At 32.2% G+C, this 105748-nt stretch overlaps 8 protein-coding genes and 1 long non-coding RNA gene across 9 annotated transcripts; 6 read left to right on the forward strand and 3 right to left on the reverse strand.

Moving 5' to 3' along the window:
• The first annotated feature begins 771 nt into the window (after positions 1-771).
• On the forward strand, positions 772-10469 carry LOC110997319. The gene is made up of 11 exons (XM_022265422.2): positions 772-924; positions 2841-3161; positions 3627-3887; positions 4345-4605; positions 4975-5158; positions 6227-6408; positions 6751-6888; positions 7151-7306; positions 8442-8552; positions 9642-9839; positions 10263-10469. The coding sequence occupies exons 1-11, from the start codon at positions 879-881 to the stop codon at positions 10442-10444; spliced, it is 2040 nt and encodes a 679-aa protein (XP_022121114.2). The 5' UTR covers positions 772-878; the 3' UTR covers positions 10445-10469.
• A 1307-nt stretch (positions 10470-11776) lies between these two features.
• Positions 11777-14146, forward strand: LOC110997325 (trypsin, alkaline A). Its single transcript, XM_022265428.2, has 5 exons — positions 11777-11884; positions 12176-12347; positions 12813-13068; positions 13575-13730; positions 13961-14146. Exons 1-5 carry the CDS (start codon positions 11836-11838, stop codon positions 14111-14113), a joined length of 786 nt encoding a protein of 261 aa, XP_022121120.1. The 5' UTR covers positions 11777-11835; the 3' UTR covers positions 14114-14146.
• Positions 14147-15946: 1800 nt separating this feature from the next.
• LOC111003005 lies at positions 15947-18128 on the forward strand. Its single transcript, XM_045631205.1, has 3 exons — positions 15947-16127; positions 16876-17322; positions 17846-18128. The coding sequence occupies exons 1-3, from the start codon at positions 16043-16045 to the stop codon at positions 18124-18126; spliced, it is 813 nt and encodes a 270-aa protein (XP_045487161.1). The 5' UTR covers positions 15947-16042; the 3' UTR covers positions 18127-18128.
• Positions 18129-18772: 644 nt separating this feature from the next.
• LOC110997331 (another transcription unit protein) lies at positions 18773-25740 on the reverse strand. Its single transcript, XM_022265437.2, has 12 exons — positions 25546-25740; positions 25184-25280; positions 24790-25008; positions 24320-24670; positions 23961-24052; positions 23483-23653; positions 22998-23161; positions 22216-22427; positions 21582-21744; positions 20871-21086; positions 19974-20142; positions 18773-19240 (listed from the first exon to the last, which is right to left on the reverse strand). The coding sequence occupies exons 1-12, from the start codon at positions 25574-25576 to the stop codon at positions 19065-19067; spliced, it is 2061 nt and encodes a 686-aa protein (XP_022121129.1). The 5' UTR covers positions 25577-25740; the 3' UTR covers positions 18773-19064.
• A 1561-nt stretch (positions 25741-27301) lies between these two features.
• LOC110997335 (tight junction protein ZO-1) lies at positions 27302-105492 on the forward strand. The gene is made up of 30 exons (XM_045631171.1): positions 27302-27653; positions 43758-43812; positions 59860-60001; positions 82739-82914; positions 83464-83651; positions 84721-84990; positions 85852-86025; positions 86635-86701; positions 87619-87769; positions 88332-88464; positions 89023-89166; positions 89634-89806; positions 90413-90584; positions 91110-91326; positions 91812-91992; positions 92363-93132; positions 93385-93388; positions 93663-93884; positions 94148-94298; positions 94775-94893; positions 95841-95978; positions 96688-96800; positions 97352-97463; positions 98117-98526; positions 99068-99185; positions 99407-99553; positions 100007-100112; positions 100639-100714; positions 101278-103709; positions 104286-105492. Exons 1-30 carry the CDS (start codon positions 27362-27364, stop codon positions 104507-104509), a joined length of 7677 nt encoding a protein of 2558 aa, XP_045487127.1. The 5' UTR covers positions 27302-27361; the 3' UTR covers positions 104510-105492.
• Positions 38847-41106, reverse strand: LOC123689728. The gene is made up of 3 exons (XR_006750638.1): positions 40865-41106; positions 40728-40786; positions 38847-40092 (listed from the first exon to the last, which is right to left on the reverse strand). It is a non-coding gene; the product is annotated as an uncharacterized LOC123689728 (long non-coding RNA).
• On the reverse strand, positions 60140-61302 carry LOC110997338 (thioredoxin domain-containing protein 12-like). The gene is made up of 3 exons (XM_022265453.2): positions 60776-61302; positions 60510-60652; positions 60140-60216 (listed from the first exon to the last, which is right to left on the reverse strand). Coding segments are annotated over exons 1-3 (477 nt in total). The 5' UTR covers positions 61108-61302; the 3' UTR covers positions 60140-60214.
• On the forward strand, positions 70026-72142 carry LOC110997337 (PIN2/TERF1-interacting telomerase inhibitor 1). Its single transcript, XM_022265452.2, has 2 exons — positions 70026-70434; positions 70616-72142. The coding sequence occupies exons 1-2, from the start codon at positions 70155-70157 to the stop codon at positions 71431-71433; spliced, it is 1098 nt and encodes a 365-aa protein (XP_022121144.1). The 5' UTR covers positions 70026-70154; the 3' UTR covers positions 71434-72142.
• LOC123689727 lies at positions 72135-73402 on the forward strand. The gene has a single exon (XM_045631107.1). It carries the CDS (start codon positions 72142-72144, stop codon positions 72811-72813), a length of 672 nt encoding a protein of 223 aa, XP_045487063.1. The 5' UTR covers positions 72135-72141; the 3' UTR covers positions 72814-73402.
• Positions 105493-105748: the final 256 nt, after the last annotated feature.

The raw sequence follows: 105748 nt of genomic DNA on the forward strand, positions 1-105748 counted from the left end.
TAATATGGCTTAGTCATTCAGACACAGTATTCAATTGAGAACTGTTAATTAAAACTATCTTAAGGCAACTAATATTTCTTCAGCCCAAAAATCCAAGTACATAATATTTATGTATTTACAATTATTTTTAATAGCACTTCTATTCAATTTTTATGATTAGAGATTTGCCTAAGATATGTAAGCTAATATTTTTGTGTTTGATCTTTGAATCTTAAATTGATATAGATTGGAACAGTAGATTTGTTTCATGTTGTGAAAAGATGTTCTTGAACTTTGTTTAGCTAGGATATTTATAAAATTGTAACAATATACCTATCCAGATGATAATGTTTGGTATCCCTTGTTTCGTGCTAAAACATAATTAAATTTAAGTTTATGTCCCACACAAATATTTCACAAACACTACGGCTGGTAAGTCGGTCGGGTTCTCGTAACTACTAACTAAAACTCATTAAACAAGTGTTTTTATATATTTTAACATTTAAAAGAGGTTCCCGCATAACATGTTTCATGTACATTCCCTTTAATAATCAATCAAATTTTATCAAATAAAAGACAAAATACTAATATTTTATTAACAATACGAAAAGTTAGACAATTAACAGTTTTTTTTATTAAAATAGGTTAATTGTCACTACGTTCATAGACATGAACCACCAAGACGAATAATGCAATTTCTTAGCAGAATACCAATAGATTTCTAAAATAAGTTGAGTGGCAACGGGAGCGCTGTTAGTAAAGCAAGGTGCGAGTTGAAATCACGGATTATCAGAATGCCAAGGCATATGATAAATAATTATAAGGACAAAAGGATTGTGTCACTACTCACTACAAGGTTGCTTCATGCGCCGGCGCAGTGTGAATAGTGTTGCGGCAAGATGCGGACGTATATCTTATTCGCCTGCGTCATCGCAGTTTTCGCAGGTAATATTTGTATCTATAGAAATATATGCGATAAGGGTATTTACTGTTAAAATGTATTTAAAATGCAAGTATGTAGTGAACATATTATGTGCTATTGCGGAAAAGTGTTTGCTTCGAAAACGTCAAACTGGTTTTTAATGCGTTTTTTTTCCTGTAATCTTTAACTAATTTCTAGGGACGTGCAAAATAATATTAAAATAAACATTAGCATAACATATACAATGTATGGTTTTCGTTATTATAAGCGAGGGTTACTGAAGATTCTTCATGTTTTTATCCTCATTTCTCTTTCTATATGTCGCAGCCAACTAGCTAAATCAGCAATTCCATCAACAGCCTAGCCGCATTTCTAAACATCGGCTAATAAGCTAACAACCACGCCAACCATGGATATACGCCAACCATGCCGCGTAGCAGTAAAATGAAAATAAATACCTTTCGTAATGGGAAGAAATTGTTCACGCCGTATTTTAAGTTAACCTATACAATGCACCGGAATACAATCTGATCTTCTGGTTCCTTTGAAAACCCTTAGTCAATTAGGAACCCATCTGCTGCTAGTAAAGTTTCTCAGGGTAGCTATGTGCTATTATTTGGTACGAAATAGGAGTTGCATATAGAGTTGAAATAGTATAAGTTTTTACAGTATGTCGTATCTGTAAGTGGTATCTTTTAATCGCAAATATAAGATGTATCACAGTATGAGAAACATTATAAAATCACACTCATTGCTATTTACAAGCGGAATATGACAGTAATTTATTAATAATTTTCTAGAAAACCTTTATTATATTTAGTTGTATCATTTAAATTTTCTTAAACGAACCTTTGGTTAATAAAGTTTACGGTCTTAGGTATAAAGTATATATTAATAAGTTTTTTTTCTTACACAGTAAATACAATTGACATTTAAACAAGATAAGCGGCCATAATTTCTTGTTAAATCCTAGAACTAACTTAATTTTAATCGGTAGATTATTTTTTCCACTATTATACAACAGTAGTGTCTCCACAATTATCCGATATTTATTGCATTGTAATAGAAATCATTGCACGAAGTTTTATAATAACTAGGTATAAACTCATTTTTCAAACATAACAGCCGTTCTTACCTTGATAAATACTTTGTTTGAATTCTACCACATTTTTGATTAATCTGTTTGAAGTGATTTAATACGCTATAGGTAGATACTGTTGTATGTAACACGATAACGCGAAGCAATTGAAAGAAGAAATTGCCTTAGAATAAAATAATTTTATACCCATTACATTTACAACTAGGAGTGTAACAAAAGCTTAACTAAATAATATGTTTACATCGAAAATCATTTAGCACTTCTTACATTTGAACGTAAAATATTAGACACAAATATCGTACGTTAGACTTTACTTATTTGCATAACACAATAATTATATTACTATGGAATACATTATGGAATGCATTTGTTCAACTTGTAAGGCAAGATATACCTAAATTACTTAATAATTAATAATACCTAAATCTAATTACTTAATAATTATTAATGATTAAGTAATTAGATATAGGTATATCTCTAACATAATATTTGATATAAGTGTTATCTACATTTAAATTATGTACACAGAATCTAATTATACCCAGCAAATAATAACCACCTGAAAATACTTATTTAAATATTTCAAACTCGTACTCGTTTACTACGATTAATGGGACAGTGGCACTACGTTACCCACGAATCCGTCTTATATCACGTCATATACGTTGGATACCTATTATCTATTTAACACCAATATTTTAATTGACTTGTAAATCTATATTAATAAAAAGTTAATTGGTGATAAGATATAAATATTATTGTTAAGACATGATAGTATATTCAATAAAATTACAATTACAAATACACTTTATATATAACATATTATAATTATAATTTCAGAATCTGCGAATGTAGTACCAGAATATTTGGATGAAGAAACGGTAAATACAAAATTAGGCGCAAATCATATTTTTAAAATTAAAGACTTCACATTTGTTACCTCGGATACGTGCAGGATCATCTCACCAAATGGCACGACGTATGATCTACTAAAAGATGAGGTTGCAGGGATTAAAAAACATTCTGCCATTGATGTCTCATGTGGTGTTAATATCACAGTAAATTCGGAAGACTTCATCGGAAACTGGTCTCTACAAGCAAACGGCACAAGGTTAAGTGAACCAATAGAAAGAATACTGCCTTTTGTCATTGTCGTAGAAGGTAAGATTTTCCTTCCGTGGTATAATGTATAATAATTATAATCATACAATACTTTAAATCTATAAAAATCATGAAACAGTACGCGCAAGAAGTCACGTCCAATGATAAAATCGAAGTATGTCGATAAATGGATAATCTTTAATTACATCTGAATGATTATGACAAATTGGTTCACAACAATGTAATCCGATAGTAATAACAATAACCTCATTCATTTATTAAATAGAAGCTTAAAAGGACTGATCGAAAGATTACGGATCTTTTATAAATCCTGCTTAGAATCTAATATTTTTTTTTAGATCTACAGATGAGATAAACACTAAATTAAATAATTAATGGCAAATGTATTTTACAAAAATTCATTTTCATGATACATGACATGAACTGATTGAATAAGTTATAATTATTGTAAAATTTTATTATATATTAAATAAGTACCTACAAATAACAATTAACCGATTGCAGAAGCGGTAGAGGCCTCTCCCAGCGTACTGGTAGTTGCAAAGGGCAATAATTTTCATATTGGTCTAGCAAAACCAACCACAGTACCTGAAACATGCAAGTTGTATAGACCTCAAGGAATTCAGTATCAAGAAAATACAACTGAAATCTCTAATTATTGTTCGTACAATATCTACAATGTTACCGCAGATGACAACGGCACCTGGGTTATTGTGTATGGAGACACAATCATTTACAAAGCAGCGGTTCAAGTTACTGTTGTAGGTAAACCACTTGTGTCTTAAAAGAAGTTAAAAGTTTCAATAACCAAAATCCTATACTCGACGCCAGTTTTAAAACAGATATAAAATCATTCAGTGTTAACCAAAAATGCTAATTCACTTACACTCTTAATAAAGGTAAATTAGCAATTTACAGTAAATGTTTACAGGAAAAATTCAATTTATCAACGTTGTAATATTAGACATGACTCATCTCTTTTAATTTTATGTTACGATATATTTGTGCCTCAGTATAATTGTTTTACTTTCAAATATTTATATAATCGATATGCAAATTTAATTCGAGATTCAAATAAATAAATTCATTTCATAGATAATATGTTGTCTGCTCAAAGATATGCTATTATTAGATGCTTCTTTGTTTTTCATCTGAAAGCGCCACCTATCTTATCACGTCTTTATCTTCAACATCAGAAATTTCAAAGGTGTACTTGTTACAGGCAATTTTAATAAGAATAGTACCCAGGAGTATGTTTGGACCTTAGGCGCTCCCGTTAATCAAATGATTGGACCAGAAGATGCTATATATTGCAAAATAATTGATTCATATTCAGTTACTGTTTTTGAAAATTTTGGAAGGTGTAATATTTCTATCGATAAAGTCACTTCTAAACATGCTGGATATTGGAAGATGTCAGTTGGTATGCACGGGAGTGTGCTACCAGAAGAAACTATTTTCACTGTCGTTGTTAAGCAGGCTGGTAGGTAGCTATGCAATAACAAATGCAATACGCTCGCAAAGATTTTAAACACTTAGAAATAAACCGTATTTACAGAATATATACGTACACTTATTTTATATATTAGAAAAAAATCCTTAATATACAAAATACAGCAGTTAAAATATTTACGTACGTAGGTAATGTTTTTAAAATATTTTTTTTTTTTAAATTAAAATATTAACATTTTTGACTACGACATTTATACAAAATCAAATTTAATCAAATCTAAAATCATTAATCCATGACAGGTAAGGCTAATGCTTCTAATTTTGCATTTACTGCCAGTTCTCAAATCAAGGGCGTAGAACAGAAGAGAAGAACTCGTAATAAACCAGAATTCCATTTCAGATCCCAAGTCAACAATTTTGTCGTATGTGGTAGTAAGGGAGCCAATAGTGACGTTGACATGTTATCTTGAGAGCAAATTTCCGGTAAAAGCTTGCAAGTTCCGTGATCCATCTGGCAAAGTTCTGCTCGCTCATGAAGGAGTCAGTCAAAGCCGATACCGCTTCCACGGAGCCACTGTTATGAGGTTATTCTTATATTATTTATACGGCAAACTGGCAGGGCACACACTTAAAGTTAAGTGATATCGCCGCCCACAGACACTCACATTGCCAGAAGGCAAGTGCGTTGCTGGCCTTTAAATATTGATATTATAAGGTTTAGTTTCAACAAATATTATTATACAGTATTTACAATATAACCTACCTAATAATAATAATTAAAAATGGATTAATAGAAAAAAAAATTGAAAGTTCGGTCTGTGGATAATGGCCTTTAATACTGGCAACGTTTCCTTGCTTTATATTATACTAGTATTATTGATTAAGCGAAGAATGCATCAGCTGTGGGTCTACCGGTATTATTTAACAGGCTGAAACATTAATCTTTGATTAGCGCCCATTCACTTAAGCCCCACCGCCCAAGAGTACTCCAAAGAGAGCAATATTAAATTTGGAGGAGACAGTTATATTTTAAGTCCTTAATTTCTGCAATAAAATTAACTAAAAAAATTAATAGTTATTAACTAGCTTGAACGAAACAGAATAAACGGAAGAGCTGTAATTTTGGAAAATCTTTTTTTTTGTAAACCTGTCAAATACCTGTCAAATTTCGGTTCAAAGTATTCCGACTAAATCAGAACAATAACTATTTATTATCGCGTTATAGATAAAGATGAAATGCTAATAAGCTGATATAATTATTACTCGTGAGATACTTACAAAAGTATTCCAAAAAATAAAAAAATACAGAAATCTAGCCTTCTATACTTGAAACGTAATTCACCATACTAAAATAGTAATAATTGGTTTTGCTTGGATCAAGTTACATCTGTGATAAACGTTACAATTGTATAGTTTATTTTGAACTCATTTTCCATGCGGTCACGCGGATGGAAACTAACTGGAAACTGGTGCGGGACTACCCGCTCCAGTTTCCAGTTAGTTTCCCAAAATTATTCCTTTTTCTGCTTGATTTTTCCTCGTCCTTCAAGTTTCGCCTGTAAAGTCATTTTTCAACATTCCATCCTTTCTAGCCTTCGCATGATGGTTTGGTTGAAAAATAAAACAATGTCAACAACTTTTAAAATTTATAGGACTTATGACACCGTCGCTCAGAACCACACTTGCGCTCTCCAAATAACTGATCCCGTGGTATCAGACATCGGTCTTTGGCGATGTGGTGTTCAGACTGAGCATGACACATACTTCGGCCACTTATCTGTCCGTTGTCCTTGGGTCATTAAAGATGTTGAAGTCGCCGCTGCGATTATTACAGGTACATATGATCCAAATAGATTTTTATTTTACCAAAAAATATATAATGTCCAAACCCAAAATGATGTATACTCGGTATATTTTTTTAAAGACATTTCCATGTGAAAGACCGCCTTATGAACGTTTTAATTCTTTACAATGTACGTGATTCGTCTATTTATTGAAATGTTTACTTCCCACAACATTGCCTTTCATTAGACAAACTAAGACCATTTAGAGTAATGTATTAGATTTGATATGCGTGAGTCATAATTAAAAATCTTTGTTTTTATGACCTTTGCCATGTACTTCATGTATTTTCGTCTATAACATTTTATAAAATGTTCTTAATTCGATTTTCCAGAGCCAACTCTATCAGCGGATCGCTTTTCAGTTTATGCTTTTGAAGATGAAAGCATCACTCTGTCCTGTTCCATTCAGGCGGCTATCCGATACTGCTACTTCAGAACTAGTAATGGCACCGTCTTCCACGTCTCCCCTGGTAAGTATCCATTAGAAATAGAAATTTGGATTAAAAGTATTCGTGCCTTTTTATCTTATAGCGGGAAGTCGGTTCTTCTACTTTCTTTCCATGCGACTTTAATATTTTCTCTTACGATGAAGGACATCGTAGTGATACCGGCATGCCTTAGATCCAAAAAGTGATGAGACAGGCTCAGACGGCTGATCACTAACTCGCCTGATAGAAAGAAACAAATGATTACGAAACGGATAGACGAATTCTACATTCCAGACAATTTCAGGACAATCAAACTATGTGGGAGCTGGATTTGATGCTGGTGAGTGTGGCATTCGGTTCCCGGGATTGTCTGCCAACGATAGTGGAACTTGGAGCTGCCATGTTGGACTTACCGATTCCTCCCCGGAGCAGAAACGTCCTATCTCAATAAGCATTCAAGGTACAAACATAAACGATTTTATTGCTATTGAAAATCGAAATTAAAAAAACTCACTTCACTTTAAAGCATCGTTTCTCAAGCGGGATTCCAGAAAAATAATAAATAAAAAAAAACATGTGTGTAATTCACACGTGGTAGAAGTGAAACCTTCAAACACAAAATTTGTATAATTAATCATATATAAATTAGACTTTTTTCACTATCTAAATGTAATAAACTTTTCTTTAAAACCGTATATTTTAATGATAAATTGTAATTTATAGATTTAATATCAATCTTTAATTTGGCAAAATCTAAAATATCGAAAGCTTGACATTCGATAAAATTAAAAAGCGGCAGTAAAAAGAGTCTGTATAATGCCTCCTATCCCATTTTCTCCCACGTTACAATAAATCTTATGAATTGATGTTTCTGTCTCTCTTTACCGCTGCATCCGGTTTGAAATCACGACGATTCTAAAGAAGTTTATCTATCTCATTTTCTCCCACGTTAAATCATATGAATTAATGTTTCTGTCTCTTTTTACTGTCGCTTTTCCGTTGCATCCGGTTTGAAATAACAACGATTCTAAAGAAGTTTCACTTCAAAACTACAAAAGATTCGTTTATTAAAGGAAAGAATAATTATAGTGTAGTGTTATAAAACTAACTTTACAGTGACGGCGTCACATGACTGTTTTACATAATTTTTTGGCTTTTTCGTTGGTCGCGATATAAAAATGGTTGAGAAACAATGCTTAAAAGTAATTATCGCATACAGTTTTACAAGACTACTAGCAGACTCGGCCAAGCGTTGCTGTGGCTAAGGTTTTTGTTATATTACATAGTAGTTAACTATTCAAGGAAAACGTGAAAACAAAGGAAATGTGAAACGTTGGTACTTTTAACACAGCGCCATCTATTAGAATTGTATCAAATAATAAACAAATTTTTGCAATAAAATAATATTGCGGGGATAAATTGAGATTTAAGATATTCTCTCTTTTAAGTTAGATCAAACTGCACACAGTGTGCAAGTTTTATTGATATCGGTTCGGTAGTTTAGGAGTCCACCGCGGTATTACTTCTAAACAATCGTATCTTGCTTGTCTTTTTATTCTATTTTCCAGTGCTTACAAAATCTCATTCATTTTCAGAACCTCTGAGGGTGAAACAATACGTTCATAGAAATAATTTAATAATCGAAGCAGATGCCCTCCCGCTTGGATGGATAGACTACTGCGTCTTCGTTAGGATCGACGGGCTAGGTAATTATAATCTAGTATTTATCATTAAGATTACTCAGAAAGTCTGAGCTGAATTGAGGAAGACCTGGGTGAAGTTAATAAATTAATAATGTATTTAAAACCAGAGCATTTCGAAGAATTGATAAATTTCCATTCCTCTCATAAACACGAATAACACGTCATTATGGTTATTAAAAATACATTTTATAGAAAACTTGAAAAGCTCTATGCTCTACGATTTGCTTTCGTAAGCTACCAAAAATATGTTTAATGGTAAATATTACAGAAGTATTTTTTATGTATCTTATACTATATACTAAATCTTATATTAGGATTTAGTATATAGTATTTATTAGTATGAATTTATCAAGGATTGAGTCCAGTTATTGCTTCTTAACCCAGTTCAAATACCAGAAGTAACGTTTATATTTCAGCGATTACTTTTTATTGTATATAATAAATACAAGTATGTTTTTATGCCACTTCAACAAAAAAATGGGTTATCAATTCGACATTTGTTTTGTCATTGACATATATTTTCAAGCATAATACTTACCTCAGTACGTGTGTGATGTGTATTTTAATATCTTAATATATATATTTCTTGTGTGCGTGTGTATGTGACTGAACTCCTCCTAAACGACTGGACCAATTTTGATGAAATTTTTTGTGTGTGTTCGTGGAGATTCGAGAATGGTTTAGATTCACAATATTGTCCGCTGGACAATGTTTTTTTTAATTAATTAGTAGTTGTTGATTTTGGAATGTTTTACATTGGATCCGACAGACGGCGCTACCATCGCACTGTCAAATTTTAAATAATATTCGAATTTTAATTTTAGTCTGTCCCGACAGTTAGCGCTGCGATCAAATTAAAAAAAAGTTTTGTTATCATTGTGTTATTGTAGACCATGTGCTGGATCGTTAGATATTGTCATAACATTTGAATAATAATTTTCATCAAAATGGTCCAGAATGTTTTAGCTTATTAAAAAAAGTTTGAAATTTTCAAATTAAAGACGTATAGACAGGACAACGTCTGTCGGATCCGCTAGTATAATATAATTCTGCTTAATTAATTTTGCTTAAAAGGAATTTATTACATTACAGGTTTTACAACGGACAACGCTCCTATAGGCTATCGCACCTCTATACAAAATGCCATGGGCTCCTGCATGCTTCGCATTTCATCACCCTCTACCCTTGACCGCCAACCTTGGACTGTGATGGTCAAGGTCAGCGGAAAGGAAAACATGCTGTCCCAAGTCACTGATATAATCTTGAGGGTGCCTGATACAAGTGTTACAGGTATACTATTTTTTTATTAATACGGTTTTATCATCAATATTACATCATATAAAAAAGTTCAGGAATCTAAATAAATATACTTAGCGGATCGCTTGTTAAATGTTGTAGAAGAGACCGTATTCTAGAATGTCGGTCAAAGTTAAATCTAGTTTCACGAGCTGTCAAACCATTTTTTCTATGTGAAGTTAAAGATATATTTCGCAGCCCTTAAAAGGTGACATTGTAATATACGAATTATATGTATTATATGAATCTTCCTACAAGCTTACCTACACAATATTTTTTTAAACTACTATATATTTAGTTTATAATATACCTAATAAAAACAAATAATTAATTTAATGAAAGATGTGCGTGATGTATGAAACAAATATAAATTTCTGGAATTATTTATTCTATTTTTAAAATTATAAAATGTTTCAGGATTCCGTTTCCCAACAATATGGGTGATAGTAATGGTTGTGGGCCTGTCTATGCTACTAGGGTCGATTGTACTCGGACCTCAGAAGAACCGTAAATGGGCCGCCGAACGCTCAGTTTCTTTACGGAACAGCTTCAGAAATAGCCTCAGGAAACCACCACTGAACAATACATCAACGGCTTAAATAAACCATATAAAACATTATTATTTTTAAATAATGGCATTTTTACTTAAAATAATAATTTAATAAGTTCTCTCATATTTTATGGTGAAGTGTATCTATGGACATTTTTGATTCCTGACGAAGCTAATAACTTTAGGGTGTAAATATTTTATCTCTCTTTACAGGTTTGAGGTTACATATAACAATATTAAAAGGATTTTTATTATATACAGACGAAACATATTAAATAAGGATTTAAAAAATCACATTATTTTATTGTTTTTGTTACAATATAAATATTATTATAAGCGGTTGTTTTATTCATTTTGGTAATTAATTAATCTTTCAACAACATTTTATTCTAATCATTAAAAAAAATTCAGTGGCGCTACAACCTCTTTAGGTCTTGGCCTCAGATTTCTGAATCTGATACCTTATCATTTTTGAATCTAATAGGTAAGTAGGTGATCAGAATCCAGTGCCTGACACACGTCGTCGACTTTTTGGGTCTAAAACATGTCGGTTTCCTCACGTTTTGCTTCACCGTTCGAGCAAATGTTAAATGCGCGCATAGAAAGAAAATCCATTGGTGCACAGCCGGGGATCGAACCTACGACCTAGGGTAAGAGAGTCGCACGCTGAAGCCACTAGGCCAACACTGCTCTAAAATCATTTTTTTACGCACAGATATTGTAATAAAGACTTTGAAGGAGTCGATTAGCAAGCCACATTCACACACCTTTAAGCTTTAGATCTGTCAAATATGTCAGAAAAATTGATTTAAAAACTTTTGAAAAAAAACATATGTGCAATTCACACATTGTAGAAGTGAAACCTTCAAAAACAAAGTTTTTATAATTAATCAAATATAAATTAATCATTTTCCACTATCTAAATGTGTGTGTTCTTTAAAAACAGTATATTTTAATGATACATTTTAATTTATAAGTTTAATATAAATCTTTAATTTGGCAAAAACTAAAACAGCGAAAGTTTGAAATTCGATCAAATGAAAAAGCGGCAGTAAAGAGAGGCTGTATAATGCCTCCTATCTCATTTTCTCCCACGTTAAATCTTATGAATTGATGTTTCTGTCTCTCTTTACCGCTGCATCCGGTTTGAAATCACGACGATTCTAAAGAAGTTTATCTATCTCATTTTCTCCCACGTTAAATCATATGAATTATTGTTTCTGTCTCTTTTTACTGTCGCTTTTCCGTTGCACCCGGTTTGAAATCACAACGATTCTAAAGAAGTTTCACTTCAAAAACAATTTATTATACTACTCCAGTTTATATGTAGTACTAATTATAGGTTATCAAACAGATAAAGATAGATTAGGTACAAATTTTATCTGTTATTAGCAATGATACTATTTATTAATTTCAATACAGCAGTAGATAGAAGTAGAAATGAAAGTATTCTTTATTTTAAGTGTATTTATAATCACAACGTGTGATGGTAAGTCAAGTCAAGTCAAGTCAACTTGCTTCTAGTGTAATACTTAATACTTATATATTAAGTTACACATCTTGGCACTAGGACTACATTCAGAATATTCTATTAAGAAGCTGCCGTTAGTTATGTTTCAGGTCGCAAGCTAAACGGCGCCATTTAGTATAAAGGCTAGGCTGTTAATTGAATGGCAAATTAAGCTGGTTAGCTGCGACATATAATATCTTCTTAATAATCTTAATAATCATATGAATTTTATTTCTTCAAGAAATCTTAACCTTTTGTAAAATATACCAGCCAGTCTCACTAGTCGCATTGGCGGCGGATCCGTGGGTGACATTGCAAAGTATCCATTTGCTACATCGTTGCTACGACAGCAAGGTGACGTCTTTCGACACCAATGCGGTGGAACCATCATTAGTAACAACGCTATTTTGACAGCTGCTTCGTGCTTCTTTACTGGCAGCACGTATGTATATTCTTAGCTTTACTGTGAAGTTAGATGTTTCAATGTGTGGGGATTATAGGTTTACTCAGGACACAATGTTTATAGGACTTTCTGTGTGTTCATTTAACACTTGCTCGTACGGTGAAGGTAAACATCTTGAGGAAAACGGCTTGCCTTAGACCTAAAAAAATGTCTACAGCGTGTGTCAGCAGGCTGATCACCTACTTGCCTATTAGAAATCTGAGGCCCAGACCTAAAAACTTTTTAGTGCCACTGATTTATTTATTTTATTAATGTGAAGGTATGCTATATACATAAATATTGCAGTACGATCCAAACAGCAAAAAGCACAAAGTATTGTTTGACCAGATAGAATATTTTAATATACTTTAGTACAAGAAACAAAAGACGAAAACAAATAAAGTCTGCGCTGCTAACGATTCTTGCCAGCTTAACTGTAATTATATCTGTGTAAAATAATTCCAGAGTGGATGATGCATTTTTATGGCGCGCTAGAGTAGGCTCGTCGTACTCCAACCGTCTAGGCCTTATTCACATCATAAGACGTATCACAACGCACCCAGACTTCCAGCAGATCACAAAGGTGCATGATGTAGCCGTTGTTCGGCCCACAATACCTTTTATCTATGGGGAAACTGTCCAAGCTGCTTATTTAGCTGGAGGGGCGTATAGCTTGCCCACAGCGGAAGCTGTGCAAGCTATTGGCTGGGGAGTAACATCTGTAAGTATGTTTTTTTTTTAATTACGGGTAGATTTTAATTTTTATAATGCAGTACTGATTTAATATAATACAGAAAAAGGATATGTCGAAGAATAATATTGTTTGCGTCTATTTCGAAGTAGGTATAACATAATTAAATAAATTATAGACATTTTTTTAATTTAATTATTAAGTAATAGCCTAAATTAAATAAGGTAAATATCATGTAGGTCAGATTCCGTATCTCTAATCCGCCAAGCAGTCTTCGCGACAACAAAAGAGGATATCTTTCTTGATATTGTGTTTGACAATTAAGTGATCGACCTTCTATGCCTAACATCCTCGATTTTGAGGTTTATTAATGGTAATCTCAAGTTTTAGTTCTTAATTGACATAGAAGAGACCTCTTTTAAACTAGAAGAAGCGTGTTTTAGAAAGTATGTATTATTCTGTTTTTGATCCTTGTATCCAAACTATTTTAGGATTGTCAAGTTAATATAATAGTAAGCCTCATTAAATACTTCCAGACCAATGGCGCCATCTCGTCAGATCTCCGGGAGACCACTATTTGGGTGACCGACTTCGCGACCTGCGTTAACCGGTACAGCGAGCTTAACTTTACGGTCACAGACAATATGCTGTGCGCTGGATGGCTCGGCGTTGGTATTCGTGGACAGTGTGAGGTGAGCTTTATCCTCATAGAAGACAAAAGATAAATAGACTGCCGGCACCAGTAATACAATGCGAAATAGAATTGCAATATTTCTTAACGAATTCAACTTGAGGTGCAAACTGCAATAACATTTATTACACTATCATAAATGTACCAAACTGACTAGTTAAAATATTTGTATTTTGTTTTTTTTTAAACCCAACCTATACAATATTAATTATCTTAAATATAATATTTCAGGGAGATACGGGAAGCCCCCTCCTCAATAACAACGTAGTGGTTGGAGTGTTTTCTCACAGCGAAGGTTGTGCTGCTGTCCGATATCCTGGCGTCAATACTAAAGTAGCATCTTACTCGCGGTGGATTGAAGACGCAGCTGTTGCGGCATTGTAAAAAAATAAAAATAAAACAATCTTATTTTAGTGACATTTGCTTTTAATTTTATTTCCATTTCTTTAAAAAAAACAATACATTCAGAAAAAATATAGTATTAATCTGCTAAATTGATATATAATTATCGTAGAATCATATAATTTCAATTTTAATTAAATTTAAACATTTTTTAATCAATTAAAAACGACCTAAGCACGGTCCGGCTTCCGGAATATAATTTGTTTTTTTTTTTGGCATTTAAGACTTTATAAGAATCTGCATTTATTACAAAACCACTTTTTTAAGGATATCACCACTAAAATAAAGAGTTTTATTTGTCTTTCATTACTACTTTATCGCTTAAATGACGCAAAAAATATCGATAAAATAAAAAGTAATTGTTTTATTATCAAGTATTTTAATTTCTACAAAACAGACTTAAAAACGTTACAGTTGTAAAATCAACCATATTCATTGTATATTCTTAAAATACAATGACTTTGGTTAAAAAAGTACTCTAGCTTTATATATAAACCATTGATTTCTAAAACGTCGAGGACGTGCGACAGCCAACGTACCGTACGTAGTTATTGCCTTCCTGGAATGTATAAAACTTGGAGCGCACGAGTTAAGCGAGAACTATAAAAAAGTTAAGGTAATGTGAAGAATTTTAGGCTCTTGGTTATGTAACTGTAAATCCCGAGATTATGGCAGAGAAAATGGGTGAAAGTTGTTGAACCTCAAAATTGCACAGTCAAAGTAAGAGCTACTAAATTTTATTTAAAACATATCGTCTTCCTCAAATTAACCTTTACTGTTGTGGATTGCGCAAAGAAAATTAAATTGGTTCAACGCCTACATACCTACTAGTAAATTCTTAAATTTAAAGTAGTTAAGTATCAAGAAAAATATCAATCGTTTGCTTATCGAGGCCAAATAGATAACACTATCTATGTAATCTCAAAACACTTAGAGGGGTGATAAAATAAATCCAAATTCGGTATTGCTTGGGTCATTCACGCCTAACCACACCTATCGTTGTATTAAGTCCAAACATTTTGTCAATGGTAGTGATTTTTTGTTCATAATCGTCATAGTTAATATATATATCATTGCAGTTGATTCCTGTCGTCATTATAACTAGTTTAAAATGAAGCTTTACTTTTGAGAGTAATTCAAAACACAAGGTTTCCTTATGAAAACATAAGGCAGGAAAAGATGCGAAAAAAATTTTCAAGCAAATCAGAAGATACGTTATTTTTCCACAAACATTAGCTTTTCTTTCACCTGGCAGTCTTCTGGGTCTTTAGATATTACGTACCGTAATTCATTGCAATCAATGATCAGTGAACGTGAGAGCGTAAACCACGTGAAACAACTCTCATTATTTATGTAAATAGTTTAATTCATTATAAGATATAATTGTTAAAATTGTGCGTCATGCAAATTGTTTCAGCGAATACATATAGATAAATACATTCAGGTGACAGTAATTGAAACAAATCACTCAAACAATGGCGTACTCAGGTGTGACATTAATTAAGACAGCTGTTCATTAGGAAGATATTAACCGCGAAATATTTGTATATTTGATTGATGTTTTAGTAATAATTTATTTGGCCAAGGCTGCCATTATTGTGTCTTTTGAAGTCTAGAAAATTCGTAAAATTTTAAATGTATAATTTGATCTTTATTCTGCGTGCATCTATAATGTAAAGTTGGACTATTAAAGGCTTAGAATTTACTAACACATTTATATCCGTTACCACAGACCTTTAAATAATTAATATATTATTTGTAACTTTAAATTCCTTTGATCCAGGACCCGCAATATAGTTTGATAATTTTAATTACTCACATATTACCAACGGAAAACCTGTCTGTAATTTTTAATGAATTTGATATCGAAAAAATGTGATATGGAAGTTCAGTTAACATACATTTAAAGTCATGAACACACGCGTTCATTATTTATTTTATTTGTTTGCTGCAGTAGCGAGTATCTTTGTGAATGTGGATGAACCGAAATTAATACGTGGGTACAATTTATTTATAAGTATTACTATAATATATTAAACCTGATTAAATAGTAAATATATTGTAGGGATTTTTTTTACTTTTTTATGGAATACTTAATTTTTGTTATAACGAACGTGTATTCGACACATAAAATAGAACTTCATTTACTAAATTAACGAAACTTCATTACATTATCTTCACCTTTAAGTGCTCTACAACAGTCGTTTCATAGTGTGAAACACGTATTGCGTTTGTAGTAGTAAGTTATGTAAATTTACATATATATATATATAATATATTAATTATGAGATTATCTAAATTAAAGTATTTATTATATTATTTTCATTTTTCCGAGAAGTTTGTTTAATTTAAATTGTTCTATTTTAATGAGTTATATTGTAGTAATATTATATTGAGAATCCATTTTTATAGAGGCAGATTTCACGCCAATTTCAATTCCTGTTCACGCAAGACCAACCCAAACATTTGTTTAATTTAACTACAATCTTAAATAAGCGTTGCGTGTTGTTTGAATTCAATCCATCAAATAAACAGTTTTTAGCCTGCCGAGAACTTCAGACAATATCTATATACAAATGGTAATTTAACAAAGCGTGAGCCAATGTCAGTCCCACACAAATTCGTCTAACGTTGTAACAACTGTCGAAAAGTGATTTTTTCTCAATCTTTGAAAAAAAAAAATATAGGACTTAAGCGAATATGTATTCCATACGATTTTTAAAATATTATATATATTTTCCCAGATAACGAGAAGGTCGAGATATCTCCACTCCTAATTTCCTGTGGATTGAACGATATTATCATCATATCAGCACCAATTTTAGCCAACACATCGAAGTACTATCTCCACAGACCTAATGGAGGAACAATTACCCTTGACTTACAACCGACTATCCGTTCTAATAACGTGTCTACGGATGAATATAATGATATACAAATAACGTATTTCATATCAGGCGTACGAATAATATGTCCAGTTAATAAATATAGGATTTTCAATGTTAATGAGGGAAGCAGTATTTTCGACCCAATGGATTCTTTTCATGAAAAAGAACTACAATTGGAGGGAAACGATTTCATGATAGGCCCTTTAAGTGTGGAGGATCATGGGAATTGGGTGTTGAGCATGTATTATAAAAGAAATGGAAGGTGGATAGAAGTCTTCCAAGTAATAAGTGTAGAGATTATTGGTAAGATGTTCGAGTTTCCGAGTCCTTTTATTCATAAGAACTAAATCAGTGTAATTGTACTCTTTTAACGAAAGTGCCTATCTGTTAAATTGTGTTTATACTGTGATAAGTAGCTGGAAAAAAGTGCTGTTAGAATTAGAAGTATAATTGTCAATGACACTGAAATGAGTGACTGAACTGACAAATTTAGTTTTCAAATTTCTCCATACACAACTGTTAAGGTGTCTTGTCTAAGCCCCACGTGTGGAAGAAAAATATTGCTCTTCCTTTGACCTAAAGGGAAGATCATCGACACAGACTGGCCAACCCCAGTAAGAATTAAGTAGTCGAAATGTTGTATATTTCTGTAAGTTTATTAGCACGTTTCAGGGTAAGACGTAATCGCTGATTGTAGGGGTCGCTGTCAATGTTACATGACAGATGTAACAACTTTTGTCACTGTCTTTCCATTTGACCAATCAAAACATGTCTATTTAAGAATAGCCCAATTTCAAACAATGCTTTAATAGAAATCTTTTTTCAGAAATTATACCAGCAAAACCACCTAAACCAGTGTTAAATGTAGGAGATGATTTAGAAATAAGTTTCGCATATCCAATAGATAATATGACATCCTGCGAGATCACAGCGCCAAGATCTACATTTGATCGGTTTTACGATAGAAGCAAACACAGTTTTGAGTCTTGCGGATTTTTGATACCAAATATTACACGAGAAGACGCTGGCCTTTGGAGAATAGTTGGTGTTGGTCAAATAGTGTATGAAGCAACAGCATTTGTTACTATTAAAGATGTATTTTTATAGCATTTTTAGATTTTTAAATTATAATTTTACCACGCCGTTTGCACAGATTAGTAAATTACGGTTTATTTCCTAATGAAACTACAGCCGCTTTACGTCTGATTTTATATATTTAATTTCAAAATAGTATACAGAACCTATGATGTTTTAACTATGCAGTGCATACCTTCAATGAAAAAAAATATAATTCTGTGATTAAGTACGGTCAACGGTGTTATAAATTAACAAACAATTAATTAAATCAAGAAGTTAATAATAAAATGTGATAGTTGATGTCGCTAGGTTAAATAATAAAAATACTTATCAAAGACATTATAGGGAGTTATAAAAATATTTTTTATTTATTAAGACTTAGTTGCATACAGAAATACAAGAATTGAGATAATTAAATGAATAGAAGGGCAACTGGAGGCTTTTTTGCTTTCGCACAATCTCTTCCAGGCAACCAATGCGAGAAAAGAAATTAAATAAGATAAGGTAAACAAGGAGTGCAAAAATACACAAGACATATAGTTATTTAGACAAAACGAATGGGACAAATTAAAGCAATTGATACATATGTAAACAGTAATCAGGACAATATTAAAAAGGACATGAAAAAAGAAAGTTTTTTTTTAAATTTTTTATTACAATATTATTTACACAAATTATACTAACTATTTTATGATTCATGGAACAATCGTCATAATACAAAGACAATTTAAGTTTTTCTAGAGCTACAACATAATACATATATGTAATCGGACTTTATTTGTGGTTTTAGTTTTTCGGAAAAATCACAGTTCCACAACTAAAACAAACAGTTTATTTGTAAGGCTACAAAAAACACTTTTATATATATTTAACTTAAAAAAATCTTCTTTTCTTAGCTGAATTCAAGTAAAATATCATCATCACTTTCATCGTCATCATCATCATCACCAAATTCATCATCTATTACATCACTCGCTCCCACTCCCAGAATTAGAAGCACTGTGGCTCTTCTGGGTATTTGCATCTGCGTCACTTCCTTCATCATCCGAGTCCTTGAGAGCCTTCGCCCGATCGAGTCGTCGCGCACGCCGCGTTTCCATATCAGAACCATCAGATTCCGATGAATATATAGCCGAGGCTTGACCTGAAATATTTTAAAACGATAATAAAACATACATTATCATTAGTTGAAGCACTATCAGGCAACTTAGCTTGCAAATGCTAAAATATAATTTAAAACATTTATATATTTTTATATATTGTTTTTCGTCATTATGTCAAAACAGTCTAACTCCAAAATATGTATGTACTGTGTCGCTTGTGTTGGTTTGTTAGGAATCCCTAACTACTTAGAAGGTGATGAAAAAGTTACATTACTATAGACCCAAAAAGTCAACGGCCTCAGTCAGGCACAGGCAGGCAGGCAGCCTGATCACCTATTTGCCTATTAGATTGACAAATGATCATGAATCTAAACAAATTTAGGCCCAGACCAAGAAAAGGTGGATCAAAGATATTGTCCAAGGAAGCTAAACGTTTAAATAAAATAAAAACGTGTGACAGTCGGGGGCTGCCGCGGTAAAAATTATGCAATTATAATTATTTATTTATTTTTTATTAATGCAGTATTTTTTGTCTTTGAAATCACCACTCTACAAGACTCTGATCATGCACGACCGATGTGAGCTATTGTATGAGGTCTGTCCTACTCTAACGAATATTGGCCTAAATTACGTCATCGTGTGTTAGGTATTTAATTTCGTTACGGAATTTCTTGTTTCTCGCCGCGCTCAAAGCCCGCGATAAAATCTATGCAATAGATTAAAAATGTTTTTATTTTAAATTCTAAAAATAAATAGGTAAACAGAATTGTATACCTTTCGCTCCCTGCTTGTATTTATTCTTGATAGCGGCCAGAGACACTCCACCTTCGTCTTCAGAGTCATCCCTATTGGCTCTTGCAGCAGTTCCACCACCTCCTGATCGTCGCTTGGGTCTTGTAGACGCGCGGGAACGCATCGCTGCGCGGAGCTCCATTTCTTCTTTCTGTAATTATTTATGGATTCGACTTACTGATTTTGCCACCTTGCTCCTTCGATTTTTGGGTAAAAAAATAGTTGTTTAAAAAGGAAAAATTATTTCATTGAAGAAACGTGACAAAGTTCAGTTCTCTGTAGAACAGCATTTTTTTATTAAACTTAGTACGAAAGTTAATCGTAAAATTGACTTTTATTATCATATAACAGTAAATATTTAATCGGAAATTTTTAAAGTAAGTATTTGCAAATCTAACTTCGAACAAAATAAATAAAATATTTACTTTACACGCCTTCAAATGCGATCTGTTAATGTGATCCTAAGGAATTTTGAGGTTAAAATATCTTGTTTAGCTTATATATTATTTTATGACAAAAAATTAATTTGTAATTGCGCTACTTATGCTTGGTATTTATAATTGAAGCCAAGCCAACTTGACATTTATAATTGAAAGAAAAATTAATACTGCTAATTGTTAAGTTAATAATTGTTTTCATTATTGGATAACTGTTACAATAACATCGAATGTGATGACTCATACATTCAGAAGATATATTATGAACATTAAATAGATTAATAAGGGTCTTAAATAAACATATTAATTCCTCTTAAAATATTATATATTTACGCTGATTTATACCGTTCCGTCTTTTTCTACCTCGTAAGCACAAGAAAAGAAGAGTCTATATATATTTCTATTTAAATAAAAAAAAGTTATATAAGACGTTAAAAATTACCTTAAGTTGGTATTTCCTATCAGCATCAGGGTCTGATCCGACTTGCGACAGGATTTTAATAGCAGAGGTTTTAGTCGAACGATCTGCGACTGAGAGCGTCATCTTTCGGTGAGTGAACGAATCGGTTGAGTGGGGCCTGAATGAAAGTTTCGTTCGGAACACCGCTTGTCCTTGGAGACCTGTACCTTGACGAACGAATAGATGGTTGTGATCGCCCTGAAAATTATATTTAAAGATTTTTATTTCTATATAGCTTCTGCGCACGAAAAAATTAAATTTTAAACAAATTACTTGTACATGGGACAGAGACATATCCTCGTCTATTGTCACAGCAGGTGTTAAGAATGTACGCAATAAAATAATAGATACAGATAAGCGCTTAGCTAAGTCATCTACAAATCTACATCTACTATTCGAAACTGACATGTATGTAATATTGTTTCAAAAGAATTCATTATTCATTAACATTATAATATGAAATGTATGCTTTTTCTGTGGCTATAGGCTCTGCGTTAAAATAAAAAAATGTGTGCATCAGTTATCAAAATGTTCTATTATCATTATTAAACTTATAAAATAAACATGAAATAAGCGTCTGTAATAACAACTACTGACAAGTCGGCTGGTAATTTGTATATAGAAAGAAAGGTCTTTAAGATACCTTAATACACAATATTATAAGGCATGCATGAATAGATTTTAAATACTCACATGCAAGGGCTGTTTATAAACGTCGAATATCTCAGACCCGAGGTGCAAAGACATACTTCCGTCCGACCACTTCACCATTCGTGCGTTCGATTCCTTCACCGCGTTGCCTTCTTTGTCGAACACTGTTCGCCAACGAATTGTATTTTCTACTTTAAGTTTCAGTCTGTAAATACACAATAATTTTGGCCATTATTTTCTTACAAAAGTTTCTCAAAAGAGTGCGCCTTTACAATAATTACATACAGATATATTATGTTGTTTTCATTTTCTACAATACTAGTGAATATTTTAAACTTAATGAAAATGTTCATTAATAGTCTTAGTGCTTTATAATATTATGACACTATGTTCGTGTGACCGTATTTTAACAACTAATAGGATAATCTGCCTTGTTTCATTGTAAATGTTATTTTATATTATGAGCAGTTTTTATTATGTATTCTTATAGATAATTAGATTGCAAGAGAAGTATTGGCTTATTGGTTTTAACGTGCGACTCTCATCCACTGAGGTCGTAAGTTCGCTCCTATGTGCTTAATTTTCCATACTAAACAATGTGATTAAAAAAATTAACATATTAAATAAAAAAATATTAAGCGGTCGGTGACGCTGTATTAAAAACAAAGTATATTACCTGGCTCTACCTTCTTCATCCAGTGTCTCCTCTTCATCAATTTCATCTTCATAAGTAGCAGGATCGTATGGCCTCGTCTCAACTGACAAGAAGTTTGGCAATTTCACGAAATGCAGCTCTTTTCCCAACTCCGTCCAAATCTTGGGCATATCCACGTCAATACGGGTCTCCGGGATCTCTAGTTCCTCTTCTTCTTCTGGTTTGCGGGTTTCCTGAAACAAAAATTATGATTTTTATATAAAAGTTCTGTTATTGCTATAACTGACTGATTCACATTTAAAAGAGAAATGAGAAAGAATATATGTACTAAAAGCTACTTGTATAACTATAATAATGCCGAAAACATTTAATATTTCAAGATATTCTTTTTAACCCACATGTTATTAAGATATTAGTTAGAAATGCCCACCAAAAGCTTTCTTAGCTTTTAGTGGGTATTTCTATGATCTTCTGATCAACTTTCTTGTATATATTTATTTAAAATGGTTATTGTTTTGCTTGATGACAGACCCTTTAAAAATTGAAAAACACTTAGTTGTTCCCATACATCACTTCTCATTGCCTTGGTTTCAGTACATGGCATATAACTGAATCTAGACTTCAATTCAATTCTGGAATCGTTGGCTGATTACTTTTAATCATATCAATAAAATAGATGCAGAAATATATATAATATATATATAATAGGGGTATATATATATATATATATATATTTTGCAATATTATCTTTTATCTTTTATTAAGAAGGTACTAATTTTTTGAATATTCCAAAAAAGACTAACCTCATCTCCACTCCTTTTGTCATCATCGGACCGTCTTCCATCATCAGATTTATCTCGGCTTCGGCTGCGACTTCTGGACCTTGAGCGGGATCTGTCAGATCGCTTATCCTTGTCTTCATCCGAACTGATGTCAGATGCATCACCAAAGAGGGCGTCGGCCGTTACTGAAAATAATACATATTAATTTACCAAAGTGAGCTGGAAAATGATGAAATGATATTATGGCCCAAAACTATTAAATTACAAATAAATCAAATATAATATAATTGGTTAAATACTTTTTATTAAATTTTATAACACACCTTTTATTTTAGCTTCTTTATAATTTGTCTGATAATACTGTGAAATATGCATGTATAAAAACATAAAAAATAAAATAACAACTAGATTTCATACAACATTCGAGCTGAAACCTGAGACCAATCCAATATTTATTCTATGGGCCAACACTTAAATTTCTTTCCATAGCATCTAATCTTACTTACCGCCATCCCCGTCAGCCTTTTCCTGATTTTCATCATCTGAAGCAAGCCTTTTGACTTTCTTTTTGGGTTTACCACTTGTATCTGAACCACTGTCAGAATCTTTCTTCCTCTTACTACTCTTATCTTCATCACTCTCAGAGTCTGATAATACTGCACGTTTCTTTTTATCGCCTGAAATAAAGATAAAGGTAATACTATTGTACCTGACAACTAGACAAAGTAATCTGCCATTTAGAGGGTATTTTTGTTAAAACAAAAGTATTTTAGACTTTAGTGCAAACAGATTACTGCCTCAGTGAGATACTTTTGCTAATATATCTCTTGAAACATAAACTAAAACAGGCATATCAATTTGTTTAAGGTCTTTAATTGTTTCATTACCCAAGTAAGATTTCCAACAGTGATAAAAAAAAATATATGCTAAGATATCTGTTTATTAACATAGATTAAAAATGACTTATTGTCAATAATAAATTACCTGCATCAGAAGCATTTGAACTTTTTGAATGTGATCGGGATCTGCTTTTGGATTTACTTCTTGAACGAGATTTTGACTGTGTTGAACGTGACCTGAAATATAAATTTATGATTTGTATGTGTAAATTTAAAGTTTACATGTTTTATGAGAACCACCAAAATTAAATATAGGAGGAAAGATATCTATGTGCACCATGCAATGATTTATAGAAAACATTACTGAAATATTTTCACAAAAGAAACATCCTGTAAATGGTATTAAATACTTCCCTCCTTACCTAAATTTAATTCCAACCACCATACAATAAAATGACACAGTGATAGTTTTAAATAAATAAATAGTAAATTTATATTTATTACCTAGATCTGCTCTTGGACTTAGATTTTTCTTTCTCCTCCTGGTCGTCTATCATGAGATTTGGTGAATTTGATCGACTGTCATCTTTGCCAACACTCTTAGACCTTGATGAAGCACTGCCTGACCTAGACCTTGACTTCCGCTGAGGGCTTCCACTCACTGACCGAGATCCACTTTTAGCCTTAGGTGCCGGTGACTTAGACTGAGATCGAGACTTTGGACTTTGGGATCTCGACTTTGGACTCCCTGAGGCAGACTTAGGGCTCTGTGATCGTGACTTTGGTGTCTGAGGACCAGATTTCGGACTTCCTGATCTAGACCTTCCACTAACAGATCCACTTCTGGATCTTGACCTTAAACCAAAATGTATTTTTCTTTATATTTAGCATCTTAACACATACTAGAATTTACTAGATTACTACTACATTTACTAGAATTAAAAAAAAAAAACAATTGTGTAAATAAATTATACCTTGATTTTGAAGCCCTATTTGGACTGCCAGATGCTTGGGACTTAGGGCTTGAAGAACCAGATTTGTTGCTTTGAACAGATCCCGATCTATTTGATCCTGCAGGTGAATTTGATTTACTTCTAGATGCAATTGAAGCGACAGATGATTTCCTTGATCGAGCAGAGTGGTTAGATTTTGGTGACTGGCTTCCTGATTTCACAGAACCTCGAGATGCTGACCTGAAGTAAATATTACTTGACTAATATAAGATACAATAACTAAATGAATAAAATAATCTGAAATTTGTTGTTACATTATTTATGCTTATAGACCAAGACCAAATTAATGCCTGCAGTATGATCTATTATTTTAGATACTACATGAAACACTTAAATAGTTTAAATTATAGCTCACCTAGACCTACTACCTTCTTTCCCAGATGGTGCAGGACTACCACTTTTACTACGGCTGCCACTGGATCCACTATCGGAATCTGACCCAGAGTCTGTATCTATAAAATAAAAGCCAGTCTGATTAGTTTTATAAAGATAATAAAATGACTAAAACTTAAAACTCACAGAATAAACATAATTATTCACCGATCCCACGTAGTATAATTGCTAAATAACATCTATAAAAAAAAATGTCATTTGATGATAGAATACCTATTAAAATAAGAAAAAATGGTTTGTATGAGCTGAAAATAGTATTTAATGATTTTCGTTTCGACATTTAACAAATATTAATTAACTAAAATAAAATTAAACATAATTTACCTTCACTCCCCCTGTTAGACTTCGGAGACATGTTTATTGATATTCTCTTTTAATTGCAACACATACAATATCAACAATATATTATTTAAACAGAAATTCGCAAAACTCACTTAACACTAATAATAAGCAGCGCTTATTTCTATATAGTTTAAGGTTAGGCATAACATAGATGCATTACAATAATAAAGTTAAACATCCAAAGAGTATATAATCACTACCGTTTTAAACATCCTAAATCCAAATTCCAGTGATGCCAACTCTTACAAAATGTTCCCCCTAGAACCAACTTCAAATACCCCTAAAGGTCGATCAAAAACCCCTGATGTTTTTGTTGTAGATTTGGTTTAAGAGAATATATTATTATGAATTAAAAAAGAGTGTGTGTACTTATGTACTCACGTCAGAATTTATAATTCTTTGCTGTATGGAAAAAAAATAACTAAAATGCACTAGTGATTAACGATAAATAATACAATTAATCAAAAAGATTTTATTTAAATAAATAAATTATTAGTAAATACTATCACTGTCGTATATGAAATTGATTTAAAAATACCAAAATAATATTTATTCACTCTGTTTAATTGTACTGTTACGAAACACAAGTTCTGCATATAAAATTACTAGAACATACAACTTGAACATAGTTATCGATTTAACGATTTCGAATTCAGGTGTCGGTGTGCGTGCGCATCGTAAAAAGTCACTCTCATAATTTTTCTCCACCGCGCCAAAAGGACTATAACTTCAAAAATACATTGAAGTAGTAGAAAATAGCTGTTGTAATTATGGGAATTCATTTGATATAAACCATGAGATAAAACGATTTTTTTTTTAACTTTTCTTTCTTCGAATTCGGTTATTCTTAACTTTTCTTGGCAGACAATTTTTGTGTTTTCGTCAATTTCTTGAATGAAGTACCCCCTAAAAAATTCCCCTTAATAAATGTACCCCCTAAAACCCTTGGACATCTTGTTTTTCCCATAATTTGGGAGGAAACCCCCAAGTTGGCATCACTGCCAACTTCCAAATTTAAGGAAACCATAGATATAATATAATACTCCATACTACTCTATGGCGTTAAAACAATAGACACTAGAAAGCAGCCGAATAGTAAAATTATTATATTTATAACGTTGAAATAATTTACATAGTTATTTTTTATATAAATAATTGTTTTATTAATTATTATTGATAAGAAAGAAATTTTGTGATATTTATGTTGTTATAGTATTCTATAACTCAGAAAACCTTACGATATAATTTATCTTTGTTTTTATTAGAGAAGCAAAAATCAATCACTAGATGGTAGTATTAAAGATTTAGTTTTAAAAAATTTGGTAAACCTTTTAATTTGTATAATATTGTGTGCACAGTATAAATACTAGAAAAAAAAATTCTTCCCACTAATCAGTTAGGTATGGTTGACGTTTTTTCTTAGGTTTTCTCCGCATGTCCTTTCGTTTTCTTGCTAAAAAAGTTGACCTAAGTAACTCCCTAGTCTATTAGGATTTTATTGGGGGTTACCAAGCGGTTTTATTTATTTATTAGTTTTAATAATTTTGTAATAAGATAAATGGATGCATCTAAATAAAACCCAATAATTTACCTAACCATAAATATACACATATAAAAAATACTTAAGTTGACTTATTCCATATTAGAGAGCTAAGTTTTCTGTATTATAAATATAATAGCTTTCAATAGCTATAGAATATTCACCGTACTCGTAGTCCTGAGTACGTAGCTGCGAGCCGGCTGCCGCTGTGCCGACCGGCGACGGTTGTAATCCGTAAATTTTTTCTTTAGTTGAACGATGGCTATGACGGTAGATGTGTGTGCTTGCCTTTCGCAGCATAAAAGTACGTTACTTCGAGAACTATGTGATACAAATGTATTAGATGTGCTCGTGAAAAAGGGTTTATTTAGCGTAAACGATTTAGAAGTAATTACCAGTGCTAGTGGTAATGAAAAGTGTAATTATTTTATAGAAATTGTTGGTAAACAAAGCGGTGTGAAGTTACAAGAATTGTGTGCTGTGTTGAACAATGAATGTCCAAAACTAGCTAAGGAACTTATGAATGATCGACGGAAGTATGTTATAAATGGTAAATGATGGTTTATATTCGATAGATTTATAGCTTTTAAAGAATTTAATATGAAAAAGGTAGTTTGAAATTAACTACCCAGGCTTGGTTAATACTGACGTGCTGCATTCAAACCCCGGGGAAAACTTTAGGTGTTATCACATAGGTATACAATATCGTTTTGTCAGTAAGTTGCCTACATAAAGTATCTAACAATTTAATTAATACCGACCTCTTTATTCATACCGTTCTAAACGTAAAGAAGCCTGAAGATTTTAGTATTATCATAACTGATATGCTTTACGATTCTTAGTCCACAACATGAAGTTTAAGACCTCTAATAGTGAGCAAACTTGAAAATTGTCTTAGTTGTAACTGGGTTAAATTGGTACTTTCGAAGTCGTAACACGTTATAAGTTAGGGAAAAGTATAGGTACCGAGGAACGAGTAGCCTAGTTTTTATAAAACCAAAGTTATTTAATAGTTAGCTACAACTTTACAAAATGCCCTAAAATTGTCGTAACAATTTACTTTGCAGCAAATTTCGGTAAGAACGAACGAAACCATTGGAGTCACTGAAAATATTGCAATGGCGATATACTTATCGTTTAGAGAGAAATAAATATAGAAAATAATTATAGTAATAGATGTGTATGTAAATATATAATGTTAAAAAAATAAACTGAAACAAAAATGGTCTTTCGAACTTTAAAAAATCAACCTCCTAGATAAATAAAAGATCATAATCCCTCGTGATATTTGATTAGATGCCATTTTCTATTATCGTGAAATATTCAGAAAATAAACTGTTAGAAAAATGAATAGTGCGGAAATTAAATTATAATACTGTGTAATAACGTGAACTGTGACAATTACACTGATTGATAAATTGCATGTCGATTGTCCAAAAGAAGGGGAGAACTAGGGAGCATAATAAATGTGAGGATAAATGGACTTTATTTATGTAATATAAGGTTTGAAATCATTGTTAAATGAATCTATAAGTTTGTAAGATCTATGCGGGTATGACTGGTGACCCCATCTTTATGAGACCAATTCTATTAAAAATTACGACCTAAAGCCCAGTGGTGGCTATATACATCGTGGCTATTGTCTAATTAATGGGAATTTTTATAATTAAAACAAAAGGTATTTATGAGTTACGACCCAGGTACTAACTTTCAGATGAATGAGGTTAACCAATTAAGCAAGGTATTGCCAGCTGTGCATGATATTTGTACACTATTACTAATATTAAAGGAACGGTGCTAGTCAAGATTTGTTAACGACTGTTCTAAGGATCATAGGGCAACAAAAAACATTTTGGACCCACTTTAGATTACCATATTTAACGTAAATGTGTTAGCGACGGTAACTCTCGAAGCTTATGTTAATCTTAATTTGAATATGTATTCCGGATAAGGATACCTAAAAGGTTCTAAATTCAAATGTAGTTCTCAAAAAGGAAGTTGTCCCTCCCGACTATCCCATAAGAGAGATTGATAAGAACTACGTTGACACTTCCGATCCTTATGTAAATGTCTTTTGTTTTACTAAAGTGCGTCGAACTCTGTCCACGATCCGTGATTGTCTCACATTGTCGACTTCTGAGAAACTAATATGATGCCATACAATGAAAAGGCTATAGTAACACGACACAATTGAACAAAACACGGCTTAGTGGTTCATTGGCAACTAGTAAACCAAGGTTGATTAAGTTTTTATAATCAAGGATATCCCGTATCATACAAATTTAATTAAATGTCTATGTTTAACCCCGATATTGTTATGTTATCGTGGGAATCGAAGCTGGTGCCGTGTTATACGTCATGTGGTGGGTAGGTAAGGTATTATTATTAGGCCACGAAAATTGTTATGCCTCAATGGTAATAATAGTTCATTCATCAGTTCGAATGATTAATTATTTACAGACAATAGAAAAAATACAAGTAAAAATCGTCCGAGGGTTTTTACTTAAATAACAACTTTACTCTTGCTACTTTTCCTTTTCAATTTTCTCTTATAATAAAGTGAAATTTATTAAAGATTGTTTAGATATCGTTCAAAGCTTAGGTTGTATGAAGTGTGCACATTAAATTTAAAGACAATTATCTTTTATTATTATATATGACATCTTTGAACTACTCAATACAACTTGTAATACATAATACATAAATAGCATCTATAATGCATCTATTTTAGTACGATTTGTCTCAATTGGGCGATTGACTGTCTCGACAAATAACCATTGACTGTATTAAACGTTTTCAATTTTTCAATTGAACTTGCTTAGATTATTTATTAAAATTTAGTAAAACCATGTATTTCTTAAATATTTCTCTATTCTAGCGTAATACTAAACAGTAAATAACGATATAAACTTATTTGTTAACTAAATGTCTAAGAATCCAGCCTATGAGAGCTTTTAGTTTAGCTTTCAAAAAGGTATGAACTGAGCTAAGAATGATAGCACCTTGTATAAATACTATGACAGCCTTATTGTCTATTGCCTAGCAACGGAAGTCCAAGTCACTGGTCCAAAGCATAGGTATAACCGCAACCCTCAACGTTCAACGAATAATAGCGCTGGCTTTCCAATCCTAACAAACACATCAATAAAAAATATCTAGTATAATCACTTTTCCACCTATGATTAATCTTGTATAGACTAAAACGTTGTCAACAAAAGCTAAGAGGTATTTTCACTGCGTTTAAGTGCCAGTACCGTTACAACTTTCAAATCAGCTAGTGCCTTTACAATTTGGCAAACTGTATGTCGATTTGAGTCACTCGTTGTCAAGGACAAGTAATTTGAGCCACCACGTACCACAGATGTTCGTGATTTAACCACTTGTAAATTATGCGCAATTAGGCGACGACTTTAAAAATGTGCGTGACTTAAACATCTAAGTGAAATAGACGCGAGATGTGGACTATTTTAAAAAAACCTTCTTTGTTTTTACTTGTAGCAAATGTGTTTTTGCAGTCAATATTTTATAATAGTGACAAAACTAATTAACTCTAAATAAGTGGAAAAAATATTTACTTGGATCTGAAAAATTAATACAAAACTACTTATATATAAATAATATTTGTATCAAAGCATAATACAATTTTTTGAAACTGACCAAAGAGATCGGACTTTATGCTATAGCTATTAAACAGACTAGACATTTCTGAAGGCATCTATAAATAAATAACTTCAATAATAACCAAGTGACAATTATTTATTTCTAAAAAGACAAAAACAGCAGTTTTCACTCCTTTTTATTATGTAATTCGTTTGTCGTTTTTAGTATGTATCTTTACTTTTAATTTGATTCTCTACGTTTAAACTCTCCCTGAACTTCCACAAATATTTCAGGATCATAATAAGCCAAATCGGTCTGGCGATTCTTGAGTTTTATAACTAACATAAATTCGATGTAATAGATATATAAGATCATTTGTATACGACACATGATATTGTATATATAGATATACAGATGTATTCTTTTAACGTTTACAAGAAGATCGTCAGCTTTGTAAAAAGAAGTAATTTTTATATTATTGTTAATTGTATTAAATACCTTGTTTGTTTGTTCCCTTTTTTAAATCTTTTTATTATAATGTATCATGTATTCCGTTTGTGGCTATGTTCTCGGTGTATTTGTTTGTTATTATATGTATTTTGTGTTAGCTGTAGGAGTACAATATAAATAAATAAATAAATAAATGTATGCGTTATATCCAACCCAGAGAACTGCTTTATTAATATTATTGTTACAACTTCTAATACATAATATTGAAATTCACTAATCAAATTTCTGATTGGGTATGACAAGTGCCTCATAGAAAGGCTATTAACGTCTTGAATTTCAATTCCCCTATATCCGCTGGCCGTTAATGAGTCCTGTCGTGAATGAAAACACTGTTTTAGATACTTAAACCATTGCATCATTTAATTTGCATTCACGCCACTTAGTTACCACAGTTTACTGTATTCTACAAGCTGTGTTCTCCATTCCATACCCAGGCACCAGGCCAATATATGAGCTTCACTACCTGCTGATAAAGTAAACTGACAATACTGGAATTCGATTTAGGATTCTAAACATAAGTTTTAATAACTTATGGATATAACTTAGAACTCAGTTCACACAAGACATAGCATTCAATACCTTAAAGTTACTATGAAATGATTCCTCACGTTTTAATTAAAATAAAAATTCTTACTTATCCAAGTGATTACATCTGGTTCCTCATTGTAATGCAATGTCAGTGCAATCTGAACTAGCAGTTGTGATTTATCTTAATGCTAATTATATCAACTAAAAATATTTGAATGTGTCTTTTCTATTATTATATTATTATTCCAAATTTCTAGTTAACTCCAAAAAATTTTTTTATAAAAACCTGAAACTTTTGTACTAGTATAAAAGTAACGTCAAATCAAACGTACTATATTTTATTGAATAGAGATAATAGAATTAGTTAAAACTATGATTAAAAAATGCTAGTTATTCAACATTGCATACTGCCCGTTGTATAAACTGTAATAAAACTTATCTATGTGTCTACCAAGTACCATTAAGACCATAATAAATTATTTAACATTAATTTGATTAACATTAAATAGATTTATATGTTACTAGCTATATCTATCTGTTATTTTTTTATGTAATACGAGGCCAACGGGCAGGATGCCCACTTGATGTTAAGTGATACCGCCGCCTATGGACACTCACATTACCAGAAAGCTCGCAAGTTGCCGGCCTTTAATTGGTACGCTCTTTTCTTGATGGACCCTAAGTCGATTTGGTATGGAAATACTTCAGTGGGCAGCTGATTCCACAAAGCGGTGGTGCGCGAAAACTGCCTTAGCAAAGGCTCAGTTGTGGAAAGACGGACGTCCAGGTGATACGGATGGTAATTTAATAAAATGTTCTAAATATTCATTTGTAGCCTTTTTATATCAGAAAGAATTTTATTTAGAATATATATTGACAGAAAACATGTTTTAGTTTTACGCGTAAGCAATTTTGTAAAAAACAGTAAAATGCAGTATGTACTTGAGTACCGCTCAAACCCCTTTGGCTTACAGCATAGTATTATTATCTCAATTGCATGATTCCTACCAATTACAGGAACGTTTAAATATTTACAGAGCACTAGACGCAATTACCAGGCAAGTGGTTCGCTATAGTAATTCTATAAAATTTAATATTAGGTACATATCAAGAAATAAACAACAATCATATTATAATATGGAAACCTATTCTTGACATCGAATTGAAAGTTAATCAATAGACCGATGTTATAAATAGGCTTAGATTACACAAATAAAGCCGTATTAGCCTTCTTGTACTATGAGATTCAAAGCCGAGAATTAGCGCTAAGTATCTATCCTTGGGTTTAAAAGAAAAATTAAATTTTATCGTATGGAAGATTTACCTTACTAATATCAACCAAAACATTAGATGTAAGCTAATTAGGATCAAAAGCAGCCCCCACGTCAGTTCCCAACCTTTATGTAACATGCCCCAACATAGCCTTTCTACAATTTTATTGGAAATTATTTACGAAACACAGTAAGTAGATTTCAAAACATAATGGAAAAATCATAAATTTTCTAATAGCCCCTCACCCCTTAACTATCAAATTTCTCCCCTGTGGAACATGGGCCCCACGTAAAAACACGGACCTAACTAGTAGCTCTTTGAATTGAGACAAACTGAATCTAAGCAAATTTGTATGGCAATAACACTAGATCACGCTTTGTCACGTAAATATTTTCATATAAATTTGTCTAGATATTGTCTAAAGGGTTTATTGGAAAACGTACAAATTTAGCTAATACGCCTATAGTAATGTAGTTTAAGATCCTAAAATTAATTAAAGCATTTACTATTCACCTCATTGTCATTAATACAAAGAGGTGAAATTCGAAGAAACCGTTTAAATATCACAGAAACACATGCCTTCCGTGATCATCAAACGCATTTTCAAGGACTGAAAGCATATATGTCGTATGACATAGAGATAGGATGTGCTTTCAAATCACGGATGTTGGATGATGGATGTAATGAGCAAAAACAATCTCGTGATGCTCGAAGCGTGCATAATCACAAACTAATCTTTACTGTAGCCAACTAGTTTTATGTGTATTGTGACAGGAACCTGTCTGTTATAGGGCGCCAAATACTACGCGAGATGAGACATATTATAATTATTGTTATATGATTATTATTGGTTAGTGTAAGATAATTTCATACAAAGTTCTGACCATAGTAGAGAGTACAAGAATGATTTATCGCTAAGTAAGTAATAAATTTATCCTTAAAATTTAGGTTTAAAGACTTTATTTCTCAAAAAAGACAAAAATGCACTTACATGAGAATAATACTTTCTTGCCCTTCTTTCAATAATTACAAAAAACCGATAGCCGTACATGCAATAAATATAAAAGTAAAAGTAACCAAAGAAATATGAATTAAAAATTAATTAAAAATAAAGAACCCTGCTCTTTTTTTTGTTATAATTTATATATACATATATGTATATTACAAATCTTCTTTCGAGAATTTAACTCATCTGGCATGTCTAGACCGACTTTTATGAAGATTTTTGTGGGTGATTAACTAGATTCAGGAATGGCTTAGAATTAGATATGATAACTTTCAGATTTATGTATTTACGATCCAGTGTATATGACAATATGTCGAGTACGCTACTATTTTATAAATATCAGTGTGAAATAAATTCTTAAGCCAGAAACAATATTATTAAAATTGAGAAAAAACATTTTCTCGGGAAAGTTTTCTTATTTAGTCCGTAAGTTCTTTCAAAATGTCATATTTAATTAACCCGAAATGGCAAGGCAGCTGCATTTGCAGAATTCATAAAATTATAGGCAGGTGTTTGTAAACATCTTTTGTTACACTGCAATTTTGAGTTTCATTATGCAAGTGAAAATTAATGGGTTTTTATAGATCAAATAATGTAGATTATACCGTTATAATTTAAACAAGTTACACAGTATTATAGATATATTGTCCGTTATGTGCCTACACCATTAGCCCTACCTATAATAAGATTATAGAGAGGAAAGATTTGTATGTTTGTAACGAATTGGCTCAAAAAGTACTGTACCGATTTTAAAAATTCTTTCACAATTTGAATGCTCCATTATCACTCGTTAATAATGGCTATTTAATAATATAGTAACAATAAGTATTTTTTCTTGCAACTAAAACTACAATAATGTTGCCGAAGGTGTAAAACCTTTAATATATCTTTAATAGCATGCGCAGCAAAAATAATTGATGATAGAACAAACAAATGTTTCACAATATTAAAGAACATATATTAATAATAGGAAGCACAAATATCAACTGTAAACTCTTAATTTTTTTTTTATAAATGTCCACCCGTATGGGATGGGCCCGCTAGTACATATAGTACAAGTTATTTTCAAAAGTATACTCCATAGGATCGAAAAATGTGTATGAACTGTCCCGTACGAACTTGCCTTCAAAAACTTCATAAGTATAACTTAATACTGTTTATTTTAAAAAGCCTTTAACGCTTTAGAAATGCACCAAAATTAAAGTCAAAGTGCTAGGGAAATGAAATGAAAATTGGTAGGATATAATATGTTCAGTTGAAAATACGACAGATGCAAAAATCGTGAGGAATTGACACCACTAAATCACAAGCGTAATCAATGAACACCACATGAGATGGAAATATGTATATATGTATGTATGCTCAGAGATGTGATCCAGGATGGATAGGCTAGAATGAGATAGAATGCTTTATTTATTTCTTTACGTCTTTACATCATTATATATTAATAAAGTCACCATAACAGTAATAAACAGGTAAAAATGATTGATTACTTTCGTTCTCAAGAATTAGGAAAGTACTTATCATGTATTAACAATATCGATTTCACCCCTATAGAGAAATGTATCAACATGAAAACAGTAATTTTGGTTGCATGCATTAAAAAAAAGTCAGACTTACAAACATATCCTCCCTTTGCCACGCGTTATCAAGATAAGTAGACAAAAAAACGCGTCGCGACTGATGCTCCCCCTTTGGTTTTCCATATTTTACTCTCTTTTAATCTAAAGCGTTGAGTTCAGCCTAGTTATTACCTATGTATGCATTTCTTTATTACTACGCTTGATTGGTAAAAGCCTGAAAACCTTATCCCAAGTAATGTGTACTTTGACCCTTCAAGTTCAATAAAATTACGTCAATTGTTTCGTTTCGCCCAAAAGTCTAATAAAGAAATATTTACGCATACAATTAAATGTATATTACTTATTTAAATCAGAACCTTGTCTTGGCCAAAGGTCAAAGGCCATCAAACTCTGCGGTGATTCTTCGTGTTCATAGACCATAACGCCGCGTGTGAATCTGCCATGGGAATCTTCTAACTCTACTATCGATGCTTTTTATACAACCTTGAAGGAATCTGTCATGGAATTGTCTGTGTCATATTATGTCTATGGAATGTTAATCATCTCTGGCAATATCGTCTGATGTAATTACATTATTAGTTATTAATGTGTACACTTTAATTTTATATTAATACAAAGATGTGTAAAATTTATATTTTATATTAAATAAAGATGATGATTGTTACTCATTACTTTTAGCCTACACTGTTGATGTTCAGTACATTAGTGTATTCTCATGAATATAAGGTTTCATAAAAGCATATTAACTAATTAACTTTTTTAACTATGTATTTACTAGTAGGTTTATTACTATTTAAATGTGTATGTTTTTTTTTGGCACGTTAAGGCAGTTTATAGGCATAATATGTGAAGAAATGTTCTTCAAACTCCATTAAAATATTTAAGTAATCCTTTAAAGTACCTTATTATTTTTATATTAAATATAAATAAACTAAAACCTGGCATCTGTCAGCCCACATCGTGACATCATCTATATTATTACACGTTCTTTGTTTTAATTGTACTCATGATTATAATATTTTTAACATTAATTTCGCAAAAGAGAATGTCTCTTTAATGAATTATAATCAGACCCATTATATTACTATTGGGTACAATACCTTGCATATAAAGGTTATTTCATAAAATTCTTTCATAGATTGGTCAATGAGCGGTTATGAATGTCAACTGCACTTGATTGTTCTAATTGATTTATTGAATGAAGTCAAATTCATTCAGTACTTGATAGGAAAAATAAACATGTTTTTAGAGGTTTATTATAAATGTTTTCAGTACAATGTAATTTATTTCGGTATTTTTTGTAATACATTTTAAAGTTACCCCGTTTTTAATATAGCTGTGTTGGCTCCAGTTTGCAACTCTCAGCCTTCAGGTTGTATTTCGAACCCTGGCTATGCACCAACGGACTTTCTGTCTGTATACGCATTTAACACTCACTAGTTTGGTGAAGATAAACATGGCGGGCAAGCATGGCAGAACTCAGGCCCAAAAAGCCGGCGGCGTGTGTCAAGTACTTATCACTATACTTGCGTATAAGAAAAAAACAATAATCGCGAAACAAATGCAAAAATCTGAGGCCTATTTTTTAAGTCCGATCTGATAAGATTATATATGTTTTATTAACCTATTTTCCTTATACGATATGCGTCATTCTTGTTTTAAGAACCATAGTTTAAAAACTTATTACATTTGTCTGCATACTGTAATATTATAATAATAAATCGTTTATTGCAAAGAAAGTGAAACATTTAGATCGACTTATTATAAATATCCACACAAGCGGCCATATAAAAACAGGCAAATTTCGTATTAATTTTCATTATGAAGTTATGTAATAACATTAACAACACATCATAGTAATTAGTTATTTATAAGTGTCAAACATTTGGTCTAAATACTCGCTCTTGCTATAAAGACACTTTGCCTTAAAATTAAGCAGTAATAAAAATAATATACTCCAAATCTGACAACTAATCCGTTGTCGGGTAAAACTAGTAGATTCAAATTTATGCCTTTACTAATTTCGCGATGATGTAATTAGGTCACCTCTGCTGGAATCAACCTAATTGAATTAGCAAGTCAGACAGATTGCATACCTAAACTTGTAATCTCGCATTGGAATCAGATGCAAATACTCTGAATATAAATGTTAATTAAAAAATTGAGAACTTCCCATTAGAAAAATTGGTTTGACTGTACAAGTCATGAGAACGTATCGAATTCATTTTATGTATAATACTTTATTTGCTACGCTCAAATGCTTTTACTGCTTTAGTTGGAGTCGCTGATATAGCGTTTATGATTTACTTAGATTTACCTACATTGAGAAAATATTTAAAATAGTATTATTAGATTCAAATTCTTTTGTTTTTAAGTTTAATAAACTTAAAAACATAAATAAACATATATTTCTAAGGAAATCTAACTATGCCTCTCGCAACTCAGTTATTCTACCGCAAAAAGTTGTGAGTATCACGTTATAAGAAGTAGGTTCATTTATTAAATACCTACATAAGGGACCATTTTCATTATTACATATTATTATAAACTAAAAACATCTTATACTGACTAATCAGTAATAAAAATCTTTTATTTTTTAAATAAACATATTGACTTAGTCATTTAGAGAAAATTCAGACTTCTAATTTTAACCTGACGGAAGTTATAGCAGAACAAAAATGGCCTGAGTTATTCAAGAAAATGATGGTAGGTAAGGTGCCACTTTTTTGCTAGATTTTGGGGTGTCCCCTAAGCTTGAATCTAGTTATTATATAACTTTAATACATAATAAACCACTTACCAATACTGTAAGTCAAAGGAGACTAATAATATCATGCGCAATATGTTACGTGTACAAACATACACACGAGCAAAATCTTTTATACATTTATATATTGGGTAAGCTAGAAGCGATATAGTTTTTAAAAATAAGAAGAACTACGGAGAGTGGTTAATGTATTGGAATTTGGGCCAGGACCGGAAACGTGCCATCAATATTGACAAGTTTAATTATGGCGACGTTTTTTTTTATTGAAGTCGGATTTAATATCCGAACCAATTGTTTCGCCTTTTTGGAATAACACAATCAAGGATATGGTTATAGAATATTTATTTTTGTTACAACTTTGAAATGATTTTACCCCGAAACATTTATGTATATAATTAATTTGTTTGCAAATGTTAATAGCTACATAACACAAAAAAGAAAAAAAGATAAAATAATCCAAAAAAAAAAACACAAAAGTGAACGATAAATAGTATAGTAATTTAACAGATAAGACACAACTGTACCCAAACATTTTTTTTTAATAAAGAACTAGGTACAGAGCTCGGTACAAGAAATGTCGTACCTCACATAAGCTTTTTTAAATCTTATTTTTCACATTTTTAAAAGACTTAATATGCACGCGAAATTTATTTGGTAGATAAGCTGATAAGGTTAAACACTGTACTTAAGTTTTATGGTTAACATGCAAAACATATTAAAATTATTCATTATCTCCAATGTCATCATTAAACCGCACATAAACATCTGGTAGACAGGATCCATTCAGTGCTCCAGGTGAACCTTCTGCGCAATTCACATCCAAAGACGCAACTGGATCCTCATTCACAATTTTCTCGGAATGATTTACATCACTGCCTAGTTCTTCCTTTTTGTCTTTGAACGTCTTTGAGTGCCCGTCAAACAAATTTGTAATATGACTTGTGGCTCTTCCTAACTTTTCATCAAGTCTTGATATTGCATCCAATTTGGCTTTATGAATCTTCTCTGTCATATTATAGAATTTATTGATTGGTTTTAATAGAACATCTTCTAAAAATCCACTTTCTACTCGCAAAATTGCTACAAATAACAATATTAAAATCACTGTCCTCATTCTAAACATTACTTCCTTTCTTCGCGTGTAAACTTATACTGATAATCTTGTTAATTATTTCATATTTGTTATCGTTTAAGTATGTCTGGGTTAAAAGTGATATACATTTAGTCATATAAAACCTCTTGACACGAACCATCAGCTGCTTTTGCGTAACCCTGAATACAACCAACTTGAAAACTGGCTCGAGGTACTCCATCTTCATATTTTATGGAACTATTTATTCCTATGGAAGTTTCCGGTAAAGGATTGTCGGTTTGTAAAAAATCAGAACCCACGATAACATTTTGTACAGTTTCATTATTTAGCATCGGAAAGAAGGAATTCTGAAAGCTGTTCTCAATTGTTACCCCGTTCTCTTGTTTTATAATACCTTCACTTGTATTTCCAAAGTCAGAATTGATAAGTGGTGTAATATCGCCATTTTGCGCCGATGTCAGGTTTTGTTCATCAACAATTTTTACGATTACATTATCCGAATTATACAAATAAGTCTCCGTAATGGGGCCACAAGTAAAGTATTTTATTTCTACTAATAATAGAGTAATCAGATATATTACAATGTTATTCATGTTGAAATAACTTTCTTGACCGAAGGCTAAAATATAACTGCAAAAAATACAAGAGAATTTACTATCAATATTGATTGAAAATTGAGAGCGTAGGGGACAAGCTACACATTATGATAAAAGAATGGTTTTGATATGTCAATTATATAATTCAATAATATGCACTTATTAAATCTACACTTTATCTTTTATTTAAGAATACCAGTTATAAAAATACACTCGCACATTATATGTTATTATAACTTAACTGTACCTAACTGCTAAACTTTTAAATTAAAATAAATACAAAAATTTCCAGAATGTTCAAGTCTTCTAATTCATCTACAGCAGTATTTTATCATAATTTCAACGTACCCCAGCTTCCTCAAATTGAACTTCTCTGATAACATTTAATCACCACAGATAATAATATTATTATTCACTATATTGGAGTCAGGGTATAATTTTTATTGATTTTGCAATTAGTACTAAATCGTTTGCGATATCTTGTTAAAATTGAAATAAATATTTCCTAACGAAACATTTAGTATTTACGCGGATATGATGTAACAGTCAGCTTTAGTCAAAATGTATATTTATATTATGTATATATGTATAAACATGTAGGTATGACTCTGGGTGAGCTATTTAATGTCGGTTTAAAACATCGCTCACAAATACTAAAAAATATCTCACCATTCCGTCGTCCGTCTTTCATCTTTTCTGTCGTCTCAGGATTTTATATCTAGTAAGACCTGTAGTATAACCAAATTCCATAAGAATGGTATAGTCTTAACTTAGTTAAATATTATGGTTTTGCGCAGTTTACTTACGTATGATAAATTAAAATCTTCTATAATCTGGTAAAGCAAAACCCAGGAACGTTCTTTATTTAAAATCCGACATATTCAACTTTTGAGTTAAAGCAAGCAACATTTAGATTGGTTACATTTCGAGTGCATTTGTAAATTTAGCAGCCACGAAAGGTCATCAAACTTTGCTTTACGAGTTAACAAGCCACAAGTATACAAACAAACGAATTTACTAGCGAACGAAATTAAAATGTACTTTTAAAGAGGACTTATATTATGAACTACGTTATCTAGTACTAGACGTTGGTCGTAAAATTAATGATAAATTATGAGGATAAACATTTGTAATGGTACTATTATAATTAAGGGTATTAAATTATATTAAATTTATATTTGTTTCTGTAGCCTTTCGTTACGGCTACCAAAAATGTCCTGAACTGTGCTTAAAGCAGACCAATTTTAATATAACTTTTTGAACCATTTAACCTTGATCCACAACAACTTGCCAAAAAAGGAAGATATTGCAAAATGGAAAGTAATAAGTCACAAACAAATGTCAGCTGAAATTCGCATTAAAATCATTTATATGACGCATTAACTCATTTCATTATTATTTACCTATTCATAAGACGCCAGGAGTAATTAAATATCAAACAAAAAGGCCTGCTTGACTACTCTTATAAATAAATATAGCCAATCTTGTAAGTTACATTTTAACTTATTTCTACTTTATATACTACTACTATTAACAAAATTTAGTTAAGGTAAATGTAAATATTATCTCCTATTAGACACCGGCTTCTTGATCTTCTTGCTTTTCAGCACAGGCCTCTCTTGTTCTCCACAAAGATCTATCTCTTGCTTTCCTCATCCATGTGGCTTCTGCTACCTTTTTAATATCATCTTCGCATCTACGATGTTGTTACCTTATAAAGCTACTAAAATCTTCTTATTGCAACGGGATTGTTAGATTCCTTGTCATAATAAAATAATTATTAGAAACACAATAAGAAACCCTTCGGTTTAGTCAAAGTACTTATCAGTAGTTAGGATCATCTTATGATTTTCACTAGGATGATTTCGTTTTAATGGTTGCATAAACTATTGTCGCGTCTTTTAATAATAATTACAATTATTGATTATATTGAAAAATATTATTTTAAAACCCAAATCATATATTTATTTATTTAATTATTAACACTTCGTTGCATTACAATATAAAAAAATTATCATAATTAAATGAAGTGCAAAAATACATATTACATATATATTAAGAAGAAAAAAAACTTAACGGGAACATTAAAAATAAACTTAACTGATACAGGATACATAAAAAAAACAAAAAGTAAAAAGTGCACATGAATCATGATAGTTTAATTCAAGATCAGTCTCACGTTAGTACGCAAGTTATGGGATATGACGTATATTATAATATTATGTGTATATGTATATAATAGATATAAATCCAACTGCACTTACAATACACGTAAGTGTAATGTGTAATGTAACATGTAGGTACTGTATGATTATTACCGAGTTATTATTATATGTTCTCATTTTACAAGGTTAACTTTGATTTACTTATTGCAACGTGCATACTGCACATGTTGCCAGTAATTTTATACAAATAACAAAGCTGCCTTATTTATAAAGTAAGTGTGGTGACGGAAATATTTTAAAGTTAAAATTGCCTGTTATATATTTATATATAATAAACAAATTCAACGAATCGCAAATTATTTTAAAATAATACGAAAAAAGTACGCGAGATGAAATGTCGATAAGTACACGCTTGTCGCCCGACTTTGACTAAGTATTCTTTTAAGAATCTACGAAGATTATTTCATTTAACCTTCGTTGTTTTTATTATACGTTATACATGAATAGGGATGATGGTAAACAGTTACTCCAACCTAAAGGGAAGAATCGACCAGTCTAACCACTGACTAGCGCGAAACCGCCGATGTCTATAGTGGAGAAGTTGAATATATCATTTTCCTACAGTAGGAATCGCTACAGTTTAATAATATAAATTGAAGTTTTAAGTTTTTAAGACCGCATATTTACATCCCTAGCACTTTCTCTTATTTTGTAAATAAAGTGTTTATTAATAAATTTATAAATTTATTGTAAGGAAACAAGAACAACAAGAATAAAACATGTTTTATTATTATGTTATGGTCTTATCGTGGTATGTGTTTACACAAACACATTACTCAGAAATACAATCGTAGATAAGTATATAGATATTTTACTCGATTCATTTCAAAATAAAATATTTAGGGTCTGTTTCACAATGTCCGGATACGTTCCAAATAAGCTATTTATTACTTATTGGTAGGATAAACACTATTCTTGTGTTTCACAACTGTCAGGTAGCGCGAAATTTCTTCGGAACTTTTATCTTCCGAAAAATTTATGTGTTGCATAGCTGGTACTTTATCCATACATTGTGAAACAGGCCCTAAGGGGATTTCGAAATAACAAACGGGCGTGACGACGTCATTTGACAGACTCTGAACTTGCACGTAACTCCACGCGTAAATTTATTAGATACAGTCTGATTTACGTGAAATTGAATCGTGACTTTGTTTTCATTAATTCCTAAGGCTTAGGGAACTTATAATCTGTATCTATACCAAGGGCGAGAACCAAGCCGTTGTACAGATCCCTGTCAACTTTGCACTTACTTGTTTCCGCTATCGACAACTTTATATGTTCACAGCAGCTATAATGTGTGTAATTGTTAAATGTGTCTTGGTTTAGTACTGTAAGGATAGTATACGTATTTTTGATTAATTTATCAAAGTGTAAAAATAATTTTTAATTTTGTATTATACGAATACAAAAATTGTAGAACAAAAAATTCGCTCGTTTTGCATCGTAATTATTAAACGATTTATTTATTTTTCAGGATACTCCACAACGAATGCCAAAGAAAACATGGTGATGAATCATAACTTGAACAAGTAAGTTTGTACACATTTCAGACACGGAATTGAAAATCTTTTTTATTTATGCCATAGTCGACGCGCATGGACACACGTCATCGTTGGATTTTAGTTTTTTATTACCCACATTTTTCAACCGTGCGAACAAAAAAGTATTAAAAAACCATCGATTTGCTATTAAAATTTAAGTTTGCATTCAAACGCTATTAAAATTTCTTCGAAGTCGGCTTTTGTTTATTCAAGTTCGGTAGCACAAAATTAGTCTTGTATGAAGCAGTATTCAGGTAGACATGAGCCTTTTGTGTCATCATATCCGAAACAGAATCTTAACATTGTCGTCCCTTATTCATTCACAAGGTCAAATCAGAAGAATTTTCCAAATTCCGACTGTAAAAACCATCCTAAGAGTTCAGACACCTCTCAATCGAATGCGACAGAATAAACTCTACTCATAATGAGCTTGATATATTCAGTAGTTGGCTGATCAATCTATGTTAAGCGAATAAGTAATTTTAAATAATTAACTACTACTAATAGCTCAACAGCGGAACGACTCTCGATAATGTTAAGGTTAAATTTTAACTTTTAACACAGTTAAATTTTAAATTACCAAGAGTTCAAAATAACTATCGCTTAAATTACCACTAGGGGGAGGGGGATTCAAGTAAATAAGAGCTGGATTAAAATTCATTATTTATTAGTTCTATTGTAATAAATAAACAGTATAATAAAAATATTTACAAATTTTTATTTTGAAAAAAAAATTGTATTCTCTATCTCAGTATTTTTCAGGGGACTAGAAGTTCTAACTATCGAGAAATTCAAATCAACGAGTGTCAAACTGTTGTACCTACTGCCCTTCAAATAAAGCGCGAACCAATTTTTAAAAAGCCGGTAACGCACTCTCGATCTCTGTGGTATTAAGAGTGTCCATGGGCGGTGGTATTACTAAATATCAGATGAGCCTTCCTCATATATTTATTTTCTGAAAATTTGTGATCGCTGGAACTGGTATATATTTTTTAGAATATATAGATTGCAATGATGATGCACGGACCAAGGGTCTCGACACCGAATGGGATAAAATCATATTCAGAGCCTAGACCCCTGTATTTGCCGACTTTAGCTTTTTCAGCCGCATCACAAGCCGCACCAGCTCTCTTAAAAAAAAATAAAAAAATACAATATAAAAAATAAAATATATGTAGAAGATGTGTGAAGTATATATGATGTTCTGTACTTATAAAAATAATTAAGAAACAATCAATGCGTCGTTGATAATTGTACCACAAGCACACCAGTTCTTCTAGTTTATATAGTATTAGAAAAGCTGATAGGCAAACTGGTTCAGATTCTGACCTTTACCTTATAGTGAAAGTTAAGCTTGCACGGTTAACGCTTGTTACAATTGAGTATTAGTCTCGGCACGTAACTTGGTCAGATTTAGCGTGATGGGGGAAAGTTTGTGCAATATTCTGCAAAAGATATCAATAATATAAATATGTCTAGGTTTTATATTATTTTCAAACAAATCCTCCAGGGCATCTATGATTATGTCTGTTCATGATAAACTCAAAAACCACTGCACTAGGAATTGGAGAAAACCGTAATATCTCCTACAATGTTCCTCTTGATAACAGACGAGCCTAGTATTTAAATTTAGATTATAATCTTTTTGAGCATTTCTATTCGTCCCATAATAGCCACTTCCATTCTGTTATGACTCAAAAATAGCTATTATTTTTTATTATTATTTTATTAGATTTTAGTTAGTGTATTTTTAGTATTACATGTAATTCTATGTTTTTTGTTTATTTTATGCACTTCTTGTACTTTACCCTCAGTAGATATTTTTTTATTTGTTGTTTAACTTATGTTTTTTATAGGTCTAAGTGTCAATAAATAAATATATTAGTATTGCTTTAATATCTAGAATGATTTAAGAGGAAGGTTTTATATATAATATTTCAAGGATTACGGTTCACAATTGCCTCTGCGAAGCTGGGGAGGGTCGCAAGTAGTTGTAAGTCTGGGCGAGAGAGCTTATCTGGTCGTAAAGTGAATAATGATATGAAATATGTTACAACAATGTGTTGTTTATTGATCAAAATATATCAAAGAAAACTCTAGCTCTTTGTGTTATTCCGAAAATGGGAAGGATATATATATATATATATATATATATAATCAGACAGACAAAATAGATAAACTCTTTGTGGTTCGTGTTCGAAAATTTGTAATTTATGTTTTCTTACGCGTAATATGTTTAAATATCTAAAACAAAAGTAATTAATGTATAATTTATTTTTATATCATAACGTCAGTCACTCTGTAAACTTATAGTATGGATATATATATATATATAATTTACATATTATAAATATATAATAATAGTAATAAAGCTGTAATCGCTTCGATGATTATCTTTGTTTCAGGCGCACGTGCGCTTTTGTTGATACAGCGCATGCATTAAGAGGTGTAGTAGTTTAGTGATGTACGTTATATAGATTGTAGAACGTTAAAATAGCGAAAACTGTAGCCTTAAATGACTTATATATGGGATACAGACATTTTATAAAATCAAATAATTTATGTGGGAGTTATTAAGTTTATTAATTTTCAGGCTAAATATAGAGGGATTTAAACGAAAATGTTACTAAATACTGAAATCAATAATTCTTAACTCGTTTAGGATTAACTAAATATTTAATTTAAAAATTTTTATATGAAAATATACATACAATTATAACATACTAATTATGTATACTAATCACTACGGCTTGTAGAAATTTATATAGACTGTTGTTAAAAAAAATACAAAAAAAATCAATAAATAAATCGTTCAAATGTTAAATGAGAACAATATATAAATATTGTGTAACTTTTTTATTTAGGTAACTTATTACCTCATATAAGAAATATAATGTTCATAAGTCGATAACAAGAAAGTTTCACAACACTATTGTAATACAATCTTATTGCCAGGATATTCAATGTAACTGGAATACTTCCGGTCTACAAGGGCTAGTCCCTTACGAGGTTATAAAGGTCTCATAAATAAATATAATTATTTTAAGTACATAGTTGTAAAATCACATTATAAGTTTACGAAAATATATTTATTTTAATTTATCAATACAATTTTTTCTCAATGATTGCCTTTGCTTGACTACTTGATACTTCACTGCCGAACAGATAAACGCGTTTTAAACTGTTTCCATAAAAAAAAGCGTTTTAATATATTTTCAATATCCAAGGGCTATTAATGTAACGCAAAGAACGTACTAGAATTCGTGTATACACACAAATTAGTTTTGAGGATCACTGCTGACACTGGTTCCATAGATACGTGAAACTCTGATTTCTCAGATAATTATTACAGTATAAATAAATATGTAAACCCTTCGGTTAAAAGGCTTTAAAAGAATATGCATCGAACGCACAGCCTATAATCTAATTTTGTATTGCAAGGTTATATTCATAGTTATGTCTGATATTTTGACCTAAATACTCCTCAACATGTTTACCAAAGAGGTTGACTATATAATGATAATTAATAAACTTGACAGCTTTGACAGATGTAGTCATGTAGACCGCCAAATTAAAAAGCGCGAACTGTCGGTTCTATAATTTCATAAATATCTGTTACACGTTTTAATGTTAAAACAACAAAGTTTTCTCATATAGGAAGTTTTAACATATTATTTCAAATCTATCTTATTTTAACTGTACTATTAATCTTAATATAGGACATAGTAATTATCCAATCAAGTCTCATTGTATCGAAACAATTAATCTAGCTATCTTATTGAGTAGCAGGTTCAATTTGCTGCAGTAGACATAGTGACATTGACCTATAAAATAAGGTACTGCAGAATTCGCAGATGCTAGCCCAATCACAAGGGAGAATGTACTAATATAATCTTTATTGTATTAACTTTAGAAACCAGAACTAGCCTAGAAGAACAAAGAAACGAATATTGACGAAGCAGAAATATTGAAACTATAAACCAAAATACTCTTGATAATCAATTAAAATTCTAACTGTTTGTTGGTAACATATGGTTTAAAAATGTTTATTTCTAAAATTATTTACACAGAAACAATTAAACACTACTTATTTATACTGCAAATATGCAGCTAAACTACACAAAAAACACGGAAAGAATAGCAATAAATGGCATACAAGTATCACACATAACACACAAATGTATGTTTTATTTGCGGACATAGCACGCTTAATGTCTTTTAAATCAACTTCGCTAACAAATCTTAAAATGTTTCTGACAACATTCGTATAGATATACATATTTCCTAACTCTATATTCGCAGAAGTAAAATTATCATTATCATCATCTACATCAGGCATTTGTATTTCTCTAGTCGGTCTAAGCCTCAACTAGACAGAACGAGATCAAATGAACTTATTCCGGGTCCATCAATGAATCAGCCTAACAAAAATAAACGACGCACTCCGCTACTCCCAGTGCATTTGCGTTGCGGATGTTTACGTTGACAGACTCTTTATATCTATGTAGACGAATTAACTTCGCTAACGACTGAAACTTCATATCACAATATAAATATAACTTTTCAGATTCGTTGGCAGACGGCCGAATTGAGGGCCAGTCGACGCGAGCTTTGTGTAGCGTCGACCCGCCTGAACTGACGCTACGAAAATCGTATTTTAAGTTTCGAAAATTCATTAAATTTCGGCCAGTGACAAATTAAAAAATCGAAAGTGCAAGTGAATATTAGTGATCTAAATTCGAAAAATTCTTTGACTGTTAATGTATGGTTTTGAAACCGTTATAAGTGTTATAATAATTATTTATATGCTTATAATTTTGGCAGTCAATGTTGAAGTAATTAAAGTATTTTCTCAATACATTGACCCGAGTGGAGTATGGACGCGAAATTATTAATAACACAGACGAGTCTAATTAAATTTCCGTATTGGTGTCAAGTGAATTATTACTTTTATTTTTTAATTGTCACCCGGCATTAAAACATTGGATATCAAGTAAATAGATTATTATATAAGAAATACTTCTACATTATTAAATAAAATTCAATTTTAATATATAGATTCCTAATACGTGTAAAATATTCGATGCTTCTTCGATTTCAATGCGGAGAATCCTTGAACTCCGGGTAGGATTCAAGGTTAGAATTTTGTTTGCAATCATATTTTTCCATTTAACTGTATTGAGAAAACTCGATTACGTGTTATATATATATGACAGATCTTTCGCGTGACCTGAGTTTTATTTCGTGTGAATGGTTATTTTTATAAAAACAAAAGGTATCACATAAAGTTAGATGAGTCTTCTACCCTTTTGCACCCTGTTATATAAAACAAAGCGGATCTGACATCTGAGCTCGCCGCGACTATACACAATAAAATTACATTTTTCGCATCGTAAAGAAAAACTTGATATATACACAATATATTCTTAATTTTATAAATGATGACAGATGTTAAATTCTGCCTATGTAGATTTGATACGTATAAAAGGAGACTAAGTCGGTAAGAGTGATATTGCAACATTTCCATCTGCACCTGAAAGCTTACATATAACGTGATTCAAGTGATCTCAATATTTTGAATCATACGCCACGGAAATGGCCTAGTTACACGAATAAAATACATAATAAGTAGTTACTATTGAAATAATTCTATGAGCCACACTCTAGACTTGGGAATTGGATTGAAACATTATATAACTATTGTCAACTGAATGTTGCTTCAAAACTATATGTTAATTATCAATACACCGTTTTTTCTTATTTATCAATACACCGTTTGCTTTCAACTTCGTGACTTCCATGTTTAGAACTTTTATCTTATGGGATGTTCTATATTTTTATAAATCACAACCCATTTTTATCTTTGTTAAATTGATATATTTCTTCACAAACAACGGTAATTAATTTATATTCTTATAGAAAGGCTCATAGGAAAAATACATGCTCACTCATCTTAAAAGTCTGTTCTGAGTGACGTCTGTTTTCTTCTTTTCTAAGTGTCCTGTATATATTGCCACATACATCAAAATCGTATAGAAAATACTACACCATATAGTATGTACATTTTAGTGCGTATCTACGATACGCTACAATCTTAAAGGTTTATTCATATATTAAGTTTACCACATTATACATACATAGCACCGAATCTACGGCATACTTTACAAATAATACGTCTAAATTGTATGACACTTGAAGTCAACATAAATGTAACAATAAAATTTAAAACATATAAATATAGATAAAGAAAGCACACAATGAAATAATATAAAATTAAATTACCAGAAATTTTTGGTAAAGCAGTAAAAAAATGATCAATTACAAGTTAAATATATTATAAAAATATGACTCTAGTTGCCCAAAAGGTTGTTTCATCTAAAGATAAGTGTACAAAAACTCTTTAAATTTTACAAATATGTATGTAATCTTTGTCCATAGTATTTTCTAATTTTTTTAGTTGATGGAGAGTTCTAGTTCATCGCCCTTGATTTGGAAATTTATAGTAAATGTAAATTTAGAAGCATTAATGTGACCTTGATTAGTATACATTAAGTTTCATATGAATAAATGAAATGATTTTGTTAGTGTCATACAGAATTATAAAATTTAGAATTCTAAGGGGGAGGCTAATATTCGACTAACATGTGGCGATAAGGCAGTGTTTCTTAAGAAGTTGATTACCGGAATCATCAAATTAAGAATAGACAACAACGCAAGCGATTAATTTGTTGAGGCAGTCAATTGTACAATAACGTTAAATCGTTTAATGAAAGTGATAGCTACTAACCATGTTAAGAGAAAATTGCTCTAGTTTTGATCTCAGAATAATTTCGCTTTAATAATATATAAAGCTAATTCGCAACGCCTACAAAACATTTTATTCAATATCGAGCTAATTTTTTTAATACTAAATCTGAATCTGAAAATCATGGAACATTTTGTCTAGCCTAAATTAATACTAATGTAAGCCTAAACCAATTTACTAATAAGGCCATTTAAACAAATGAATGTATCCAATAACACTACTTACAGTATCTATTAAGGGGAAGACACTCTTATTGTCTTCTATTTTTTCACTAACCACTGTTTAGCACTTAAGGCTTATGTGGACTAAGACTAATTCACTAATCCAAATGGTTTTATTCAATAAATCTTCCAACTAGGTCCGTGGTGTCAAGAACTTGAATACCCTCGACATTTACGTGATGTTCCTGGGCTCCAGCAATCTTTTTGATGATTAATTATTAAGGTCCCGATGGAGGTCGTTTTGCGAATGTACCAGGGAGCACTGATTATTTCCCTGAGTACTTAGTTTTGGAATCGTTAATAATCAATAAAGAGAAAACAATATATTTACGCAGATCGCAACAATCCTTCAGAAATCATAAAACATCTTATCATAACGATTTGATGCGATATCCAATATTTTTATCATTTTATTAATCATTAAGACTACAAAATATTTTATGATTTGTTTTCATGCGAATATATTGTATATAGAAACTGTGAGAACTAGATCGAACAACAATGTCAAAGTATTAGAAGCCTTTAAAGTTTTACTATATTGTTTTCTTTATATAAAATTATAAAATATAATGTTGGATCGTAACAAAGAACGTTTTTTGAAAGCTATATTTACACATAATACATGTTAGTATGTTCAATTTTTACAGCTTTCAGTTAATGTAACAAACATTAATAGTAAAATAAATTTATGTACAACTTAATGAAAATAGCATATCCAAGTCTAATGGATTTTTTTTAAATACAACCGTAGTTTCAATGTAGCAATTGTAGTTTGTACAACTTTTATTCCACGAAATTGTAGAATATATTTAGTAGATAGAAAAAAATCGCAATTCAAAGCAGTATTGGCGAAATATAGACAAAAGGCGAGTTATAATCGTAATATTTTTGAAGATGTGTCAAACAGAAAATGTTACTAGAAGTTAATCGTTTTTGGAATATTAGCGCGCAAAATGTCAGGATGTGATCTACATACATGCGTTATGCGTACCGCTGTCTGGTGTTGATGCGACATATGCCTAAAATAACCTGGTCTATGACAACGCATATTCAATTACTAGACTAGACAGACAGTATAAGTATTATATTATTATAGGTAGGTACTCCAATCTATGTTTCGCAAAGTTACACGATACTTCTTTAACAGTATAGGTATATAAAACAACTGGGCTAATACAGATTTCCACGAGTGACGTAATGATTTAATGAAATTAGCGCTTTCAATTATTTAATCTGACGCGTAATGTCAACAAAATTTCTATGAAGTTCTTTTATAACCATCATTGAATATACGGGCTGCTCCTTGCTACACAAACTGAATAAAAGAGTAACAAAACTTGTAACTATTAATATGATAGTAAAATTCTCTATACACTGAAAAGATCTTTTACGCTGCATTTGAATACAAAACTGTTCATAGTGTTTACTTAAAAGATTAGTCTCAAATGCGAACTCCATTAGTGAGATTGCTTTCTGTTACACGTGAACTTTAATTTTTGACCATCAAGAGGAGAGGAGGAGAGAGAATCTCTGTTTTACAAACACGTTTTCGTGGGTGATTAGTGTAATGTATTAAAAACATTTGAGTGGCGAGGAGCGCAATCAAAATCAGTTGACATCAACTGTCATCAAAAATTAAAGGATTTTTCTTAGCATTTTAGTATACCCATGGCACCCAAACGGTGAAGGAAACAAATGTTTCTTTAGCTACATTAGTACAAAAATACGTTATAATGTTAAATTTATTACACTGTATACGCTTTGCAAGCTGTAAAGGTCAAATATAGTCACAGGTTGGTTACTAGTTGGGCCAACAACAACAAACTATCTCTGCCCTTGTACAATATTCATTTTTGTTTAAAATAAAATTTGTTGCTAAAGTATGTTATTATTTAGAAAATATTCAGTGCGCTGGAACATAATACTATAAAAAACCTTTTCATCTACCCGTAAAACGGGTTAAGGTCACAGACGGCACTTTAATACAGCTAAAGTCAACTGAAGGGTTGCGTTTCTAAAGGTGAATCATGACATTGACAAAACAAGGTATTGAGGGACGACGTTGCTCAGACTATTTATTGTGCCGCTTTTGTCAGTGTGACTTTCCTAGTATGTATTTAGTTTAAAAGTGTACACGCGGAAATGACTTTGTTATACATATTAGAGATGCATAATAAATACTCCATCTAATCATCATCCTCAGTCGCTTAGTGGTTCAGGAGAATGCATTAATCACTGTTTAAATTATTAGGATTACGAAATAAATAAGAAAACTAAATTAGAAATTTATTATTTCTCTTGCCAATTTCCATATCATTTAGTTCATTAACTAAATAATATGTCAAAATGTAGGTTATTCATTAATAACCTACATTTTGTCTTCATATTCGCGAAAAAGAGAACATTAGTTTTGTTTCATCAATTTTCACACACAAATGTGGATAACAAACAGGAGTGATATAAATAAAGGGTTTGTGAGGCGAGTCTGTGCCGGCGCCGGTTTAAAAATACAAACAATGCCGATGTCGTTGATGTCATCGTGGGTTTAAAAGTTAATTTAGATGACTTTTATTGCATTTATAGGGCCGAAGTCAACTTACAAATCATTGCTTTAACATAGATTTATAGACTATTAAATGAGATGACTTAAGATTTTTTTACGTATTTGCCAGAATTGAAGCATATTAGATACATGTTATGTAAGTTTTTGTATTTGTATAGTCTTAATGGCTGTGATATGTACACAGAATGTACTACGAAGGGACGGTCAACGTTTTTTTCTTAGTAGGTATCAGTCTCGTTTCATGTGTTGAGTCGTTCTGATAAAAAAATTTGAAGCACGGGTAGTCATAATACAGGAGTGCAAAAACGTATATTTTTAAATGTAGATGTGATTAATACATAAATCAATTTATGTAAAATTTAACAAACTAAGTAAATTTAATTTATGAGTAAAAGTGGTATTTCTGTCAATATTAAGTATTACTTAGAATGAATTGCAATTTTGCCAATTCGTAGTCGAACAGAAGTCAATGATCGATGAGTCATTTTGCACCTGGTATTGTTACACAATAGATATTGAAGTTTATGCTCTCGGCAATAAGATTGTAATTACAGCATGAGAAGATTAATTTTGGTGACACAATTTGACTAACATCTGTACGAAGATAATAAATGCGATGTCGTTAATAGTATTAACAAAGATACATCTGTATACATAGTAATCTAATACGAACGGATTAGACTACAATTGCCTTGATATTAAAAAAACTAAATTAATCATATTTCATCATAATAATAATCATATTTCACCATGCACTGATCTCTTCTGATCAAATCACAAAGGAGTAAAGTTGAAAAACGCAAAGTGATTTATAAATTTAAGTTCTGGTTTACTGATGAATGAGAGAAAAATGTAAACTGTATATGTAGTTAGGATTTTATTTATTTATTAACAACAATACATACTTTATACTTTAACAGTAGTAAGCCAATACAATAAATAAGTGTCGAAAAAAAACATTAATTTAGGCAGAACTATAAAGTAAAAGTAATTTTTTTTTACTATCACACTCGACGCGAGGCTTGTTCCGTCGGGGTTCGAACCCCGATCCTCTTGGTTAATTATTTAACAAAACAGGTGCTTGACCACTGGAAAGCAAGAGCTGTAAAATTTATAAAATTACATCTTAAAGAATCTTAAAGGTCTTAAGAAAAATATGCTAACAATTATAAGTTTAATACGAGTTTAATGTTTACGCGTGAAATTTTATGAGGGCATCGATTTGTACGAATAATTGTATGTTTATAAACATCAGTCTAAACCTCGAGAATTAGCACATTGATTAGTAGATCGTTATCCAAATCCAATCAATTTAAAACCTAATTTATGTGTCAAAAAAAAAGTAAATATTATCGGCAAGCTCTCATAAACATAATATTAATATTAATCGCGCAAGCTAATTTCATTTTTTATAAATAATTTTAAATCTAACATGTGCCCACAGCTATAGCCTATAAGTAACCTTTTAATAATAGCACATATTCGCTGAGATTTATTGTCCATTGAGTTTGACAAAAGTTCTACGAATTATTAATCATTTTTCCAATTCCAATTAGTCAAATTTTAATGAAACATTTTTTTCGTAGTGAATTTCTTAAATTGGTTGCATATCTACATACAGACAAAATCTTTTATAGTTTCAGTTGTTGTTGTTGATTTCCAAGATTGTGTTTTTTACAAATATATAATTAATGTTTATTGGAGTTGGTAATTTAATATACGAGAGTGGACGAATACATATTATATTCACGTAAATTACATCAATAATCCAGAAACCGCCGTGTGAGAGCCGCTTACAAACATTTCGTACGTTCGTTTTGAAAGCTACATTATCAAACATTTATGTAAACATCAGAAGTATAACCCTTTTTCGCATCACAGTCTAACGTTTGCCCCGTGTTCTATAAAAAAAAAAAAAAAAAACAATGCTCTAAATGTGAAGGGACAAAAATGTGTATTTTATTCAGTATCTACTGCGGTGGACGCAGCCGGTAGCAAGTAAACATTTCGAGTAGTCGTTTAAAACAAACAGTTGTACACCCACGTAACATTTTGTACATTGTGTGGGACCACACAAGACCTATGGCGTTGTGACCTTAGTATTTTGTGACCTCAGCATAGATTGAATTAATGCTCAAAAATATAGAAAACAATTTTTTTTATTTGTTTATTAAAAAAGGCATATTCACGTGCCGATGGAACTCAAATTGGTCACAATTTCTCCGTCCACCGAAGCGTCGACCATTGTTTAAGGCAAGGATCGGATATATGCGAGTACTATATTTATAGATTACAAATTATTAACCCTCTGCCTATCAAGCACAACACTATTTTCACCTGCAACCGAACCTAGAATCATCTGAAAACACGCCATGTGCATTTTAATTGCCAAAAGGTTTTTTTGCGTTGCAGTCCATGATTATCGATTTATTACAAGTCCAGTGTGTTTTAAATATATGATTTATATTTGTCGCGAACGCTATCCTATTGCAAATATAAAAGTCTTATAGCTGTCGGTATTGCACCTTGAATGACGCACAGTTGCCTCTTTTATAAGATTAGTATGAGTTGTGTATCTAATTCTGTTACGTATGATCTATTAAAAAAGGACTTGCACATCAAATCAAATCAAATCAAAATTTATTTATTCAGTTTAGATGCGACTTAAGGCATGCTTATGAATGTCAAAAACGTTTACAAAATTCGCGAAAGAGCAAAACTACGCCATCCGTTCGCAAGACTACCAGGAGGTCTTGTTCTGAGAAGAACGGGCAAGAAACTCAGCAAGTTTTATCATCCCTTTGAATTCAATAATTCAAAAGAAAATGTCATAAACCACAACGTCATTTAAGTTACATAAGTAAAAATAAAATAAAATCTGTTCAGTGATTTACCACATTCACCATTACATTACATTACATTCACAACACTTCCAAGAGAACAAAGCAAATTATAACAATATAATTAGACCTATTGCCAAGCGTTTTTATCTTCTCTACGTTGTATATATCTACTAACTCATTGGTTCACAGTTTACGTGCTTTTTTACATTTTCTAGCGGACCCGACACACGTAGTCCTGTAGACTAGTCTTACATATTATATCAACAACTTTTTTCTCTTAATCATTCTAAAAAACGGTCCAGTCGTTCAGTCTTCGGCTTATGTTCTTATCTATGTACCAGCTTTCCCCAAGGGTAATATATAAATACTCTGCTTTAAAATGGCAAAAATATTAAATGCTTAAACATATCTACAAACGATTAATAAACTGAGCTATACCAAAAAAATCTTCCCACGAAAGTAACACACTTTATCATTATACTATGAGAAATGAAAACAATGTTAGCTATTAACTAATGAAGTACATATTAACAAAGGAAGCAAACACGAATGGAATACATTTGCAGATATGTGTCATTCTAAATAGAGTCGGCCTGTGGGGATTGCAAACAAATAAAACAGTAAACCAACTTAATTGTTAGTTATACATAAAATAATATTATACATACATAAAATAACTTGGTATACATAGCTGTCTCTATATTATGTCACGCAATAAATCATTTATAGGTATAGGTTCGGTATAGGAAAATCCTTGATGTGGCGTAACGTTTAATGCCAGAATCCAATAATAAATCCACAATCGAAAACAATCTGAGATTGTGGATTAATTATAGGATCAGACCGTGACGATTCACGAAGAAAATCCATTTTTGGCGGCGGATAAAATGCAATCTAGTAGCTGTTTACACTCATATTTGATAATCAATATAAACCAAATAAAGTTAATAAAACCGTACAAATAATATTAAAATATACATGTCTATGTTTAAAACATATTAAATAGCTTTTTAATTATTTTAAAAACTGCTGTACGTTAAAATCTTCAGATAGGATATTGGCACAATCGAACTGACATTTTCATACAAACGTCTACTCACATACACCGATCCGACCTTGTATCGACCGAACGACGGAGAACATACTGATATTTTTGGGCTTTAAAAACCCTTCATACTCAAAAGAATAATAATCTCGAGGTTTCTTGAACTATTATTAAACAACCTTGTGAATAGTGACCATGCGACTGAATAACGTATATTATATTTTTTATGTAAATTCAGTCAGTGTTGTGTTCAGCCTGAAATAGTATAATTAACATAAAAATAAGCGTTGCAGTGGCCATAAACTCTATATTTGTCTTTATCTAACTTTGTACATTTGATACGTACCTAATCGTGTGAGTATAAATTTCACGGGTCCCGGTATGACGTCGTTAACAACGCCTGTGACTCACGCGATGCGGCTAAAAAAACTTAGGAATGCGCATACCCTCACGTTTTAGCCTGGGAAGATACAGGAAATTAGACTGGAAACAAAAGACACAAAATTGTCTAGTAATTTCGTGTAATTGCTTTTGTGGGTTTAAAAGTAAAGAACTCTCTTTCATATAGTTTACTTGGTTTTGAAGTTTTTGTTTTATTTATCTTTGGTCGACGAAGCATATGATGCATTTGTGGCAACTGGCAAGTTTATAAATGCTAATGGGAAAAAGCGGTTGTAAGATTTAAGCAAATGCATTAGTTATACTTAAATAAGTATTTAATCAATCTATCAATATTGTTCTTAATTAAACTACGTAGATTTTTGCATTTCACAATTCAGATAATCATTTCATTTAGAGCGGTTCGTCAGAGATTTACTAACAGATTAGGATCGGACGTGACACAAAAAGCATATTATACTTTCGTAACTTTTGTATGCGTACAAATGTGTTTAAACTTACGAAAAGTAGAGTAATGTTGCCTCAAAGAAAAATGAATGACGGTTTAATTTGACGTCTCTTGACTATTCCTGACCTACGCTTATACATTCCGCTCTACATCACTTGTATGGACATTTTCTCGTTAGTGGCCCGTTAGGAGGCATCCTTATTACTTTGTGCTTTGAATTTCTGCCAAATATTTGATAGGTCTTTCAGAGTGTATGCACTAAAATATAAGTTTTAAATTTTCTATTAAGAATATTATTATTCTTCTCGGAATTAATAACACTTGCAAAACAAAGGCTTGTACCGTAGTAAGGTACCATTGTTAAACATTAATTACAATGTTAATTAGATTAAAATTTAAAAATTATAATATCTAATTGAAATTTGTAAACTATTCCGCCAACTTCATTTGAAGGTTGTCTCAGAGGATGTCTGCCTGACCCAATAAAATAATCACACTTAGTCAGAAAATATGAAAATCAGTTATTAAACAACATAATATAATATGCCTCAAACTGTCGGCCGCGAGTCGATTATTATTAACTACAACAAACGACTCGCGGTAGCTGATTAGATGTAATCGTAGACTTATCAATGAACTCAAATAAACTTTTACAACAATTTATCTTATCTAATTGCACAGCCGAATTATAAACCGTCCTAATTTTTGTTTACAAAGCCAAAACTAGCAATTACTTCGATAAAACACGACGCGAGCCAGAAACTTGATATTTTAAATAAAAAAATAGTGCTCATAACCTGAAATCGATCCGTGAAAAAGCAAACACAAAAAGTGAAAAGAATTCATTCGAAAAGCGAGTGAACAGAGTGAAAAATGTTCGAGGCGGATTAAGTTCTGAAATTAAAAATGGAATGAAAGTTTGAGGATTTTTTTCAATCCGCAATGCCGTCTGCTCTGGATATTGACCCGTTCAGCCAGCCGGAGTGGAGTGACTCTAGTGATTCAACCGAACCAGGCCCATTACCTCAACTGGGCTATTTTGTACCTGTGAGGTGCAGGTGCGATGCACGAACGCAACACGTGTGTCGGAGAAATAGAAGGTAAATCGGGAACAAAAGCTAGTTGGAATCTTTCTCATTAGGACTAGTTTCTTTATTTGAGATCTTTCAAAGAATTATATTGTGTGACGTATGTTTTTTCAATTCAGGAATAGTAATTATGCATAATTAAAATTATTATAAATAAAAATAAAATTATATAAACATGATAGACAATCAATTATGAATTATAGCAAATATAGAGTGACGGAGAGTGTATTGCCAGTTCGTCTCTTGCGTTCTACGCCTTTGATTTGAGAACTGGCAGTAAATGTTAAATTAGAAGTCATTTTTATCGTTCACATATACATTGTTACCTATATGAACAAAGTATTTTGAATTTTATCGTTTGGTTAACAAGCAAGTATTTTAAATCTTTAAAACATTTTAGAAATACAGGAAATAAAATACATTGCTATCTGAGAAATATCTGAAAATACATGTAGGTATGTATGTAAAAACATAGTGTCTTTTAGAGCCAAAAACCTCCAATCTTAACAAAAAACTACATGTGACACACTACAACTACGCAACCTTGGTCTTCTGTTTCCTAGATAAGTTTTCTTTAGCTACTGCACTCAAGACTATAATTAAATTATCGTATTATTTTTCAGAGAATCTCCCCGTTCCCGTCGTTCAATATCGCAATGCTCCTGCAACAGCATCTCACGGCGATCTTCGGCCGCAGCGTCTCCGGTCACATTGCCTCCACTGAACAACACCATGGAGATGTACGTCGAACCCGTCATAGAAGATGTAAGTTTTTAAATGTATTTAAAGTATGAGGCGTATTGTAGACATACATGAATATAAAGCATTGCGAAAATATTTCTTAATTAACTCTAGAAATCAAAAAAGTAGATGATCAACTTATGATATTTAATTAATAAGAATGTTCTATAGTCATACTCATTGTTCTTCAGTTATTATCTTCTTGAATGCTTTCCTAGTTTCTTAAATTTACGTCAATTCTGAAAACATACATGAAAATTAGTAACATACAATATAAGTACATATATATAGTAATATTATACACATGTTCAATTTTTTTAAATTCAAATTTAAAATAATTTATTTATATACATAGTACATACAGTTCATGTTTATGTTAAATGGAAACATTCATTGTTCCCGAAAAATGATTTGCTGGTTAGATGCGATAATAAGATGTGGTTTAAAGGGGTTTTCGTATTAAAATTATAATGGCGATTTACCCCACCACGCAAAATTTGTTCATGTGCCGAAACTAAAATGTCATACTCACATTGAACTTTATATTTCTCGATAACCCTTTTCATTGACTTCGCAATTTGTTCCGGCCGACTGTAGAAGTATTTGTGTTGACTGCTCCCGTCCACATTGTAGATGTCATGGTCTACTTGGCCCTTTGGTGACATGAATATTATTCTGCAACAATACAAGGGCGTGATATGTACACGTATTTTTGCGAGGCCATTCGCTCTGATTTATTAACAAAATATCAACAAAGCTATGGAAGACCACTTATTAAGAAGTTTTTCAATTGTTTACCGCGGTATATAGTTCCCATCCGGCGCGAAAGTGTTGTTTTTGGGCTCTTCATTATCAATTAAATTCACCATAACAAAATGTTTACTTAGTGACTGTATTTCTGCAGAGTCCGCAAACTTTGGTTTCAAATTTTTACACGCTGTACACCACGATTTGTGTATGATCACCATCACGGGTTTCTGGTGTTGTGAGGCTATTTGTAATCCAGACTCAAGGGAGCCTGCCCAAACATAACTGGTGCCAAAGCCATTGTCTTTTCCACTAAATGCGAAGCAGGAAACCTTAGTAAATAACAAGCCGAAGAGTGCTTTTGGTAGCTTGGCAGTGGCCATGGTTTAAAAAAGGTTCACGACAGGTGTTTAGTCGTAGAAATAACATTTTAAATAATTTATCATGCTCGCTAGATCGCCATATTGTTTGTTTTACTTATTTGACACAATATGACAATGACAAAGTGAGTGCACTCAAACGGAACTAAGAAAATTATTTTTCTAAAGACACTTTAATGGATCAAGTTCTCGTATCTGAGCGGTAACTACAGTCCTAGTCGTAGTTCCTTCTTCCAACCGAGTCGCATTGGAAAACGCATTTAAAATTCGTGTCGTCTTATAGAACATCTTCGACTACTCCATGAAATTAATACTTGTATGTATTTTGGATATTCAACCCTGACGTACTTTGAAATAAAGATATGTTTAGCGCCATCTAGTGTTTGCTATAATATAATTACTGTATAGTATTTAGTTAACACCATCTAGTATCATTTTATAAAAGAATACAACGCATCGTATTAACTTTATTTATTAGTGCAAAGCCTAAAACCTAGATGGCGCCATATTGGTTTGAGTTAAACAAATAAAATTAACTTATATTTAATCCGTTTCTGATTCGTTTTTAACCATGAAAATTTTTTTAACAACAGTGTGTGCTACATTTAACGTCCAGTAAAAGTAAGCTATTGTTTAAGTTGAAGTTAGAGTTTAATTTACAAGTAAATATTCAATAAATAAACGTGTCTACGACTTTTTTACTATAAATCTATAATAGGTATATAAATAACTATAATAGCAGCTAACTATTTAGAAGTTTCTACCTCAATGAATGTGTAACAATTGAGTAAAACGTTTAATAATGCATGTTTTATTCATATGTACTTGCCACCATTTAAGTTACAAAAAAAAATACTATGTAGCTTTAAATCAGTGTTGTGTTAAATGAACCAGTGACAACTTTTTAAAACTATCCAAGTGTATCTGCTTGTATTTATTTATGCGTGTGCATGTTTTTCTCTCATTTTCAAATACATTGCATTGCCGATACGTCTCGCTCCAAGTACTCTATTGGAAAAAGCAGATAAAGTATGATAATAATATGTAATGTGAACATGATTGTCTGTTTTAACACGCATAAAGTGGAATCACATCTGGACGCCTGCACGCTCATTAAAATCATCAGGGACCTAAAGATTTAAATATTAATAAAATATTTATCATTTGGGATCCTTTTAGAACCTCCTTTGGGTAGCTTATTTTTTTTAATAAAAATATAGTGTACGTAGTCTGTGGCATCGTGAGTGAATTCGAGCGTTTTATCTGTGCATAATGTTACATTTTTCGCGCGCTTTCAAGTGAAACTTTCGTGTGCTGAAACTAGTGTTCATTCAGTGCGATGATTAACTTGTACGGAAGTCAGGGACGTAACCACAATGTTTATGGTACAATACGTTCCTTGGCACCAAGGGGCACCCCAATATCATCTCTTGAACAGTTCATTCCACCCTATTTCTACCACATACCGCCTCCTTCGCAACAAATAAATACTTTTCCTGGAAGAAAAAGGCGCAAAAGGGTAAGCATAATTATTTTTGAGGTAATTTTCTGTAACTATATGATTAATTGTTATTAAATATTATATATCCGAAATTCTATACATATTGTTATTTGAAGCTCTGTTACAAACCATTTGTAATAAATATTGTAGCTAACCTAATCACGCACAGCGGACCTATTGAGAGTATAAGTGCGGAAAAGGAGTCCCTTCATACAAATATTGTAGATGTTATAACTAACAAAATAAGTGCCGACCCAAAACCATATCAAATGTTAGAATAGACAACAAATGACCCACCTATAGATAACAATGTTATCTGAGCACCAGATGATCTGGGGGCGTATACTACATTTTTTTGTTCATAGCTTCAAATACGCTATTATATGTATATTTATATCAATAATATGGTAATATATATTGTTTAGTTATGGACCAATCCAATTCAAATACTGCAGGGCCTCGAAGTCGCAGTCCTGTATGTATCAGACAATGTTCTGTGTAGGATAAAGAGATAATGTTCAAATTTGTGAGCACGAATGAATTTCTTTTAGACACTCAATTAATTTCCTTATATTGTCGAGTATTTATTTTATGTTCTGCATAATCACTGCGAAGGTCAGACCTTTACGTATTTATAAAACTAACATAAGCATAACGCAGCCACAGATGTCGAATTTCATCAAATATTAATGGGTAATTAAAACAATACCCATCGCCACAAATTCCTTCGTCTATTTATAATTATAACAAAAACTCACTGCACTATTAACCATCGTGAAAATTACAATGACTTTCATGCTTAGGAATATATTAGCATCTTATTGCACACGCTTCGAACGATATCTCTTAATGAAGAGAGACATTAATTTGTACGACACGTAAAAAGATGATGAAAATATTGCAACGTCCAAAAGTATTTTTTTAGCTACCATTTTTATTTATTTTTATTTTGACGGCTTGGGTTTTGACAGGCAATAATTTCGTTGCCACTTAAAAATGTCATAGATGAAGCAATTAAGAAATTATGTACTACAAGACATAGAAGATAGAATTCAGTGGTGAATGCTGATTTATAGACACTTGTCACTCATATTCACTTAGCAATCACTCTGCTGCGTTTTTACGGTTAATCGACTATAAACATTTATAAAAATCTTAATATATAAATTATTGCTAGTAGCAGAAACGATACTACGAAAAAGTAGTATTTTTTTACGTCAGTTTAAAACGTCAGTTTGCTCAAAAAGCTAGCACTATGGAGTCTGGACTGGAATAAATTAATGATGAAATTTATAATTTCCATAATCTACACACTACCTCAGACAATCACATTTCATTTGATTCTGATGTCCGTTTTATGCAAAAGAGTTTATCTAACCAACTGCCTTCTCCTTTAATAGGAATCTACAAATTTTCTTATAAACAGTTTTACAAGTATAACAGTCACATCGCTATTTTCAAGTTAATAACGATTTCGTATTTAAGATATAAATTACGTTAATATGTTTTTATAATTAAATACAATAAAATAAGTTATCAAAAGAAAATATAATACGTCATTAACATTAAATTCGACTCTTAGGATCTTTTATAGTGTCTAGTAGCACAGCTCTTGGGACATGTGGAACAGTTCCCGTCCCTCCATCATCTCGCTTGTCTTTCGTCTGTATGTGCCTTGGTTTGCTTTGTTGAAATTGAGGTATATCTTCAGAAAAGAATCCTAGAGAGTACCCAAAAAGAGATGCTATTGATAATACGAAAAACGTCACTTTTATTTGAGCTTTTGGATCCATTTCAGAAGATTCCTTCTACAGACTATATAAACAAAAATTGCAAGCACGGATTAGAAATACACATCAATAATTTCTTAATTTATTTCAATAATAATTTTATACATCGATATTTGTTATACAATAAAAGAGTCTTCTTATTGACAATTTTTGACATACAAGAAATAAATATAGAATAAAATACCCACAAATAAGGTACAGATTTAACATAAATAGCATTTAATACAGTTACACAATTGTCAAAAATAATAAATATTTTAGAGGTTTGATTATTTTTGTATACCTAGATAATAGTAATTCAGATTGTCTATGCTAATGAACATATTTAACAGAAATATGAAAATACTTGTTTATTTATGAATACATATAAGATAATACGAACATAAATTTTTATAATTAGCCTACATTGCTACACCTGCTTCCTATTAGTCTACTATTTTAAGGTTCCTACGGAAACAAACATTCAAACAAATATTTAGTATTTTATTGCTTTATGTTTCAAGTTGGAAGTATCATGGACATCTTGGTAGCTCTTTTTTCTTCTTTGGAGGACAAACGAAGGGTTCCGGTGGTGTTCTTTTAGGTGCTGGTGCTGGCTCTGGTTCCACGTTTTGCGGTGATGGGTCACACGATCTCTCATTGAGTATTTTTGTTATCATATCCTTTGGATCAAACATCCCAAAGGAATACATAAAACATAAACCGATCGTTATAACAATCAAATTTGTTTTTATTAGTTCATCCTGTTTTCTTTGGTCTAGTTTCAATGAGAGACGATCGTTCAGAACAGATTCAAACCATTTTCTTGGTGTCCATTTCCATAAGTGGGGCGGTTTTATTCCTGGCTTCATCTTGGTAGGGATTCTATTATACTATTGTCATATTGTTGATGAATGTGAGGAATGAAAAGTCTATTTGGATAAAAAAGATGAAATTTAGGCCATATTTTGGCTGTTGTTAAAAGTATTTCAATTGTTATGTAGCCTGCAAAAATAATTCAATCATGTTATTAAAAAGTAACTTTTTATTAATAATGATGATTTATTGTTATTTTTACTGTCTTACCATCATTGCCTACGGCGGCGACTAGTTTTTTCCAAAACTGTAGCAATGCAGGAAAATCCTGCAGAAACTATTACAATAAGAGCAAATTCTTGACGGGACATGTCATGATTTATATTTTAACTTTACCTATGAAAATAGATCGTATAGATAATATTTTAAATAAATATCAAACGACGAATCAAAATACTGTTTCATCTTAGTGCAGCGTTGTGTAAAATAATAAGCATCTTTTTTATTCTTTTATTACTTCTGTGTGTCTATACAATGTCCAAGACCGGTTATCCTGAAGATTCTTCTTCAATGATTCACGTAGTAATTCACGGTCATAACAAACACTTCGCCTAATAAAATGGCCCATCAACTTCTTGCATATACTTTGTATTGAGCTATAAAAACATCCAATCAGATAGAGCGAATGGTCAGGTAAGATTTCCTAGCCTTCCTAAGGTGCATTTGTATGCGAAGTGGCTATAATCCTTAAATAATTCGGATATAAAATAGGAAATTCAATAGTATTATGAAAGCATAGGGTTCATTATGGTGTTTACGATTTAAATCTTGGTAACATAGCTGTGCTACGACCTTCACCAGTGATGCATTGAACCGGTTTATATAGATTCGGACAATGATTTCTCTACAACCAATTGTATTTCTTAACTTAACCATCTCGCATATCTCTTGCAAAACTTTATTTTGCTATATTCGATGGTATCTAGGTCTTATAATACAGGTATCTTAGTGGTATATTGCAAAAACTAGTCAGTGTCAAGACTAGCAACGTCTGCGCCGCGCTTATTATGTTTTTCAACTATAACTTTCAAGCTCGGAGGCTCAGAGTCCGCTCGTAGTGGGAACAAAACCTGTAGATACTGTTGGTCTACTTCGGTACGGTGTACCTGCGTGATTGCCGTCCCTTTCTTACCCACGTCGAACCCGTTTAAACGAGTCTCCGTTTCATAACACCACTCTGGTATGCAAAGATTGATAGCGTATATGACCATTTGGTTTTGAAAGTCCTGAGAAATCACGCACGGCTTTTTCGCTGGCGTCCTTAGTTAGGATCAGTGGTCGGCGAAACAAGGCACAGACTGTTTTATTAAAACTACAACAATGACACAAAGTTATATCGAGTTATTTAAGTTGTGACTTTGTTTTGCACTGTGATATTTAATTGCTAGAATTGCGGTTGTGCTTAATTCGTGCCGGTTGGATATGTGTAGTGGATTTATTTATTATTGTGTGATTGGATGATGATTTTACAATGGATAGCATGGCATCAGAGAACGGTTTAGTGGTCAACAATTTGAATCATGTCCGTAGTGATTCTCAGGTAAGCAATATCGATGAGACAAAACACGTTTCAACGATCTAGGAATAAGTGCAATGACTCCCCAATTATTCAATAATCTTTTAAGTATACGATGACACGTAACTCGTAAGTTATGCCAACAAAGTTTACACTGTCCGGTCTTCTTAGAAATTCGTTAATAATATAAAATAATTTAAAGTTTAATGTCTTGTGAGATATTTATTTCCTACTTGCGTATGTGATACGTGGGACCGAAAGCTAGTCATAATTATATTATGTATAAATATATTAATAAAAATAAATATATATAGAGAATAATATAGAAATGTTGTTCATTTTATTTCCACGGTTACAAGACGATAGAAGCCGATAAAAAAATTAAATCGCTAAATCGTCGAAAGCTTAACTTTAATCGTAGTAATAAATAAATAAATACGGTCACTGTATTTAAGAGAACAGAAAAACGCAACGATATTCTTAATATCATTGCGTTTTTCTGGCTTTCGTTCACTCTCATTGTTATTGGTATAATACAGTTTAAAAAATAACGTGTGTATTGGACTAGTTCTGAAAAACTTAGAAGATATAATTTACATTAATTTATAAAGCAATATTAAGTTACTATAGTAGTAATAGAAAGTAGTAAAGTATTTCCATAAGTTTTCCTTTGGTATTAAAATTGTAGCAATCATCATGCAATAGGTTCAATTATATCAATTTGCTTTCGTAATGAATTCCTCAAAGCTCATAAGTTAGAACTAAGACGTTTTTGATCGAATTCTTATGGTAAGATTGGTTTCGTCACTATCCAACATCCAGGTTTCACAAGATCTTTCTTAATTCAAATAAAAAATCATTCATTCATTTAGGTAACATCATGTACACTTCGTCACATACAAACGTCAAAAAAAAATGAAATATACATAAAATGATTCTAATTTTACATTTACTGCCATTCCGCCTTTCTTGCTAGTTGTACACACTTTCCATACCAATCGTGGTAGTTTTTTTTCCACGACAGGTCCACATCGTCGTTCCGGTCTGACCTCCGCTATCACTAGGAAAGATAGGATAGAATAGAGGCTGGGAGCTTTCCATTTTTTAATTTAACTATGAACATATTAAAAAAATTAGAATATAAAGGTGATCTTTATGTTATACTAGGTAGAGAATAACTTAAACAAACACAAAACATATTATGTACTAAAAATGTTGGTTCCATTTGATACACAAGAAGGATGTCTATTTAAAATTATATTCAATATTCTTCATAAGCAGCAACTTAGTTCTGTATACGAGCCAAGTCTTATTTTTAGGCATATATGTTCGTGTTTTGCGATATTGCATTCGGTAAAACAGACTTGTATTATTTATAAATTAGCTTATTGTATTGGTGAGTTATTACCTACTACAAATAGGTATGGTTTTCTTGGTAGTAGAAAATCGTATTTAACGTGAATAACCGAAGTATCTTCGGTCATCTATCGGTGAAGACTTGAAGTAATAAGTTCTCTTACCCAAATAATACTCAACACGCTATTGTTTAAATGATAAGAAAATGAATAAAACAAAGGCATTCCTCGTACTATACAAAAAGCCTCAAATATCACCTGTCAGCATAATAACAAAGCTTCAGACAAAGCTGTAACTTAACAATAAGGTGCCGTAAAATCGAATGAAATTAGACCCAAAAGAGGCTCATTTTTTATGAAGATCGGCTAAAATTGGAAGAGCCACATGTCAGATGACGTCACTTTTAAACCAGTTTCGCGCCAATTCGCAGCTGTCGTCGGCAAAGTGGCTCGGTTTTCAATAATTTACTATTTTTCTTATCGTCCAGCATCCGAGATACACAGTTAAGCTGTGGTTAACTTGTATAATAATGCTATGAAAAAAGATCGACTAAACTAACAAGTAAAGGTACAAATATAGTTTGAAATAACATTAAACGAATTTTAGTACATTGTGTACAGTGAACGATGGATGTCATCTGTATATATATAGATATATATATATTGATTTTATATATATATGTTTTTATATATATATATATATATACATAGAAATTGATTCCTATATTTACATGTAAAATATTCAACTTTCATTAAATTGAAAGTAAACGAGCCTGACAAGTTTCACGCCTAGGGCGAGGACTGACATTAGGTACCTTTAGAAGATAATCCTCATAATGTTAAACAATCATTTTCCAATTTCATAATATAAATTTGGAAGTGGCTATGATATGTAACTTCTTAAAAACTAAAGTATAAAAAAAACACATTTTTATAGTTTAGGTTTTAAGAAGTTTCTAAGCGCAGATACAGCCCTCCACAAACTAGGGCATTTAAAGTTCATTGCGAAAATTGTAGTCCAACTCGCTCATAGAAAAATAAAAAGATAAAATGTCATTCCCACTGAAAAAACTTACTTAATCGATCGGATAATCGATGCATACTAAACTAAGATGTGGAAAGTTACTATGTCAAAAATTTGTATAATACGGAAACTTTCACTTTCTTACAGACCGGTCAACTGATAATATTAAGTTAAAAATAGTACTATATATTAAATTTACAAGTACGTTCTCATAAATCCGAGAAGCAAGTTTAGCCTAAACACTAATTAAAAAGCGAAAAAGCATGAGAGATAAGAGTCGCTTAAAGTTAAGGCTTTCGTATAGCTTAAACCTACACCTATCGTGTATTTTTATATGGGTAATGCTCGTGCTATGATTTACAATAAATATTTGAATATCGGGCGTAAAACTGACACTTCTTAGAAAAAAAATTGACTAAAACTGACGCAGAAATATGTGTGTCATTAATACTCTAGCCGATAATTACGTAAAGATTTTTCCAGCCGAAACCAAACTAAGCCCCATAGAAAATACTTAATAATTTTCTTCGTGTTAGTTATTTATATCGCTTCAGTGATTTAGCCGTGAGAACTAAACTTACGCTACAACTAGTACACATATTTACTATAATTAATTTTATTAACTGTATGTATATTGCATAACATGTTATATTATCTTCTACTCTATGGATGGTATACGCGAACAAAATAAATAGAAAAAGTCGGTGATGCAACTGTAGACAATTATTGATACATATTGATTGTTTAAAGCGCCATCTAGTAAAAAGAGCAGTAGGTAAGTGTGGATGTTGCCGTGCCATGCGAGCGTTACGCAGGCGTGCGCGATTCCACGTGATCAAAGATATTTTATCTGTATACGGATTACGGACCGCTGCTATATCTATATTAAGCTGTGCAGTGCTGGTGTCAGTCACCCATTTTACTTCATAATATTAATTTGTTTTAAAAGCTGACATCCGACATCTAAGCAAACGTGCTTTTGGAAATGTGTTGATTTATAAACAACAAAATGTCTATGTTAGCTGAACCACGGCGAAAACAGAAAATAATCAATCTTCGCGCAAAAAATAATGCGTGGAGCAATGATACAAATAAGTTTGGCCAACGCATGTTGGAGAAAATGGGTTGGAGTGCTGGAAAAGGGTTAGGTGCAAAAGAAAATGGAATAGTTGAACATGTGATCGCTAAATACAAGAATGATGACAAAGGTCTTGGTTATGAAGATAAAAATGACCAGTGGACCAAGCATGAGGACGATTTCAATGCTTTATTAGCTAATTTATCAAATGGTAAGTACCATGCGAATTATTTTTTCTTGTAATATCCTAAGTCTATAGCAACTTGTTAAGTTTAATTGAATAAAAAGTATTTTTTATACTTGTAAAAGTAACTATATGTACACCACATTTATTGTAAGTTATTAAAAAACCATGGCTCAAAATATTAACAATATTATCATTTTATTTTTAGATAAAGATGAGACTAAAGAAGTTTTGCATAGCGGAGTTTCATTAGAAACTAAGTCAAAGAAAAGTAAAGCACGTATACACTATCATAAATTCACTCGAGGTAAAGATTTATCAAGGTACAGTGAGAAAGACCTAGCCAACATCTTTGGGAAAAAAAGCTTCAAGGAAGAAACCATTCAGGATATTAGCAAGGAAGAACTGGAATCAACTGAGAAAGTGTTCACTGAAAAAGGCAGCATGGAAGATTATTTTAAATCTAAAATGTCTGCTTTGAAGTCAAAAAAAATATTAAGTGATGTGAACTGTGATGTAAGCACTGATTGTCCAGATTTTGTATTCCAAGGGTTTTCTAGTACAAAAGAAGATGGAGCTAGTGTAATAGAGGAAAAGGAATCTTTATTTTATAACAATTCTGATAAAAACAATGAACATGTTCATGATGATACAAAAGAAAGATCAACTAAAAAAAAGAAAAAAACTAAAAGTAAAAAAGAAATCTCTAGTCAAGATAACATCGAGAGGGAGGATTTTGTTCCTCAAGGATCCAATGATAGACCAGACAAAATCTTTCCAAGTTGTGACTCCCCAAATGAATTGGAGGGTACAGTTTTGTTTAAAAAGAAGAACAAACGGAAAGTTTGTGATAATGAAGTTCAATCTGCAGTAGATAAAACCGAAAATGGGGACAACAAAAAACGGTCAAAGAAAAAGGATAAAAAAGCGGGTTTATTAGAGGTTTCAGAACAAATACTAACTGAAAGTAGTGTCAAAGATAATCCTGTGACTAAGAAAAAAAAGAAGAAAAATAAAGAATTATAAAAAATTATTTTATCTTTTACATAGTATTTCAATTTCAATAGCTGATATTTTTTTGTAATAATTGAGATTTGACTCAGTTATGATATACTTAATAGTACATTATATTTTGCCCTTTAAAATAGTGATAATAATGAGACTATTATTTAAAATGATGATTGCGTTATTACCTAGCCATTATAACTCTTAACCTTTTAACCATTCAGAGTTTTGAATAAAACGCAATGTACCTACCGCATACTGCATAGCAATAAGAGTCGTCAGGTCTCTACCAACGCGTCATATTTTGAATAGCCGCCATCTTGTTTAGGTTAGGCGTCGCCATTTGCCATACTGCATACGAGTCACGGCGGGGGTATTGCGCTTTAGTACATTTGAGATATTGAAAAGTAATTGTTATTTTTCACAATATTATCTGATGCAAGTGTAAATTCAATACCTTAAATTATGTTATTATTGAGTGTGAAAACTACATAGTGGTGCGTAAATATTGTAAATTGTCAACCTGACAACGTCGCAATGTTATAATGGCAATTCTCATTTCTCATTAGTGACATTTCTGTCTGAAAATATAAACACGTGTTGTATTAAGCTCAAAATAGTGATTTATTATTATACAATTTTGCTCGATATATGTTCGAATATTGATAATATGATCATTAAAAACATAGTGACACACCGCAGAACGAACTAGCGTTATCTGGCTTGGACATGATCCGTCAATCGAAGAAATCCCAAAAACTAAAGAGACATTCCAGTCAAAATACCTCTGAACGCTGTTTGAGTACGTCTTTGGATGCAGTATCAGAAATAAGCAAAGAAGATCTAAATGAACTCCATACTGCTTATAAAAAATGTAAAGAAGTTATTAAAAAAATTGAATCAAAGTATGGACATTTATTACACAAAGAGGACATTGTGGAAGATGACATTTTGGAAGAACAAAATAATTCTTTAAACTTATGTACATGTTCTTTTAACAAAAAAATTGTTTTTAATGAAGATGGACAGCAAGTAACAAGAGATATAGTTCCAGACTTACATATTTGTCCAAAAAAGTCACGATACCTCAATGTGTCAACATTTAATCCATTACCTAAAAATCAGCCTAATCTCCTTATTGAGCATGAATTTGATTCCTTGCCAAGTGATTTAAAAGAGTTGTCTGAAATACTAAAAGATGAAACAATTGATGTTGCTTACAGAAATAAAGTAATACAAAAAATTAAGTTAATTCGGCTTGATAATATTAACACTATGAGATATGATAGAAAATTTTTAATAGAAAAATTAAAAGTAAAACCTGATAGTTTATTTGAATTTAAAGGAGCTAATGTATCATCTATACCTGGATATCCTGCAAAACCTGTTGAGGATGCATAAAAGTTGTATATAGCTATTAAAAAATCAGTATATTTTATGACATCTAAGTACTGAAAATGTAAAAAAATAAGTTTATATTCCTAAAGCCTTAGTATTAATAAAACAAATACAAAAAGGACACATTTAAAGAAAACAATAAAAGACAAGACAAGAATACAAAGGAGAAAATTTGGTAATGATTTTGTAATATGTAATAACATTGTGATATATAAAGTTATTGTGGAGGTGTGTATAATTATGTATTTGCACTAATAAAAATGTTTTATCATATGTCATATATATTGCCTTAATTATTAAGTATCTTTTAAACTGCCTTTAAAAAAAGAAGGTGGTTATCAATTTTACACAATCTTTTTTTATAGTTAGTTAACAATGTTTGATATTTGCTCTGCTTGTCTTTTTTATGTGTTAGCACTTGTTAAATCTGTAATTAATAGAGTATATCAAGTAAGGAAGATCAAAATAAAGATAAAAAGCTGTTCTTGTATTGTTTCTAATTAATTAATTTTAAGATAGTTTTAATACATTGCCTGTCTTGATTTATGTTATGACATGTATTTTACCAGAATATACTCTAATTTTTATGGAATATTAATTTTATTTATAGAAAACTTCCCTATCCAATATTTGTTACATGTTGATTTTGTTGTAGGAAGAGACTTGGTGAAAAAAGATAACCATAATTGCTCATTAATGTTTTTGAGGTGTTTTCTGTAATTTAAAGTGGTTGAATTATAGAAAGTTATCATGTACAAAAATCATCACAGTATAAGATTTATATTAACAGTATCGTCAGCATCTATTCATGGATATTTTCAGTTTGGAAGGTCTAATCTAGTTAGAAAACTGAACTAGTCAAACAGGTTAGAAATTTACATCAACTCTCAAGGGAAAATTTTTAACCAGTCAGTTCAAATGTATTGAACTGCAACATATTATCTATATTGATATGAAGAAGTTTTTACTTTCTTTTTCTGAAACTAACATCTTAAGTTATATTAATATAATTTGAGTGGTAAGAAATAAACGAGAAATGCTTTAGTCTTATAAAACATAGCAAAATCCTTTATGTTAAACATATTACAATTCTTAAGTTAATATAATTTAAATAAAAGTATACAGTTTACATTTGGAATGTCCATTGTTTTTAGTTACATACATTAAGCTATGTAGTTACTTGACAACTTGTCAGTTAAATTTGTGCTTTATCACAATTAAATAAGTTTTATTTTAGAGTGTAGTTTGCCAACTCTGGCATGGTTTTTGCTGGATTGTAAACAGAATAATGATGTCTTTGCATACCATGTTTCACTAACACAGCATTGTAATTTGAACATTAGGAAATCTAGGTACTAGGATGTAGGTAACTAGTGTGTTGTTGGAGTTGATACCCTTATCTAGGTCTAAATACCTACAATATAATGGAGATAAGTAAAAGTTTTGTCTAGGAATCGTTTTATTCACCATTCTCGTAAAAGTCTTTTGTTGTAGTGAAAATTTAAATAGGCAGTATCAGTGTGATGTCATCCGTATGTCAAAAGTAGCAATTAACCAGACCGTATCATACGTGAAGGGCACCGAACCTTCATTTGTAACACTATAGGCCGCAATCCCACCACTGCACAACGGGGTCACTCATTCATTTGACAAACCAGTTTGCTCTAAAGAGATAAAATTCTTCTTTCACAGTATTGTATGGTATTTGCTAAACAAAAAACAATTTTGTCTCGGTGTACCGTACCGTACTCTCATTGAAATTAACACCCATACTTTCAACTCTATATACAGGATGCCCTCTTTCCCATCTACTTTAATTCAATTCTAAAGTATTTAAGTTCTTTTAGGTTTGTTTAAGGTGGCGTTAGACTTCAAACAAAATAATTCCGTAATTGCCCAATTTCAACAAAATAGTATTGTAATAGTAGTGTAATAGTATCCTCGTGTTACATATTATTTTACTAAGAAGTTAGATAGGGTAAATTCTGACTCAACTTTCTGAGTCTTATTATACTACGATCTTCGCGAAAAGAAGATGGTAGTTTAACATTAACAACAAAGTAACGTTCCCTTCTTACCAAGCTTTGCTTAAGAACTTTACTAAATTTAAGATTATTGAATCAGAATGTTTTACAATCAACGATACATAAATATAAAAAAATTGAATGTTATTGGTGATAAGTAAGTTTTTTATATTTAATGTACCACCTGTATAAAACCTACCGTACGGAAGGCAGTGTATTCTCAATTCTCATACGTCGCGAGACCGCGTCAACGTAGGACGCGTAATAAACATTACCGGATAGTGTACAACCTATTTGTAATTGTTTATAAATTGTGTTACAGTGTGAATATGAAAATTGACAACTTTGGATTTTACGATAAATCACAGGTATGAACTTCATTAGTATGAAGTTACTATGAAGTAAATATGCAGGCGTCGCTTTAAGTGTTTAGTTAAGCCAGTTATTTGGAAATCGAATATATATAATGAAGCTACAAAATCAAAAGAGTACAAATTCTGCTGGACTAAACATGGCCGAGTCTTCGTCAAGAAAGATGAAAATTCTCGGGTTATCCTCATTAACAGCGAAGCCCAGGTACACCTTTTGCTACAGGAAACGTGACTATACTGTGAAACTTCTTTTTATTTCTTACTATTCTTATCGCTTATTTTTTGTGCATGTATTAGTATTAAGAAAATAATTATTAGTCTATTCATACTTAAAGTTTTAGCATTTATAATTAACCTACATTGTTTTGATAAACCAAGTAACAGTAGTTCAAAAAGTTGTAATCTACGGTATCTAAAAGTATTATTCAGTGTAAAATCCCTTTTTTACGGACATACATACACACTTAAACACACATACACAAAATCATACACACTCTTACACAATAAGTTTAACTGTCTCAATAGCACTATATGTACTCTCAAAACGTCGTTATCCTGCAACGGTACTTACATGCAATTATTCAATAGAGTAAAGGGCAAGCTACGCCATTCTGCACGCGTAACTGAATATGGATAATCATTTAAACACCTTATGGGAACTAGATAATACAGAAATTAGTAACTCAAAAATAGTTGACATCGAAGAATTTAGTAACTACGTTGAGCAAAATAATTTCACTGTCTTGACACAAAATATTAGAAGTATTTACAGTAATTTTGACGACCTTCAGGTAAATTTACAGCAAATGAATCATGATGTGGATGTAATGATCCTTACAGAGTGCAGACTAAATAATAGTAAACGCTTACCACTCCTCCGTAATTACTCTTCATATCATACTACAAATCAGCTCAATCAAAATGATGGCGTTGTAGCATACATAAAAAACAACCATCTCTGTCGGGTAACAGAAGTTTCACTCTCGCACGCCTCGGCTATACAGCTAATTATCGCCGAATACGTTATTATAGGTATATATCGTTCCCCATCACACGCCTGTGCAGATAATTTCATAACTTCCCTAAATAGTTATCTCGATACTATTACTACACCTAAAAATATTATAATAACTGGGGATATAAACATCAACCTAATAGGTAGAGAGTCTGAATCCTTACAACAGCGTCACAATAGATTAAATTATTTAAACATGCTGGCAGGACATGGGCTGCTTCCCGGGCACTGTCTACCTACTAGAGAGTCGAACTGCCTCGACCATGTTTTTCTGAAATTCGATAAACTTAAGAGCTCTGCTTTTGTGGCTGTCTTGACTACAACTATCACGGACCATGCCATGGTAGTATTAAACCTAGCACAAAAAACTGTAACTAGAAACTGCCATAGGTATTCAACTTCTATTGACTTTGAAAACGCGTGTAAAGACTTATTTAACTCAGACATGTCATTTTTCAATATTTACAATGATCCGGAGACCTTGGCTAATAAATTTATCCATGAAATAAAAACCATATTACTTTGTAACACTAAAACTAAGACAATCTCTAATAGCAAGCGAATTCTTAAACCTTGGATATCACTAGGAGCCCTACGCTGTATTAAACTTCGCAATAAAATGCAACTTAAACTAAAGAAAAATCCTTTTAACGTAATCTTAAAAATAACATTTAGACGCTTTCGTAACTTCTGTTCAAACTTAATTAAAAAACTTAAACGACAATTTCATAAAACTCAAATAGCTAACTCAGTTAAAAATCCTAAACAGCTTTGGATAAAAATTAATGAAGTAACTCAATTTAAAACCCCCAAATCCTCAAATACATGTCTACTGAATATTACTCCGAATCCGCTTGACTCACTAAACCGTATCAACCAATTCTTTGTTAAAATAGGGTCAACTTTAGCTGAGGACATTTTACTTAACTTCGGTAACCCAACAACTACAGACATTTGTTCTCGGGTGTCTTCGTTTGTTCTTCTTGAGACTAGTCCTCGTGAGGTGGATGCTATACTCATGGGTCTCGATTCTGGGAGCGCACCTGGTTGGGATGGTATACCCACAAAGTTTTTGAAAATGTCCAGAGACTTTATTGTCCCGCTCATTAGCCAGCTGGCTAATTCCTGCTTCAAAACAGGAATATTTCCAGCCGTATTTAAGAGATCGTTGATCACGCCTGTGCATAAGAGTGGGGACCTGAACGACGTCAATAACTACCGTCCTATATCCGTACTGCCATGTATCTCTAAAATATTAGAAAAGTTACTGAACAATAGACTGGTCAATTACTTAAATAAATTCAAAATTTTATCCAACACACAGTACGGATTTAGGAAGGGCCTGTCTACACAAGATGCCGTGTCTGCACTTACTAATGACATAATTGATAATGTAGACAGAGGTATTAAATGCGTAACAATATTCTTGGACCTTAAAAAGGCATTTGATACCGTTTCCGTTCCCATTCTTCTGCGCAGGCTGGAAGCCATAGGAATTCGTGATACAGCTCTCTCCCTTTTTAGAAGTTATCTACAAGGTCGAAAACAACAAGTTAAAATTAATAATTTGATAAGTGAAGAAGAAACCGTGGAATATGGCGTCCCGCAGGGAAGCGTGCTTGGCCCGACATTGTTCCTGATATATATAAATGACCTTTGTAATATTCGGAGCAATGGCGGACGGATCTACTCATACGCGGATGATACCGCGATTGTGTACACGGGAGCGACTTGGATGGCTGTGAAATCCGCAGCTGAACTAGGTCTGGCTGAAGTAGCTGGCTGGCTTAATACCAACTTACTTTCACTTAATGTTAATAAAACAAATTTTATATGTTTTACTGCGAATCAAAGATCTCAGCCGGGTTACGACTTTGGAGTTAGGATTCATAGGTGTGGTGATCCGATTGCCCAGAATTGTAGCTGTCAGACCATAGAACGTGTCAACTCTACCAAATATCTTGGAGTTACAGTGGACCAAAGGTTATCATGGCACTTACACATCGAAACAATTATGGCCCGGGTTAGAAAACTTATTTGGATATTTAAAAACTTACGCTACGTCATGCCCGCGTCATTGCTTAATAAAGTTTATCTAGCCCTGGCTCAATCTATTATAATATACTGCATTCCCGTATGGGGAGGAGCAACTAAAACTAAGTTTTTAGATTTAGAGAGATCTCAAAGGGCCCTTATTAAAGTAATGAACTACAAACCATATAGATACTCTACCGATGACCTTTACAGAAATAGTGGCTTATTGAGCGTTAGAAAATTATACATTTTGCATATCACCCTACGTATGCACAAAACACTACCATTTAGACCAGGTAAACTAAAGAAGAGACGTAAAGATATTGTAGCATACGCCCCACGCGTGCACACAGTTTCTGCTCAACGTCAATATACTACACAGGCTGCCTACATCTATAATAAACTGAATCAGAAATTAAATATATATCCGATGTTATTATATAATTGTAAGAATACCGTAACTGGGTGGTTGAAAACTATCACATATGAAGAAACAGAATTAATTTTGACGAGAATCAGATAAACACACACACACACACACACACACACACGCACGCACGCACACACACACACACACACGCACACACACACACACACACGCACACACAAACACACAAACACACACACACACACACATGCACGCACTCACACGCACGCACGCAAAGACCGTGCGTTATTATTTGTTTAATTTAGTTAGTTTTTAATTCAAAAATAAATAAATAGAAAAATAATATATTTTGTAACTAAGTTTGTCAAGTCATATTTCAGTTGTTTTGGTCCAAACATTGTAATCTATAATTTAAGGGAAGTTGCGAGGTTGCTCCATCACAAGTATTATTTAACTTACTGGGGCTACCTCAATTTTACATGTATGTTAATGTTTGTGATTCAATAAAAAAAAAAAAAAAAAAAAAAAAAAAAAAAAAAAAAAAAAAAAAAAAAAAAAAAAGCTTAACTATTAATAAATTTATCTTATAAAAATAATTTACTATAGTAAAATACTTACATACTTTAAGTTTTTTGATTTCGGTTCCTAACGAAAAAGTACTTTATAGTAAAAAGCACCGGAGCTATTCCTATACATGCCCGAAATAATGAAAAAAGTAAATGATTAATGCAATTGATGTAGGAATGTGTCATCCCCACGTTAAATTTCAAACTAATATAAACAAAAGACAGTCAAAGAAATTAAAGTTTGTATACCTATACCTTCTGTGTTAATTGAGGGCGGCCGTAAGATTGATTGTGTGTTAATAAAATCATTATAATTAGTATGTCATAACTGGAGATTCTATTATTGCCCACATATGTTTTGTTGCATATAAACTTAGGCGTAGGTGTTATGCGTAGGACTAACCTATAGCGCCGTAATTTACTGTCAATAACATTTTATAACATGCACATAATTAGTATATAACAAGGTCATAATAATAAGAAACCGGACTATCATGCGTTTGCTGACTGTTCATTGCATTTTTAGGCGCTTGCCAATTTCATACCTTCAGGAGATCCGGGATTCTATATCCAGAAAGTATCAAATCATATGCAGGACTTAGCAGCTTAAATGTGATGTACAAAACTATATTACAAGATATATGCGCGTGTAATAAAATCTAGTAGTGTGAATAAAAACCCTTTTCTGGAAAAAATAAAAAAATCATATCTAATGAATTTGTTTTTTATTCAATGACCGACGATGCTATGGGGATCTTAACAGATTTTGGCATCAACCGCTTGATTAACTCGTATTAATTTTAGATAAAGTTTAATTTCAGTGTTACTTGTTAATTTGGTTATGCACTTTACCCTAGGTATTTCTTGTTTTTTCCTTAATAGGGTTGCCTGGAAGATATCCCCCTTTAGCCCGCTGTGTCCCTAATAATTTATGTTATTTGTTTTAATTTCTTAATGAAGTTTTTTTAATAAATAAATACCTTGATATTATTTGTAATAGATAACATTTGCTAAATAAAAATAAAGAATGTGTTGCTGAACCGCTCATGCGGATGTGTCTCTTCCCTGGCGGCTTGACATCCGTATTAATTCTAAAAATAAAATACATTTAATATATTTAGTTACCTTTTGGAATAGATAAAACTGGACCGAGTTAAAATAGCATTGGTAATGATTTAGGCGTCACTCATTCACAATCTACTTATTGTCTTACAAAATAAGTAGATCTTAAGACGTCACAAGGCTTTTACCTGGCTTCATAACATTCCTACATTCGTTAAAAGAGTATATTTTTTATGACTTTACTACCATTTTAAAAATCTTAGGTAGGTACTTAAAAACAGTGCATTTCTGAACAAAGCAAGTACTTACTTTGTGGTCTGATGCGAATCCGAATAGATAATTAAAAACCAGGAATCCTTTAAATTACTGCGTCCTTATGCTTGCAAGAACTTTGTTAATATCGTTGTATGAACTAGTATGCACGAATACTTATAGAATATTTTGTACCACATTTCTTAATAACTAACAGTTTTACTACTAGTTTATTAAGATAAAGTAACGAGAAAATTAAAAGAAATTGATTACAGATATTAACCTCCTAACACGTTTTTAGTTCTTGCTATTATTGTTTAAATATGGTTTTACTTATAAATCCGAATAAAATGTCAATATTCCACCATTATATTCCTTGAAGTTAGCATATAAAGCCCATAATAAATCTTTAGGTTAACATAGCCTAATGCATCGAAAAGCTATGATTCAAGCTGATTGCAATATGCATCTGGGTGTGTCTCCTGACCGTGAGAAGTCGCCTTCAAAGGCCATATTATATCTAATACAATTCTATTAGTACGTGAAAGTTTCAAGGTGCACAAACGAAGTTAATATAGGATATGCATTTTTTAAGGCCGATCTTAATCCGTTTCTTAAATAGGCTTATTGTATGGTTTTTCTTAGTTATCTCTATATAAATACTTATCGATGTTATTTGTATACTTAAATACATAAGGAGCATAGATAATAGAAATCTTTTAATACGATTTGATTTGTAAATTTTATATATTGTTTAATCTAATGCGTATTTTTATTTTATAACTCAAGTGTTGTTAATTAAATTATTACAGAGACAAATAAAATTTAATAAATAAATTACATAGACGTCTGTACGAGTGACATTTTAAATTAAATTGATAAAATGCCAAAGACAGTCCATATAACGACAATATTTCCCGGAATCAAGCAAACGCATTATAATCGAATCAACAGTTACTGCTTTGTAATTCAACACAATGCGTTGCTTATCGTCTCAATTCGCCGAAGACCTTAAAACCAATTTGCGTACATTCCGGACGCCACATCATCAATATTTAAAATACCTCATTCCGCCTTATCTGTCTTAATCATTCTGTCTTATTATCACGTGTTTTAAGATACATTTCTAATTGATACACAAAACAATAAAAACCGTTTTCATATTTTTATCTTAAAATAACTTATGATTATGTGTAGCTCGAAACAATTATATGTTAAGTCGATCTTAAAAAAAAATTGTCGAAATTATGTCGTCTGAAATATTAAATTCGTTTATTTTATATCACGGTAAATATCTTATATACAAATGATATCTAATTGCATTTATAGTTTAAATGTAGGTTGACATAGTATCGCATAGGGTTGACACTATAATGAGCTTACGAATAAACTTTTATCATTGCTTTCCAGTAATTGGATTTGTAATATCTATCACTAATAGCGTTCATATTATTCAGCACCTCAACGTTTCCCTTACATATTTATAATAATTGTTATTTTATCTTCCTCTGTTTAAAAGTATCAACCAACGTGTTCTTGAACATTGCGTTCTTATTATTTCAATTTTTTGATGATCTTAGTTATAAATGTTATTGTTATTGTCACATATTATTCATATTAAATTGCATAACTTATTGTAATTATTTAGTTTTACCGAGAATAATAACACATAGCTAAACATATTACAAAGGAGAGAAGAGAGTTATTGTTATGTTTCAGCCAACTAGATTATTGCTAGAGACCTATAAGTGTATAACTTGATCGCTTAGGTTTGCGAGAGATTTGTTCGCTAGTAATAAAGCTTACAAAAAGTTGCAAGAATGCGGATTTGAAATTCCTACATGTACTCGCACTTAAATCATGTAAAAAATACAATTTTAATTTATTACGATCTTTTGACATTTCCGATTCTAAACGGAGTTTTTGAGTGTTTACTCAGTTTTTACTACATTTAGTCGTAGGCACGTCGCTCGAAACATTGGAAATTTAAAAATATGATTATTATTACATAAAATAATATTATTATAAATTATACAGCAAAACCAGTTCAAATCGTTTTCTTAGGGACTAGAGAGCCAAAAAAAGTATGTTATCTGGAAAAGTTTGTGAATTATGGCTCCTTAGGGGCTGACGTAATATTGTTTATATCTTTTTAATTTAATTACATTAGCTTAGTTCCAATAAGCTTAATAACCAACTAAAACTGTTTTTTTCAGACGGCAGAAAGAAATTCCGGCTGGGAGACTCACAGAGTGCGTTTAAACAGAGTCCCTAGCTATGGATTCGGTATCGCTGTGTCTGGGGGCAGAGACAACCCCCACTTCGCTAGTGGTGATCCATCGATTGCAGTGTCTGATGTCCTGCGAGGAGGACCTGCGGAAGATAAATTACAGTAAGTAATGTTTTTGTATCCACATAGTACATACAACAATTCATTCGAAAAAAGCACTTTAAAATAAGAGATGTATCGCTGGACATACGTAAATATATATTTATAATTTTACCTATAAGTGTATGAAGCCGCTTAAAACGTAAAAATAATATCTATATATTTTTTGTATAGGTATCATAAAGAGATCGAACCTCACACTCTTGTACAACATCTTTTAATGGTAATCAGTTGTTTGTTTTTGTTTTAAACAAAAACTCGATGAACGCACCAATCCTGCAGTGGGATCTCGGACTAAGAGGTTCCCCATTAGACACTGTAAGGAGGGCGTTCGGCCAATTGTATCAAATTGCAAAATAGCCAGCCGCTATATCTCTATATTATATTACGAATAACAAATAAACACGTGTTTTATTGTACATTAGATAACCCATTAACTAAATAAGTGGGGAGGCGGAACACTTGGCTCTTATTTCTGTATACAAAACATATTATATGAGATATATATTTAGAAAATTTTAATCGACAATTACTATATGTATACTTTTTCAGGGTTAATGACAGGATAGTATCAGTCAATGGTGTGCCACTAGAGAATGTTGAGTACGCGCGAGCAGTGCAAGTGTTACGGGAATCTGGGGCTACAGTTTCCCTCGTAGTGAGAAGACGAGCACCCGCACCGCCACCAACAGCACCTACCTCCATCAAGCTGGCTCTGACGAGGAATGGGAAGAAGGAAGGTCGGTATAAACGGTGCTTTTTCTGAGCATAAATTAAATTTTTTAAATGTCTTCTTCATCATGTCTTGCCTTTAAATCCGAAACAAGGGTTATTGGGAATCAAACGTTATACCTCCGAGTTACAAGAAATTCCTATATTATTTTAAAAACATGTAGGTGTTGATTACTTAATAAGATAACACAAATTTCTAAAAATGTATGCATAAATGAGTTGCTTGATGTGACGTAAAAATCTCGCTTATGTGTGATATAACATATTCGATATAAAGGTGTGTTAAATATGGCTAATATTGTTGTTTTATTTTTAAGCAATATTTGAATCGAGTTAGTCGTTAACTGGTAAAAACTATTGACGTAATCTTAACAATCACGTGTGAATACTTTAACACAGCATAGCAACTGTTTCGTTAAAATATGATACGTGTAAAATATGGCATATGTATACAAATATCTTCATTTATTAATTTACTAGATGCCAATTAAACGTAAACTAATCTAGACGAAGTCTGACGTCAAGTTCAATATTTCCTTTTATCAATTAAACGAAATTCTATAATAGGCTTAGGGCTGTAACCTTTACTGAAATTTTAATTATAAGCCCGCCTAAGCTTATAATTAAAATTTCCTAGGATTAAAAGAATCTAGGATCTTATACAGATGGTCAAAAACTCGAATATTTTTCCTATCTTTAGACAATTATTGTCTCGTCTGCTCTTATACTTAATCAAAGGTCTTGGCGTCTGTGTTTCGTGATTATTTTATATCTTAATAGACAAGAAGGTGATTTAGCATTTTACGCACGGCAATTTTGAGGTCTAAGTCATGTCGGTTGGTTCATAATTTTTTCCTTCTCTAAACGAACGTAAAACGCACAAATATTCCATTTGTATACAGCTGTAATTCGAACGTACAGGGTTCAGCGTGTGTAATAAGCCGGAAACACTATTCTTAGTTATACCAGTCACAGTCCCCTTCTGAACTTCTTAAATAAATAATGGATTAACAATTAGGAGACCAAAATGCTCAGCAAACAAAAGAAAAGCTACTACAACTAATATCACACTTTCAGACTTTGGAGTCGTGCTTGGGTGTAAAATATATGTCAAAGAGTTGACGATGCGCGCTCGTGAACAATTGAACCAGGCGGGGCAGGGCCTCTGCGAGGGTGATGTGATCTCTCGAATTAATAACACACCGGTAACAGATGCCATGACACTGAAAGAAGCAAAGAAATTAATAGATTCCTGCAAGGATCGACTTAATTTGGTCATCACAAGGGAACTTATAAGAGAAGAGACCGTCAGTAATGGAAATTATCACAACAACTATAGTAGTTTAGGTGAGTGAAAATATATTTTTCTAAGTACATATATAATATAGCAGACTCGGCCAAGCGTTGCTGTGGCTAAGGTTTTTGTTATATTACATAGTAGTAAATTAATCAAGGGAAACCGTAGGAGAACTTATGTGAAACGTTGGTACCACGACACGGACCTAAACTAAACTACCTTTAACTCAGCGCCATCTGTTAGAATTGTATCAAATAATAAACAAATGTTAATGTTATCGTAATTTTAGTAAGGATGCCTATTTTTTTTGAAAATGAAATATAGCCTATGTCACTCAGGAATGATGTAGCTTTCCAACAGTGAAAGAATTTTTCAAATCTGCCAAGTAGTTTCGGAGCCTATTCAATTCATACAAACAAACAAAAAATCAAACCTTTCCTCTTTATAATATTAGTATAGAAATATGGAAGTCATGATGGCAGATGTCATTGCCATTAAACATTCTTAAATTCATTTTAAATTCACAATTGGATTAGACTTTAACGAATTTTGATGAATAGATAAAGCTGTGCTTTATGTTAATGTTTAAATGTGTATTCTGTTTTTGGCTTTTGTGTATAATATAATTATTTGAATATTGTTTAATGAGTAGCTGTAGGAATACTTTAATAAAAAAAAATATGGACAGTTAGTGCGATATTTATTACCTTGTTATTTTTCATTTTACTTACCATGGTATCGTTACCATGGTAACAAACTACCTTTACTGTAATGTTTTATAATAAGGCAGATAAATCATATCTAGCCTTCAGAAATCGCCAAAGTAACATACAAACAAACAAACAAAAAAAAACTTTATTTTTAGCATTAAACAAATGATGATTTATTTAATATTAATAATATTAATACAGAAGCGACACCACACAACACATACCCGAACAACAGTGGGGAATCTCTTTCATCTCCGTACTCAAGCAGCGGGCAGAACTTGTACGTAGCGGCTCCAGTCAGAGGGTCAGACAATCGCCGTGGTCAAATGTCATTGGACGATCAGCCACCGAGACCACCACCTCCTAGGAATGATGGTAAATATATATTAGTAAATTCGAAAAACATCCTTTATGTAGTACTAAACCAAATCCATTTTAAGGAAAAACACTTTTTTACGGATTATAGTTATGTATTATTGTATTGAAACTTATAATTATTTAGACATAATTTTAAATTTAAACAGACGTTTAAATACAATAATACATAACTATAATCCGTAAAAAAGTGTTTTTCTTTAAATGTGTAAAAGTTATGTTAATCAAAGACAATACCAAATCCATTTTTTTTGTTTTAATTAAAAAAAAATTAACAGTGTTTTTTTTATATATTTTTTCACTTCATTACACTATAACAAAAGCGTATCTTATCTATAATAAACTACTTACCGTGTTATATAAATACACTCAGGATTTGAATTTTGAAGTTAGGAACTCGCATTAAATGAATGCATGTCTAACTACATCACACATAACAAACATACTAATAGAAAAAGAAAAAAATTCAGCCACAGCACAAAATCATTTCAATTTCTTATCACTAAATTTAATTTACCATCATCCTCTTTATTTAGTCCATTTTATATTTATATGTTACTGTATACATAGATATTTTGATTTTAGTCTAGTTTTTGTATAATTCAACAGATTACTACAGCAGTCGAAGACAGCTGTACGAAGAGGATGTGATGACAAATCAAAGGAATAAACCGCAGTAAGTTAAACAAGAAATAATAAAACCAACCATGACCAATATGTTCAAAATTATTATTTGCTTCAAGGCATGATGCTAATATGCATTTCACAGTTCGTATACTTTCCGATCTCGGTCTGTTGAAATTTTTTTTTTTTTTAAAGAAAAGGGGGCAGACAGGAGGCTCACCTGATGTTGTGTGTGTGTGAGTGATACCGCCGCCCATGGACACTCGATACTAGAGGGCTCGCGAGTACGTTGCCGGCCTTTTCAGAATTTGATGCTCTTTTCTTGATGGATCCTAGTCAAATTGGTTCGGAAATACTTCCGTGGGCAGCTGGTTCAACAAAGTGGTGGTGCACGTCAAAAACTGCCTTGAAAAACGCAAAAACTATATATATAATTTAGATTACATCGGATCCTGACATTTTTATTAGTATTAATTTTTACTTATCGTTAATTTAATAATATATTACGAGGCCGTGATTGTACCGTGACTAAACAATGAACGGGAGTATAGTGTGTATTCCGCCTAAAGTAGTATTATTACTCTATCCTATGGAGTATTAGTAATTAACATATACGGTCAAAACCTTTTCCTACGACATCGTTTAGAACATACCAGTTATATTGACCAAAATCAAAGAACCCCTGAATTATATTGTATAAGGTATTTAATAACAACGCATTGGCTGTTACGACTATCAGTTTTTACGACCAAATATGAGTCTCTTCGATGACGTTATAACAGATTTAGACTCTATATCCGATAACATGTAGAACGGTATGAGTAACTGTTTGGGCAGGAATTCTAATTTCCTTGAAAATTATATTAGAAACATGTGTCTTCCATTAATAAATAATACAACAATTCACTAAGTCCGTCAAAAATGTCTAATAATTTGATAGAAATCTCATAATAATTGTAATTTTTTTAGGACTGAGCCGAGACTTATAAGCTTCCAGAAGGAAGGATCAGTGGGTCTTCGTCTTTGTGGCGGAAACAGGTCTGGCGTGTTTGTGTCAGGAGTTCAGCCGGCCAGTCCTGCCGCCTTGCAAGGCTTGCAGCCCGCTGATAAGATACTCAAGGTAATCTATATAAAAAAAAATGAATCACAAAATATATTGTAAAACTCGAAGACGGCTGGACCAATTTTAGTATATTATTGAATCTGGAGGAAGTCTCTATTGGGTAGCAAAATGTCCTCCCATTTCTACTATAAAGGTAGGTATTTAGGTGCAATAAAGTTCGCGCGGGCAGCTAGTATTTAATAATTTAATGTTTAGTATGCAGGGTATGCACTTACGTCACAACGTCGAATTAAATACAACTTTGGCTTGGTACTAAAAAAGAAAAACTACGATATACAATTACACACAAAACAAATAATATAGGTAAAGTCTTCGTAGCTATATTTCCCTCAAGTTATCTGCTTAACGTATAACATACATATTAAATTGGTATAGACATGTAGTTTCAGTGTAAGCATTGAAATGAATAAAATTAAATGCTATGAAACTTTCACACGCCTATTCAACGATATCCAACTAAATCTAAAAAACCTTAATAAATATTTCAGTATTCAAAAGATTTAGTTTAGAAATACTTTTTACATACCGCAATAAACGCTAATTTAAAAACAAAATACAGGTGAACGACATGGAAATGAAGGGCGTGACCCGCGAAGAAGCGGTCCTATTTCTGCTGAGTCTGCAGGACCGAATTGATCTCATTGTGCAGCATTCGCCTGAAGAATACAACTCTGTTGTTAGTGGACAAATGCGTGAGTAATTTGAATATTACTTATCTATATTATTAAAAAAATATTAAAGTTGTAGGGGTAAGAGTTGAATCTCTAGATCTACTGAACATTTTAAATATAATTTTAATAATAAAACGCCACGTTATTTGTGGTGTCATAGGCTATATTAAAACATACTCCGTATATATAAATGTTAGTGGTCGAATTTGCAAAGTTGAAGAATAAACGGTCAAACAAAAGCATTGCTTACAAACGTTGAGAAATTGAGTTTTAGAGAAAATTTGCATGTGTCCAACATTTATATTAGAAAAGTTCTGTATGTTCACAATAAACTCAAAAAGTACTGCACCGAATTTAATGCGGTTTGAACAAAATCTAGAATGATTCATGAGGAAGTTGGGTATATATTTTATTAAGGTATCCAGGTTGCGGTTGGCCGTTAACTAGCTTTATCTCTTTGATAGTGTGTTTACCTACCTTTTACTTGAAATTGTCATAAAGTTAAAACTGTTGCCATAAAGAAAGTACATAGAAAAAGACTAGGCTAATTAGGGCTTGTATAAACTGATTTCCTTGCAGCTGGTGACTCATTTCACATAAAGACCCATTTCCACTACACGGAGCCAACTGATGGCGAGATGTCGTTCCGGTGTGGAGACGTCTTCCACGTCGTGGACACGCTGCACAATGGCACTGTTGGAGCGTGGCAGGTTTACCGGATAGGTATATTTTTTATATTTAACATCCCTTTGTTTTATATCTGCTTGAATTTCACTTATTATACAATTTAATGGATTAATGTATTTTTTGACATTGACATTTGACATTTAGTTAATTCAAAACAAATAACATTATACATAAAAATATATCTAATAACTAACCTTAAAATTTAAGTTTATTATACATATATAATGTTATAGTTTGTATTATTAAAGCGCTTATCTTTGGTAATCGAGTTGAAAAATGGTTTTGTGTTGAATCTGTGAGATAGCTAGTTCATGCATCAAATACATAATTAAATTGAAAAAGGGTTATTTTGATTACTAAATACATTTTAATTTAAAAAAAACGTACATAGATTCGATTTTTAATAAAAAAAACAGTATTTTTTAAAAAGTACAGTTATTGATATAATTTTACAATCATTTGGTTAAATATGTGGTAGTATGATAACATCTATGCCTTCTCAGGTCGTAATAATCAAGAGGTCCAAAAAGGAACGATTCCTAACAAGGCGCGCGCTGAAGAGCTCGCAACGGCTCAGTTCAACGCCACAAAGAAAGAGATGTCAGGCAACGATGGGAAACATAACTTTTTCAGGAGAAGAAGATCTACGCATCGTCGGAGCAAGAGTCTTGGGAAGGTATGAATTTTATCTTCTACCTTAAGCAATACAATATTTACTTAAGAGTCGCTATTAGCGGTTTTATTGCTAAGTGTTTCAGGCGAGGTTTTGAGTTTTTAATAACAATATTCAAATCTTGATCGAAATCTAAAAGGCAGAAACGTTATTTATTTATTTGGAAACAAAACATATACATCTTTACAATAAAAACAAAGTTAAAAATAAACACATTGGATGTACCCACAAAAGGTTTCACTAATAAAGAGTTATGCACATATAAAGCAGAATTACATATATATCTTCTATTGAGCTTAAATTAAATGTATTTACTAGAACCATTTTCGCTTCTTTGAGTATTACAAGTTTATATTTAAAACTATTTATTTAAATCAATTAGAAGTTCATAATAATGTCCGGTCTAACGATACAAAAAATCCTTTGCTTAAATCCTCAAATTTCTGTGTCTTTTTCGTGATACAGGAGATCAGCCTTCTGTGTGAAAAGGATCGACTTTTTGGGTCTAAGGCATGCTTCTTCACGATGTTTTCCTTTGCCATATGTGCATTAAAAGCGCACATAAACAGAACAGCTAAAACAAAACATCCAATATTACTCGTATTTCAGGAACACTGGGATGAAGTGGTTCTCTCAGATAGTATAAGTAAATTCCCCGCATATGAAAGAGTTGTATTGAAGCAGCCAGGGTTTGTCAGACCCGTGATTATTTTGGGCGCGGCCGCTGATATCGCAAGAGAGAGATTACTTACCGAGAATCCTGATAAATTCGCATCGCCGAGTAAGTATACGTTACAATATATTTAAAATTGAATTATTTTTGATTTTGAAATTTGAATTAATTTAAACGGTTTATAGGTGTACATTGTTACTATATATAAATGTATTTATTTATGTTAGCAACAACGTTTCGTTGCATTAGCATGGAATAACTAGATTTTTTTTTTAAATCATTAGTGTCTATCACATCCTGTTCTCGTCAACTTTTTTGGTAATACATTCAGTATGGTATTAATTAATTTATAACATAGTTGTGAACAACCACGATTGTTTACTTTGGGCATTGCGTGTACCCTACCGCGGCCCGACTCTGATGTGGGAATGCCATTGTGCATACCCCCTAAAACCCCACGGCGCCACCAACAATCGCCTTAGGTGGGATGCGGTAACAGCAGAGACATCCGCTAAAAGCACTGGGATCCCAAAACCGCAATAAAATAAAAATCTTCAGTATTAAGAGTCAAGCACCTAACCATAATTAATATTAATTATAATTTCCCTAAAAATCCCTATTTAATATTCCTAGAAATGGATAGCACCTTAGAAGACAGTAAGACAAAGTCATCCGGAATTATCCGGTTATCCAGCATCCGATCTATAATGGAGCGTGGCAAGCACGCACTACTGGATATAACGCCAAACGCAGTCGATAGATTGAACTATGCGCAGTTTTATCCCATAGTCATCTTCCTTAAGGCGGATAATAAACATATCATCAAAACACTGAGATCGGGATTGCCTAAGTAAGTTTTTTTTTATTCTTAAGTTTAATAATTAGAAGTAACTAAATACTTCTGTATTCGTCCAAATCTTTTTAATTAAAAAAAATACATAAATAAAAAACCTCAAACATTGAACAATTTATGGCGCAAGAATTTATCTGGACTTCTGTCGTTCCACAACTGAGAGTTAACAACTTAAGGCAATTTCTACCTCGCACCACCTGTATATAGATTTAGCTGCTGATTTGAATGCTCATGCGTCCCTTAAGAAGGAAGCGTACCAATTCTTATTTGCTTCTGGCACTGCGAGTGTCCATGGGCTGCGGTATAACTTAACATCAGGTTTTCTTCTATCCGTCTTGTAATATAAAAAGAGGTAAAGTTAGAATTGATACCTCGCCCCAATCGTGTTTTCTAAGCCAATAGCAAGCAGTATTTCAAATTTAATACTAAAAAAATAAAATATTTAAAAGTGATACGTTCACGAGCAATAACAACAATTTTAGGTCAGCCCATAAATCCTCAAAGAAACTACTAGAACAATGCCAACACATGGAGCGGGTTTGGGGTCATGTCTTCACTCACACCGTGACCCTTAGCGAAGCGAACCTTAACACTTGGTACAACAAGTTGTGCGACCTGGTTCAGAGGACCCAGCAACAGCAATTATGGGTCTCAGAGACCAAGGTATGTGTTATAAATAGAAATTGTTTTATATTTCATTTAAACTCTAGAAACAAAACTAATTTATATAAATGAGCGGTATATGTGGTAAACTGGTGTTATAAGAGTCGAAACTCGAAACTATATTGTGGTCTGCATTGTATGTGTATATGTTTAAAAAATATATAGCATTTATGTATCAACAGAAAATTACTTCGAGATGGTCGCTTTAAGATGTTGGGTGCATTTGGTAAATTGTTGTGCTCAAATTACTTTATAACACATTGAAAAGATTTGGATTTTAATATTCACTATGGACATCTATTTCCCAGTCTTTTCAACCATACGTCGGCGCTATTAACCAAATTCTTTCTGTTCTGTCTGTCTCGTGTAGCACGTTGAAATGGTGTCGGACATTTACTTCCCGATTCCCCCTTCTCCTTACCCAGCCTTTTACCCTATTTCATACCCTGTCAAATACTATCCCCAATCGCCTGAGCCCAACCGCTCACCAAACATTTTCTCACCAGAGACTAACAAACGTCACGAATTGTATGACGCTAACAGAAATCATGTAGTTCCATACTACTACTCGGAAACATTAACACCAAGCATGCCTAACAACATGTACAGTGTAACTAACCCGAATAGAAATAGACATACATTCAGCTACCCGTACGATGAAAGACATCGGCAAAGACGCTTGCAAAACTCCACCCTAAATCCTGAATCTCAGGCCTTCAAGGCTCAGAACCTCAGGCCTTATAGTGTTCTGGAAACTTCGAAATTACCGATCAATAGGCCGCAGAGACCAAAGTCAGTCCTTCCACTATCAGATCAGTTTAGACCGGCCTCAGCATTTTTCCAAAAAGAAAAATCGAATGAGGTGCCAGAATGGAAGGCGCGTTTGCAAAAGGAAATGCCTAAGCCAATTCTCGATAAGCCTGTACGGCAGATCTGTAGAATACCGAATTGTAAATGCAGTCAGAAACCGTTCATGAATAGCAGAGTGAGCGAATCTCGGACACTTCCCTCAATATCTCAGAGGTCTCTAAATAAATCTAAGAACCTGTCATTGCCGACATTAAAGTTAGATGACGTAGACAATCTGGATAAGATCGAAGTAGAGAGAGATGTTAAACCGATATCAGAACAGAACTTGGGGTATGTGTAGAGGTTTTGGGGACGCTTGTGTGAAGACCACTAAAGCTTTTCTTGATTTGCTTGTAAATATTTGAGCATATTATCTCCGCTTTTTATTGTGCTTTATTTTTATAGTTTACGCTATCCTATAACCTAATCATTGTAGATATGCCTTACATTACTTTTATCTTTGTGATATATTTTTTATTTACCAAATATCTTTTGTTGCTATTTATAAATCCCCTGTATGATTTAAGTGTTATTTTTAGTTAGACATGTAATATACCAAACACCAGTGTTATATACCACGTTTGATGAAAAAATCAACATCCAAACTAATTAAAATTGAAATATTTCAAAGAAGCTAACATAGTTTTGCATGTTGATTTTTAGTGTGAAATCGTATTAATCATTCACAGAAGCTAAGAATTTAGTGACTTACCTTTTGAACAATCATTCATTTGTCTTGTCTCACCCCATTCCATAACCTACCCTCGATGCGACACGAAATGGCGGATTTCAAAATGGCGCATATCAAAATGGCGTCACAGCGACCAGAACCGTTATCCGATGACTTCTTGTTCTCAATGTCATCGAGTACGGAGAACAGGCTGTCGTATGCTTCTAGTCCCGAAAGCGATTTGGAAGTGAGTCCACCAGCGCCAAGGCTTGTCAAGTCATCATCTGATCCTTCCATAGCAACAACGCAGGACAACATGGATCGTGATGAAGACATAAGCCATATGGTGGACGCAGTCCCTCCGCCTTATACGGTAAGATTCGCTGCTCATTCATTATTCGTAAGTTTATCATTATATGTGCTCAAAGAATATCCAGTTATGATAAATACAAATCCGGGTACTACCTGTTATAGGATCATAATCCTCGACAAAAGGTACGCACTTATTACCTGCCTTCTGGTTAGGTATCAAAGGAACATTCTAAACTCCAACCCGTTACAAATTTATTGCAGCATGAACATTCAAAGTAAGTTTTAAGCTTTTTAAAAATAATAAAAAAGGAATTGTGCTTCTAGCAAAGTGGCTACGACAGCAAATATGGGTTCTCGTCTAACACAAATGGTCAATCTAACGGCGTGAATCACATGCCGACCAGTAATGAAGCCCCTCCATACCAATGTAATCCTTTGTCGCAGTCGCCGCCACATTCGCCGTTGTATGGAACTGGTGAGATTATAAGCTTTTATATTTTAGCCCTTTATTTCTAGCTCTCAGCATTTATTTAGGTTCTAATAAGGAGTCCTTTAACTAGTGTATTTAATACATTTGTTTTTAATTTTATAAAAAAAAAAATCTCGTTTCAATAAATATTGTTTTTGCTGTATGCTTATTTAAGTTGGGATGAAAAGAAGCAGTTCTATAATGTCTGTATTTTTTTATAAGATTCTTCTACGCATTTTCTTTGCATACTATTTTAAGGAGGATTAAATTGTTTCCATATTTCTTAGTATTTATATTGATTCGTTAATACCAATTATCCCCTTGTAAATTCAATGGGCAAAGCAATTAATAAATTACTCGTCTTTGCGCGCGGTGATTTCTGAGTTCATTCAAGTTCGGATACAATAGCCGTAATGAAGCACTGAATACCACTTTCATGTCGAACCTTCCACCTCTCTTCAACCTTTTTTCTTGTATTCCAGTACCCGAATTGCCACCTCGTACGACCAATCAGTCGCAAGTGACGCGTCCAGCGGGTGGAGTTTTGCTACCTGCTCCGCCGCCCGGTCGCCCACCGCATTCACTAAGACACAATCCCACTGTAAGTTGTACTTATTCTTAGGGCCTGTTTCACAATGTATGGATAAAGTGCCAAATAGCTATGCAACAAATTATTCGAAAGATAAAAGTTCCAAATAAGATACTTCGAATTTCATGACGTATAGCGCTATCTGACAGTCGTGAAACGCAAAAATACTATTTATCATACCAATAAGTAACAAATAGCTTATTTGGAACTTATCCGGACATTGTGAAACATGCCCTTAGTCGTATTGTGTTTAATTGTTGTATTTTTTTATAAAAAATCGTTACTTTGACAATTTTAATGTCCCTTTTAGGTTTTCAATATACAAACCAAATACGGGTTTTAAATCTAAATAATTTTAAGGCCTACTTTGTAGTTATATGACGAAAACTCTGTAAAAAATATTATTCAAATTAATTAAATAATAATTTATAATCTTGTAAGGTAATTTAATAATTTCTCGATTCAGCTATAGGTTTATTTTAATGTTTAAAACTTGCGTTTATGAACGAACAGCCTTAAGCCTTGACCTTTAACCTATCGCGAAATACTCGTAGATATGCTTTAAAGGAGTATTAAGAATATTCGTAGCGTAAAATCACCTGCATCATGAGCACACCTGCAAGGACTGACCCTCACTGTTACACCATTACACAAAACAGCCATATTAGTTGAATTGAATAGTTTTTATTGTTTTGTTACCTTTTGTAAATGTTTGAGTTTTTTTGTAGGTAAATATTATGTTTTCCATCTCTGGCTATATTTTTGGTGTAATTGTCTGTTATTATAGATAATTTTTGTTAACTGTAGAATGATGAAGTAAATATCATATGTATTAGCTACTGTAGGTTAACCATTTATACTATTCGTCAATAAATCTTAATCGCTAAATATAAAGTCTTGTTTAATGTTTGATTATAAAATACATTATTTTATAAAAACAATAAAAAACGCAATTTAAGAGCCGACCAAGTGCGCAAGAACGTCTATTCGGTCCGCCGAAAGAGAGCAGCGGCGATGAAAACGCCACGTACTCGGCGCGGCCAACGAGTATGGTGATACAGCCCACACAGGGTTCACTTGATAGACATCGACAACAGGTAATTAATAATTATTATTTAATATAAGGTTAAATATTAGAATAATTTCCAAGTATTAATTATTAAATTTATGTCAAATTTGAATTTAGGAATGAAATAAATTTCTAAAAAAGTATATAGGTTTGTTTTTATAATTTTATTGTTTTGTTTATTTATTTTTTTATTATCTCTTTGTACAATACAATAATTTATTTCTTTACAATTTTCTTAACCTACATACTTTGTATAATAGAAATAATTAAAATCAAAACAAATATAAAAAGTTTTGTTTTAGTAGTGAGCTATATATACGTAACAATTTAGCGCTAAGTTTGGCCATATAATAGAAAATTACAGGAAAAATAGGAGTACTAGGAATTAATAATTTTTTACATTAATTCTCACATATTTCAAACTCTCTGCTTGAATTATTTATTTATTTATTATTATTTATTAACACTTCGTTGCATTTCATAAAAGGAAAATATTAAACATAATTTAATGAAAAGCAACTGGCGGCCTTATCGCTTTAGAGCGATTTCTTCCAAACAACCACTTCTACACAATATTTATATTAACAACAATTATGTGAGAATTAATGTAGAATGAAATTTATATATTTATTTAGAATATTGATTACATTGGAGACTTCTATAAATTGGAGGTTAATATAAAATGTATTTCGGTTTTCGTATTGATTTATCCATAGAAACATGATTATTGCTTTCAGCAAACGTCATACGACGGCACATATGAATACAATAGTAACAATCAACACAATACCAGTATGGGCTCGCGTTTACCTCCCAACGCGCCTGACGACTTAAAAGTGGCTCCCTCTATGTAAGTATATAAAATATTATATAAGCCTCCTGCCCGTTTACCCCCGGTTCTAAAAAAAAAGTATTACCAAATATATTTGCTAATATCACTTAAAAATTTGATATATCGGCCAACTACGTCACTTATACTACGTATATTTGAATACTTAAATGATCCTAATCCTTGGGATTGATTTGCTCCAGTCCAAACAATTTGTATTAAAAACTTGGCGATTGAAAAGAGTAGCGGAAAGTTCTTCTTGCCCGCTCTACGCCCTTGACTTGCGTACTAGTAGTAAAAGTAAATTTACAATTAATTTGTTTTTGACGTTCATAAGTGTTCTTGTTTACCTAGATGAATAAAGATATTTTGTTTGTTAGTTTGTTAGTTCGTGCAGTTGCACGACGAGTTACGAGTTCGTAACTCTTATATTATATTTTAACCAACATGTTGATTTGATGGGTTTGATGGGTCAATTTAATTGATTTTTAATAAAATGTATCAAAATATAACAAAGATTGGAAAGAAAAGTTGTAATTGAAATATGAAAATAAGTTTTGTCAATTTTGCAGCAAAATGGAACCGCCTTCTAACCCAAACAGCATGACACAAAGTCCGCAACGCAACTCCAACTCGTTGGAGCATAATCCTATTGACTACCGACCGCCAGATAACACATACAGGTAAAGAATTGTAAATAGGTGGTTGGGTTTGACATAAATCAGAAGCGTAATATTCTGTGCGGAAAGAGAACTTCATAGGATCTGAGGTGCTAAATCACCTTTTTAATGATGTCAACACTGTAACTTAATTATAATTCGATATAACGAATTAGTATCGCAATACCTTTCCTTGCTGGAAATGCTGCCAGCGTAAAAAAACACTGCCAGTGCCAAACTTTAAAAAATTGTTAGATTTTTCTATTTATCTATATAAATTTGATTAGTATGTAGGTTCAAATTATTGTAAATACTGTATATTTGTGTGTTAGAAATAAAAAGTTTTATATGAAAAAATATAAAAAAGTAATAAAAATTGTATTGGCTCCCATAACCGTCAAGTGGGTTTTCTTTCCGCATAGACTATATACTAAGACTATTGCCAAATATCTTTTTTTATATTAAATAAGAATTAGATTATTACAAAAACTCTTAATCTCAAAAAGAAATCTTATCTTGCTTTTTCATTACATTAACAGCGCTTGGGTTATAAATAAATATTTTAATAATTCAACAGAATGTTCAAAGAAGTATTAAAGATGTAAATAATCATGAAAACACTTACTATATTTCGTTTCATATTTAACGACGTAATGAAAGAAAGAAAAAACTTTATTGTATATATACAGTTTATATAGTCTTAAGTTTTTTTTTTGTTATCTAACAAATATTCACACACATTTCATTGTATATATTGGACAAGGCGTTACCTTCCATTTTTCTAAGTTCGATAAAGAAAAATTCTATATTTCTCTTCTTGACCCAAAGCCAAACGTTACAGAAAGCCTAGTTTGTTTGCTGAAGGCCATTCTTTTAATTTGCATTGAGTCACTATTAAATTTTAACATGGGATCCCGCAGTAGGGGTCAGAACGGTCCAAACGGTCCGAATGGTCCAAATGGTCCGAATGGTCCGAATGGGCCGAATGGGCCGAGCGAGTATCGGCGTGCGTTGCCGAACGGGGTTCACAGTCACGCACGCGGCCCGTCACTGCCTAACGTCACCACTAACGATCATAACAAGTACAGGTATCGCTTGCTTTTAACATTTAGGGCCTGTTAACCAATGTATGGATAAAGTGCCAAATAGCTATGCAACACATAAATTATTCGAAAGATAAAAATTCCAAATAAGATACTTCGAATTTCATGCCGTATAGCGCTATCTGACAGTCGTGAAACGCAAAAATACTATTTATCATACCAATAAGTAACAAATAGCTTATTTGGAACTTATCCGGACATTGTCAAACAGGCCCTTAATTAACTTACCATTATACATCCTTAGATATAAGTATTAAAATGAATTGTTAATTTGATTAAAATTGTTGAAATTCTAAGTTCATATGTTCATGTGTTTTTTTTGCTTTTACTGTTTGTTTTTTTCCTTCACTTTTGACTTAGCTGGTTTTTTTATGCGAAAGGCATACTTTGAGACAAGGGAGTGTCCTTTTTTTTAAATCTTTTGTCGTGTTGTTTGTGATGTTAATATTGTATTATGACTCCAATGGGATAAATGTTTATGAATACCATACGAGTAATTATAATTTACTTATTTCCACTTTGCCAGCGCAAGAACAAACTCTGTATCGCAAGCAGACTATGCGCGTGCGCCGCCATACAAGCCAGTGCCGCCGCCAAAACCCAAACATTACCGACCGCCCGACAATCACCCGCCTAGGAATGGGGTATGTATTTAAAACATACTTTGAATATTTTTAAATGACTTTAAAAAAGCAGACTGTGACATTACTAAAAATATTCGATTTCAAACTAAATTTACATTTTAATTGACATGGGTTTTATGTTGTAAATTATATTGTATTTCAAACAAACATTTTTTTTAATAATACTTAGAACCACTCTTATGAACGTATTTATCATATTAATAATACATTGAAATTGTTAGAACATGGAGCCAAGCCAAATGGGCAATATGATGCCCCGTCCGCCTGGTCCCATGGGCCCTGGACCCATGGGTCCGCCCCCTCACTACTCTCATTCACACTCACACTCCCAACCCGCGCATCAGCCTCCGCATCCACACTATCAACAGGTAAGTTTTTTTAACGGATAATTATTTTAATTACTTCACTCATGACTGAGCAAGATTATTTAGTAAGATTTTTCAAATCGATTTTATTTATTGATTAAAACTAGCACAGTGAAATATACATTTCACATAATTAAATTTAAAGAAAGGTGGCCTTTTCGCTTTCGAGATATCTCTTCCAGACAACACTGAAATTTTACGACGCACGAAGAATACCTTGTTACTTTCTTATATTATCATCTTAATTAATTCGCTTTAAGATGTATTTCACAATGAATTAAATATATGGTCTTTGACTGTCACGTTATTTATTTCAAATGTTTTTTATTTATAAATAAAGATTTAATTACATTAAATAAACTAGTTCTATGTGAATAATATTAAATTGTTATACTTTTTGATAAGTTATAATAATAATTTGAAATACAACATAGAATCTACGTTTTTCTGTTGTAGGGTATGTACAGTGGTCAAATGGGTCACCAGCCCCAATCCCCACCATATTCAGGACCGCCGTCCCACCATCGAGCCATCAATTTGCCCCATAACCCGCACCTTATTGGTAAGTTACTATAGATCAGAGAATGTAGAATTTTTATAAATTTAAGTATGACACTTGTATTTATACTATAATTTTGTCTCTTTTCATCATACAGTAAATACGATTTGATTGAAAGAGCCCATACAGAATAATTAAACTGATATCGTTTCTTTGAATGAGTCAAAAAAATTATAAAAATTATTGAACCCTTCAACCTTGAGTAAAGTATAATTATTATGATACATACTTATAAATATTATTGCATTATCCTTTAGGTGTCGACAGTTCCCTAGCAACTAGCATAACAAAAACAAAGACGTAAATATTTGACAAAGCGTTTTTCATTATTCCAACTAATTCAATTGAATTATACACACTAAGTCAACAAAAAGTAAAAATATATCGTAGTTTTTTAGCCATTCACCTGAATCGTTACGTTATTAGTAATTAAAAATATCTTAAAAGTGTCCATTTGCCGAACTGCCAAATTAAGGATAGTTTACAATAAAAATATCTTCAAAACACTGAATAGCGATTTCTCATACAGATTTAGCCGGCAGCCGTGAGCAAAGAGGTTCCGCATTCGAACTGTATAGAAAGCCGCAACACATGCACAACTTGAGGTAACACGCTTTACAAACGCACACATATAAGTCCCTCAAATTGCATGTCCAAGTGATTTTTCGAATTATTCCTTGTACAATTTGCTCTAACATGCAAACACCGATCGCTTCACAAACGACTAACACGTCTTGGGCGTCTTATAGTATGGTATTGTATGTGGTTATACAATATAAATAATATATATTTGTATCATATATTCTCTGTCGGGGCGTATTATAACCTGTAGTATGTTAGAATGGTTGATTTTGAATTAAGCAGTGCGTGTCTGCATTTTAGTGCAACTTGTTAAACGAAAGCATATTGAATTAAGTTGTCACTTTATAATATCCCGAAACCTATATTTTAACCTTGCCAATTATCTACAAGTATATGCATCCTCCTTTATGACATTTATTTCAATATGCAGTTCATATAATGTCAAAAATCATATTTATTATATCATTTCGATCGATCAGGACTGTCAGATTTGTCAATATTCAATATTAATTGAAAGTTGGTAAATCCGAGACGTCCGTGTATTCATCATGAGTAACTAAGTGGGTCTGGTTGTGGGTTTCCGCAGCTCATCCGATGCCATGAACTCCAGCGCGGAGCCCGATGAAACATTCTCACCAAAAACTAAAAAGAAATTGTCCAAAAAACCTTCGTTCATTAAAAATGCCGTCCTCGATCTTTTCCGCTCGAAAAATAAAAAAGTGTCTCGACAAAAGTCATTGTGCGAAAGTGACTTGCAACAGAGACATGGTCAAATACCGATGTTGAGACGAGAAAAATCTGATTTAAGCGACTTATCCATTCATATGAGAAATACGCAGATAAGAAATCAAATGTTACAACGTAGTAACTCATCATGTGAAAAACCTTTACTGAAACCGATACTTAAAAGGCAAAGTTCATTCTGTGATGATAGAAATGGCTCCATTTGTACAGTTAGAGATTATGAAGCCAAACCTACTTTAAAAAGCCTTCGAAGACAGAATTCTATGTGTGAAATAGAAACCGAACCTAAAGTTACCCCCTTGTTACGCAGACAGAACTCTCTTATAGAATATAATAGAAGAGGTATCTACGGACAAACCCCAAGCTTTAATATGATTACCAAAATAGACCCGATTTACCAAAGACAACAACAAAATAAGCATGAACCCTTCTATCCAACCCAGCCTCTACCTCCAGAACCAGTATACCAAAGTAAGGAACATGTTATTTATGATCCTATTCCTAAGCCTAAAAGAACTTACACTTCTATATATGACACTTCTAGTGAGAATCCGTATGCGAGTAGATCTGAAGTATCCAGCCAAGGTTACGAAAATCCATACGGAAACCGTGAAACGGTAGCAATGCCCCTTATAGATCCACCATATGCGACGCGAGCAGAGTGTATACGAGAAAATCCCTATGCAACTAGAAATGAAGTCATGGAGAATGCATATGCTAAGCAAGAAATACCACGAAAAACTGAGAGTATTTACAATGAGCCACCATATGCTACTAAAGAACAAATGTTAAGACAAAGAATGACAAATGAAAGTCCTTACGCTACTAAGGAAGATATGCTTAGGCAAAGATTTTCAGAGTCTCCTTATAATACTAGGGAAGAAATGCTTAGGCAAAGATCAGATACTTCAGTTACCAGTAAGGAACCAATTTATGGCAAAAGAACCTATGAACCTCCGCCAAGTACTTCCTGGTCAGAGAATCCATATGCAATACGCCCAGACAGGCGCCTGCATACGCCTGTGACATATCCTGGTAGATCTTCTCCGATGAATAAATGCATGAGTGAGCCACCATACATTAGTAGGTCAGACATGCTAGCAAGAATTAATCAGACTGAATCGCTGTATGGTGCGCGAACTCAAATGAAATCGAGTTTTTCGGATTATGGCACCCGAAATGAATTATTTGATTTGCCTCAGCAAGTAAGACCAGCATCGGCCGAATGTACATATGTATCTAAACAAGAAATTTTATCGCAAAAAGCAGCCTTGCTAGCTAATAAAGAATCTTCTTATAGCGCTAAGTTAGAAGAAAAATTAGAAATAATAAAACAAAGAAATCAAGCGAAAAAAGAAAAAATATATCAAACTAGATTGGAAGCTAATGAAAGTGATGCGGTAAAAAGCCGAGAACCATTGTATGTATCGAAAAGAGATCTAAAAGAAAGTATCATCTATGAATCGAATCATGAAGCTAAAGAGGTTCAGCCTGTACCTACTCAGGATAGTGCTAGAAGTAGCCCATATGAGTTAAGTGATGCAAATCATTTGTCTCGACGAGAACCTGTGTATCAAACAAAAGCTGAAGCAATGAATGGGGAAACAGAGAAGTTTCAGGAAATAGATTTTTCGAAATTATATCTTACTGAATCTAAGACAGACGCGGAAAAAGAAAAAACAAAAAGCTTAGAGGCTAATGTTTTGAAAGGTGAAGCATTGTATGCTCCTCGTTTACATGGAAAAGCCGAACACATATCAAATGCACTCAAAATAACGTCGTCTCCAATACCATATGAATCTACAACATCCATGGAAACTCAGTATGCTTCTGAATGTAGTATGAATTTTGAAAATAAACCACAAAGCACGCCATATGCATCGCAGGACTTGCAAGACCGACCTAAACCTAATCGAACTGTGACATTCTGTGAAAAAATTGTAGAAAAAAGTCCTGAAATTAGCCAGGACACATCCGAAAACACTTCAAATAGTCGAAACGATACAACTATTATGAGCAACGATAATACAATTGTCAAGGTGACATCAGAAACAAGTGAGGAGAAAACTGAGGTGGTCGAACCAGATGCACCACACACTACTTGGGGTATATTCGATAGCGAAGGAGGGGTTCTAGAGGATAGGCATTGGGGTGTTTCCCTTATAATACCTCCAAAAGCAATTGCTCCGGGGATCAAGCAAAAGATCTACTTTACGGTGTCTGATCCGCGATTGAGCCAGCGCGTAGGAGGACCTCCCATCGACATGGATAACGGTAAAGCTTTTTACGCACGCGTTACCGTAGATCGTAGACTGCACTTACTAATTGGCAATTAACGAATGCGATGATGCAGGGCATTTTGGCACTTATTGAGACCGCAATTTGTGGAGTATGCATGAGTATTTAGAGCATGTTAATATGTATCATATTTATATCGTATTCATATAAACCCTTAAACACATTTAAAACAAGAACTTATTACATTTATTCATTATTAACCCAGCATTTTTAAACAGTTTCTGCCACACAATACACTCCTACTTAAAGATTGAGGAGCGACGGCGGCGAGCGTGCTGTCTGCATCCAACAGTTAAATCGTATGTTCGATAGTGTTTGGATTTTTGTGCACTGTTTGAAGCACTTTTCATTCCATTCCTTTCATACACCTCATTTGTTTTACTCGTCTTATATTTGTCTTATTTTTTGCTATTTTATATCTGTGGCTCGCTTTGCATGCTAATCCGCTAATCCTGCGATATGTGTTTGTGTGTTGAGTATTGTCACGTTTCGATCTTTTCACTGGATATTTGTTTATGGTTTCGCAGGAATAATATATTTTTCTATGACCAGGTGAAGCAATGCTGTCCCCACTAGTGATGTGCGGGCCTCAGGGGCTCGTATTTTTACGACCAGTGACACTCCGCCTACCGCACTGCGCTAATGCCGTCCCATCCCTAGGCCTGACTATCAAGGCTACTGATACAGAAGCCCATCTTAGTACCGACTGGGATAATATACACTTGCCTGCTACAACCACCCTTAATACTGTGGCAGTTAAAGTTGACCATTTTTAGTTGCGTTCGTTCTTTGTTTGTACTTGATGTCTTAAATCAATCAATCAGGCTCGAGGCTGAGAATTTAGTTGAAGCGTAAAATATTAGATAATTGACGTATTTGTATGTTAGAAAAATCAGATCTTCCGATGTGCTTTTGTATAGGTAGCGTTGACTTCTTTGACTTATGTGATTCATGTAATGTTGTCCGGCATTCCCACCTATATTGCAATTCTTTAAGAAGTGGTGCTAAAGGATTTAAGATAAGAATGAGACATAGGAATCTCTAGAGCTTATTAAGCATTATTAAAAGTTAAGCGAAAGTCTATTTCATTGTATTTGAAAAGACATTTTTATTTTTGAGACGAATTCAGAATAGATATCTAATTAATAAGTCATCGTTGTACTCTATAACGGACCTATGTAATTGGCAAATGAAATTTACGGCAAACGATTTCGAAGATAAAATTTCCACGGTAATCTTTTCGAATAAAAGATAACATTAACTAACTAACGCTTTGTTGGCCATTGAATTCCAAGCTGATACTAGAAGCTACTGGATTCAAACATAAAAGGTATATATAAGGTAGATATAAGTTCACAGCTGTCTTAAAACTGAATAAAAAAATATTTTCGTCATGGATAGAATTTCATTTCGAATTGCTGTGTCAAGGCTCCTTTGCTATTATCTTTTTTGAATTCGTAACAAAAATCTATAACTAAGACATGCCTTACCATATTGTAGATTATTCTAGTTATTCATTCATTAATATAATTATTTAATCAATATACGCGTATTTTTATTGTTAATTAGCACAGAAATTACACTTTGGCTTCCGTAATGTTAATTTTAAAATTACTAATTATAGTTGTATTCACGTAATTTGGCCTTTGGCTAGAGTCATATTTAGGTAATAGCATTACGTTTGTATGTATGTTTTCTTGTTACTAGTGAAACTATGAATTTACCTTTGACCCAACTATTAAATTTTATATTTACTGAATTGTGTTTTTTTATTATAATTTACTCCATAATCTATTTTATCCTTACGATATCGAAGTCTTTCAACATAATGATTCTTATAGCACGTAAGTAAATGACGATTTTAAAAGACATATTGTGTATAAATTTAAATTGTCATTGAACTTTACTTAATAAATGGACATACATAAAGCAGCGCCTGGCTGAGAGATTTTAAAATCAATCTTAATAGGATTAATAAAACTTGTAATAATCAAAGGTTACATAAGTTTCGTTTT

Source organism: Pieris rapae, chromosome 14, assembly GCF_905147795.1.
Source record: "Pieris rapae chromosome 14, ilPieRapa1.1, whole genome shotgun sequence".
NCBI lineage: Eukaryota > Metazoa > Arthropoda > Insecta > Lepidoptera > Pieridae > Pieris > Pieris rapae.

What these genes read in the sequence shown, in the direction of transcription:
- LOC110997319 (XM_022265422.2), top strand. Translation starts at nt 879, where the DNA reads ATGCGGACGTATATCTTATTCGCCTGCGTCATCGCAGTTTTCGCAG. An exon ending in TTTTGTCATTGTCGTAGAAG is followed by an intron (nt 3,162 to 3,626) that starts GTAAGATTTTCC and finishes AACCGATTGCAG; the next exon opens with AAGCGGTAGAGGCCTCTCCC. An exon ending in GCCTGATACAAGTGTTACAG is followed by an intron (nt 9,840 to 10,262) that starts GTATACTATTTT and finishes AAAATGTTTCAG; the next exon opens with GATTCCGTTTCCCAACAATA.
- LOC110997325 (XM_022265428.2), top strand. Translation starts at nt 11,836, where the DNA reads ATGAAAGTATTCTTTATTTTAAGTGTATTTATAATCACAACGTGTGAT. An exon ending in TGCTTCTTTACTGGCAGCAC is followed by an intron (nt 12,348 to 12,812) that starts GTATGTATATTC and finishes AAATAATTCCAG; the next exon opens with AGTGGATGATGCATTTTTAT. An exon ending in GTATTCGTGGACAGTGTGAG is followed by an intron (nt 13,731 to 13,960) that starts GTGAGCTTTATC and finishes ATAATATTTCAG; the next exon opens with GGAGATACGGGAAGCCCCCT.
- LOC111003005 (XM_045631205.1), top strand. Translation starts at nt 16,043, where the DNA reads ATGAACACACGCGTTCATTATTTATTTTATTTGTTTGCTGCAGTAGCG. An exon ending in GGATGAACCGAAATTAATAC is followed by an intron (nt 16,128 to 16,875) that starts GTGGGTACAATT and finishes ATATTTTCCCAG; the next exon opens with ATAACGAGAAGGTCGAGATA. An exon ending in AATAAGTGTAGAGATTATTG is followed by an intron (nt 17,323 to 17,845) that starts GTAAGATGTTCG and finishes ATCTTTTTTCAG; the next exon opens with AAATTATACCAGCAAAACCA.
- LOC110997331 (XM_022265437.2), bottom strand. Translation starts at nt 25,576, where the DNA reads ATGTCTCCGAAGTCTAACAGGGGGAGTGAAG. An exon ending in GTCTAACAGGGGGAGTGAAG is followed by an intron (nt 25,281 to 25,545) that starts GTAAATTATGTT and finishes TTTATTTTATAG; the next exon opens with ATACAGACTCTGGGTCAGAT. An exon ending in AAAGGCTGACGGGGATGGCG is followed by an intron (nt 23,162 to 23,482) that starts GTAAGTAAGATT and finishes TATTATTTTCAG; the next exon opens with TAACGGCCGACGCCCTCTTT.
- LOC110997335 (XM_045631171.1), top strand. Translation starts at nt 27,362, where the DNA reads ATGGCTATGACGGTAGATGTGTGTGCTTGCCTTTCGCAGCATAAAAGT. An exon ending in CACTAAGACACAATCCCACT is followed by an intron (nt 94,894 to 95,840) that starts GTAAGTTGTACT and finishes ACGCAATTTAAG; the next exon opens with AGCCGACCAAGTGCGCAAGA. An exon ending in CGCCAGATAACACATACAGG is followed by an intron (nt 97,464 to 98,116) that starts TAAAGAATTGTA and finishes AAAACTTTATTG; the next exon opens with TATATATACAGTTTATATAG.
- LOC110997338 (XM_022265453.2), bottom strand. Translation starts at nt 61,107, where the DNA reads ATGGCCACTGCCAAGCTACCAAAAGCACTCTTCGGCTTGTTATTTACT. An exon ending in GATGGGAACTATATACCGCG is followed by an intron (nt 60,653 to 60,775) that starts GTAAACAATTGA and finishes GTATTGTTGCAG; the next exon opens with AATAATATTCATGTCACCAA.
- LOC110997337 (XM_022265452.2), top strand. Translation starts at nt 70,155, where the DNA reads ATGTCTATGTTAGCTGAACCACGGCGAAAACAGAAAATAATCAATCTT. An exon ending in ATTAGCTAATTTATCAAATG is followed by an intron (nt 70,435 to 70,615) that starts GTAAGTACCATG and finishes TTTTATTTTTAG; the next exon opens with ATAAAGATGAGACTAAAGAA.
- LOC123689727 (XM_045631107.1), top strand. Translation starts at nt 72,142, where the DNA reads ATGATCCGTCAATCGAAGAAATCCCAAAAACTAAAGAGACATTCCAGT.